Source organism: Podarcis raffonei, chromosome 15, assembly GCF_027172205.1.
Source record: "Podarcis raffonei isolate rPodRaf1 chromosome 15, rPodRaf1.pri, whole genome shotgun sequence".
Lineage (NCBI taxonomy): Eukaryota > Metazoa > Chordata > Lepidosauria > Squamata > Lacertidae > Podarcis > Podarcis raffonei.
The window spans coordinates 7,416,187-7,554,265 of record NC_070616.1 but is presented as its reverse complement, the minus strand read 5'-3'; the positions used below and the strand labels follow the sequence as shown (position 1 = coordinate 7,554,265).

Below are 138,079 nucleotides of genomic sequence, written 5' to 3'. Positions count from 1 at the left end.
CTCAGCTCTGATGACTTCTACTACAGTCAACTGGAGCCGGCAAAACAGGGGGCAGAGACTAGACCAGTTGCCCACACTTCCTATTTTTTAAAAATAAATGATTATTAAAGGTAAAGGTAAAGGTACCCCTGCCCATACGGGCCAGTCTTGCCAGACTCTAGGGTTGTGCGCTCATCTCACTCTATAGGCCGGGAGCCAGCGCTGTCCGCAGACACTTCCGGGTCACGTGGCCAGCATGACAAAGCTGCATCTGGCGAGCCAGCGCAGCACACGGAACGCCGTTTACCTTCCCGCCAGTAAGCGGTCCCTATTTATCTACTTGCACCCGGGGGTGCTTTCAAACTGCTAGGTTGGCAGGCGCTGGGACCGAACGACGGGAGCGCACCCCGCCGCGGGGATTCGAACCGCCGACCATGCGATCAGCAAGTCCTAGGCACTGAGGTTTTACCCACAGCGCCACCCGCGTCCCTAAAATGATTATTAGTTTTCCAATATTATTCCAATAATGGTCCCATTATAACAATGGCATTTCATATCCAATTAATACATTGATACAAATTATTCAAATACCAAATTATACATTTTAATTAAAGTGCACCCCATATGCTAGGTTTGATGGCTTCCTAAGTTTTTTCTTTGTCAGCATTCCAAAATCTTAATAATTTCAGTTACATTCAAGTTAAAATTATAACCCTTTATAGAGCAGCTGCAATCTTGATGATTTCTATTCATGTTGTTTCATTAGGTAATTAATAAAGCTTCAAGTTCCATGTATGATGTTATGTCTTTATTTCCTCCAATTGTTGCTGTTACACATCGTGACTTGGGTGGAACTGTCTGGATGCCCACACTTCTATGCAAATTTATTTGTGCAAGCCGTATTTGTCTGAAAAGTGCCACCATAATTTAGAAAGCTCCCTTCCAGGATCACCTTGACTCAATTTCCGCTCACTACAGATGAACAGCCCAACTACTCTTCTTTCTAATCGCATGTGCTCTTAAATTTCCTGGCTCGGCGGCTTCTCTCTGAATGTAATGTGTGTATGCTAAACATACTATATTAAGGCTCCTCTCAGGCAGATCAATTTTTAATGTGGAATTTACAAAGATTGACTCGGGGATGCATTTAAAATTGGAGCATTAGCCGCAGGTGGCCATTTCTGAGACACAACCAAAGCCGTCTGATTATTTAGCGAGCTAGCATTTTGTAAATTTTAAATCTTAGGCAGGGCTATGGGGCCTTCAGCAGCGGGCAGGCACCGGCGCCTAAATATGTTGACTTTTCTGTTGTTTGTGTGTTGTTTGGTTTGTTCTGGTATTAAGCCGGGATGGATGGTTAATTATTTATCTGCCATGTACGATTAGCCGGCTGGATCTCTTTTGCGGCGGTTCTGTTTTGTCTCAAACTGGCTGTCAGGCAGAGTAGCATCAGCATCGGGTAAGGAGGTGGGGGTGCAGCTGGCGTGGAAAGTGATGGGGAAAGAACCCAGATTCATTGGCAAAGTGGTTCTCAAAGAGCAAGGCAGGCCTCTCTCTGGAGGAGGTGCAAGCAGATGCTAGAAGAGGCAGGTCCAGGTCTGAGGAGGTCTCCGCAAGGTGGGCTGTCTCCTACACTGGTTGCCCTCCAGCCACCATTTTAGATTACCCACAGTGTCCCTGAACACCTGGCAGTGTGTCATTCCAAGGCATTCAGTGGTGGCTGGTCCCTAGTGGGGCTGGTGGGGCAGAAGACAGGGCAGCATACAGTAGATATAGGTACTTTCACCCGCCCCCCTTTTTTCTACTGGTACTCCTGTACCATTAAATGCAGCCTGGGATGCAGAAATTAAACAAGTGAAGCTATTCATGCCATGGTTAGATCAATGGTGGGGAAAGCTTCCATCTTGAAGTTCTGCATGTATGCTTAGAACTAAGTCTCAGTGTAATGAAGAAGATGTACTCCTCAAAATAAAGCAGCGTCCATCAACTTTTGTTTTGCATATCAGCCTGCTGCTTAAGCAACAGTAGAGCTTGTGAAAAGAAGTTGGCAATCGTGCTGCATCTAGAAAGATGCAAGTTGACAATCTTGCTACATCTACTGTAGAAAGGTGTAGGACTGCAGCCTAATAAGGCTTAGGGCCGGAAGATCTCAAGGACCACATGAACTTGGGACCCAAGTACTTAAAAGAGAGCCTTCCTCAATACCAACCATCTCAGATGCTACAATTGACAAGTAAGGCCTTGTTGGTGCCTGACTGGCACTGACCCATAACAGGGCCTTTTCAGTGTTGGTTCCTCAGTTCTGGAATGCCTTCCTTAGTGAGGTGTGTCAGTCTCCATCTTAACTTTCAGGGAGAACTGGAAAACATTCCCGTTTACCCAGGCATTTGGCAGCTGAATGATACTGTTCCTAGCAACCCCAAGATCACTGGATGGAATTATGTTTCTAACTGCTTTTAGATGGTATTAACTGTAAATGTTTTTAGAATGTTTTATAATGTTTTTGCTTTGATTTCACTTTTAAAGTGCGCTTCTGTCTGCCATCCTGGGCTCCTTCGAGAGGAAGGGCAGGATATAAATTCAATAAATAAGCGTAACTTGCCCAGGTAACGAGAGCTTCCTACAGGGCGATTCTGTAGCTCCCTGTGCTATCAACAGAAAGGCAAGGTGCTGCCAACCTGGACCCACCTAAGCCTGCAGAACCATCAACTACAGCAAATTTTAGCAAACAGTAGAGCTGCCATGATTGGGCCAAAATGGAAGGGAAAAAAATACACTTCCATGCCACTTTTATGTAAGTTGCTTGGAACTTTCTGCCGACTCTCAGTAATAGTCATGTGAGACCTTGGCATTTGGGACAGTGATAAGATTCAAAGATAACATCATACCAGCAGCAAAAATAGAGAGCCATTTGTCTTTTGAAAGCAATGCTATGGGATGGGATAAGAAGAACAACATCACAATGGCAGTAGAATTATAAATGCTTTTGGAATGTTTGTAAAGGGTGTGCTGGAAAAGCAGGGGCCCCAGATGAGTCATGCCAGTCAATATCTTACGGGGTTCCCCTACATAAATAATGAAATTGACGTAAAGATGGGAAATTCCGCCCTCCTGGCCTAGTTTGCTGGTCAATATAAGATGTGTTCAAATAATCCTTTGATCTCTTTCTACCTGCTGTCTATACAATTCTGCTTAGCCTGCTTTCACCCAGCTGAAGGCTACAAGATCCTGGCCCGCAGTCACAGATAGGTAGCTATGAACTTCATTCCCAAATACTGAGATGCTACAAAACTTAGAAATTCTGTGTCACAACTACACTGGAGGAGGCCAAATGGTCAACTAGAACAGGATAAACACACAGTGTGATTCCTTTGTCTATGCAGTTCTAATGCTATTCTTAACGCCATTCTGAAACTACGTTTTCCAAAGATACTGTGTTGCTATATATTACATTGATTTAAACTACTTTGTGCTCTCCCAAATTCAAAATACCATTAGCTTCCATGTGAAGATAATGATAATGAAGAATTATAACCAATTCCTTGTAAACGTAGAGATTTTATTGCAATCAAGTAGTATAGATGCTTTGCTACATTAATAAAAAAATAAACCAATCTATATGTTTCAGTTACAGACTTAAGCCTGTAGTCTTTTATCATGGTTCACATCCACACAAACATTTAAAGCACATATCTTCTGCCGAAGAATCCCGGGAACTGCAGTCTATTGCCCACAGAGCTACTATTTCCAGCCTCCCTAGGCTAAAGTTTCCCTTGGGAGAAGAAACGAGCTCTAAATGTGTTGGCATGGGTTTGACCATGCTTTTCTCTAGGTCTCAGTTCCTAATGAGCAATTTTTTAAAAAAAGATATTTATTAAGATTTTCAATTTTTTATACGAACAAAAAACAAACAAAAAGATTAAAAAAGACATATAGTTCATGATACAAACTTTTCAATAACATATTTCTCTGACCTCCCCTTCTTGTATTCCCTTTCAAATTATTTGTTCAGCAAATCCTTAACTTAAAGCATTACAGCTTATAATATCACCTTATTTTCTATCCAAACCCTTTTTTTCTTCCATATTCCTTTATATCATTACAGCTAGAAACCACTCAATTTCAATCCAACATCATTCAACATTCCTTAATTTTAGAATATTTCTGTAAGTAGTCCTTAAATTTTTTCCAATCTTCTTCTGCCGACTCTTCTCCCTGGTCACGGATTCTGCTAGTCATTTCTGCCAATCCCATACAGTCGATCAGTTTCATCTGCCATTCTTCCAGAGTGGGTAGATCTTGCGTCTTCCAATACTTTGCGATGAGTATTCTTGCTGCTGTTGTAGCATACATAAAAAAAGTTCTGTCCTTCTTTGGCACCACTTGGCCGGCCATGCCCAAGAGAAAGGCCTCTGGTTTCTTCAAGAAGGTATATTTAAATACCTTTTTCAATTCATTATATATCATTTCCCAGAAAGCCTTAATCCTAGGGCACGTCCACCAAAGGTGAAAGAATGTACCTTCATTTTCCTTACATTTCCAACATTTATTATCGGGCAAATGATAGATTTTTGCAAGCTTGACTGGGGTCATGTACCACCTATATATCATTTTCATAATATTCTCTCTTAAGGCATTACATGCCGTAAATTTAATCCTGGTGGTCCACAACTGTTCCCAGTCAGCAAACATAATATTGTGTCCAACGTCTTGTGCCCACTTAATCATTACAGATTTAACCGTCTCATCCTGAGTATTCCATTTCAGCAGCAAGTTATACATTTTTGACCAAGTCTGTTTTGGATTCTAACAATTCTGTTTCCAATTTAGATTTTTCCACCTGGAAACCAACTTTCTTATCCGAATTGTAAACCCTAATGAGCAATTTTGAACCCTGATTAGAGGACCCATTAACGCTGTTGTATTGGCTGGGAACTGGCAGGGTAAAGACTAACACTGATTGTATTTAACAGGTGTGAGATGGAATAGGGTCTTTCTTTCTGGGGCATTCTGCCCCTGCAAGTTTCTCCCCAAGGAAGCTTGCCTGGTGCCATCTCTGTTATCTCCTTGGCACCAGCTGAGTAATTTTATTCATCCAGGCTTCTCAGAATGTTTATAAAGGTAAAGGTACCCCTGCCCATACGGGCCAGTCTTGACAGACTCTGGGGTTGTGCGCCCATCTCACTCAGGAGGCCGGGGGCCAGCGCTGTCCGGAGACACTTCCGGGTCACGTGGCCAGCGTGACATCGCTGCTCTGGCGAGCCAGAGCTGCACACGGAAACGCCGTTTACCTTCCCGCCAGTAAGCGGTCCCTATTTATCTACTTGCACCTGGAGGTGCTTTTGAACTGCTAGGTTGGCAGGCGCTGGGACCGAGCAACGGGAGCGCACCCCGCCGCGGGGATTCGAACCGCCGACCTTTCGATCGGCAAGCCCTAGGCGCTGAGGCTTTTACCCACAGCGCCACCCGCGTCCCATATTTCATATTTCATATTTCAGAATGTTTAGTATGTTGCAATTTTACACTGTATTAATGTTTCTTAAATAGCATTTCATTCATCCTGCTCCCAAGAAGAGAGGATACCTTTCCCAATAGCAGCATATATATGCTTAAAATAAACAACCTACTGTATTTCTTGCATCAACTAGAACAGGGGTAGAACAGGCCCATGGGCCAGATGCGGCACAATCGCCTTCTCAATCCAGCCCACGGACGGTACGGGAATCAGCATGTTTTTACATGAGTAGAATGTGTGCTTTTATTTAAAATGCATTTCTGGGTTATTTGTGGGGCATAGGAATTCGTTCTTTTCCCCGCAAAATATAGTCCAGCCCACCACATGGTCTGAGGGGTGGTGGATCGGCCCACAGCTGGAAAAGGTTGCTGACCCCCTGAACTAGAATCTTTCTCTTTGCACCATTAAAACAATAAATAAACTAGGGAACAAATAATTAGTTTATTACCTCCAAAGTTCACATGAATACTCAGGTGTGCTAGAAAGCATGGAGCATTAGGATGCACAGTGTCTATGTGTTATTATGATTACTTATCCTCATTTTGTTTCATTCCCATCCCAGTCCTTCATAACTCCCTGTTGACGTTTGGTCCTCTGACCCAAGTTCGAGGGCAAGGCTTCTGTTTCCTCTCTCACGGATTGCAAATTGCAACTGTGCTGGGATTCTCCAATCTTTGGTCCATTTCTGGACCATTTCCTCCAGCCAGCTCCACTTCTTGAAAAACATGTTTTCCATTATAACACATCTTTTGCGTAGATCATTCTCCCTGGGCAGCAGGAAGGACAGGACTTTGCTCCGTGCTGTGCCTTTGTCCTCTTCTACCCTCAACCTCTGCTCCACACTGTGGATTCTGGTTTCGAGCCTGGCCACCAGTTCTGTCAAGTAACCAAGGATGCCCTCCAGCTTCACCAAGGTGCCCGTGACTTTGTCCTGGAAGTTCTTCATGTCCTCCTGAGTGTTCTTCAGGTCATGGCACAATCTCCCCAAATCCAGGGCATATTGGGTGCAAACGGCAGAAGTCATGGTGGAGAGGAGGCAGGCTGAGATGCTTTGAGTGGGGCCAGTCAAGACTGTCTTATTAGATGGAGACTCTGAAGGGTGTTCTCGGGACTGTCGCCCTGACTCCATCCCAACAAGCTCAAAGCTTCTCCAGTTTTCCATCTAGGTCTTAAAGGTAGTTCAAGGGCAGGGGAAATGAAGCTCCGCAGGCCCTGCAATCCCCATGGCTCCTCCTGAAGTCATCCTTGCTAGGCCAGTTGTAGGTCATAAGTGGGCTTGAGCTATGAGATTGTGACCTCAGAGTCAAACCAGCAAATGGCAGAGTTGGTTGCATGACATATGCCAGGCCTGCTGCTTAAATAAAATTGCACAGCACAACCTGACTTTGTCAAACCATACTTGCCCAATTGATCATGTGCAGCTATTTTCTAATCTTCTGATTTTGTGAGTTGTGGAGGTTTATTTCTTACAGGTTGTTGGCCTATTGTTTTTATTTCAGTTTCTACTCCTGATCAGCAAGAATGAGAGCACTGCAACAAGCTTGCTATTGTGCTGTAAAGAGGGAACTTTCTTCTCTAATTCAGGAGTAGATAACATGGTGCTCTTAAAATATTTTGGACTACGACTCCCATCAGCCCCAGACATCAATGGCTAATGGTCAGGGAGGATGAGATTTGTAGTCCAGAAATGATGCTATATTGGTCAACCCTAGTCAGACAATCGCTTTTGGCAGCTGATGGCTACTAGCTACCATGTATTTATTTACAAACATTTATATATTTCCCTTCCTCAAAACTGATTCCAGGACTATTAATGTTTTTGAAAGTACTTATATATTAAACTGGAGTGGGGGAACCAAGCCAACAGAAAAAAAGAGCAGCCAATATTCCATATACTGTATACCTCACTTACTTAGGTGGGGCCTTGCAGTAAGAGTTTTTTTGGGGGGAATCCTTTTGTGTATCAAGGAAAGCAGTAACCTTGCCAGAGAAACCTTGAAAAAAGGCACCTGTATTGAGGAGCCTAGCATGCAAAATTATTTAATTGCTTTAGTCAAGTTAAAAGCCTGACAGTTTAATCGGCTAAAATAATTTCAATAATTTGACAGCACGGTCATTCTTCCCTTCTTAAAAGACATCCCGGCGGCCAAGCCCAAAATGGGAAATGCCTAGAAGTTTTGCCCACCCACATATTAAGTCCTCCACACGTATCCAGCCCTGTATAACTTAGCTAAAGGTTCTCCTCAGAATATTTGTGACTACTGTGTCCTCCTTAATTTTAAAGGTCCCAGGAGAGATAAAGTCTTGTTCTCCCGAGGAGCCTATTTGGCAGCCTAATTCTTCTCCCCGCCACGAATTTCACAAGGCTATAAGCCGAAATGCTTCTTCTTTAGTTTCATCCCATTAGTCCTCCTAATACCCCTGTGGATTGGGCTAAGCAATTCTTCTGCCTTGTTGGTGGGAGAAATGATCATAATGCTGAGGTTTTGCTTCTGCCTGAAAAGGCTTTAATCCCCACAGCTCCATTCTCTGTGAGAGTCAGTCCTTGGCATTTTCAAAAAGTGAACAATGTGATAACTCCCCGCCCCCCATCTCACAGAGCAACATCCAAAACTTCTCCACAACTCGATGGATCTGGGTAGCTACTTTAAAGACATGTTGGCAATGGGGGATAAAGCCCCCACAAAGGATTCTGGGAAAGAGACTGTCATCCAGCTATGAGGAAGTTAAAGCCGGGAGCCTGAACCACTGCCACTCCTCCTAGCCTTGCAGGGACTGTCAGATTTGTTACAGATACAGTGGTACCTCAGGTTAAGTACTTAATTCGTTCCGGAGGTCCGTTCTTAACCTGAAACTGTTCTTAACCTGAAGCACCACTTTAGCTAATGGGGCCTCCTGCTGCCGCCGCGCCACCGGAGCACAATTTCTGTTCTCATCCTGAAGCAAAGTTCTTAACCTGAAGCACTATTTCTGGGTTAGCGGAGTCTGTAACCTGAAGCGTATGTAACCCGAGGTACCACTGTATTATGTAAGGTTCACTCTGGAGCCTTTCTGGATAAAGAGGAGAGTGGGTGGAGGTTTAAATAAATAAACAACTAAAATAAGTTTAGAAGCCTTCTGCACATAGTGTCACATTTACACGAATCTAATGCACCATCAAATCTAATGCACACCTCAATTTTCAAAACCTTAAAACCAAAAACAAGAGGTATTTGCTGCCGAATGCAAATGTGTCATCAAATCTAATGCACACCCTAGTTTTCGTGGCGTAATTTGGCCAAAAAAGGATCACATTACATTCGGGTAAATACAGTATTTTGAAACCAAAAGCGTGACTTTTGATCCAGAAGATCAAAAGAGATTACGAGGCTCTGGGCAGGAAACTGAAGCAATTAAATGCACAAATTGTCATCTCATCTGTCCTCCCAGTTGAACGACGTGGCCCAGGGAGAGAGGGAAAAATAGTGGAAGTGAACAACTGGCTTCGCAAATGGTGTAAACAGGAACGGTTTGGATTCTTAGATCACGGAATGCAGTTTCTTGAAGATGGACTTCTGGCAAGCGATGGGCTGCACCTCACAACGGTTGGGAGGAATGTTTTTGCAAAAAATCTCAGAAACCTCATCAGGAGGGCTTTAAACTGACTAATGTGGGGGAGGGAGACAGTGCTCCTGAAGGTAGGAGTCTATCAATTGATGAAGATGATCATCCAAATGTCATGGACCGAATGGAGCAAACAGCACGCAGACCTAGTGGTGGGAGGAAAAAATCCTTAAATAAGAGACACGGGGGAATGATTAATGGACTTCAATGTCTGTACACTAATGCGCAAAGTATGGGAAATAAACAAGATGAGCTTGAGCTCTTGGTACAGCAAACTAAATATGACATAATAGGCATCACTGAAACCTGGTGGGATAAGTCCCACGATTGGAATGTAATAATGGAGGGATACAATCTATTTCAGAGAAACAGACCAGACAAGAAAGGAGGAGGAGTGGCGTTATATGTCAGGGATGTGTATACCTGTGAAGAGATCCAAGATTTAGAACCTCAAAGCCAAAGTGAGAGAATTTGGGTCAAAATTAAGGGAGAGAAGAATAACAGTGACCTCATTGTGGGAGTTTACTATAGATCCCCAAGCCAAACGGAGGACATAGATGATGCCTTCCTGGAACAGATGGCCAAGCATGCAAAAGGAAGGGAGATAGTAGTAATGGGGGACTTCAATTACCCGGATATTTGTTGGATGTCAAACTCAGCCAAGAGCATAAGGTCAAACAGATTCCTCACTGGCCTTGCAGACAACTTCATTGTCCAGAAAGTGGGAGAAGCAACAAGAGGAACAGCCATTTTAGATCTGGTCCTAACCAATGATGATGACCTGGTTAGTGGGGTAGAAGTGGAAGGATCATTAGGCGCGAGCGATCATGCTCTTCTGAAGTTTACTATACAGCGGAAAGGAGCAGCCAAGCATACTAGGACTCAATTTCTCGACTTTAAGAAAGCCGACTTCATAAAACTTAGGGAAGTGCTGGGTGAGATCCCATGGACAGTAATACTAAAAGGAAAGGGAGTTCATGATGGCTGGGAGTTTGTTAAGAGGGAGATAGTAAAAGCACAACTTCAGGCAATACCAATGAGACGGAAACATGGAAGGTGCCTAAAGAAGCCAGGGTGGCTATCTAAAGAACTTTTAACTGAGTTAAGATTAAAAAAGGATGTGTACAAAAAATGGAAAAGGGGGGAAACCACCAAAGAGGAATTCAAACAAATAGCCAGCATGTGTAGACACAAAGTCAGAAAAGCTAAAGCACAGAATGAACTCAGGCTTGCTAGAGAGGTTAAAAGCAACAAAAAAGGCTTTTATGGGTATGTTCGTAGCAAAAGGAAGAACAAAGAAACAGTGGGGTCACTCAGAGGAGAAGATGGTGAAATGCAAACAGGGGACACAGAAAGGGCTGAACTCCTCAATGCCTTCTTTGCCTCAGTCTTCTCCGATAAAGAAAACAATGCCCGACCTGAAGAATTTGGAGCAAATGATTCAGCAGAGGAAACACAGCCCAGAATAACTAAGGAGATAGTACAAGAATACTTGGCTAGTCTAGATGTATTCAAGTCTCCAGGGCCAGATGAACTGCATCCAAGAGTATTAAAAGAACTGGCAGATGTGATTTCAGAACCACTGGCAGTCATATTTGAGAATTCCTGGAGAACAGGCGAAGTCCCGGCAGACTGGAGGAGGGCAAATGTTGTCCCTATTTTCAAAAAGGGGAAAAGAGAGGACCCAAATAATTACCGCCCAGTCAGTCTGACATCAATACCAGGGAAGATCCTGGAGCAGATCATTAAGCAAACAGTCTGTGAGCACCTAGAAAGGAATGCTGTGATCACCAATAGTCAGCATGGATTTCTGAAAAATAAGTCATGTCAGACTAACCTGATCTCGTTTTTTGACAGAATTACAAGCCTGGTAGATGAAGGGAACGCAGTGGATGCAGCCTACCTTGATTTCAGCAAGGCATTTGACAAGGTGCCCCATGATATTCTTGTAAAGAAGCTGGTAAAATGCGGTCTTGACTATGCTACCACTCAGTGGATTTGTAACTGGCTGACTGACCGAACCCAAAGGGTGCTCATCAATGGTTCCTCTTCATCCTGGAGAAGAGTGGCTAGTGGGGTGCCACAGGGTTCTGTCTTGGGCCCGGTCTTATTCAACATCTTTATCAACGACTTGGATGATGGACTCAAGGGCATCCTGATCAAATTTGCAGATGACACCAAACTGGGAGGGGTGGCTAACACCCCAGAGGACAGGATCACACTTCAAAACGACCTTGACAGATTAGAGAACTGGGCCAAAACAAACAAGATGAATTTTAACAGGGAGAAATGTAAAGTATTGCACTTGGGCAAAAAAAATGAGAGGCACAAATACAAGATGGGTGACACCTGGCTTGAGAGCACTACATGTGAAAAGGATCTAGGAGTCTTGGTTGACCACAAACTTGACATGAGCCAACAGTGTGACGCGGCAGCTAAAAAAGCCAATGCAATTCTGGGCTGCATCAATAGGAGTATAGCATCTAGATCAAGGGAAGTAATAGTGCCACTGTATTCTGCTCTGGTCAGACCTCACCTGGAGTACTGTGTCCAGTTCTGGGCACCACAGTTCAAGAAGGACATTGACAAACTGGAACGTGTCCAGAGGAGGGCAACCAAAATGGTCAAAGGCCTGGAAACGATGCCTTATGAGGAACGGCTAAGGGAGCTGGGCATGTTTAGCCTGGAGAAGAGGAGGTTAAGGGGTGATATGATAGCCATGTTCAAATATATAAAAGGATGTCACATAGAGGAGGGAGAAAGGTTGTTTTCTGCTGCTCCAGAGAAGCGGACACGGAGCAATGGATCCAAACTACAAGAAAGAAGATTCCACCTAAACATTAGGAAGAACTTCCTGACAGTAAGAGCTGTTCGACAGTGGAATTTGCTGCCAAGGAGTGTGGTGGAGTCTCCTTCTTTGGAGGTCTTTAAGCAGAGGCTTGACAACCATATGTCAGGAGTGCTCTGATGGTGTTTCCTGCTTGGCAGGGGGTTGGACTCGATGGCCCTTGTGGTCTCTTCCAACTCTATGATTCTATGATTCTATGATTCTATGATTTCTGAGGAAAGTTTCGCTCTTGGGCAGGGGTTGTTGTGTTTCTTTCTGTTAAAGTGTAAGGTCCTAAATATAGCATCCCGATGGCATCCGCCCTATAAAACAGAAAATGTCCCCTCCCCATGGATCAGCGTATCCATTAGGCTGAGCAAATATTTTCCTGTTCTGTCCTTGTAATTCTATTTTGATTGATCCTTCTACACGCTAAGGGGAAAGTGAGAATGGGGCTCACGCATGGCCAAAATGCCAAGAGGTAAAAAATGTATGTGTTTTCTCACTGCGCTAGGCATGGAATGCTTTTATCTCTGTAGGGGGTGGAATTTTAGACTGCAGAGACCTGGGTTCAAATCATCAGTATTGGTTTCCCCAGTTCTTCTGAAGCTCACTAGTAGAAATCCAGTGGCCCACTGGCCACACAAATAAGGGCTTGAAGCTCACCTATTTTTACTGGCTATTTTAGGCTACATCTGTACCATACTTGTAATGCACTATTGTTCCACTTTAAACTGTCATGGTTTCCCCCAAAGAATCCTGGGAACTGTAGTTAATTAAGGGAGCTGCAAGTTGTGAGGAGACCCCCGTTCTCCTCCCAGAGCTACAATCCTGAGATTTAACAACCAACCCCTCTTCCCAGGAAACTCTGGGAATTACAGCTCTGTGAGGGGAATAGGGGGGTCTCTCTTAGCATCTCTCAGCACCCTTAACTATAGCTCCCAGAACTCTTTGGGACTACCCACGACTATTTAAGTGGTACAAGAGGACTTTCAAGCTACAGAACAGAAATGGCCTTAACTTGCTGCTGCGAAATGACTGGGAATCAGAAAACTTTGGTGCAAATAGCCCAGAAAGCTATTTGCAGATCAGCAGATCCTACCTAATCTATCTTCTGACTGCCTCTGCCGTAGACTGTGGCTGAAAATCCTAATTGTTTCTTAGGAGGACGGTAAACAGGGTGGTACTTCTTCCAGATGAATTAAGCCAGGTAAGAACGGTGTGATCTTGTAAACAGAGACACACTGCGAGTTCAGCTGGAAACCTTTTATACTGACCCAGCTGGAATTCCATCAGGAACGAGGGCAGAAGGTGAAATCAGAAATATAACAAGTTGATAAACTATCTTCTCTCTGTGTTCCATCTCATCTCCAACATGCTGTGTGTATGTGTGTGTCTTAAGAAAACCCATGCCGAAGATTTCCATCCAACCAACCTCATTTTTTGGTAACATTTTTATTTCAGATTACTGCCCCATAGCTGGAGAGAGGACAACTTTATTAGGCATGAGCGACACAGCTGTCTCTTGATGGGGGGGGGGAGTTGTGCTTCTTGACAGTTATAGATATTCCTCTGTGAGATACGGCAGAATATTGGGGGGACGGAAATGAAAAAGATTATATAAAGAAGGTCATACTGAGCAATTTCTAGTAAAGAGTCAAAGAACCATATAATTCAACATTTATATAGACAAGGCTTTGAGGGAGCTGTTAGAAAACATTAAAAACAGACTGGAGAGTTGTTAAGGGTTGTTTTTTTCTTGGTCTAGATCAGTGTTTTTCAAACTTTCCAAATAGGGAATGTTTTCTACACTGAAGTGGTTAGAATGCAGGACTAGGACCTGGGAGACAAGGGTTCAAATCTGCACTCAGCCATGAAACCCACTCTGGCTACTTCTCAGCCTAAGCTACCTTACAGGGTTGCCATGAGGATAAAAGAGAAAGGAGAAGTGTGTATATATATATCACTTTGTGCTCCTTAGATAAAAGGATGGATATAAATGTACTAAGAAATAATAATAAACTGTGCAAACCTAGCCTGTGTACACACCATACATTTAAAGTACATAAAAAGGTAAAGGTAAAGGGACCCCTGACCATTAGGTCCAGTCGTGACCAACTCTGGGGTTGCGGCGCTCATCTCGCTTTATTGGCTGAGGGAGCCGGTGTACAGCTTCCGGGTCCTGTGGCCAGCATGACTAAGCCGCTTCTGATGAACCAGAGCAGCGCACGGAAACGCCGTTTACCTTCCCGCTGGAGCGGTACCTATTTATCTACTTGCACTATGACGTGCTTTCGAACTGGTAGGTTGGCAGGAGCAGGGACCGAGCAATGGGAGCTCACCCCGTCGCGGGGATTCGAACTGCCGACCTTCTGATCGGCAAGTCCTAGGCTCTGTGGTTTAACCCACAGTGCCACCCGTGTCCCATTTAAAGCACATAGCTTCCCCCAAAGAATCCTGAGAACTGTAGTTCACAAACCAGAGAGCTACAATTTTCAGCACCCTTAACAAACTACAGCTCCCAGGATGCTTTGGAGAAGCCATGTGCTTTAAATGTGCGTTAAATCCATGGTGTGTACACAGCTCAAAAAGTTCTGATCTGTGCTTGAACCCCTCCTATAAAACAGTGACAGTCTGGAGGCCCCCCGCTTAGCTTCCACGCTAAGGTTACCTCTCATAAACTGCTGCCAAAAGAGAAAGGAAAAAGAAAAGCCTCCTGACTTTTATTGTCTTCCCATAATTGCTGCTTATTTTACATTTCTGCATTTGCCAAGCCATCCTGCCAGACGAGACAGCAGGTCACAAATTTTGCAATTTGTCTTGTCAAGAGAGGCAAATAACGTCTTTCTGCACGCGCCGAGAAGCTGGGCGGTGTTATCTTCACCCAAACGCTCCATTTTCATGTTCTTTCCCTCCCAGCCCCCCATTTTCTTAGGCTTAAAATAAAGCAGAAAATATGAATAGAACAGAAGACAATCCTTTATTCCTTCTGATTAATTAATACTGAAATGGGGAAGGAGACGTAGTAAAAGAAGAAGAATGAGGGGAGGGAACTATCCCCCCCAAGGCACAGAGCGGTGGAAAAAAATACCTGTGTAATTTCTAAGGTGTTCCTGCTGCGACAGTGTTCAGCGGCCCCTGTGACTTTCCCCCCAATGTCATTTGTCATAATTTGACACTGATAAAGAGTTTCTCCAGAGCCGTGTCTCTTCAAGGCAGTGAACATATCCATATCAAAGCCACTTGTGTTGTCCTTTTTTGGAAACCATTTTCCTCTTGGCCTAGTTTTCCTTTAGATTCTCAAACGGGTATTTGCCTTTATGCCCCCACCCTAAAACTTAGTCTCTCTCCCCCTCACACACACCTTCTTGCATGCACACTCTCACACAAAACTCCACTTTGCTTCTATAGCTGATCGTAATTTCCCCACCGCCAGTCATCAAAAAGACTTTGAAGGGTGGGGGAAATCTAAAGAGGGGTCACCGAACTAGAATGTGTGCTTCCTCTTCAGATTAAATATTGGTGTTCATCAGTCCAGGAGGAATAAAGGTAAAGGTAAAGGGACACCATTAGGTCCAGTCGTGACCAACTCTGGGGTTGCAGCGCTCATCTCGCTTTATTGGCTGAGGGAGCCAGCGTACAGGTCATGTGGCCAGCATGACTAAGCCGCTTCTGGCGAACCAAAGCAGCGCACGGAAACACTGTTTACCTTCCCGCTGGAGCGGTACCTATTTATCTATTTGCACTTTGATGTGCTTTCGAACTGCTAGGTTGACAGGAGCAGGGACTGAGCAACGGGAACTCACCCCGTTGTGGGGATTCGAACCGCTGACCTTCTGATCAGCAAGTCCTAGGCTCCACCCGTGTCCCATTAATATAGCGAAGATGTCTTTGTGGGAGCCACGGTTGCATTTGGAACTGATGGGTGCTCCCTGTTATTATTATCATTATTTGCAAACTTCTTGTTGTTGTTGTTGTTTAGTCGTTTAGTCGTGTCCGACTCTTCGTGACCCCATGGACCAGAGCACGCCAGGCACCTCTGTCCTCCACTACCTCCTGCAGTTTGGTCAAACTCATGCTGGTAACCTCGAAAACACTATCCAACCATCTCGTCCTCTGTCGCCCCCTTCTCCTTGTGCCCTCCATCTTTCCCAGGATAAGTGTCTTCTCCAGGGAGTCTTCTCTTCTCATGAGGTGGCCAAAGTACTGGAGCCTCAGCTTCACGATCTGTCCTTCCAGTGAGCACTCAGGGCTGATTTCCTTAAGAATGGATGCGTTTGATCTTCTTGCAGTCCATGGGACTCTCAAGAGTCTTCTCCAGCACCATAATTCAAAAGCATCAATTCTTCGGCGATCAGCCTTCTTTATGGTCCAGCTCTCACTTCCATACATCACTACTGGGAAAACCATGGCTTTAACTATACGGACCTTTGTTGTCAAGGTGACGTCTCTACTTCTCAAGATGCTATCTAATGTTATTTGGAGACCAAAGAAATAAAGTATAAGGGAAACAAAGAAAGCAGCAAGCCTTTGAAGCAAGCAGGCATAGTGCTCTGTGTGCTAATTTTAATCTTGGAAATGCAGGCGAAAAGAAGCCAGTGCAACTTCTATACACCAGCACTGGTAAGGAGCTGGGTGGCTGGCAGAAAGACACAGCGCAGTGCTGTGATGGCAAAGGAGCATCACATGCAACAAACCTCTGTTGCTGCTGTGCAGGAGTGCACAAATGTCTGTGCCGAAATGTCCACTGCCAAGCACAATGTGTTTTCAGTACTAGAGACCGAGCTGGATTTCGCAGTGGGAACCCTGTTTGCTGGGGTGCCTTCCCATCATTTGGAGCCTAAACTTCAGACCAGACTAAATGGAGCTCTCCAGGATACCTTAGTAGGGGGCAGGTGGAGGGAAAGAGGAAGAAGAAAGAGGAGAAGACGTGACTGTACCAAAACATTCTGCTCTGATTAACCATCCTCTCCTCTGTCAGGCAATTCTGGAAGCCAGCTAGTCTTGACTAGAAAACAACAGCAGATAAGAGTCAAAGTAGAATCCTTTTTTGGGGGGGGGGATGTGTAAGCCTTTCCATAGCCCGGAGCGCCTATACCATTACACCAAGTAACATCATGTCAAACTACCTTGCAGCTCAGCAGAAGCCAATGGCCCTCCTATCAGGTTGTCAAGAGTGAATTATGTGGTCTCTGATACAAAAACACACACACACACACAAAACGTCCACGTTTCAGGGCTGTTTGGCAGAGCCCTGGTTTCACAGCTCAAGTTGCATCTGCTAAATTTGCTCGTGAATTGCAATCTCACAATGCAGCTCTCAATATCAGGAGTATTCTGCATGACGTTTGGAGGGCTGTGATTATAGGCATTGCATTTTAATCCCACCTTTCCTCCTAGGAGTTCAGGATGATGCATATGGTTCGTTCGTTCGTTCGTTCTCTCTCTCTCTCTCTCTCTCTCTCTCTCTCTCTCTCTCTCTGTGTTTTATCTATCCTAACAGCTATCCTGTGAAGTAGATTAGGCCAAGAGATAGTGACAGGCTCAAGGCCACCCAGTGAACTTCACGGCCATAAAGGATTCCAACCTAGGTCTCCAAATGACATGAGGCTATAACCATTACACTACACTGCCTCTCACAGCACTCACAAACACACACAGCAGTACCATTAAGACTAGTTTCAGGACATCAGTCTGGACCACCACAACCTGGAGGTCACAAATAACAGCCAGGAGCAGGTGATAGGGGTGGCACAACAAACAGGCATGCTATTTCTTGGAAGTTTGCTATTTTATACCAAGTCTCCGTCTGAATACATTTCAACCTAAAGGTGTGCTCCAAGTAAGGATTCATTTAACTAAGGTTAACGTCTGCAGCTGTTGTGTACTTTAAATGTATGGTGTAGATGTGCCCCCAAATGCTACTCTAAGACTAAAACACTACTTTGAAACTTCATATATCTGCATCTTATAGGCCTTCAAGATGTGATTGTTCCTTTTCCTGTGAAACAATCCAGATTACCACTGAAAAACCAATACTGCAAATCAGAAGAATAAGCCATGCCAAGCAATCTTGGCTGCTGGGCTTGCTTGCTTGCTCTACATACGACTTAGAAAAGAGCAGATGGGCGTGTATGTGATCTTTGGCTGTGTTGTCATTGGGGTTAGATTTGTTGCTGCTTTTCTGTTTGCACTGGCAATTTAATAAGGGCTTAGTTTTTAAAAAAAATAATAATAATAAAGGCCTTTCACGGTTAAAAATAATGCAGACAGGGCAGATAAAGATACCAGTTAATTAGCACCATGTCACGATTGTAGCTTCCAATATTCCCCAGCCATATGGTCAACTCGATGTACTTCCATATAGCACAGCAGATCCAACAAAGGCTTCATTACCAGACATCAAGTTGAAGAAGCCTCCGGTTATGTGCAAATCAGGAGTGAAACCTCTTATTTCAGAACATTCCTGAGGTCGTGCAATGCTGAACAGCTGTTTAGAAGCTGCCAGGCGACCTTCAGAGAAATAAGCATCTCTCCTTGTCAATATCACAGGGACTAGGATTGCCAGACTTTTCACTATGATAGCGAACTAGGTACTGCCAGCTCCTCAGACTGTATTCGCTGACCTCCCGCAAGCCCCCCTTGTCCCTGCAACTGGGAACACTAAGCATCTGCTTGTATCATGCTAGGGTTTTATTTTATTTTTAATCTGCAACTCTAATTAATAGATCTCTGAGCACTTTGTTGAAGCAAATTCAAAGCAAACCCTTTACAGCAAAAATCTCGACGTTTTGTTTTGTTTTCACACAGTAGCAGTGACCACAAGTAGCATCTGGGGATGGCATTAGAGGGCTAGAAATAGATTTTTCTGAGTGACCGTGTTCATCTGCTGACAGCAGTAATCTGTGAGAGGGATGTCGTGTTCTCAAGCAAGTGACTCGTGATACCACATAAATCCGTAAGGACAAAAATTAGGCGGGGGGGGGGGGGGAATCTGCAACTACGTGGACCTTAGGCTCTGTTCATCCTCAGATTCTCCGGGTGTCTAGTAAACATGCTCAGCGAATTCACTAAAATGCTCTCCTACCCACACAATGTGTGTGTGTTTAAAAAAATCATTACTACCAGGAGAGCTCAGTTGGTAGAACGTGACACTCTTAATTTCAGGGTTGTGGGTTCAAGGCATAAATTGGGCAAAGGACTCCTGCATTACAGGAGGACTAGATGACTAGATGACCCTTGTGGTCCCTTCCAGCTTTGATTCTATGATGTCTCAGGGCGTATACACAACATTGTAAAATGCATGTAAAATGTAAAACAGCATTTTGGCACCTGAGACAAACCACAAAATGCTGCTGCCGTCCCCTGGAACAAGGGAGTGAAGATGTTGGTCAGGAGCAAGGCTCAAGCAAGGCTTTCTCCTCTCACTGCCTCCACATTTAACTCATGGGATTTCAACAAGCTAGCCTTCAAACGCATAAGGTTGAAATTGCACAAGTTAAATGTGCATAAGATGCCCACATTTTTAAACACTCCTTGGGGACACAGCTATTGGTGCAGAGCTCTTCCTACACTTCAGAATTTACCATTACAGCACTGAGGAGCATCTCTCAAGGCTGCCATCTCATTGTCCATAGGTAGGAGTGCAAGTCACTTGTCACACACAGGAGCATAGGAGACTGCTCCATCTCTGCAGAGATGAAGGTTTTGCACAAAGCCAGCTACAGTAAAAAGCCAGGTAAACTCCTGGAGATCAGCAAGAGCAGTGAAACTGCTTGTAGCTCCTTCCACCTTGTCTTCTATGCATTGCCTAACAAGCCAGCAAATGACTCATCCCCAGACCTGAAGCTCTATTTGCAATTCAAAAAGATAAAAGGGAGAGGGGAAAGTCACAGCAGGGAGTTCACAAGCACCTTCTGCATTAGAGGACCTGTGTCAGCGTTTCCCCCCCCCACCTCAGTGGCCCTTTGTAGAATTGGGGGTGGGGTGGAGGGGCTGCAAAAACCAGTATCAGAGGACGGTATTTTTGGTATTAAATGGGCTAATAGTCCTGCAGCTGCAAGCACCATGGAAAAACTCACTTTACTGAGCAAGATTTTAAATTCCTGCTTTACACAGCTAAGCTGGATCAAACTATGGTTAAAAACTCTCTCTCTCTCTCTCTCTCTCTCTCTCTCTCTCTGTGTGTGTGTGTGTGTGTGTGTGTGTGTGTGTGTGTGTAAGAGAGACGTGGGGATTCAGCAATTCAGAAACCTACTCATTTCAACTTAGACCATCAGTATTTGCACTGCCTGTCAATTTTTATTTTATATTGACTGAGAACATTTGACTGCAGCCCTTCTCCTTCCTGGTTGGGCTAGCCACTAGGTTGTGTGGCATGTATCTACAAGAAAGAAAGAAAGAAAGAAAGAAAGAAAGAAAGAAAGAAAGAAAGAAAACATCCTGCAAACAAGTGTGCCACATCCTAAGGCTAAATGAAATCAGCTGACCAGCCTCATCCCACAGTAGGGATTGGGTGGAGGGCATTTGGTTCAGTTCACGTTTAAAGTTCAACATACCCACTTTGCACTTTCTGAAGCAACATAGGAACTTGTCCTTCTCTGAATTTTGCCTTGAAGTTCTCCAGCCAAGTAATATATACAAAAAGGCAAAATTAAGGTAAAGTCCCATAGGTGTACCCGGGGGGGGCATCTCCCCCCACACCGAAATCAAGTAAATCAATAAAAAAAAACTTAACTAAGGCTCTGCCCCTTTTGAATTATGGTGCTGGAGGAGACTCTTGAGAGTCCCATGGACTGCAAGAAGATCAAACCTCTCCATTCTGAAGGAAATCAGCCCTGAGTGCTCACTGGAAGGACAGATTGTGAAGCGGAGGCTCCAGTACTTTGGCCACCTCATGAGAAGAGAAGACTCCCTGGAGAAGACACTGATGCTGGGAAAGATGGAGGGCACAAGGAGAAGGGGACGACAGAGGACGAGATGATTGGACAGTGTTTTCGAGGTTACCAGCATGAGTTTGACCAAACTGCGGGAGGCAGTGGAGGACAGAGGTGCCTGGCGTTCTCTGGTCCATGGGGTCACGAAGAGTCGGACACAACTAAACGACTAAACAACAACAACAAGGCTCTGCCCCGCCCCCGCAACATGAATCCTACCTCCCCTCCTCCCAAATCCTGGTTACACCCATATAAAGCCCTATGTAGGTTGGAGGCAGAATACCAGAAGTATAATCTCACCCCTTATATAACCAATCAATCACTGTGCTTTGCAGAAGAGAGGGCCTTCTGCAGGTACAGTGGTACCTTGGGTTAAGAACTTAATTCATTCTGGAGGTCCATTCTGTTCTTAACCTGAGGTACCACTTTAGCTAAGGGGGCCTCCCGATGCTACCGCGCACGATTTCTGTTCTCATCCTGAAGCAAAGTTCTTAACCCAAGGTACTATTTCTGGGTTAGCAGAGTCTGTAACCTGAAGCGTCTGTAACCTGAAGTGTCTGTAACCCGAGGTACCACTGTACTAGCTTATCAGGAGGTTCATCCCATACAATATAGGAATTGGTCCTTCAGTGTTCTGGCACCTGCCCTTCAGAATACGCTCCCCTTGAATATTAGACAAGGGCCATCTTGGTTGTCCTTGCAACAGGAAGAACTTCCTGTTTCAACAAGTCTTCTAAGAAGAGATCTTTCTCAGTTTACATCTGTCCTGGAATTTCTTTAAAGACTTTAAGAAATATGTTATTGTCTTATCACTTGTTTGCTGCTCTGAGCTCCTTTGAGAGCAGGGGCAGGATAGACATGTAATAAGTTAAACAAATAAAGTGAATTACTGAAAAACACAAGCAAAAATGCATTATATTAGGAAATATTGCTTTACAATATTTGGGATATTGGGGAAAATTTACATTCATATGCTGAATTTTCATGAGGACTTAAAAAAACAGTGCAAACTGATGGGGAAACATGGAAAAGATAGGAAAAATGGTAGAGGGACTTACGGTAAGTATTAATTATATCTGTCTGATGTTCATCAGCTGGTGCAAGCTAGATCATCTAGGCTAGGATGTTTTCAAATATTAAAGAGGTATATAACTGTTTTAAATAAAAAAAATGAACCTTGTTACTGGAAAAACAGCATAGAAATATTAAATCAAATCGAAGAGCTCAACTATTTAGGGAATTCCGTGGCAGCTAGGCACCAAACCACCCTGCACTTTCCACAACTAGCTTTTACTACAAAACTGCGGTTTTTGGAGCTTGACTCCACACAGTAATAGGTTTTGTTTGGACTAAATGCAGTTTAGGGCATTTTCAGACTGGCTCTGACTTGTCCTTAACATCATGGTCACTTGCAGGGCAGTCCCATTCCAGATAATGGCAAGTGAATTTGGGAGCCTGGAGTAGATGCGTGTCAAAAGCAGGGCGGTGGCCGTGGAGTCCATCTCCTTATTGAAAAAAAGGCCACCTTTTTGGAACAGGCGCAGTCAAGTCCATGTCTCGGTAAAGGGACTGGCAAAGTAGCTATTGATTTTTGTGAGAAAGGGACTGCCGCCTGCCAGAGTGCCATTTCCGATACACAAAAGGGTGTCGGGCGCAAATCTCAAGTTGTCAGCCTGAGAGAATTCACCAGCGACTATCGCCCTTCTCTTCCCCATGTTTCCTGGGGAAGAGGGAAGGGTCTAAGGTCACATAAAATGTCATTAATCATTCTTCCCAGATGCCAAGGTCCTCATTGGACAGTTCTATTAATCAGGGGGCTATCAAAAGTACAGCTTGCTTTAGGTCTCCATTGTACGGCTCTGCCGCCTATCGTAGAGGAGATAATCTTATCAGCAACAAGGGTGGGGGGGTTGCCCATTGAGTCGTACGAGAGTGGAAGAATGGGATTTCTTTTCTTTCCATTATTTATTTATTTATCCTCCCGCCTCAGAGGATGAGCTGTTTCTTGTCTTGTCAAACCTGAGGCCTTTTCTTTCAAGAATCAGCTTTCAGAATCCAATTTGTCAAGCCGGACAATCATTTGAGAATCCAGGTTCCTTTTTTAAAAGTGGGGGGGGGGTGAGACTTGGTGACTTTTATTTATTTATTTATTCTTAAAGGCAGGTGGTTTTTAAAAGGTGGCTCAAAAGGGATTTGGAAACAGGCTGAGTGGACCACAACATCAATTAATCTTCAGAGAGCAGAGGCTTTGTGAAGATGGAGTGTCAAAAGGCAAGTTGCTGGGTTTTAGGAGATGGAGAATATCGATGTTTCCCATCATTTTTTTTTTATTTTTTTTATTTTATCCCCCTCCAATGGAGCAAAAAGGGATATTCATCTCAGTTGATGCATCAACTGAGGTAAAAGAAAGCCAATAATGGGTGCCCATGACTTTATTCTTTCAGAGGCAAAAAGTCTGGGGTAAATTTATCCACTGTGCTTTAAGGAAGGAAAAACAGGAGGGCTACCAGAGAGTTATTTGGCAACATGGCTACAATATTACATACCTTGGACTAGGTAGTTCCCACAATTTTTCCTCTACCATGAAGTTATCGTTGTTGGATTCTTTATTCAAAATATGTTATGCCCCGTCTTTCCTTTGTTTACAAAATGCTCAAGGTGTTTAATAGCCTTTCTAAAACAGCAGCAGCAGCAAAAAGCTACTAGGTAGCATTAAGACAAGAAGCTGCTGTGCTCCGTCTTAGCAGGCCTGTCTTATATAGGGGGACACACATGGCGGCAACAAAATGTTGCAGTGTGGAATGTTCCTATTCCCAATCTAACCACTATTTAAGCTTTGTGTAAGCAAATCAGGATGAGTGTTCAACAAACTAGATGTGTGAAGGTAAAAGGCAAGGTAAAGACCCCTGGACAGTTAAGTTCAGTCAAAGGCAACTATAGGGTGCGGCACTCATTTTGCTTCAGGCAGAGGGAGTTAGTGTTTGTCCACAGACAGTTTTCTGGGTCATGTGACCAGTATGACTTCTGGTGCAATGGGACACCGTGATGAGTGCCAGAGTGCACGGAAATGCTGTTTACCTTCCTGCCGCAGCAGTACTTATTTACTTGCACTGGCATGCTTTCAAACTGCTAGGTTGGCAGAAGCTGGGACAGAGCAATGGGAGCTCACCCCGTCTCGGGGATTCGAACCGCCAACCTTCCGATCGGCAAGCCCAATAGGCTCAGTGGTTTAGGCAAGAGCACCACCCACGTCCCCGAAGGAACCTTAAATGAAAGCTGACAATCCAGGAATGGGGTTGAAATATCTCTAAGGAGACCTAGCCAACCCCTCTCCCCTAATAGGCACTTAATGTGAAGAAAATATTGAACAAGTGTTCCAGATCTGAGTGATGCCAAGGACCCTTTGATTTCCACCTTGGTGATTCATCCGCCTATTCCACTGAGGCTGCAAAGCCTCACCTGATGCCACATGGCACAAAACTCTTTCCCTTCCTTTTCCCTTCTCCCTTCAGAAAAGCACAGCACAGTACCCCCCCCCCCCGCCCGACCCAACATCCTTCTTGCCGATTGCTCATGTTGCAACCACTTAACCGGAATATCCTTGAGATATCTTGTTAGCTCAGTTACGGGAGAAGAAGCGAGGCTGGCGAAGAAAGGCTGGCTTGTAGATTCCTAGGCTACTTTATGAAACCTGACAATCCAACTATCTCTATTACATGCTTTTTTTATTTAGCAGCTGTATGCACAGCGGGGCTTGGTGGGGGGGAGCGGGGGAGAAAGACAAACTAGATTGCTTTTGTAAGGCCTGCAAAGAGACCGGGAAACCTACAGTGGGAAGGGTCGAATTCCAAGCTTACCAAATAAAATGAGGGGTATGGTAAATGGGGTGTTTCACTGGGCACATATACAGTCACCTGAAAAAGCAACTAATTCTTCCCAAAGACCTACCAGAAGCTGACAGGCCCATACCATTCCTCATCTTCTAATCCACACAGGAAGGGGTCAAGGAATTGGAAGCCTCAGGTTAGGGGTTGCCTCCAGACTGCCACTATTTTGAGGGAGGGGCTCAAGCATATAGTTATCTAATGGAAAGTTCGATTTGTGTAATTACAGAGGATCAAAACGCCGTCACCTGGATGCAACAACAACAAATTAAACAAGTTAGGAAAGTGATGATGAAAAGAACTGAAAAGTGAAGGGTGATTGAATGTTGAATGGGAAGATGTGTAAACACCCAGTAAAAAAATTCAGGCTGAGTGCTCACAGAAACAGGTCCCTACCTGCCTGCAGACTGTCTTGCCAGAGTGGTGCATGCTCTAGTTATCTCCCACTTAGACTACTGCAATGCGCTCTACGTGGGGCTACCTTTGAAGGTGACTTGGAAACTGCAATTAATCCAGAATGTGGCAGCTAGACTGGTGACTGGGAGTGGCTGCCGAGACTATATAACACCAGTCCTGAAAGATCTTCATTGGCACCCTGTACGTTCCGAGCACAATTCAAAGTGTTGGTGCTGACCTTTAAAGCCCTAAAAGGCCTCAGTCCTGTATACCTGAAGGAGAATCTCCACCCCCATCATCCAGCCCAGACACTGAGATCCAGCACCGAGGGCCTTCTGGCGGTTCCCTGGCTGTGAGAAGTGAGGTTACAGGGAACCAGGCAGAGGGCCTTCTAGGTAGTGGCACCTGCCCTGTGGAACGCCCTCCCAGCAGATGTCAAGGCAATGAACAGCTATTTTACTTTTTAAAGACACCCGAAGGCAGCCCTGTTTAGGGAAGTTTTTAATGTCTGCTGCTGTATTGTTTTTGATATTTGGTTGGAAGCTGCCCAGAGTGGCTGGGGAGACCCAGTCAGATGGACAGGGTATAAATAATAAATTATTATTATTAATTATTATTATTATTATTATTATTATTATTATTATTATTATCTGGAAACAACCCATTCGTTTAGAAAAGGAGCGTGCAAATTTACTACTACGAATAGCAGCAATAATATCACTTTACATTGTAGAAAAGCGGTTTAATTTCAATCCAGATGTGCAAATAGAAACTGCGGTGGTATGGAATTGCAAACTTTGGTCACATCACCATCCTACATTTAAAGCACTTTTATACTACAAACAACCATGGCTTTCCCCAAAGAATCCTGAGAACTGTAGTTTGTTGTGGGAGTATCTATGAGAAGTCTCCTAACTATTCTCAGCACCTTTAAAAAACCACTGTTTGTAGGTTTCCGTTCTCCACCGGTGTTCCCTGGAACTGCTTCCCTCTGTGGAGCCACTCATAGCACCCTTTGGTTCCTACTTATCATTACATTGCCTCTACTCAGACAGCTGCTTACCTGTCTACATTCTTTGCGGCCTGATCTTGGGAAAGAATGCTGACCCACAAAAAAGGCTCTTAGTGATTGCGACTGATGAGGAAGCAGTCAAGAAGCCTAACAGTAGGTGAAGCTGGAGCCAATGATAGACAGAGCCAACAAAATCTACTTTTGTCCCCACCCTTGTTCTGCAAGGGCATCAGTGAGAAAAAGGAGGAAGAAGCTGGTGGCTACCCTTTGGACTGGTTGTAAATAAGAAGGTAGGAAGGTGGGTGGGGGTTAGCTGACAGCAGACGGAGGTGGTGGGATGGTGCCCCCGTTTCCCTGATGCTTGCTCCATTTAGCCTTGGCAAACTATAAGACGCATCAGACCACAAGACGCACCTAGTTTTTGGAGGAGAAAAACAAGAAAAAAAATATTCTGAATCTCAGAAGCCAGAACAGCAAGAGGGATCACTGCGCAGTGAAAGCAGCAATCCCTCTTGCTGTTCTGGCTTCTGGGATAGCTGCGCAGCCTGCATGCGCTCCATAAGACACACACACATTTCCCCTTACTTTTTAGGAGGGAAAAAGTGAGTCTTATAGAGCAAAAAATACGGTACATTCAGCAGCAAGCCCAAGAATATCAGCACACACCTCCTAGCTTATCATGGCGGCAATGTTCCTAGAAGCTGAAGCCGTCAGGAGATCTGCTGGCAACCCAAAGGAAAAAAGAAAGGGGCAAGATGTAGAAAAGGCCTGATGGGATGTGACTGGCCCAGAGTCCTGGGATTGGAAAGCAAAGAAATGGGAAGCGACCGGCAAGGCAACCGGACAATGAGAAAAGCGTTTGTGATTTTTGCCGTGGAAACGGGCAGTTAAAGATCATTAGAATGGACAAGGCAATCTTCCGACAGGCTGGAGGCATGATTGCCTCCAACGTGATGGAAGCAAGCAGGAAAAAACACACAAGGCGGTGCTTAATAGCATCCAATTTCCAATAACTTACTTGGACTCTAAACTTGCTGGGGGCAAAGATTCCCGCCCCAGATTTTGTGTAATATATATATATATATATATATATATATATATATATATATATATATATGATTTTTCCATGTATACTTCTTCCAACAATATATCTTTAACAAGTTTTCATATTTCCACCCTCCTCCCCTGGACTTCCCTCATACTCCCGTTTGTTTTATTTCCATATTGTTCACCCTGCATATTGTTTCCCCAAAATTTTCCCAATACATATACAGTGTTACCTCGGGTTAAGAACTTAATTCATTCTGGAGGTCCATTCTTAACCACTTTAGCGAATGGGGCCTCCCTGCTACCGCCACGCCACCACCGTGCGATTTCTGTTTTCATCCTGAAGCAAAGTTCTTAACCCAAGGTACTGTTTCTGGGTTAGTGGAGTCTGTAACCTGAAGCATCTGTAACCCGAGGTACCACTATAGTCTTATTTTTTGTTGTATACAGTTGTGATTGTTTACTCAAACCCTGCCAGTGAGTCCGTTTCTTTATGTTGCCTCTTCATATATGTTGTAAATAGTTCCCATTCTCTTTTGAAATCTTTGTTGTCCTTTTCATGTATTTTTTTCGTTAGTTTTGCCAGTTCTGCATATTCCAGTTCTGCATAAGTTTCCCTTGCCATTGTTCTTTCATTGGTATTTCTTCTGTCTTCCAAGTTTGTGCTAATATAATTCTTGCCACTGTTGTTGCATACATAAATAATTTCCACATTTCTTTTTTTACATCTTGGTCTAAAATTCCTAGAAGGAATGCTTCTGGTTTCTTAACAAAAATCTTTTAAAACATTTTTTTCAATTCATTATATATCATTTCCCAATAAGTTCTAATCTTTTTGCATTCCTACCACATATGATAGAATGTACCGTCTTTTTCTTTACATTTCCAACAAGTTTTTGATCCCTTTTAATACATTTTGACCACTTTCTCTGGTGTTATATACCATCTATACATCATTTTCATATAATTCTCTCTCAGTAAGATACAATCTGTAAATTTTAGATTCACCTTCCACATCTTTTCCCAATCTTCAAATTGTATATTATGACCTAAATCCTGAGCCCACTTTATTTGTGCTGACTTTACCACTTCATTTAACATTTCCAAATAAAGTAGGAGATTGTACGTTTTTTAAAGCACAGTGGTACCTTGGGTTACAGACGCTTCAGGAATGAAATGGAAACAAGAGGTTCTTACCAACTAATTTCTACTCAAATTAGTTTCATGGAAATAAATGGGCAGAAGATAGTCATGTCTATTATTTACAATGGATGTACTCCAGGCATGACTAGGGATGTCGGAGAATTCCAGTGATAACAGAAACCTTAGCAGAAATTGCCCATGTTCACTTATTTGTCCGATGTCCAGAACAGAAATCAACCCAGAGAATACGATTGGTATTCACTGTTGCTGTTACTTTCAGTCCGCAAATGCTATAAGTTTATGTTCATCCATCCCCCATCTGCATTACTAATGAGATGGCATAAATTAATGACAACATAATTAATTACAGAAGTGATGTAATATCGCAACAGCAGACAGTGAGACAAATAATGTAGTTTTTGGCACAAGACAAATTGCGGTGGAATGGAAACAGTGCTGCATGAAGCAAATATAGGGTAGACCAGAAAAGATGCCTACTTGCATCCCTAAATATGACTCACATTGGATACAATGCAGAATACTGAATGTCTAATTTTGCAAGGAAAATATGTTGTTGGCATCCATCTGTACTGAGAGACAATGGAGTGCACCTCCAGGGGTGAAGCCAAACCGCTGCATCAGCAGAACCGAAGTGATCTCCCCAGGGAAAGGGGAGGGAGGAGAAAGAGACTGGAAGCCCAAAGTAACCCAGCTAGTAGGATTTACACCCAAGTAAGTGTGTCTATAGATAACAGTTTTACGGAGTTTCCAGATAGGGGATTAATATTGCAAATGAGTCATTCAGATATTGCAGTTCGGTTGCTGACAACATACTTTTGTTTTGTTTTTTTACTTACTGGGGGTTTTTTTGAGGAAAGGGTAAATCTAGATTAAATTAGGAAATCTGGCATTCTGATACTCACAGCATGATGCTGGTATTTTGATTGCAGTAGCACTGGAGCACAGGAAGCTTCCTTATATCATGTCAAACGACTGGTCCCTCTAGCTCAGTGCTGTCAACACTGATCAGCAGTGGCCTCCAAGGTTTCAGAAAGGACCTTCTGCATGGAAAATGGATGCTTTACCACCAGGCAAGTGTCTCTGAGAAAAACAAAGGGAGAAACTGAAGTTTAAAGGAGAGATGGAGACAGAGCCAGCAGAGTTTGGAGTGACCCAACATGGGAGTGATGGACTTTGACTGCCTGTTGAGAGTATTCCCTTTGCCCTTGAACACAGCACATATAGTGTCCTCCAGATGTGGTTGGAAGGCCGCTCCCATCATCCCTGCCTCTGGCAATACTGGCTGGGGCTGATGGGAGCTGTAGTCTACCAACATCTGTAGGGTACTACATTGGCTGCTCCTGGCTTAGGACCAGCCAGTATATTTGTAAATAGACACAAGCATTACAGAATGCCAAAATGCTTCCAAAGGAAACGAAACTCAGGTAAGCGCTGCAGCCGTCTCACCAAATAAAGTGGGGTGATCTTAATAATATCTATGTATACACTTAGAGGAAGGCATAGCAGATGTGGGGGAGCAGCAAAGATGGAAATATGTTTGTAATTATAATGGAAATTTCAGGGATTCTCTCATTTTACTTCATAGAATGGCCTCACTTCCATTTCAATTTTTCTTCCATTCTATTAGCTTTACAATATTCTGTCTGGCTAGGGTGATAGATTGATTTAAGGATCAGCTTGTTGGGGAAATCAGGGCTTGGAACGGCTCGCGCCTGTGGCCTAACTTCTCTATCTTTTTAAATATTTCAGTTCCTGGAGATCTTTATTTCCCATTTCGATTTCCTGTAGCACACTAAATTTATCTTAGTCAGTTCGTCAAGTTGTCCTCCTGCTCTCCTCCCCCTCCCTCTTATCTCCACTTCCCCCTGTACGACCGGGAAAAAACACCTACACTATCTCTGCTGCCAATAAACTCAACCGGTGGTAATCCGCAGATTATTTTGATAGGACAGCATTCAAGGCGAAGGCAAAAACTTTGAAGTGGAGGACTCATCCTGGTCTCTGGGCACATTGCCCAAAGCCCAGCAGACCCTTGCTTTGAGGATAAATGGATTTTTGCTGCCCGCTGATGGATGCATGGAGCCAGGATGGGACATTGGTCTATCAATCCCAGTATGGCATTCTCCGACTGGAAGCAGCACTGCAATGTCCGAGGCACAGGGACAAAAGTTCAGTGGTAGAGCATGCGCTTTGCATGACAAATTAATGATCCCAGGAAGGTTGCTATGTTCATAACCTGTATCTTGAAGGTGTGTGCATCATAGCTTAACAGTAGAGATCTGTACGCAGAAAGTATCAAGTTCTATTCTCAGCGTGTGGAGGGGGAAAGGGAGTCTAGCAGATCAAAGAGCGGCACTTGATAGCCATCCTCTGCCGCCCGCTAAGTGCCACTGGACTCCATTCCTACCCTGAAGTATCCGGGTGCTATTAGTTGTCTCCCATGTTACAGAGGCTCAACTAGAACCAGACTTTTAGTGTCGCTGGTCCCATGCTGTGGAATGCTCTTCCAGCAGAGATTCAGCAGGCACTTTTGACTTTCACTTAAGTTATGTTTTTTTAATTAGTCAATCATCTTAATCATAGAATCAAAGAACTGTAGAGTTGGAAGGGACCCCAACGGTCATCTAGCCCAACCCCCTGCAATAAAGGAATCACAGCGAAAGAATTCCCGAAAGAGGTGGATCTGGCACCTTCACTATACAGTTTTCATCATATGGGGGAAGACATCTTTACCTGGGCCTTTGAGACATGAGAAGTATATATTTAGGACCTATTCCGTAATTTGTTTTTAGCTTTGTTATTTTAAATTGTTGTCACCCACCCTGGGAACCTAGGGTGAAGGGCAGGTAATAAATCATCGCCGTAAAATGTTGCACATGCCGTCTTCCCTAATTCACATTAATAGTGTTGCTAAGAAAATAGCCAAGGTCATGTGGGAGGGACAGACACGCATGCACACAAGAGAAAGATGGCGCATCTTTCGGGGTTTTTTACAAGCCACCAGAGAATGAAACATGCATAACATTATATATGTCAACCTCTCTTCCGAAGTACGCAGCCCTGACACAAACTCAGCACCATTCCTTTGCCAGGTACCTGCAAACAGTGTCTATTACAAAGGCATTTGCCTCCTGGAGATGCTCTCACAAGCAGAGTCAAGCTAGTGTGGAAATGTGAAGTTCTTTCTCTCTCTCCCCCTCTGTTTACGGTCAGGTAATCTGTCTCTCAGTACATTTCAGCCTAGCAAGAGGCACCCAGCACATCTCTCTGTAAAACTCTGCCTTCATCCCACATGCATCCTCTTTCACTGTGCTCAGGGATGATACTCACTGATGACACAGAAAGATTATTTCACATTTTGCATCAAATGACCATTCGAGAGATGACTATAATTTAATCTCTTTCCTAGGAGCTCGTGATCCAGGCTTTGCCCTTGAACACTGTCTTAGAATGTTGTCAAAAGTAGCTAAGTTCTGCCCGTCTGCATCAATTGCATCATATATATTCCTTCTCTGGGCAATCTGCACTTGGCAAGTGAGGGGTGAATTGCCGGGTGCAATGGAACAACACCCTTAATTTGCCTTCAGTGCTCCTTTAGGAAAACTGGGCAGATGTGAGCCCCCAAGGAGAGAACAAGGAAATAGGCAGAGGTGACAGGGTAAGGAAGAGGTGGTGGGGCCCAGCCAAAGTGGGGACACCCCCACCAAGCTACTTTGGCAAAACCTGGAACCAGAACTGTGGGTAGCACTAGAGTGACATACAGACTTTTCTAGCTAATAGAAATGGAATGGAATGGGCAGTTCCATAGTGGTACAGACCGGGGGGGGGGGACGGACCTGTGATCCTTCCCATGTCACTGAACTCAAACTCTCATCAGCCCCAGCTAGAAAACCCAGTGGTCAGCACTAGGGCACTGCCCCACCAACCTCAGTCTGCCTCCACCTTACCATCTTCTTGTCATTGGCTCTGGCTTTCCCCACGGGTTGGGCTCCCTACCTTCTGCCCTGCCAATCCCAATGGGCATCAGACACAACTGGGGGTCAAGAATAATGCAATTTCCAGTCCAGCAACATCCAGACAGTCATAGATTACTCACTCTTCGTAAGGACACAGTGCAGCTCACAATTTTCTTCTTTATGCTTTTACTCATGGGCGTAGCCGGGGGGGCGGGGAAGGGCAGCTCCCCCTCCCCCAAATCAATAAAAATACATAACAAACTCAGATTGTGCCCCCCTAACGAAAGGCCTGTTCCCCCCCCAAAAAAAATCCTGGTTATGCCCATGCATTTACTTTTCATTTTCTGTCTGGGCTTGGCCTCATTCTGCTCTCATTCTGCCCCAGCAACTGAATTTATGAACAAGGTGGATCCGATTGCTCTGGGGCTCAAAGCCTCCAGAGACACAACATTTTCTCTCGAGGCTTGCCATGACACCCAGCCTCCCAAGAGTTGGCCGGTGCTTATGCTTTTTCTCCTTGAGTCTTCAAGCAGAGGTCAACAACAGAAGGACACCTTCCCCTTCTCCGGATTACAGAAAATTGAAATAAGCCTCTCTCATAGCGGGTGGAAAAAGAAATCTTAGCTGTCATTCCTAATATCATCACGATCCACAGCAGCTGGCTGGGGAGCAAGAAAATATTAATAACAATAATATTTTTTTGGACAAAAAAACCTGCGGAAGAATAAAGTTGTCTTGTTATTTCCATTTTCATATCAACATTCCCCGAACAAGTAACCTTATTTGCTGTTCCTCTGAATTCTCCGAGTTGCTAAAATTGTGAGCGCAGCACCCTCTGCTGGTGCAAACTCTGAAATATAGTCAAAGGAGTTGAAATTGTACAGCAGACACACAAAACAAATGTGTGCTCTATTGAGGCTGAGGCAAGTGATCATGCCCAAGTGCTCAAATGTCAAAGGTGGCCAGTGTGGTGATCCCTAGAGGCTGCTGGACTACAACATGAGATTGACCAGTGAAATGGTTGTGCTCCCTCTGAAAGAAAAGTTCCATAGTTTGGGGTAAGCACCAGGATTTACCCCTGTCACCTGAGACTCAGGTAGCCTCAGTGGCTTGGAGTGCCTTTTACCTGTTACATCTGGTATGACAATTACAGCTATACTTGAGCAGAGATAGCCTGGTCACAGTGATTCATGCACCGGTAATCTCAAAACTAAATCACAGGGAATGACCATTTTGCACACAAACAAGGACACATGCACACAGCTTTCGATCCTGGAAGGGGCGGAACAGGGACGGAACAGGCTTACATATGCAGTGACCCAGAATGCAACCCCCACACAAACAGGGAGTTCGCTGCACAGGCAACGGCCGATTTACACACAAATGCACACACATGCACAGCGCCGAACCCAGAAGTGACCCCAAAACATCCCTAGAAGGGTGGAATGGGGGTGGGATCGAATGCTTTATGTGGGCTCCACCAACACACACGTACCCCCACACACAAAATGAGGATTGCTTGTATTGCAATGAGCTCTGAAGGAACTACCCTTGGGCCTGGTACAGAAGCTCTGGCTAGTACAACATGCTGCAGCTGAACTATTGGTGGGCACAGACTACCGCCAACACTCCACTGCTCAGAAGCTTGCACTCGCTGCCCATATGTTGTCAGGCCATATTCAAAGTTTTTGTGTTGATTTATAAGGCCCTTAACAACTTGAGTGCAGGATACCTTAAGGGCCCCCCAATTCCTTATAGCTCTGCCCAATCACTGAGATTTTCAGGGATTCCCCCATGGTTCAGATGCACAGCTTACATCCACCAGGAGCTGTGTGTTCAGTATTGTGGGCTCGATTCTGTGGAGCTCCATCCCGGAGGAGATCAGAAAGGCCCCCTACCTGTTGAACATCAGGCACTTGACATTTCTATTTCAGCAGGCATTTTAAGCAAGCTTTCCGATTTTCCAGCTTATTTTAATTGATTTTACCCACTGTACATTTTTGTGATTTTATCATATACCACGTAGAAACTTCAGTGTTTCGTAGCATATAATACCACTTCCATAAGTTAAACTTTTACCACCTCTGGCCATTCACCATACTGGCTGGGGCTGATGATAGTTGGGACTCCAACAATATCTGGAGCGCGCCATGTTGGCTGCCCCTGCCATAGAGGGTCTGTTGATAGCCAGTTGTATAGATTTTCCCTGTTCGCTGAAAATGAGGGTGTCTCCATGGGATCTTTGGCTATGCAAAGGCTTCACAGAAAAGCTGGGTCACGATGAGGAGGGATTTGAAGAAAGAGAAAAGTGATACCCTAAAGGTGCTGTAAGAGGCACTTCGGGATGGGGGAGAGATTCAATTCAGTTTACATTGAAAGGAGAAGCTACCACATTCACACTTTCCGAAACAATATGCAAACTCCAACACAGCCATCCTTTGAAATTCACACATCTTTCAATTTTGCAGCACAGTCATCCAGTAAAGTAATGTGTACAAAAATGCACATACTAGGGTAAAGTGTGGATCAGTTTGCATGTATTAGTGAAAATAACACAGAGATATGCAATGTAATGGGAAGTTGCTTTGCACACATGCATATATTAGGCAAAACTGCATACAGATGTGTTTATTAGGAGAAATTCACACTAAGATGCTGAGAAATTTTCATGAGGATTTTAAAAAGAATGCTGCAGGAATGCAAAGAACTGGATGCAAGATTGGGAAAGTTAGAAACAGAGAAAACCGACATTGGCAGAGCCACCCATTCCTAATGGCAATGAGGTGGTGCAGGGCAAAGTTGTTTGAGGTCAAGGAGATCTTTAGGTAGCTGAGGAAGGTGGAAGCAAAAGGAAAGGCCAGGGAATATCAGGATCTGAGAACAGATATGGCAGAAGGCAGCTGTGCTGCAGCTTTTAGGTAGCATATGGTGTTGAATGTGAGGACAAAGCAGAAAACCAGCTTGGGTTCTCTATGAACTCCCACAAAGAATGAGAATGGTAAATACCCAAGGAACACAAAAAGCTGCCCTAGCCCATTTTGCTCTGTATTATCCACACTGACTTACTGTTGTTCTCCAGGTGCCCAAGTTAAGTGTAGCTGCATCTAGGACCCTCTGCATGTGCTCTACCACTGAATCACAGCCCCTCCCTAGTTAGAGCATTGTTTCATCTAGCTCAATATCAAGGGTTCCCACTGAGCCAACCACAGGCCCCACAGTACCCTCAGATACATCCTTGGCACCTGCCAAGGTCTCCTACTCTTCCCAATTTCTGAAAAATTATTTATGTATAAAATGTAGGGAGGTTAGTTGCTTGTGTGGAGGGCCTGCCCGTTCTTTGAGGGGATGCCGTCTCCTTCTCTTTTAATGCGTGTTTTATTTGTGGTTTTGCCTGTTGTGAAAAGGGGGGTTCCAAGCGTTGGGTTTTTCCTTCTTGGACATTGGTATTTTGGTGGTGCCTCTGACCCAATAACAGCTTGGAATCCCCAGTCTACATGACCTGTCATAGGCTCTCTGGGGTTTCAGGTGGGAGTATTCCTCAGGTTCTATCTGGAGATGCCAAGGAACGAAGCCATAACTTTTTGCATGCAAAGCAATGCTCTCCACTACTGAGCCATGCACCCTTCCCTGATCCATCCCACTAAGGAAAAATTGTTGGTTTGACATCATGTTAAGAGGAAGCTTTGAAGGCTACTAGCATAGAGATCCCATCTCACTTCCACATCCTCCTTTGTATTGAGCATCCATGGGCAGGGGCACATCAAAGGGCCCTGCTTTCCTTTTCTTTTATACAAATGAACAATCATAAGGAATGCTCAACTCAACAGCTTTTATTAGGCATTACATTAGGTGTCACAGCACATTGTGAATAACCCAGTCCATGCCAATGATCTCACTCAGTGATGTCACTCTCCTGCAAACAATAAGTGCAGTCTTTACTTCAAGCAAGGCTGTCCTTTTCCTGGCAGCTCTGACTCAGCCTTTTTCTGGGACAGGCTTGAATATGGGGAAAGCCCACTTGCAATTCCCTTCCAGGACCTTCCCGCATTTCCATGTAAGCAAACATTGAGGTTAAGGGGTTCACTGTGCACCCATGTTCCCTTCTCCAGAGGTTCTCCATCTGTCTCTGGCTTGATAGAGACTCCAGCTTGCCCCTCTGGTACTACTGCTCTCCAGAGCTCCCTCTGAAAAGGTATCTGAGACATTTTCCAGGTCATTCCCCAGAGCTGCACCTAACTCCAGATGTTTTCTATCACAGCCCCTACTAGCAACTCCTCTGGAAGGAAGTCCTGATTCTGCTTCCAAGCAGGTAGGTTTATGAGCTGCACTGATACAACCCTAGAAAGAATCCAACGCATTTCTGTTTCTCGTAGCACCAACTTTTATGCAAAAGGATTTTTAGGATGAAAAATTGCTTTAAAACAGTGGGTGACCCTTCGTGTCTCCAAGAAAATCACAAGGATATTACATGCAAATTTTGGTTTTCATTAAAGCACCCATTATCTCCCCCAGCTGTATTAATAATTGCTCTGAAGCCAGAAGTACTTTTTTGTTTCAGATTTGTACTACGAGCTCTCAGCTTTCGGCTCCCCCTTTCCTCAAAGTTCTTTTTTCAAGAGACATGTTTACACACAACCTATTTGCTTTGGGATACCAAGTCAACTATATGGTTCCCCCATGATCTAGAAGCATGACTCACGTCAACAAAAAGTTCCATTGTCTGGAACTTCCTCCCAGTAGAAACCTGGCAGACACTGTCCCTGCAAAATGTAAGATGTCAGGTCAAACCAGATTTGTTCCAGGATGCACACTGTTCTAATGTTTTTATTTCCATTTAACATTTATTAAAAAACCCAAGGCGTTTTTGTTGGGGATTGTAGGGAAAGACCTGCCAAAAAAGTTGAAAAACATCTTCATGTATGCGACAACGGCCGCGAGAGTTCTGGTAGCACAAGGATGGAAGACTGAAGAAATCCCAACTAAGGAATCATGGCAAGAAAAATTGATGGATTATGCAGAACTGGCAAAATTGACACATAAGCTACGGGACAAGGATAACTGTGACTTTAAGGATGAATGGGAACCTTTCACAAAGTATTTGAAGATGCAACAAAGTGAACTGGACTCCTTGGCAGGTTTTGAATAAACATCCACAATTTTTTACTGATAATAATTAGCTAAACAGTTGGAGGATCTATACAACTCTATAACATGCAGAAAATAGCATTATTGGAGAAACCAAAGACTGGAACTGAGGGAAGTCGGGGGGTGGGGTGGGGGTGGGTTTTGTGGGGGTGGGGAGAGGAAAAAATGGTGGGGAATAAGGATATGTTTTTGGAAAATATGTTTTGTTATAACTTTGAATTAAAATTTTTTTAAAAAAAGAGAATACATGAAAGCCAACAGTTCCAAGAGGGGGGAAAGGGTATTTGAATGGGAAACACACATCTTTGTTCTTAGACAGTGTTAGACAAAACTAAGATGAAATGCTGCTATAATTGAAGATGGTTTTGGGGTGAAAGCACATTCTAAGGGAAATGTACTGGCACATGTTGGTTAATACAACAGTACTGTAGCTTTGGACTTTATTAAAACATGACTAATTTCAGCTCAACAAAAAAAAATGTTTTTATTTTCTGAGGCTTTCAACTATGTTTTCAATTTTGTACACAGTATGTTTTCTTTTTTGTAAGCCAGTTTGAGGCACATGTGAAAAGCAGGGTATAATCGTTTAACTAATTCTCCTAATATTTTTTGTTTTACTTGTTTACTTTCTTCAAAATATGCCAACTTTATTGTATATCCCCAGTGATTAAATTACAGGATTCAAAACCTCCAAATCAACTTGCTTCTATTCCAGCATCTCCCATCACAAAACGTGTGAGATGTTCAGCTTCCCGAAAACCCTAGATGACTAGAGATTGACTCATCCGAGTGATGATGCAAACAGAGAAACGGATAAAGAATCCATTGTCAAGCAAGAGCCTTGGTTTCCACAACATTAGCTCATGCCATCCTTGCTGAACTTTAGCCCAGGACACCAGCAGTCCTTATCCAAAAAGGCCAGAGAGGGGGAGAGAGAGAGAGAATGTTCTGTGCTAGCTAGTTTCCAGCTTTCCTTTGCTGCTAAGGAAGGTGGTTTCTTTCTTCTTCTTCTTTGTCTGTACTCCTTCCACATTAGACATTTCCTGCAGCTCAGAGATCACTTGTTCCCAGAGTTTTCATGGAGAGCCCAACTGAGATCACTGCCAAACTGTTGCATTTCCAACTTCCTACTTCAACACTTGTACTTCCACACTAGGCATTTGGGTATGGAATTGCAACGCTTCATTCACTCACATTTTAAGCAGGGGAGGTGCTGCCTTGTTTTCAATATTTGCAAGAGGGATTCAAGCCTGCACTGGTAATTTATGTTTGCTCATCTGAAGTGGGTTAAAGTGCTGGGTTATCCTAGCAAACCCAATCCACTTTATTTACAAAACAGACTATTTGCATTTGGGAAAGTGATGGGGGAAAGCGTTGAAAATCCATTGAAAATTATGAGCTGGGCGCATGAATAACAGGAGGAAGTGGAAAGCAAATCAGGCTGAATGCTCATAGTTGTATAATTGCCCCATAAACAAATCAGAATGAATGCTCAATAAAGACCAGAGATAGTTAACCAAATAGTAAGCTTTGTGCAATCAAATCAGAATTAATCTGCTATATGTTTTGGAAAGTTGTTTGTTCACTATACAGTGGTACCTCAGGTTAAGTACTTAATTCGTTCCGGAGGTCTGATCTTAACCTGAAACTGTTCTTAACCTGAAGCACCACTTTAGCTAATGGGGCCTCCTGCTGCCGCCGCGCCGCCAGAGCACGATTTCTGTTCTCATCCTGAAGCAAAGTTCTTAACCTGAAGCACTATTTCTGGGTTAGCGGAGTCTGTAACCTGAAGCATATGTAACCTGAAGCGTATGTAACCCGAGCTACCACTGTACATTTTCAATCTCTTAAGATATTGTACCCAGATTTTCTAAAATATTTGCAGAACTGTGCTTAAATGGGGGGGTCAGTGTTTTAGCACAAAGTAAAACATTTATGGTAGGCAGTGTCTATGCGAGTTGCTTTAAGACAAGCTACTTATTGAGCATTTATCCTGATTAATTTGCACAAAGTCTGCAGGGAAGGTATACGACGCTGCACCAAGCTAGCAGTATCTCACTTTCCAGTGCATTTTGCTATCACTCTACTTATTGCAAAATGTCAGATCTATTGGGTGGTGGGGAACAGATTGGTTGTGCAAGACCTCCCAATCAACTTTCAACTTGACAAGCTGAATTTGTCAATATGTGACTGAATCCCATCCAAAAATAGGGTCAGGAAGGAAGCACCCTTGGTATTGTGAGGGAGGGATTCAACTGCATACTGCAAATGTAGGTTTGGGCAATTAAAGTATATTAAAGGGCTCCATTGAAACAAATCCACTTTGGGGGAGAAAAAGACTTGTTGCAGTTAGGAAGATGACAGGGAAATGCACTAAAAACTGTGATAAATGTTGTGGAAATGAACCATGTGTTATGCTTTGATTAGAACATGACCTGGTGCTCTTATTACAAGTGGGCAGGGAGAAACAACTCAACAACTGAGTGTTACAAGCTTTCCTACCCTAAGCAGAGAATACCAACCTCATGTAGAAAAACAACAACCCCATACTAGCATACTTCTTTATCTCATTGTACAATGTGTTTTCAACACAAGCTCAAAACACGTTAATCAACTTAAATAATATCCTTGTGGTTACAGAACAGGCTGTATGTTCTCGGAGCCTCCCCATTTTCTTCATCACCCCTCCCATCCCCTGTCATGTAAGCAGTTTTCTTGACCAAAGTCTAGGCCTAGCCATTTTCCCTTGACATAAACAGCTGATCAACTGGAAGTTGCATACAACCACCATGCAAGCAAATCAGAATGGAATCAGGATGAATCTTCCTTGTCTTTTAACCTCTGCACAAGCATATCAGAATGAATGTGCAACTAACACATCATCTGGAAGATCCCAACAACTGGGGAGCTCAGTAAAGGGAGAAGTCAGCCAACCGGCTAAATCTCAGGGGGAGGTACTTGCCTGTAGGCAGAGTCCATATACAAGGTTCAGTCCAGTCCTAAGGTCAGGAATGATCACATAGATGATCTGAGGGTCAAGAAAGCTGAGGCTCCAAGGTCACAGGAAGCAGCAAGGTCTGGTCAGGAACAACAAATGTTGTTTCCAGCAACTGACTGAGGCTGGAAACCCTGCTTAAGAAAGCTGGAGCCAGCTGGTTCTCATCAGGAGCAAGAAGGCTGATCAGCTGCAGCTGGAGTCACTTCACCTTCTGCCCCTTCAGGCTGCTGCTCAGCAGGTGAAGCCAACTCCTGGCCCATGACAACCTGGAACTATACAGAGTTCCCTATCACAGTCATAAGAACGTAAGACGAGCCTGCTGGATCAGGCCAGTGATTCTTCCCGCCCAGGATCCTGTTCTCACAGTGGATGACCAGATGCCTATGGGAAGCCTACAAGCTGGACATGAGTGCAGCAGCAACCTCTCCTCCTGTGAATCCTGGCAACTGGAATTCAGAGACATAATGCCTCTGACCATACAGGTGGAACATAGCCCTAGTGGAAAGTAACTTAGAATCATGGCTTAGAATCCATCATCTTCCCACTCTGTAACTCCCTAGATTGTGACTATGGCCACTACTGAAGCAAAGTAATTATTACAGGTCACATCACACCCATAAGCTGAAAGCACATTTAACATATTTTGATTCCCCCAAAGACCCCTGGGAACCGCAGTTTACCCTGCAGAGATTGCTATAATTCCCAGTGCCCTTAAACTACACTCGGAGGATTCTTCGGCATAATCCATGGGCGCTAGATATATGATGTGGATGTGTCCAGATGTAACATGAGAAGGGATCTGATTACCTTGCTCTGCAGCCTGGCTGATCCAGGATATTGACAGCAATCACCCATTCCTACCACCCTTCTGAGTAATACCCCTCCCCACCCTCTCACTATATATAAGGGTCTGGTGACTTCTGTTTCAGTGTATCTGAAGACGTGTGTATGCTCACAAAAGCTCATACCAATAACAAACTTAGTTGGTCTCTAAGGTGCTACTGGAAGGATTTTTTTATAGCATTTTCCTGGTTAGGGCAGGATTCCCAAGGAGCTGGCTCTTAAGAATAGCTATGTTCTACACTTCATTTATTTATTTATTTGCCACATTAAACAGAAGCCTAATCAGGGGGTCGGGGGGGTGGGAATCACAACAGCAGCAAACGCGTCTCTCATAATCACATTTTCCCCCGCTCAGCAACAATAGAATTGACCTGTCAAGACAAATTACAGGAAATGGGAAAAGCTCTTCTCCATGATCAACCTGCCTGCCTGCCTCCCACTCCTGGATTTCACCCTCCACACCCTGTCTTATATTTGTGGCAGCTGCTATTGTTCAGTCTCCTTCCATCCAAAATGCTGATGGGGATGAATAACTATGTTAAAAATAGCAGAGCTGTTTCAAAGAGAAGACATTTCTTGCCAAGCAATAGAAACAGGAGGAAGCATATGTCCAAGAAAAGGGACCAACCTTTGCAAGCTCTGTGGGCCAGATCTGGGGGGGGGGGCTCAGGGTAGCTCTTTCAGCTTCTTATTTTTCCATTCTTGAATTCAGTTTGCTATATTTCTGCATCAGTTTGCATTTAAAAGAAAAAGAAAGGAAAAAAGTCCTCATTAAATATTATCAGCATTTCTCCCAACAGACATTTTTGCAAGCAATTCCCCCTAAATTTTTTTTGTATGCTATTTTCTCTAATGCATACCCTTTTTGCACACTTTCTCCTAATGTACACAATTTTTTAAAATGCAGCTGCAATCAAGTTTTGCTTAGTGAACTACATGACAAAATTCAGAGAACTACGGATTTTGAAAGACAGGTGGGTTTCGGTACATGTTTTGGCCCAGTAAGTGTGAATTAGGTAGGTTCACATTAAAATGTCAACAGGGGGCTTATCCTCACTTCCTCTTGCCCTGCTGCTTCCCTCCACGGAAAGCCCACTTTTTAGCACTCAATTGGAGCAAACAGCAATTCAGGGTTTCTCCAGATTTATGTTTGCTCCAATTTAGCACAAAAGAGTGGGATCTCCCTGGGGAAGGAGCGTGGCAAGGAGAAAACTGATAAGAGCCATGCCTAGAAAGTGTGGATCAAGAGGGAAACCAATCAGACCCACACATTGTAGGCCTGACAGAAGTGTGGACAAGCCCTAAATTTCTCCTTCATTCCTACTCTTTACTCAGGTAAGTTCGCCACACCTTCCATCTGTTATCCTAATCTTTAGCCCCCTCTACTGGTGGAAATGAGCGAGATGAGCTCCACAACCCCAGAGCCATCTGCGACTGGACATACCGTATTTTTCGCTCTATAACACGCACCCGACCATAACACGCACATAGTTTTTAGAGGAGGAAAATCCGTAGGCATGCCACCCGTAGGCATTTCCTCCATAACACGCACAGAAATTTTCCCTTACTTTCTAGGAGGAAAAAAGTGAGTGTTATGGTGCAAAAAATACGGTAATTGTCAGGGATCCCTTTACCTTTACTGGTGGGAAATGAAGCAAATAGCATCACCTTCCTACAGGGCAGAGGTCAGCCTCTGACATCCTTAAAAGGTAAAGGGAACCCTTGACCATTTGGTCCAGTCGTGCCCGACTCTGGGGTTGCGGCGCTCATTTCACTTTATTGGCCAAGGGAGCTGGAGTACAGCTTCCGGGTCATGTGGCCAGCATAACTAAGCCGCTTCTGGCGAACCAGAGGAGCACACGGATAACGCCGTTTACCTTCCCGCTGGAGTGGTACCTATTTATCTACTTGCACTTTGATGTGCTTTCAAACTGCTAGGTTGGCAGGAGCAGGGACCGAGCAACGGGAGCTCACCCCGTCGCGGGGATTTGAACCGCCGACCTTCTGATTGGCAAGTCCTAGGCTCTGTGGTTTAACCCACAGCGCCACCTGCGTCCCTGACATCCTTAGGCAGCTGCTAAGACCCTGGGGGCCCCTTTTATTTTTTCACTGCAGCCCAGTGCTCTGAACAGCAGCCGGTAACTGGTTCTAGATGCCACTTTAATTTTCCCACAATGCCCCTGAAGTATCATTACTCTGGGACATTGTGGAAAATTCAAATGCTGGACCTCTGTCACCCAATAGTTGCTGCTGTCCACTGCATTCACTGCCAGGTCAGCTCAGCAGGGTATCAGAGGAAACCCACCCCCTGGACCTGGACCTGGTCCTGATTCCTCACCAGGGATGCTGGGACATGTAGTCCCAGTGCACTCCTCAGCCAGAAATGACATTCTGGTCGCTTCTAGAAGACCCGTTTATGGAGTGTTCATCCTGATTTATTTGCAGAAAGTGTGTAGGGAGGTTAGATGACATCAGCTGTTTAATGAGCATTCACTGTGATTTGTTTACAAAGTGGTTACACATGGTTGCGTCAAACGATGTTTTCCCAATGTTACTGCATTATTGCCGGCTGGAAGGGCACTCGTGCGCTACAGCACAACAGCGTGAGACAAAAAAATAACCTGGAACATTTGTGGCACGAAAAGTTACAGGGTTTCAGGAGGAAGCTACAGGACGTGCACTGACTGGAAACAAGTCTGTTGTGTCTGTATCAGAACTTTTGTTGGTGCAAACAACACGCAGGGTCGCATATAACCACCCCGATACTATTGCGAGCACAGACCACCATCATCTGTGCAGCATAAGAATTGCATCCAGAGAGGCTGGTTTATCTGAATATTACTTGTGAGCTATTGACTGAGGCTAGCAGCAGCAAACTTCTTAACATTTTTAAGCTGCGATGCAAACCAGAGGAGAAGGTTTTGGGATAATAAAGACATTCACAGGAGCAGATGCTCCTCTGAAAGTGAGCGCTCCTGCATAAAAAGGGACAGGAATGCCACCGCCCCCCCTCAGGTGAAACAATTAAGCTTCTCTGCAGGGAGAGCGCTGTGCAGATTTTACAGCAGGAGGGCTGGTGTCTGAAAGAGAGGAATGAATTATACTGATCTGGTGCCCCTGCCTCGCTTGCAATTCAGAATTACATCACCCCAACGCGTGTCTGATGAATAAATCGTGGACTTAGGCTATTTCCTTGGTTTAGAAAATAATCAAATCTGAAGTAATGAGAGAAAAAAGAAGGCTAGGAAATTTTTACCCTCTTCCCCGCCCCTCTCTCTGGCACAAATACATATAGCCAACCACTACTTATCAGAATTTATTTTTTAAGGGGAGGGAGGTTAGAACGGTGTGTTGTTCTGAACATCTTTGCACTGAATTTATTAGAATTCTTTGTAATGCAAAGAGGAGCTAGGATATGGAAAGGTTTGGGAACAAGAACACAAGCTGTAATCCAAATGGGAAGAGGAATATACAGGCAAGACCCACCCATGTGTACTGAAAATATCTCTACAATGTTAGCAAAAAGCAAAACAAAGCTAGTCAATGCAAGGAAACAATTTATTCATTTGTTCTAATCCCCCAGAATTCCCATCACATTTTGAAGCAACGTTAGCATTTCCGGAAGCTGAAGAGGCAAGCCCCATGTTCAGCTATCAAAGCAGCTTACCTCTTTAGCTTTCAAAACAGAAATAGTATAGAATTCCTAGCATTTCTTTTTATAGAACTCCAGGGGGATGGAGAGAGACATGAAGTTTCAATGAAACTGGCAGCAGATGCAAGATATCTCTCCTGCACCAAAAAAGGAAATGATGGTGTATTTTGCAATGGAAAGTCATAGAGAAAACACATAGAAAAAAGGTTTTCTCCCTCTCTCACAACACTAGAACTTGAAGCCATCCAATGAAACTGAATGCTGAAAGATTCAGGCCAAGCAAAAGAAAGTATTACTTTGCCTGTTGTTGTTGTTTAGTCGTTTAGTCGTGTCCGACTCTTCGTGACCCCATGGACCAGAGCACGCCAGGCACTCCTGTCTTCCACTGCCTCCCGCAGTTTGGTCAAACTCATGCTGGTGGCTTCAAGAACACTGTCCAACCATCTCGTCCTCTGTCATCCCCTTCTCCTTGTGCCCTCCATCTTTCCCAACATCAGGGTCTTTTCCAGGGAGTCTTCTCTTCTCATGAGGTGGCCAAAGTATTGGAGCCTCAGCTTCAGGATCTGTCCTTCCAGTGAGCACTCAGGGTGATTTCCTTCAGAATGGATAGGTTTGATCTTCTTGCAGTCCATGGGACTCTCAAGAGTCTCCTCCAGGACCATAATTCAAAAGCATCAATTACCGTATTTTTTGCTCTATAAGACTCACTTTTCCCCTCCTAAAAAGTAAGGGGAAATGTGTGTGCGTCTTATGGAGTGAATGCAGGCTGCGCAGCTATCCCAGAAGCCAGAACAGCAAGAGGGATCGCTGCTTTCGCTGTGCAGCGATCCCTCTTGCTGTTTTGGCTTCTGGGATTCAGAATTTTTTTTCTCTTGTTTTCCTCCTCCAAAAACTGGGTGCGTCTTATGGTCTGGTGCGTCTTATAGAGCGAGAAATACGGTACTTTGCCTAGCACATTGCTAAACTCTGAAACTTGTTCCCACAAGAAGTAGTGATGGCCATCAACTTGGCTTAAAGAGAAGACCAAGCAAAATAAAGGAAGATAAAGCTAATGATGGGCTGGGCTAATCTTAATCCTACTTAGAGCAGCCCCATTGAAACAAATGTGCATGACTAACCAGTCTGCTCATTCCAATGGGTCTATGAATGTAACTTGGCTGAATACAACCCAAAGGCTACTTACTAGTCATGGTGGCTATACTCTACTGCAACTGTCGGAGGCAGAATGCTCAGAATTGCACATGAGAAGAGTGCTGTTGTGTTCATGTCCTGCTTTTAGGCTTCCCATTGGCATCGGGCTGGTCACTGTGAGGATGCTGGACTAGATGAGCACTGGCCTGAAACAGCAGGCTCTTCTTATGTTCTTAAAACATAATCACCTCCTATCTGCATCATAATGAGACTAAAGGTGGTGGGGAGAAAGGAATAATAATTATAAAATGGAATGCTATCATGAAATGCTTAGAGGACAAAGGTAGACGAAAACTTAATTGACTCTCACAATAACAGGACACAGTGAACTCATGACTGCACCTAGATATAAATAAGTCCAATGCCATCTGGACTTATTTATGTGCCTAAAACATATTTTATTTATGGGGAGGGGACCCCTAGGTGACCTGCAGATTATAACTAGTGGGGAGTGCCCAGGAATTTGTAAAAACCCAAAGAAATGTGATTTTTAAATGGATAGTGTAATTTTTGAGTTTGGTGAAGTCAAGCCAAAGTCACATTTTGGTCCGCCATGTTGGTTCAAAATGGCAGCTAGTGTCCAAATGTTGATGACGACCCCTGCCCCCCACGTCAGAAACCCTCATGGTAACGGTCTCTCAAGAGGAGGCCAAACATATAGAGAACAGATAGATGGATGGACAGACAGACAGACAGACAGACCAACCACTTTCCACAATATATAGTAGATAAATACAGAAAAAATCAACATAGAAATTCTTTTTTAAAAATCCCTTAAAACCCCAATAAGAAATAATAGCAGATGACTTTACACTTTGAAATAATTTTCAAAGAATACCACAAAAACTAAAACAACAGCCCACCACCTTCAACCACAAAGACTAAATAAATTAAATAGTTCAAAAGATCACCTACACTAGGGTTTCCATAAGTCCAAAATTTCCTGAACATAGCCAGCAATTGGCCATTGCAAACTGTGTCCGGGCAGAAATTGCTTAAATGTCCAGTAAAATCCAGATGTATGGCAACCCATGTTGGCAGTGTCGTTTTTGGTGATTTCTCTTAAAAATAGCTGGAAAGCTTCAATTTTCTGAGAGATTGTAAAAAAAATTCTCAATGACTTTTCTGTCCAGATTTTCACTTTTTGAAATGCAGTAACGCTAAGCTACACATTCTTTAAAAGTTCCACAGATGGCAAAATAGATATTTAAGATTATGTTAAAAGACCTGGGAGAATAAAAGTATTTGCCTGGCACAGAAAATACAGCAGCATGAACACAAAGCAAACCACTCTATGGAGAGCAAAGCCTTCCTCCCGTATGGCACCCTCCATATCTCAGGCTGACCTGATTCTTGGAGAAGGACCTCTGTTTATCATTTTAGGACAAGGGCAGGAAGTGGTCCGCCAGGTATCAAGGTCTCAATCTCTGCAGAGTTTATAGGTCAAAACCAAGTCTTTGAATTGAGCCTGGAAACAATCAGAAAGCCAGAAAGGACACATTAATGTGTTCAGGATGCCTGTGGTCCCACTTAAAATCATGGCAGCCATATTCTGCACCAGTTGAACTCTGGACTATCTTCACAGGCAGCCCCAAGTGCAACACATTGCAGTAATCCAACTGGGAGGCTACCAGAGCACGGATTAACAAAACCTAGTAATGTGCCTCCAGACACAATGGCACAATCCACACCAACAATTTCAAGCAAAAAGTTGGAGCCACACAAACACAGGCTAATTTGCCCAAATTTGGAGGGGTGGAGGACGCAATTAAGGCCTCAGTAATTTGCAATGTAGACTAGAAGGAGGCACCACCAAGCATTTATTTAACTATGCTAGGAGCAAAGTCCACAGAAAAAGCAGCCATTCTGGCTTCGGTGGAATTACTTCTCATTTGCACAGAATAATAATCAAGCCCTTTCAGTAATGCGGAATCAGAGCCCATCAGGAAGATGCGAGCTCTTCTGAAGAGCCAGGAGATCAGCTTTAATTTCCTACCAAGCCATTACAATCAGGGCTGAGATCCCCCTTTCTCTTCTCGCTCGCACGAAACATATTCTGCCGGCTCAACGCAACCATCTTTTTTTGCGCACGGAAAAAGGTTCAGGGCAAAAGGGAACTCTGTGTATGAGGTGACATCTTCCCCCCAACTGCAGCCACCAGTTCCTTCCCTCCCTCCCCAAAGCCTGTTAGGTTACTTTAATTTAAACATTCTACAAAAGCTGTTATATTTTCCTCAGACATTTTAATCTGAGCTTGACATGACGGTGGCAGCCATGTTTGTTTGTTCACTTGTCTACTCCATTCAAGTACTACTTCAGCAGTAATTTTAAACATTTGACTAAAGCCGTTAAATTTTCCTCAGACGTTTTAATTTGAGCTTGACATGATGGCAGCAGCCATGTTTGTTTGTTCACTTGTCTTCTACCCCATTCAAATATAAAGCATGGAGTGAGGGCAGAGTACTCTGGTGTTTGTGGTTTTTTTCCATTAAAGGGCACACATGGTTGAAGGGATCTAAACCATTTCTCCATCTTATTTCTTCATACTCTGTGGATGCAGAAATTTTTCCCTCAAGAGTGGTTCACTTCTGAGAGAAAAATCTAAGGACAAGGGAGGGTCCAGCTTTCTTAATAAGTGTTAGCATCAAAAAGAGGCTTTCTGAAGGAGGCATTCCACATACAGGGCAGCGAGAAAGCCCTCTTTGTGTCATGAGTAATGCAACCAAGTGTGTTATGTTCATAAAATGCGTAGATCAAATGTGGGGAACTTCCATGGCTCTTCAGATGTTTGCTGGACTACAATTCACATCATGCATGACCGCTCACCATGTTGGCTGGGGCTGATGGGAATTGGAGTTGAAAACATTCAAAGGATAATTGAAGTCGACAATAGGCTATAAAGACGTGTGTTTTAATCTCAGCTTCTGCATGTCTAGATAGACACCTGTCTCCTTGATCCTTGCCCATCCTGGCTTATAAAAGCTAGCTGGGAAGGGCTGGGCGATGGGCTTCGTGGGGTGGTGAATGCTTCCCTCCGTGAGGGAGCCTTCCCAGACCCGCTGAAAGAGGCGGTTATTAAACCGCTTCTTAAAAAACCATCTTTAGATGCGGCCACGATGGCCAACTATCGCCCAGTCTCAAATCTTCCATTCTTGGGCAAGGTGATTGAGCGAGTGGTTGCTGAACAACTCCAGGCACGCCTGGAAGAAGCGGACCATTTGGATCCCTTCCAGTTGGGATTCAGGCCTCATCATGGGACTGAAACTGCCTTGGTCGCACTGGTTGATGATCTCCGGCGGGCTAGGGACAAAGGTGAGAGCTGTTTCCTAGTTCTGCTGGATCTCTCAGCGGCGTTTGATACCATCGACCATAACATTCTTCTGGACCGTCTTGAGGGGCTGGGAGCTGGGGGCATTGTCATACAGTGGTTCCGCTCCTTCCTCCTGGGCCGTGTTCAGAAAGTGGTGGTGGGGGATGAGTGTTCAGACCCCTGGGCTCTCACTTGTGGGGTGCCTCAGGGTTCTGTCCTCTCCCCCATGCTTTTCAACATCTACATGCAGCCGCTGGGAGAGATCATCAGGGGGTTTGGGCTGGGTGTTCATCAGTATGCGGATGATACTCAGCTCTACCTCTCTTTTAAATCAGAACCAGTGAGGGCGGTGACAGTCCTGTGTGAGTGTCTGGAGGCGGTTGGAGGATGGATGGTGGCTAACAGATTGAGATTGAATCCTGACAAGACAGAAGTACTGTTTCTGGGGGACAGGAGGCGGGCAGGTGTGGAGGATTCCCTGGTCCTGAATGGGGTAACTGTGCCCCTGAAGGACCAGGTGTGCAGCCTGGGAGTCATTTTGGACTCACAGCTGTCCATGGAGGCACAGGTTAAATCCGTGTCCAGGGCAGCTGTGTACCAGCTCCATCTGGTACGCAGGCTGAGACCCTATCTGCCTGCGGACTGTCTCGCCAGAGTGGTGCATGCTTTAGTTATCTCCCGCTTGGACTACTGCAATGCGCTCTACGTGGGGCTACCTTTGAAGGTGACCCGGAAACTACAACTAATCCAGAACGCAGCAGCCAGACTGGTGACTGGGAGCGGCCGCCGAGACCATATAACACTGGTCTTGAAAGACCGACATTGGCTCCCAGTACATTTCCGAGCACAATTCAAAGTGTTGGTGCTGACCTTTAAAGCCCTAAACGGCCTCAGTCCAGTATACCTGAAGGAGCGTCTCCACCCCCATCATTCTACCCGGACACTGAGGTCCAGCACCAAGGGCCTTCTGGTGGTTCCCTCACTGCGAGAAGCCAAGTTACAGGGAACCAGGCAGAGGGCCTTCTCGGTAGTGGCACCCTCCCTGTGGAACGCCCTCCCACCAGATGTCAAAGAGAACAACAACTACCAGACTTTTAGAAGACATCTGAAGGCAGCCCTGTTTAGGGAAGCTTTTAATATTTGATGTATCACAGTATTTTAATATTCTTTTGGAAGCCGCCCAGAGTGGCTGGGGAAGCCCAGCCAGATGGGAGGGGTATAAATAATAAATTGTTGTTGTTGTTGTTGTTGTTGTTGTTATAGACTTTCCTACTGAAAAACCTTTTCAGTGGGTCCCAAAAAGTGTACAGTGAAGGCACCTGCCTGATGTCAATAGGCAGTTCCAAAGAGTAGGTGCTGCCACAAAAAATAATGGTTTCTTATTACAAGTGTGGAATGAGTGTTATGTGGTACTTGTAACAGCACATATGGAGTAAGGCAAGCAAACCCTGCCCTATCAGTACAGTGGTACCTCGGTTGTCAAACATCTCAGAAGTCAAACGTTTCAGTTTTCGAACACCAAAAACCCAGAAGTAAATGCTTCCATTTTTGAATGCGCCTTGGAAGTCGAATGGCTTCCGCTAAGTTGTTTTCAAATTTCTCCATTAAATTTGCAGGCCACCTTTTGCGCCTCAGTTTTCAAACATTTTGGAACTTGAATGGTCTTCCAGAACGGATTATATTCGAAAACTGAGGTACCACTGTATTTCTGTTTCCATCTTTTTTTTAAGTATCAATTTATTTAACAAAATTTATATACCGCTTAAAACCTTTAAGCCATTTACAAGATCTGGCACCCTATTGCAAAGCCAATTGCAGATCACAATGTATTCGTGAAAGAACAAATTTAAAACTATTAGTTTTCCTAGGGTTTTGCTGTTTTTTTGATAGATTGGTGTTACCACTGGGTGGGATCCAAACGAAAAGCACTTCCATAGATCTTGCCTGACCCACTCTGCACTGCTCTGGTCCCTCGGAAAAGCTCTGGCTGATAGGAAGACAAAGTCCAGGCACACAGAGAGTGTTGTGACCGCTGCATTTTTAGAGCTCTTATTTACACCGGCAGTTTAAATTGGTGTCACTTGCAGTATTATTTGTGGTCTTCCATGGGCACCAAGTAGAACAGCAAAATATATTCACTTATTCACTGTCAATAAATAAAATAGTAAAGTGAATAGCAAGAGGAGAGGAGCTGGTTGGTTAATCCAAATGCTGTTCAGGCTGATTCCCATACGCTGCTGCCCCACTGTTGGTCCATTCCCCTATTTCCTATTTTCCCTCAACGCCATGCACTTTTTAGGCAAAAGGATATCACATCTTCTAGACCAGGACACAAATTTTTAAACGCCAAACCGAAAAGGAACAAAGGAAAGGCCTCTCGCGCTGGGGAAAGTGGAAGGAATCCAGGACTGGGGGGAACTTAGGGGATCCTTTCCCGCCCGACCGCCCCACATCACAGACAGCAGGTGCTCTCCAAGATGTGGTTATGGCAACAAAATAAATGACGGATAATTGCTTTTGTGACAACTTGCCAATTAAATTAGACTCAGCAGAATAACATAATGACAATTTGTTATGCTCTGGTGGGCACTAACATACCAATCATAATTAAATGCTATGACTGAAATAGAAGGTAGCTTCTACCCAGGAATATATAACCCCAATTCCCACCCTGTGAAACATTATAGGTTTGGGCCTGATATTTAATTTCGGGAGGATAATAGCATTAGCGCACAGCAGAATGAGCTTGCAGTATGCTCAGCGGCGGAGGCACACGGGGGGGGGGGGGACAAGGCAAGCTGAGAAGCTCCTGTGGATTGCCTCCCAAATGATCGACACATGCTTGTTCCAGCACAGCGTGGGTGCAAAGCAGGGAGGAGGAGTATGCACAAGGGGGTGCACTCCTTGTTTGCTCTCCTGTCCCTCCCATCCTGACTGAGGAAGTTTTACCAAAAGGGACTGGTTTTCAAGAAACTATCCCAGTGTTTAACATACAGCTCAGCATGCACTGATACAGAGGCCTGCCATAATCAAGCCCTGGGTTAAATATTCTCAAGGCACCAAACTCCATCAGCGAAGCAATGTTTGTTAATCAATCAATCAATCAATCAATCAATCAATCTCACTCAATGTTCCACACTTCTATTGCCTTGGTTTTAATGAGCTACCATTCAACTCAGAGTAATGTTGCCTACAAGGGTGGCGCTGTGGGTTAAACCACAGAGCCTAGGACTTGCCGCACCGGTGGGAAGGTGAACGGCATTTCAGTGCGCTGCTCTGGTTTGCCAGAAGTGGCTTAGTCATGCTGGCCACATGACCCAGAAGCTGTACGCCGGCTCCCTTGGCCAATAAAGCGAGATGAGCGCTGCAACCCCAGAGTCGGCCACGACTGGACCTAATGGTCAGGGGTCCCTTTACCTTTTAATGTTGCTTACAAACCACACATTTAAAGCACATTCCTTCCCTCCCACCCACAATAATCATGGGAACTGTAGCTTACCCCTCACAGAGCTACAGCTTCCAGCACACTTAACAAACTACAGTTCCCAAGGTTATTGAGGGGCGTTGCTTGAAATGTGTGGTGTGTATGACGGAGAGAGAACATCCCCCTGTTTTTAAGATGATGGACGCAAGCGCCATAGCAGAAACAGTCGCAGGAGAGGTATTCCCTCCTGTGTGAGAGAAGCAGGAATGCTCCTTCGTGTCTGCCACCTATGGATTTATAGGTGCTTACAAAAGCAACTATTCGAAACAGAACAAAACACTGGTACTTGGTTAGTCGGAGGAAGCTTTTTTAAGTGAGCAATATTTTTAATTGACTAAACGTTGCAGCTCTAATACATATTACAAGTGTGTGCATGCATGCACACACAGAGATACACTTGTATTACTAAATGCCCTGGTCTCCTAGAAGAGGAAAGTGTAAATTATTCCAATTAATGTCTGTATCCCCTAATGACCTATTAGATATCTTACCTCAGACAAATATCTGGCGGCACTTAAAGCTGTTGAGGAACACAGCCAGAAATCTTTTCGCAATGAAACAGAAGCTGCCAGAACATATTCCCCTCTGTTAGCCTCAAATTCCTTCTCACATCAAATCTTTTCAACAGCAATCCTATTCCTAACAACAAATGGTAAGCCCTATGTTTCAATGCACAGAGGATGTTTGCCAGGGCATCTCTGTATGATTAACTGCTCTTCCCTTGGTTTCTTCCAATCAGCCTCTTCCAGGGTAGGATTAGTTCTGTATCAGGTATGACAACCTACAACATAATGTTGCAGTGTTGACTGTTCCATTCCATTCTCCTCTCCCTTGCCGCCAGTCAGCAGTCTGTGGCTAGTGAGCATGCTCAGTTGTAGCTGAAATGTTTTCCAGGTTCCTCACTCCCTTGGGATTCCCCCACCCCAATAAAGGTGTTTTTTTAATACTTCCATAAAATTGCGAGTTCTCCCAAGCCTGCTGATACTTTTCCTCCTGTATGTGGATGGTACTGTTTAGGATTAAATGACCCATTTGTTCGCAAAGTCAACACAGAATCACTCGCCCTCAGAAGGCTGCCTGTTGCATCTCTGTACGATATACTGCTCTGGCCTTGGCTCCTTCCAGTGAGATTGACAGCTGTTTTTAGAATAGACGTTCTTTTGTTGTAGATGCATTCACCACTGGATGCAATTTAATTCTGCTTCGTCCTAGCACTAGATGCAATTTAATAACTACTGTCCCTCCTATAGGGACACTGGCTTCTGATTAGGAGGCATAACCAGATCAGTGACGGGGCTATAAAGCACTATTGGAACATGGGTGAACCTCGTGTGCTTCCAAAGGACATCTTTTCAGTGGAGCAAAGGGTGCCTCAGCTATCAGAAATTTGGGAAAGCTTTGAGAAGCACAGGCCCATCTGAATGCCATTTGGGGAGGAGCCAGAAGGGGGTGACAGAGTTCATTCCTGCTCTGAAGCGTTTAAATGAGAGGATGTTATTTTAAAGCTCCATTGTGCCTCGAGGCATATGGTGGAAGCGAGAAGCTGACCTCTTGCCACTGACTGTTAACTGGCTGGCTCACAATGTGTTCTGATGAAGCTTGCCAGAAGCTTCGTGTGGGGCTCGTGATCCATATCCCTTTTGGTTAGCTTCCAGGAAGGAGGTCACCAGCAATTTAGCCCACAAAGGTCAACTAGGTGCTCTCTTAATGGGGTATAGGATTCTAGAGACAGATAAAGCCCAGCTCTGCTCATTAGCTATAGAGCCGCAGTCTTGGATGGAAAGCTTCCTTTATGCCCCCCCAAAAGACAGACATTTTGCCCGCCTCCACATCGCCATGGGTCTTAGACTGGGAATTTTAAGTGAATTGAGACACACACACACAGAGAGAGAGAGAGAGAGAGAGAGAGAGAGAGAGAGAGAGAGATCTCAGCTCCTTGTTTCGTGCAAGATTAAGACAGGCCCTCTTATTACATACTATATTAAGCTCCCTTCCCATTACATATCCCAGGGGAGGGCCTGCTGTTTTTACTTAAATGGTTTCCCGATGAAGGATCTCATTATCCAATGTAGTGGCAGGCTAGAACTGACAATGCAAACCATCATGAAAGCTGATTCTCGCACTGCCATCTCAGCACATGGGAGCTTCAACTTCTGTCAACAACAGAGAACACGGCTAATGGTCAGGGATGATGAGAACAGAGAGTCCAGCGATATCAGGAGGGCTATGGATGTTACCCATGCCTGATCTAGACCAAGAAGCCTTAGCAAAGCAGGTGCATTTCAGAGGTTTTGCACTATAACTCCCATCAGCTCATTCTCTGCCATGCTCAGTATTTAGCTTGAAAAAGGATGGTTCCAGTGACTTCCACAAAACTGGATTTTGAATGAGGTGACATATGCGTGTGACTGGCAGGGCAGGGCTGGGCCCTAAATAATGAATTACTGTATTCTCAGAAATTATCCCAACACCTAACCACGTGTGCTTAAACGGAAGTGGGGAACCTCAAACCCCAAATGCAGCCCTCCAAGACTCTCTATCTGACCCTTGGGGCTCCAGGACCCTCCCCTTTCCAAGCCACACCTTCTACTGCAGGGGTAGGCAACCTAAGGCCCGGGGGCAGGATGCGGCCCAAGCACCTTCTCAATCCAGCCTGCGGACGGTCCAGGAATCGGCGTGTTTTTACATGAGTAGAATGTGTGCTTTTATTTAAAATGCATCTCTGGGTTATTTGTGGAGCATAGGAATTCATTCTTTTTTTTCCCCCCAAAATATAGTCTGGCCCCCCACAAGGTCTGAGGGACGGTGGACCGGCCCCCTGCTGAAAAAGGTTGCTGACCCCTGTTCTGCTGGCTCTCTTTGCAACTTCCTTGGACTGTTTTTGTCAGCTGAAATGTCTTTGAACTGTGATGATGCCTCTTGCTTGTGTAGATGGAGGATAGAGAAAGGTGTGCAGAAAACTGGCCAATGGAACAAAAGCAAAAACTATACTCCATCCGCTTGTTGTCTCTGGCACCACCCGCCACTAGACTATGACCCCCTTTAAAAAGTTGCCCAGGAGGGAATACAGCTGCCTTATACAGAGGAAGACCACTGTTGCGTGTGGCGTACATTTTCAACACTGACTGGCAGCAGGTCTCTGGGATGTCAGACAGGAAACCTTTCCCAGCCCCCCTTAAAGGTACTGGGGAATGAACCTCAGACCTTCTACTTGCAAAGAAGACACTCTTAACACTCAGCTACAGACCTTGCATTCCAAGTCTTAAAGTCATGAATAGATTTTCCAAGTTGTTATGGTTTAATGCATGTATATCTTACCTCTCCTCCAAGGAGCACAACGCAGAGTACACGGAGTACACGGTTCTCCCCTCCCTCCATTAACTGCCTCAAGGTCATCCAAGGTCCCTAAGTGGGGTTTTTGAACCTTGACCTCCCAGGTTCTAGTACAACACTCTAACTGCACTGGCTCTCCCTATGCTCTTGCCCCTGTGACCTTCAGTTCAGGGCAAAACTATACAAGGCAGCATGGGTTCTGTGTGTGCATTTAAACATGGAAGCACCCCAATAATGTAGATAGATTGTTGAGATGTGCATCAAATTTTAATTCACAAAACAGGGACTCTGTGCAGCCAAAGCAAGAGAACTTGGTGCGGACCTCAACTAGCAGATTATTTCCAATGGTGTCTGCGCATAAAGAACTATGTGCAAATTGTGCGTTCCTGTTAATTGCCAGAAGGGTTAGAATTCACATTTTCACCTCTGGCTATAATGTTTTAAAATTAGATAAATATTGGAAATGTTTTATGCACATGCACGCACACACTGTACATATACAGCCGCCTATCTAGCATTTTGATTGTATATAAAGGTAAAGGTAAAGGTACCCCTGCCCGTACGGGCCAGTCTTGACAGACTCTGGGGTTGTGCGCCCATCTCACTCAAGAGGCCAGGGGCCTGCGCTGTCCGCAGACACTTCCGGGTCACGTGGCCAGCGTGACAAAGCTGCATCTGGCGAGCCAGCGCAGCACACGGAAACGCCGTTTACCTTCCCGCCAGTAAGCGGTCCCTATTTATCTACTTGCACCCGGGGGTGCTTTCGAACTGCTAGGTTGGCAGGCGCTGGGACCGAGCAGCGGGAGCGCACCCCGCCGCGGGGATTCGAACCGCCGACCTTTCGATCGGCAAGCCCTAGGCGCTGAGGCTTTTACCCACAGCGCCACCCGTGTCCTTTTACCCACAGCGCCACCCTTGATTGTATATAAGCCACCTCAAATACATTCATTAAAAAGGCAGGATATAAACAAATAATAAAACAGATGTGCTTCATGATATTTAAAAACTGTTAATTGAACAACTTTAAATAAAACTAATATAGACCTATGGATTTATTGGGGAGGGGAGACACTGCTCTGTGAAAATGATGGTACTGTATATAAAAACAGAAATTAACAGACTGTCATGGCAAACCCTACAGTGCCACCAAGTGGACTGAAGCATAACCGGCAATGTTGCTTGCCAGCACGGCTGCCCTTCCAGCAGTGACATTTGCAAAACAATCAATATCTCATTATTGGCCATAATCACTAGCCGGTTGTTTGGTTTTTGCGGAAACAAACACCAATGAGAAACACACTCTTTTTTTGTTCCTGTATGTTAGGCAGGCACAGCATCCTAAAAGTCAACATCATTATTGGCAAGGAATGTTGCATGCATTCAAAAAGAGAAAGAAAAAAACCCACCCCAAGGTTAGTGGAGTGACTGATCAAGCATCTTTCTCATCTAAGCTAAAGAAAAAGAAAAAAGGGGGGAATGAATTTTAAAAAGCACACACACTCATAACTCCTAAAGCATCAGCTGAAGCTAGTGACCTTTTGCTAACAGCTGGAAGGTAAATGCTTGATAAATAAGTAAATAGGTCACCCTTGGGGGTTTTGCTTACAACCTTTTAATTAAAAAATACTCCAGCTCCTGTAAGGTCACTAAGGACGACAGAGCCCAGAGTACAAAAGACTCACCCAACAGAAAGGATTAGACACATGGTTTCCTTCTGAGCTGTTTCCTTCATAATGCGAAAGATACTTGCAAATCACATTGTGTATTCAAAAGGTGAACCCCCAAAGATTGCCCCCCTTCCCAGCCAGCTGGAGGAAATGAGAGACTTGAGCTTGCCTGGCAGCCACTACCCCAACTGATGTGTTCTTTGGGATTGAGGTCAACCAACAAGCAACTTAGATTCCAAAAAGCTATTTCCAATTCTGGAAGCTGCCTTTAAAATTAAAGAGGGGGGGGGGAGAGAAACAAGCAACTCTTTGCCCATCTCTGTTGCCACAGAAGAGCCAGCAAACCGCCCTCATCAGCAGCAAGTCCTGACCCCTGCCAGCTCATTTAGCTTGGCTGTTCACTTAGGCATTTCAAATCTTTCCAGTTAATTGGACCACATTACTAGCTACACGGAACACCATCATGCCTCTCTCCCCTCCGGCGGCAGGCCCAATGGCTGCGGCTTCTCTCAAGAGGTGGCAACGTGTCAAGCCAAGCCATGATCATAAAACCGGCAGCCAAGACGACAGCTCCAGCCTTGGACGAGTCAAATTCCTTGGGACTTCTTCTCCAAGTCAATTTTAATTTTAGAACAAGTGTTTAGTTAGCAGCATTCCCAGTAGCGCAAACACTGAAGAAAGAGATGAGGGCAGGGAACATTCCCTAAATTCAACCATCTGGGTACACTGGGCAAACCGAGATGGGGCTCCATGGGGCTCCTTTGCACCAGAGGTTTGCTGGAGCCAACATATTCCCCATAGACATGGCAAGCATTTTCCATTTAGTGATCAGGTTTAAGAAAACAGCTGCAATTTGGTTGGCAATTTGGCCAGTTAGGTAAAATCCCCCCTCCTTGCAAAATACAAAGCCAAGCAATACCATTTATTAGAACCAACTGAAGAGCTAAAAGAAGTGGGGAAAAACCTTTTATGGGTTTCACAAAACCTTTCTTCAGACAGGATGAGCAGAAACACAAAAGCAGGGAGTGGAGGCAGAGGGAGAAAAAAAGATGGTGCTGGATTGAAGAACATAGGAGTCCACAGTTTTAAAATTAACAGAACTGAAAGCAAAATCCTCGGTGCTGAGCTGTCCCAATGTGTACAAACAGGGCTGACCCCAGGTAAGCATGCATAGCATTACAGCCTTAATTTGCTTAGGTGTACTTGGTGTATAACGATCTCTGTTTAAGCTGACTATTGTATTTTAATATTCTGTTGAAAGCTGCCCAGAGTGGCTGGGGAAACCCAGCCAGACGGGCAGGATATAAATAATAAATTATTATTATTATATTTTTATTATAAGCTGCAGGCTGTGGCAATAGAGAAGCAGGACTGGCCTACCTTGAAAAATTCCAGCCTTTATTTGACACTGAGGACAAATACAAGGAGAAAGCTCTCAGTAGCTACTAACACTCACAATGACCATGTCCTACCCCAACTGTGGAAATTTTAGGGAGTGTGCCATAACTAAAAGGGGAGGTCCATGACTCAGTGGCATAGTCGCTGGTGGCTTGCAGAAGATCCCAGATTAAATCCCAGGTGTCTATGGAAAGACTTCACTGAATCCATGCAAAGAATGCTGAGCTAGATGGACCAGGGGTCTGGCTTGGTGTAAGGCAGCTTCCCCTGTTTACATGTCTCCAGATATTTTATTGTGAGGACTGGAATCTTACTTTATCTTTATGGGGAAGGACCAAAGCACAGTGGCAGTGCACCTGCTTTGCCTGCAAAAGGTTCCAAGTTTAATCTCCAGGTAGCGCTGGGAAAGACTCTAATGCCGGTCAGTGAAGACAAGGCGGAGCTAAATGGACCCAGGGTCGGACTCCATATGAGTCCTGTTCCTGTGCTTCTGTACTATCAGAGGCAGTATGTCAGTAGCTGGAAATTGTAGTTGGGAGAGTGCTGTCACGCCCATGTCCTTCTTATGCGTTTCCCTTGGGTACCTGGTAGGTCACTGGAAGAACAGAGTGATAGATTACATGGACCTTTAGCCTGATCCAGCAGGGCTCTCCTTATGTTCCCAATTCCCTCCCACCTCCAGTATGCTTTAAACCATGTTGCTTACACAAAGATTTCAGGATACAAGCTGCAAAACAAAACAAAACATACTGACCTGTGGTGAAGAAGAACAGAAGGGCAGGATGAACTAAAATTATTATTGTTATTATTATTGCTGTGTTCTGGCAATTCATCTGCAATTACAAGTTATTGTAAGAGGCTTGCTGTACTTCATCCCCAAGAGACTGCAACTGTCTGAAGGTCACCTACTCAGTCGAGATTTGGACAGGGGAGGGAGAGGTCTCCATGGTATCACTCTGCCCATCTAGAACTATCAGTTTTGTCCATATTATATGCCATAATTACATTCTGCAAGGGAGAAAGAAACCCCCCCCACACACAAAAGGATGCAAACAAAACTTCAGTTTGTCCTTTCTTGCTATAATCCATCACACAGTGCAATCCTATCCACTAAGGAGTCAGTCCTACTGAGTTCAATAGGACTTCTTGCCAAGTGAGTGTAAAGGGTAGCAGCCTAGTGACCAGACGACTCCACAAGCCCTTCACCCACCGCATAACTGAAAGCTCAAATATCCAAGGCAAGACACACTTCTGAAGGAAGTTTTAATAAACAAATCCATCATATTAGGCACATGAGTGTGCAGGACTGGCCCCTCCTGTGCCATAGCAAGTCACAATGAGACAAAGTCCTCGTTATCCATTTGCTGCAAGTCAATGTGTGTAACAACATGAAATAGTGAGGTGGGTGGAAAAAGGCCAACCGCTTGTTTGTAAGTGTCTCTGTCCAGCCAGTCCTATGCCCACAGACAAGACATTCGGTGGCATCTAACCCTTCTTTTACAAGGCAACTGAAAAATGTGGAGCCCTTAGGATGGGGCAGGACCTTTCTCTGGTGCATCTGTGGTTTCAGGCTCCTGCTCCTGCTCCTGCTTGCCGTACTGCATCTCCTGCAGCATGCTCTGGAGTCGCATCTCTAGCATCGGGTCCCTGGTTCTGGCTTCCGGAGAAGCCTGCTGGGCTACCTGGACGTTACAAGCAGATGAACAACACAGAGGCAAGAATGAAACAGAGTCAGCAACTCGAGTCTAGCCCCTTACATGGTTGCTGTAGCTTCCTTGGGGGTGGGAACCTTCAGCCCTCCAGATGTTACTGTAACTCCCCTGATCACTAGCCACTGGCCATGCTTGCCAGGGCTGATGTGACCTGTAGATCAGCAATATATGGAGGGCTGAAGACCTCCCACCCCTGTTGTAGCATCAGGAAATTAAAGCACATGATGCTTCCTTACACAAAGTCAGGCCATTAATCCATGCAGCTCAATACTGTCTACACCAACTGGCTCAACTCTCCAGGGTTTCAGACAAGGAATCTTTCACAACCCTACCTGGAGATGCTGCTGATTGGACCTGGGACTTCCTGCATGCAAAGCAGTTGCTCTACTACTAACCTCAGCTATAGGTAGCGATATTAGGGACAAACTAGAAGAGATGCTATACAGAGTTATCCACTGCAATAATAGTTTTTGGAAGTAAGTGGGTAAGGACTCTGGGACAGGGTTTTTGTTTCAAACCCTTTGTCCGCTGCTGTGGTCTGATCTAACGAGGCATCCACGCCTACTATGGAAGATCTTAACCAAGAACACAGCATAGGAACATAAGATGCCTTATACAGAGCTGGAGCCATTGGTCCATCTGGCTCAATATTGTCTGCAATGACTGACAGCAGCTTTCCAGGGTTTCAGGCAGGGAAACTCTCACAGCCCCATGTGGAGATGGCAAGTATTGACCCTGGGACCTTCTTCATGCAAAGCGGATGCTCTATCACTGAGTGATGGCCCTTCCTCAGGGAGCAAAGGCTTAACCAATTTCCACCAGCATTCTGATCCAGATCATCCCACCCACCCCCCTCACACTTTCCATTTATTTAATAAAAGCCACCCACACAATTTATCTGTGTGTTTTGGGTCTTGTCTCGTCTGGCTCTACATTTATAGGCCAATGTCAAGGAAAACATTGGAACACCAGTCCCTACTCTACCCCAAAGAGTCTCTTCTATGTGACAGTGCCCCCTGGGTAACCAATGTGCCACAAGGACCACCACCATTACCTTAAAACTGCCTTTGTTGTATCAGGACTTATTCATGAAAGTGAATGTGTATCAATAGTGGACAGAAATAAAACATGGTTACCCTCTGAGTAGTAAACTGCTTTTTAAATTTATCTTGTAAGGGTTCACACACATTACAATGGTAACTTAGTTGTCACATTAGCTCTGGTGAATCACCAGCTAAGGCCATTTCCAAAGCTAAACTCCAACCACCAGTCTTCAAGTCCATGGCCCTCATACACTGAGGCCCCAAAGACCATTCAAAAACTTAATTCAGCCCCTGCCTCTCCTTTAGAGCAACTCTTTGGAATACTTACATTCTCTGTCACTTTTCTGCGTAAAAGAAGTCCCTCGGCCAAGAGCGCTTTCCCTGTTTCTTCAAACAGTTTGTCGTCATCGATTTCTCCCTGTTTCTGCAGTTCAATGTATTTCTCAACAAACCTGAAATTCAAGGCACCGGTCACCAGTCATACAGCAACAAGCAGGGGAAATGAATCCCTATTCCTCCATCATTTCAGGGGCAAATCTTCATGTCAGAGTTTGTTCACTTACCTTTGGCAGGTGGATTTGAAGTTTAATCTGGACAGTTCAAAGGCTCTTGGACCATTTCCATAAGCTTTATAAAATTTCCTAATAAATAAGACAAGAAGTTTCAGTTTGGGACTGATCTATATAAAGACAGTAACGTCAATAAATATGTAGATCCAGTAGTGCTAAAGCAAAAGTAATTTCTAGAGGGTTTTCCCCCCTTCATGATCTGAGCTAGAATCCTACACCCTTCAAGACTAAGTCAAGTCACATTCTGTTGGGGACTATATACAAGCAGTGAGTAGTGGGTGCAAATGGTGGGTACAGCCAGAATCAAAAGGGTTGCAAGTAAACTAATCCATAATATAGTCCCCCTCCCCATGCCTACCTCAGATTAGAATTTCCAATCCTCTGTAGGGTCATAAGCATCAACTTATGAAACTGTCTTTCCTGCTGACCAACCAATGCCAAAGTTGATTATTGATTTAGCCAACATAGGACAGCCTTCTGGTTGGCTGCCTTCTGGCAACACAGATTTCGATAAAGCATGCAGGTGTGTATACAAACATTTTGCACAAGACTATTGCTGGTTACTCCAAGCACTTGGGATGGAGTTCTAAACAAATCTTTTATTTCCTGAATGTAGGTTCAGGCATGGGTGATGAGCAGTCAGATAACGTATTTACATTCCAAGGAATACTTGAAATTCGAGTGGACATTTCTGGTTACATCCACTAAAGACTTCAAACTTATTCACAGGAGACTGAGAGTGGCAAACATTTTTGAGATGCATCCCCTACTAGAAGTTCTGCTCAGGCAAGAATTTCCTCATATAACCAGGCAGCCAAGCGACCAGTAATTTCCTTGGAATTAAAAGACAGGGGAATAATTAACAGAAGAGCCATCTAATCCTCCATTCTCCTTTTCACAGTAGTAAATCAGATGTGTCAATGAAGCTCAAAGTAGAACCTAAAGGCAACAGCCCCCCCAAAAAAACCCCAATTGATATTCAGCATTTGGGGGAAGAGCTAAAGCTCAGTGGTAGACCCTGAGCTTTGCATGCAGAAGGCCCCAGGTTCAATCTCCAGGTAGAGATGGGTATTTCCCTTGTTTGAAATCCTGTAGAGACACCTGCCAGTCAGTGCAGACAGAGCTGAATGTACTAAGCATATGACTCTGCATAAGGCAGCTTCCTATGTCCCTAGAAGCATACTACCTCTGAATGTGAACATGGCATTTGCCCTTCATGGTTAACAGTCACCAATAGGCCTTACCTCCTCCAAAAATTTGTTGAGCTCTGCTGGAAACCTTTTTATGCTACCAACCTTACACAGGCAGTTAACAACAACAGCAACTCCGGAAATAGTTAACTGATCTCCATTTTTAACCATATTTACATGGTTTTTATTGCATATGTTTGGTTGCACTTTAAAACACCAGTAGTTTTCAAAATAAACAAACACTTCCCATGGTGAAGCCCTCTTCAGTTAGCTGCCATCACCATATCTTGTAGCCGGAAGAAGGGCACCTGTTTCTTCATGCTGAATCTACTGTCCGTCAATTTCACTGCTAGACCACCCCTGGGTTCAAATCCTCACTTGGCCACAAAGCTCTCACTGGGTGACCTTGGACCAGCCACACTCCCACTCAGCCTAACCTACCTCACAGGTTTGTTGTGAGGATTATATGGGGGCATACACCACTTTGAGCTCCTTGGAGAGAGAAAAAATGTGGGATATAGTGATGCAATCAGCAAATGAATGAACGAGAGCAGAAATGTGTGTAGCAGAGGTGAGGGCGTGAACTTACGCTCTAATCTCATCCTCCTTGTACAGGATGGGGGGAACCACATCTTGGATCTTGCCATATTGCGGACGAAGTTCCCGATAGAGAGGTTCCCTCAGCGGAGGAAAAGCGACATAAACATCAAACCAGATGGGTTTCTTGGCTTCAGGAATGACCCCTGAACGTAGCAGGTCCCGTGTGCTGCAGTATTTTTAAAAGGGAATATACAGAGGGAGAAAGAAAAGAGTATGATAATCAGCAAAAAAAAAAACCAAAACAAAACAAGGTTAGGGTGTCCTCAGTCTAAGATAGGGCAAGGAAGAAATGGGGGGGGAATCTGTAGCACTCCAGATTTCTATTTGACTCCAACTCCCATCAGCCCTAGCTAGCATGACCATGGTGAGGGATGATGGGAGTTGTAGTCCAGCAACATCTGAACAGCGCACAGGTCCCCCCCCCACCTGAGCTACAAGAACATTTGTTTCCAAGCAAAAGGGCCCTTCTTGCGTTCTCTTATGACACCTCGCTTCGAGCCCAGGGCCCAAAGGTTCATCGAGACTTCCACACTCTTCCTTACCCGCTACACCAGCCGCCCCGAGTCTACAACCTCGACAGTCTCTCCTCACCATCCCCTACCCCCGAATTGATAAATGGAGGACCCGCAAAGCTTGCCTCACCGGCTGAAGACGCTGCCCAGCTTCTCCAACCTACTCCCCGCCATAACGCCTTCGAGCCTTCGCTAGGCCTCTCTTAGCAACCCGAAGCAGGCCCTAGCAACCCGCAGCACCCGGAACCGGAAATGCAAAGCCTCGCGAGACGCCTGCCGGACGCGAGCGCCTCACAGCCTTGTGATGAACAGTTGCAAACAGAAGCTGGAGAAGTATGGATGAGCGAAGGCAGGCAGAAACAATCGATGGAAGAGCGGGGCTGACTGAAGAGGGCGCTGCCTGCCTTCTGTATGATAGAGGGGAGGGAAACTGTTTTCCTTTGATCTCTGCCCTAGAACCCATTTGCAATATTATGGCTCAGCTATAGAATATGCAACTGGTAATGCAGTGACTATCATTAATAATAATTCCATGCATGTTTACTGGGAAGTTGGCTTACTCTCATGTTACTGTTTGTAGGCTTGCTTCCTTAATAGTAAAGGAGCGTGAGCATGAAATTGCTTTCCCCCTTCGGAGTAGAATTTAGTTCGACCTAAGAAACTGCAAATGTGCTGTAAAAGGCACTCCCCAAACACACCATTTCTCCAAATGGAATCGGAGACAGGACAATCATATATCAAAGAACATTGTATTTTTAATATTTTGTTGGAAGCCGCCCAGAGTGGTTGAGGAAACCCAGCCAGATGGGCGGGGGTATAAATAATAAATTATTGTTATAAATTATTATTATATAAAAAAGAACCAAAGTAAATTCACGTCAAAACCCATATGGTATACCTATCAACATTCAAAGTGCATCAAAGAGCAGCTCAATAGCTAGACGACCCTTGTGGTCCCTTCCAATTCTACCATCCACCTGAACCACTGTGCCAGACAGCCTGGCTTTGGGGGGGTGCAGGGGACGGGGGTCCTGGTTATCTTCTCTTTGAAGTGGAAGTGAAGGAAGGTGAGGACAGGTGACCTCACCTAGGCCCGAAGTCACCCCCCACCAAAGCAGGCTCAAAGCTTCTCAGAGCTTTTCAAAATCATTTTTCTCAGCAGCTAAAAGGCATTAGCTAAGCATCAGAAACATTCCGCTTGCTGTAACTAAAAAGATTGCAACAAAGGTAGGGAACACAGTCCATTGTTTCTCATGCCTTTCTGATGCCTTCTGGCCTTGCTAAAGAACCACATTGCAACTTACTTTCTGTCCGGGAACCATGCCAGAACAAGAGATTCAAACATATCTGAACACTCTGAAACCCCTTTCCTGGGAAGGGTGCCAAGAGTCCAATAGTCCCAAGACAGCTTTCTGTTCATGCTCAGAGGAACTCATGGGGCAGGACTCTGGAAGGAGGAGAAAGGGGGAGGGATCTGGAATGGGTATATATGCTTGTGCACATGATTGTGAACTCGTGCATGCTTTTTGTGACTTACCACACTTGCTCCTTCTACCAGTTCATGGATGGTAGAAATAAAAGCCTTTTCTCCGAAACTATTCCTTGAGTGTCTGTTGACTCCCACTTCCCTTTCCTAGGCGCAATATTTTTCCACCCTAGGGCAAAGCCTCATAAGGCTACAGAAGCTGCACCACAGAGCACTGCCCCGCCAACCTCACCCTTTCTTACATGCAACCAAACCAGGGGCTTCCTCCTTCTTAGCCCCGGGGTTTCCTCTTTTGGAGTTTGGGAGGGAGGAGGTGGGTGGGCCAAACTGGCTTTAGTTGGCTCTGCCTGTCTTTGGCTCTGTCTCCGCCCACTGTGGGGCTCCCTGCCTTCCGCCCCACCATCCCCACCGGGCACCAGCCAAGGCGGTCTCTCCCTCTCCTTTCACACTCCTCATGATCGCGAAGGGGCACGTGAACTGGTTCTACGGGGACAGAAGTCTTTTCAGCTGCTTATTAGTCCCAGAGCGCAACAGTGAGAGGGAACAGCGATGCTGGCAAAGCCACTTCCGGCCTGCCCAGGAGGTGGGGTTGCGGGCTTCACGCCCACCCCCCACGTGAGCGGGGGCTGGTTTCAGCCCCCGCGAGAGCAGGGGAATCCCGGCCGTGTCTGCCCCCCCAGCCAGCCAATCGGCTGGCTGGCGGGGGGGTGCGTGACCTGCCCTATTTAGGGCCGACGCAGAGGGGGCTCGCCCTCTTTTCGCCGGCTAGCCCTCACATTTTCCCACCCTCCCTCCCTTTAGGTAGGCTTTAGGTAGGTCTCTGACTTTGCTATGGACTTCGGTCTGTCGCCGCAAGGGGCATGGTAGGAATTTTTCCCAATTGGCAATTTCAGCCATTTGGTTTTTCGCCTACCTTGTAGCAACTCGTCACAACTTTCGGCATTGGCGGTAGGCATTGGTAAGAAGGGGTTAAGAGGATGTGGGGGGGGGAGGAACGCCATCACCTCCCCCCAGTGAGCGAAGGGTGGTCCGTTAAAGGACTCCGGGGGCGTGGCCCTGTCCGAAGCCTATGGAGGTGTGGGCCAAAGGCACACCCCAGAGCGGTGACCCGGGGGAGCTCCTAGTCGACGTGCCTCGGCGGGAGACTCCCCGATATAGTGTTAACCCTTCCCCGTGTCTCCAGCAAGTGGGCTGGAGCCGGATAGTCGTTAGGACCAATGCCTAAGCCAAAGCCTCTCATTCCTGAATTCAATAAAGTTGTGGCCTAATTCGCCCATTTAACCTTAAAGTATGCTGTCTCGTGTCTTTATTTATCCTGGTGGGGGGCGGGAACTCGCCAGGCAAATGCCACTCTTCTTCCCATTAGGAAAGAAACGCATCTGAATAGAGGAGGAGGAGGAGGAGGAGGAGGACAGACGCTCGGTGTGCCTTGCAACTTAACACAAATTAAAGTCCTTAAGCTCAGACCATATGGCCGAGCATAGAGTCCAGATGGCTCCCAAACCTGAAAGGCTTGATGAGGCTTCTGTCAGCTTTGTTTCCCCGCATAAACATAAATAGATGTGCACTTTGTGGCAATTATCTCGTAATAGGAAGACATTGTTACGGATGTCAAGGAAGGATGGGACTTTCCCCCCCTTCTCTGCTTGACTTGTTGAGCACTTTTGCTAAAGACGGGTGTTGATTGCTTTAAAAACAGTTGCTTAGTGAGCATTGCTGGCTTTTGATGGCTGCTGGTTGCTGACTCCCAGATACCACTCCACATGCTTGAATTGAAGATTGGTGGGTGTTAGGTGGGTGGAGGGGAGAGTTTCACAGCTGGAATGCAGCCAGTGAGAGAGAAAGAAGATTGAAGTTGTGGCTACAGGCAGAGAACGACCTCTTGTACAGTATGGGACATTCCAGCCATAGGAAAGTCAGAGGTTGCTGTATTTTTTAAAATCACTATTAAGTTGCCTTATGATCTGAAGATCACAGGGTAGTTTACAATATGAACATACAAACAAACAAACACCCCCCTCTCTATCCAGTCAAGCAGAAGGCAATATCCCATGCCGAGGACAACATTTCAGCTAGGCAAAAACATTTCAGAAGGGCACAGTGCAAGCCTGGTTTATTAAATTGTGATTAAATTGCTATATGATATTTTAGGACACACTGTGTTTTGGTTGTTGCAATCCATAATTAAATTGTATACCCCTTTGGAAACTTGTACTGAAAAACACACTTTAATAGATCACCAGATATTAGCCTCACATCTGGGTGACGTACACCATGCTTTAGAGCAGGGAAGGGAAATCCTGCAAATCTCTTCTTGTAGGTACTGGTAGGTAGGCCCAGAGGCAAAAGTGGGTGGGGCAACAAAGGTAAATGTTACCTTTGTACTGTAGGCTAGTTTCTACACACTTGCACACAACCCTCTTTGTCCTCCATCCAGACAAGCAAAAGGCATGCTCAGAGTTCAAGGACACATTCCAGCCAGGCAAAAACACTCTAGGAAGGTGTGAGGAGGCAAGGGTGGCGAGCAGGGAAGTTCTGAGGGCCAGGTAGAGAAATCCAGGGGGGCACATATAGCCACCAGGCCTGGGGTTACATCAACAGGCTGAAAGCATGGCTGGAAAAGGAGGTGTCCACCAAAATGAGTATTATTTTATTCTGGTTTTTATTATTCATTATCATACCTTTTCCCAATGAGCTCCTCCCACCCCATTTTATTCTCATGACAGGTAGGCTAGCAGATGTCCCAGGGTCCTGCAGCTTCATGACTGAGCAGAGAACTGAACATTAGATCTCCCGAGCTTTGAATCAGGCACTTCATTTGTTTCTTCGCTTTACTCATTTGTTGCTCTAGGTTTTGGTTTGTTTGCCTTTGTAATTAAAAGCAGGGAATTGCTTTCGAAAGCATCGCAAAATTACTCTGGGGGTGGGCAGCAAGTTTGTGACCTTACAGGTCCTAGCCAATCAGTGCTGTGCAGAGTAGGGTTATGCAACTAACTTGGCTTTCCCAAGCCTAGTTCTGGTGAGGAAAGATTTCATCTGAGCACAGTGCAGGAAGTTTAGCTTGGCATCATTTTACACAGCCTAGGAAGGCTTGAGGCCTAGTCTTCGGGGTCTCTGTGCATGTTTTCCTGAAGGCTTACCAGCACTTCCGAGATTTGTCCACCAGATGTCACCAGATGTAACACTTCACATCATATTCATTGTATTCTCACCCACTCCCAACCATCCCCTTTGATTAATGCACTGAAACACCTACACCAAGGTTACTGGAACAAGCAGTCTTCTCATACCTCCAGTATTTCCAGGAAATGTCTATGAGATACATCCTAAGAATACCAGTAAGCCAGATTTAGGTTCCTACTGTTCTAATTACAGACCAGCCGCTGCAAAGCCCACATTCTGTATCTAAAAAGGATGTCTGTCTCCCTTCTTCCAAACCCAACATTTGGGATGCAGGAGGTGGGCTTGACCTTTGAATCTGTTCTTGTACCATATTCTAAATGGGCAGTCTAAGTTAAGGAGTCATAGAACGGTAGAGTTTGAAGGGACCACGAGGGTCATCCAGTCCAACCCCCTGCAATACAGGGATCTTTTGCCCAACACGGGGCTCAAACCCCCAACCCTGAGATTAAGAGTCTTGTGCTCTACCAACTGAGCTATGGTCCTTGCTTTTTGCACTTCTTTTTAATGTTTGTGTTTTAACAAGTTGCCTCGAGTTCCCCTTTCTGAAAACAAATAAGCAAACCACAGTGGAGATTCACAAAGCCAAAAGCATTACGAGAGTACAACATGACTTTATTATATGAATTACTATTAAACATCTTTAAGAGAGAAAAAAATCATGTATGGAAATAAATTCTAAAATAGCAACACTCACAAACGTCACAGGAGTCTCTTCTTTTTGTTGGTTTGTCTCCTTTTTAAAAAAACAAAACCCTCCCCCTCCCTTTTTTAAAGAAAGGAATACAAACATTACCAAGGACAGGACATTGTTTGGTGGTCAGAGAAATACAGCTTGGTTTAGGAGCCCAACTTGGCGGCCTCTAAAATGCATTTACATTAGATTCTTTAAAAATAACATCCTCACCCTCATTCCTCTGGGCTATATGCCCCATGGGCTCAATTGGTCCAAATGTCCAGAGGCTGCTAAAGGAAATGTCTGAAAAGTTTCAACCCACCTGCACGAATACAAAACCATTCTGTTTTGGCCATTCCCCAATTGCTTTCCAAACCTGGTAACGACACAGCGAACTTTCTTGCACGGAATCCATCCTCAGTCCACCTGGCTTAGTATTGTCTACACTAACTGGAAGCAGCTTCTCTGGGGTTTTCGTTGGGAGTCCTCAGCCCTACCTGGAGATGTCAGGGATTGAACCTGGGACCTTCTGCATGCAAGGCAAGTGTTCCACCACTGAGCTACAGCCCTTCCCCGACTTCTGTCTCTCATGTAGCCTACATTCTTCAGTGTGCGAGGCTTAAAAGGATGTCAGTGTAGCTACCTGAAGAAGTGGAGGGCCCGGGTTCTAATCCTGATCCATTGGGCATTGGGGTGTGTGCGTGCTGTTATTTATATGGGAGCCTCTGTTGGAAACAGTTGCTCGCTTCCATCCATGAAACTCCCAGAAAATATGGATTGAGCAAATCCCTTATTGCTCTTGCCCGGCCAATCCAGGAAACCACTCTCTCTTTAAGAGACCTATCCCAGCTACCAAGGAGGACTCAGCTACGCTTCTCCCATCTGCATTCGTGGCCCCATTGCCCACCTGGTCTTCTCACCTGCCGAAGGGCACAGGGCCACAGTTGCATCCAGACCGCCAATATTCTGCAGGAATGTATTCAAGGTTGAACCAGGAGCGCAGAGTTGTGCAACTGAAGTGGATCAGAGCTCTCTGTTTGCTTGAGCACAAAAAACCCACCTTTCGAAAGATCAGACTTTTTTTGCAGTTAGGGTTGTGATGGGGAAACACATTGGAAAAGGTGGGACAAACAGATGCTTAGCGGGGAAGATGTTAAACACGCTGCGCGAGCAAATCGAGACAAATGCTTGTCATAAACAAACAAACGAGAATGGGTATTCAGTAAAGGCCAGGTGTAGTCTAACCTCTGCATAAGCTTTACTGCAAGCAAATCAGTATGAATGCTCAATAAACGGGTCATCTGGAGTGGGTGTGCCCTTTCAGGCTGCAATACTGTTGAACAGCCAGGAGGGTTCTCCAAAAAAGAAATTTCCCCAGCCTCTAAGCTGGGCATGGGGAAGCTTTGGCCCTCCAGTTGTTGCTGAACCGCAACTCCCATCAGCCCCAGAAACATGGGCAATGGCCAGGGGTGATAGGAGTTGCAGTTCAGCAGCATATGGAAGGCACAGGTTCCGTGCACCTGCTTGAAACAGCCCAGGCTTCATCTGTGTAGACTCACAAGGATTGCAGGGTTTCATGGGAGCTGAACAAATGTACCCCAGATTCTCATTTGTATGCTGAAACTATCAATCAATCACAAGAAGGGGCAGCCAGCACTTGCTTTAAAACAGAAGCGAGGAACCCTTTTCAACCTAAGAGCCGCATGTCCTCATTGGCAACCTTCCAGGGGCCACGTGCCAGTGGTGGGCAGGGACCAGGGGCAAAAGTAGGTGGATGAGTATAGATTTTACCTTCATACAGGAGATTTCTACTCACCCCTCCTCTCCCCCTTCCATCCAGTCAAGCAAGTAAGAACAAAGACATGTTCCAGCCAAGCAAACACACCCAAGCAGGGTGTGAAGGAAGGCTGGTGAGAGGGTGTTGCCTGGGGAAAAGTCTCAAGGGCCAGGCAGAGAGGAGCGGCAACATTGACCTGAGGTTTTAAATGTAAAAAAATAAAATAAAGCAGGACAACAGGGAAGCAAATAATTTGCAATGGCAGAAGGAACCAATTGAGCCATGGCTCTGAGAAAGGAGTCCTGGTCAAGCCAACGAGGGCAGGAGAAGCAAAGCTTGCTAAGGAGCAAGAGCTGGAAGAACAACCTCCTGGCAGAAGTCCGTAAGGAACAGCAGCCAGAAGCCCCGAGGCAAAAGCCACTCTCCTGCCTGAGAAGCATCCCTTCCCACCCACCCACCCTGTAAAAATTAAAAACTGCCAACCCAGAGTCAAGGACATTTGTTGGGAACTTTGGCGGTGAAACGTTGCAACAGCCCATTTTGGAGTAGTAATACAACAGGACCCTGGCCCATTCCTCCTTTCCACCTGCAACCTTAGGGCCATAGAAAGCTGCTCCATACCAGGTCAGACTGTTGGTCCATTTAGCTCAGGACTGTCTCTCTCCAGGATTTCCAGGTTTCAAACAAGGGATATTCCCAGCTCTGCCTGGAAATGGCAGGAACTGAACCTGGGTCCTTCTGCCTGGAGGTGCTCTGCTACTGAGCTATGCCCTTCCTCAACTAGCTGCCAGCTAGAGCGTTAAAGGCACAGGAAGCCTGGCAGGGAGAAAATGCAGCAACTCCATGAATCCCGTTTCCCCACCTCTTGGGGAAAGCTGTCTGCATGGCTTTTTACACTGCTGGAGGATAGAGGGATAAAGACACAACAGGCAGCGTGTCCTGAGGAAGGATAAGTACCCTTGACAAGTCCTCTTCCCCGTCACACTTCCCGCAAAGCTGCCTTCGTGGTGGGGTGGAAGGCAGGGAGCCCAGCAGCAGGGGGCGCCAGAGCCAACAACAGGCAGAGCCAGCTAATTCTGGTCTTGCTCTTCTTCTCTCCTCCCTGCTGCCTTCTGTAAGGGGGCAACGCTACTGGCAGACCAACCCCTCCCTGCCCCATACAGGTTGTTCTTAAGAAAGCAGGCAGGTTGGGGGGGCTGGCTGAAGACAGACGGAGGTTGGTGGGGCAATGCCCCATTCGCCCCTAAAGGAGCAGCCTCCCTTGCCATGCAGCAAGATTTTTTTCCTGGCTTCTGTCTGCGTCATAAAAATAAAATGGAAAGTTTAAAAAGTTAAGCCACGAAGCAATGGAGCCTTCAAACTAGCAGATCCGATTCCAGAACTTGAGTCCTTTCCAAGCATTCAGATAGAGAGAGAGGGAGAGAGAAAGTCCAGCTATAGATGTCAAAAGAGGAACAGCCGGTGGCTTATTCAGCTAGGAACTCACGGGGAAGGGGGGAGAGGGAGAGAGGCTGGAAGGCTTTTCTACTTCTCTGGCTGTTTATTTCCAGTGGCCACCCTCCAGGTTTCTCCTTGGCAACTAGTGGATGCTTAGCCTCAAAGACGGCTTTGGGTGAGGGGGGTTGTCTTATCCTGAGGATCTCGCTCGCTCTCTCTTTCTCTCTGCTTACCCCAGTTCCCCTCCCCAAAAGGGAACCGTTTCTGCCTGGCAGCCCCTCAAGTTTGGGGATCTTTTTAAGCAATACTGCTTTCTCCCAACTCTCCCTGGAAACTTGGATCCCGTACAAAACAGCCCTGCGGAGAGAGTCCAAGAGGCTGAACTTTTGTCTAAGTTGCACTGACGTCACTTCTGTGCTGGAGAACATACAAACCTTCATTCAGGGTTTTGAGGGTTCGGGCTGTTGTTATCCCCCCTCCCCCCCTCTTGTTAGAGCCCGGCTGGGCATTCTGCGCCTGTGATTTAAAGCAACAGGCACAGGTTCTGCTGCTGGCACCACTTAGGGTGGGCATTTAAAAACCACCAAAACAACCCAGATCACTATGGTCAGTGTCACTTCTGAATGGCAGGACGAGTGTCTGTTTCAGATCAAACCTTGGCAGTCACAGGCATGGTGGGTCTGACAAAGGGTCATTTGCCATTAGGGCAAATGAGGCACTGCCTCCACTAAATTCAGTCTGTCTTCTGCCCCCAGTCCCAGGGGATGCCAGCCAGACGCTGTATCAGAGGAACCAAAGACTTCTGCCCCAGCAGGACCCTCTTGTGAAGAGTCCCCTCACACACGGCCTTGTCATAAAGCACCAAGGTAGCATTCAAAAGCCTGTCCCTAAGTGGGCGAGGACAACTGTGTGTTTCCTTCCTACTTATCGACTGGCTCCAGGCTTTCAAAGCATCACCTGAGCAACATGGGACAAAAACCACATGGCTTTCACAACCATCACATGAAGAATGCCTTATTCACAGAAACACATACAGAATACAACCCTTTACATCAATCCTATTTTCCAATCATAATTTTCAGCAATACAAGGAACACATAGTTAGGAGCGGGGCCACGCTGAAGCAACGGGATGAAAGTGGTTTCTAGCCGGAGGGACGGCAATTCCGAGGCCCACTTTAAAAATAATAATAAACAAGGACCAAGGGCAGGGGATAAATCCACTGTGAGGCATTTCTGGTTGTTAGTTGGAATCAGCAGAAACTCTCTTTTTTTTTTTTACGTGGAGAGAAGTTTATAACATCCTGACCATCCAATCTCTTGATTTGGGCTTATTTTCTGTTAGCAGCAATAATTATGTAATGATAATCATCAATGATACAATGAAATTCTGAGGCCATCCTGTGGCTGGAGGAAGGTCATCTGTTAGTTAAAGAGATATGGTTTAAAAACACCAGGCCAGAATCCACATTTGAACGGCATCTCCCCCGCCCTTCGTTCAGACGTCTGAACGCTACAGTATAACAAAGAAAGAAAGGTCCTTGACCCATCCTTAAGATCTCGAAAATTCATTCTGCAGTTTGCAAAGATTTGACGTAGAAAAAAAAAATCAGGTCAGCTGTAAAATCAGATCGCTGTTTCTTTCCTCCTTTTGGGCTGGTGATTCTTCATATTGGAGGAGGAGGAAAAACCAACCGGTAACTGTTTTCGAACCCAGCTGCTAAGAAAGGACCAACCATGTGCCTGGCATTATAAAAAGCTTGGGCTTCAGGAAGCATCTGACAGCTCCAGAGGAGGACAAAAGCACCTGACCCCATCGTGCTTCTCTGACATCTTCTAATTCTCCCATTATTCACCTTTTCTTTAAAAATATATATATTGGCCAGCTCAGGATCTAGAAGGCAAAGGAGGGCAGATTTCAATGCTTAGTAAAATTGAGCTTAATAATAAAGAATAATAATAATAATTTATTATTTCTACCCCGCCCATCTGGCTGGGTTGCTCCAGCCACTCTGGGCAGCTTTCAACAGAACATTAAAAACAGAATAAAACTTCAAACATTCAAAACTTCAGGTGTTTTTTGTGCCACCCCAAAACCAGACTTGAAACTAGACTTGCTGTCCTTTAGCACCATGCTATGACCAAGACAGTGGATTTTAGTGGCTCAAACTGGAAGGGTCAATAGAAAAAAAAATTAGGAAAAAAAACACCCATTTTCTGGAAACATCTTTTTTTTTTAATGGAATATTCAATACCAAACCCAAGGCAAAAGTTCTGCATAGGAATCCAACCCAAAGTACATATAACCTCAGTATTGTCTACCCTAGATTTGAGGAACCTTTGGCCAGGCATAGGCAAACGTGGCCCTCCAGATGTTTTGGGACTGCAACTCCCATCATCCCTAGCTAACAGGACCAGTGGTCAGAGATGATGGGAGTTGTAGTCCCAAAACACCTGGAAGGCCAAGTTTGAGGAAGCCTGCCTTTGGTCTTCCAGATGCTTTTGAACTACCTCCCATAATCCCCGGGTAGCATGGCTGACAGTCAAGGGTGATGGGCATTGTAGTTCAGCAACATCTGGAGGGCTAAAGCTTCTCCACACCTGGTCTATACTGACCACCTGTGGCTTTCCAGGGTTTTCGGACAATGAATCTTCCCCAGCTCTATGTGAAGATGCCAGGATTGAACCCAAGACCTTCCACATACAAACCAGATGCTCTGCCAGTGAGCTACATCCCTCTCCCTAATCTCCAAATACTCTTCACCTTACTGTGCTTCTTTTGATGTTTCATCTTCTGTGTGTAGCTGTCGTCTTCTTGCTTGGCCTTCTTCATCTGAAAGGCAGAGGAAGGCAAGAGAATATGGAAACCTGCCGGTGAGAAGCAGCTCACTCTGAACTTATGTGGAGCTGCTGTCAAATGGGCCCAACAGAACGAACGAAAGAGAGAGCACAGAATAAGCAGGGGGACTGGGACATCTTGTGTTAGACCAGCCTCCACAGGTGAAGATATAGGGCGAGATGTTTGAGCTATGCAGAAGTCTACACCAATGAAGGATCAGGCATCGTTATATACAGTTTGAAAGGGTCTTAAAAAGGTGAATCAGTCCAAGCAGTAGCCTTATGAGCTGGGATCACAAGTACCTAAATCAGCACACTGAGCTTAGCTGGGACCAACCCAAAGGTAGCACTCACGTTAGAAACAGGACTCTCGTCTTACCGCATGAATGTCCTTCAACGTCATCAAGAAGATTAGCTGTCGAAGCTGCTGTTCCCATCCTGCACTTGCGATTAAGGAGGAAAAAAGAGGAAACCAATGGCATGTGGAGGGCATAATCTAAGCCAGGCCTCAGATAATCTGAGCTCCAGAACCATTATTTCCATGGCTATGGCTCAGCCCCGGGAGAGTAGAAGCCAAAGCTAGGGTTCCTCTGTGTGTGCGCACACACATGCAAGATTGTCTTTCACTCAGTGATCTGCAAACTCAACTGGGAATCCAAAGATTCCCAAGTCACACTGCATCGTCATCACCTATTATATATTTTGGAAAGCTGTTTGTTCTCTATGCACCTGGCCACCTCTTTAAATACTGTAATCCTGAGATCAAGAAGCAGGTTCGCAACTGGGATGAGGATGGGGACAAAACTAGAATAAGCAGGGCCCGCCTTTCCTTGGCTCTGCCTACTGATTGGTTTCCCTGCCATCAGCCCCACCATTGCCAGTGAACACCAACCACGACTGGTGCTGATGGTGACATCAGCAAGAACAAGCAAAGAGTGTTGTAAATCTACATCTATTACATTTTCAGCTGAGCTGCTGAAGTCTAAAACAGCACAGTGACTTTCAAGTTGGAGGAGGAGAAAGGAGTTTAACTCCCTGCTCAAGCACAAAGCTCACTGGTTGCTCTTGGGGTAGGCATGGACAGTGGAGAAAACCCAAAGGGAGGCCCCTCTTGACCCCTGGGCCATGCCACAAGGAACTTGAGTGCAGAAAGCCAGCTCTGTGCCAGCAACATAGCTTGGCTGGCATGGCCAACCTCACACTAGAATGCAAGGGGGGGTCTGAGGGTCACATGCACATCAAACATTTAAAGCATATTTTATGTACATGGTTTTCCCCAAAGAACCATGGGAACTGTAACTGTGGGGGTAAAAGTACAGTTTCCAGGGTTCTTTGGGGAAAACCATGTACTTTAAATGTGCTCAGAACTGCTGGGAATTTAACACCCTCAAGACACAATAGCAAGACTTCACGTGGAAGGATACACTTGATGCTTCAACAACTGTTTTCTTTTCGATTTCCTCATTTTGGTCTTCTCTGAGAAAGCCCTGGCAAGTTCAAAGAGCTTCTTGCGTGTAGCTAGAAAGGGGTGTGTGGAAATACAGGTTTGTTGTTGTTTTTTTAAAGGAGAAAGAGGATGTAACCATGCAGTATCTCTAAGGATTGTTGAATCAAAGACCACTGGAAACCCTACTCACTCTGGCTTTTGAAATTAGGGAAAGGGTTCTCGCCTTAAGGACTGGGAACCTGTTTAAAATAAAAGACGTGATCTTCTTGGGATACTGAATTCCGCACCTAGCTTTCTGCACATTGCAGAATGTATCCATATCCCTGACTACAGAATGAGAAGAATGAGGAGGAGTCCCTGGTAAAGGCATACATCCCCATGCACCACTCAGGGGCCAAATGTTGTGGCCAGGAAAATGGATCCAAAAGCCTGAGCTGACTGTGCAGTCACCCCCATTCACTCCTCTGGCAAAAGCTCCTGCCCACACTGTATACTGCAAGGGTCACATGCACCCTTCCCAAAACTCCAGTCAGTTGCAGGCAGGTATTAAGATTCCCATATACTGTCAAAGTAATTCAGTGGTCTAGCACAGCGTTTACAATACATTCACTCATGCAGGGCGGTGGGGGAAATCTCACCGCAGCTCCAAATCCAACCATGCTGCCCACCATGACACAACTCACATTTCCCCATGTGTTTTAATTTGTCCCTGAATAAGGCATCATCGGAGACGGCACCACTGGAGCGAGCTACATCGTCTGGAAGGCAAAACAAACTCAGTTTTAAAACACAACGCTGAGGAAACAGAGGTGAATTTTCAATGTGTGTTTTTTTTTAGTGTGCAGTTAAGACAAAATGCTAAAAGTCGGGGGTGTTGTGGCTGGAAAGCCGATTGTGTGCATTTTGAAAATGGCATGTTACCATTTATTATAATTCTCGTTAAATTTCTACACCGCCTTTCATCCAAGGATCATAGGGCGGTTTGCAATATAAAAACACAAAAATACATAACGTAGTAACAAAAAACAATAACCCCCCCCCGGCACACACACAGTTTGAAAGGTCATATATTGTTTAATTAGCCAAAGGCCTGGGTGAAGAGGAATGCTTTTGCCTGGTGCCTAAATATAGGTAATGAAGGCGCCAGGTGAACGTCCCTGGGGAGAGCATTCCACAAGGAGGGAGCCACCACAGAAAAGGCCCATTCTCATGTTGCCACCCTCACGTGGAGGAGGCACATGAAGAAGGGCCTCAGATGATTGCAGGGTCCAGGTTGGTTCATGTGGGGAGAGACAGCCCCTGAGGTACTGCGGTCCTGAGCTGTTTAAGGCTTTATAGGTCAAAACCAGCACATAGAATTGGGCCTGGAAACTAACTGCCAGCCAGTGAAGTTGGGCCAGGATTGGTGCTATATCTGCAATCGACTTGCCCCAGTGAGCAGCCTGGCTGCTGAATTCTGAATGAGAGGGGAGAAAACTGTATTTGTCAATTTTTCTCCAGATCATGCAGTGCAATATTTACAGCCTCAAGGAGTAGGAACTTAATAATAAATAAAGAACCAGAGAGCAACTCTTCGGCAACTCTTCGGCATTTAGCACCAAATTTGGCTCTTGTGAGGTCTGATAGTGGGGCATGCCCAGAATGCCCCAATCCTCTTTAACAGCCTTTTTCAGCATTTTGCCCCTGAATCCAGCGGTGGCTGGTGCCCTCTGGGAATTGGTAGGGCAGAAGGTAGGGAGCCCAACAGCAGGTGGCGCCAGAGACAAAGACAGGTAGAGCCGGCTCATTCTAGTTTTGCCTCCACCTTCCTGCTGAGTTCTTAAAGGGGCAACTCGGAGCCTAAGGAGGAGGAAGGTGGCAGGCAGGGCCACCCCACAGACTAGTTGTAAGCGATAAGGCATGGGAAGGGGAGAGACTGAGCTTGGTGGGGCACTGCCCCATTTGCTCAGATGCCACTGCCTGCAGCGTAGCATCAGTTGCCGTTAGCATCCTCAGCCAAAGCAGTCTCTTTATAATACTCGGTTAGGCCCCGACGGTTCCACGGTTTTCATGTGATAGCGACAGACAGTGGCTCTAATTCCCTCCTCCGAGGCTGCCGCTCGGCTCGGGTAGTGAAGGTTAAGCAGGATTATTTCCTCGTTCTGCCAGCGAGGCAATATCCCCTTTGTTCAAAGATGAAAAGGAAGGAGGAATCCATGCTTACTATGACTGGGGACCAGAGCAGGTTGCTCACCATTTTGTGCCCATTCCTCATGGGATGGGGGAGGATCTGGAGTGGGGGGGGCAGGGAAGACTAAGTCCTGATCCAGCAGTCCAAAGCAAAAGGATACTTATGAGCAAATGTACAGGGCAGGAGTTGAAAACATATTTGTTGTGTCACACCAGCTATTTGCCCCAGATGCCCAAGACATACTAAACCAGGCATGTCCAACCTGGCACCTATGGGTGCAACTGATGCCTGTGGAGGCTCTCACTGTTGCCCTGGGGCAAGATCCCCAACGCTGAGCTTTCATTTTTAAAAAAAGTCTCTAGTCTTCCTAAAAAGGAAGTTTTGGTGCAAAAGGTGCAGGTTCTTCTAAGCTATTTCTGTGAAACGAGAGTCCATATGGTGTGGTTTATTTCTGCTGCTGAAGAATGCTCCCTGTTATATCAGACAGCAAGAGAATGTGTGTGCATGTGTAAAATCAATACTGCGTGATCTCCACGATCTGGACCAGCAGGACAAAGCTGACTTCCCATGGCAAGCCTAAATTTGTCATGAGTGACTGTCTAATTCTGTGTTACCATCGGCAGCCATTTTGTGTTATGCCACGCCCCCCCCCATAGCAGCCATTTTGTGACTGGCACCTCCAGCACTCTCTCAAAATTCAAAATGTGCCAAATGGTCAAAAGAAAGCTTCCCCATACACAGCTTAACTGTTGGTGTCAAACAAGGCCTGGGGGGAACTCAGGTTCAAATTCTTACATGAAGACAAAGCTCTCTGAGTGACCTTGAGCCAGTCATTGGACACCCCTGCATAGTCAAAGTAACCTAAGTACTGATTGAACTGGAATAATTTTTTACTGGATTTGCACCCTTACATTCTGGCAGCTGACCACAAAGCTAACATCCGTCCTTTAGGGGGGGGAACTATTGGGGGGGGGGTAATACCTGATATTACAGAGGTGAAAGCAACATCATTAGTGAGGGCAACGCTGCTCATCTTGGATTTCTTCGACTCATACTTCAATCGATCTAGATGGCGACCAAAAAAGTAAGAGAAGGAAATGCATGAGTGTCACAAACTGGCAGTCAAGTGGTGAGGATTTGGCACTTTCCCTACTGTGGTCTGGGCTTGATTTCCATTCAGGTACCGTAGCTCAGTGGAAGACCTGCTGCCTTGCATTCAGGTGAATCCTCAATGGAATTCCTTGCTGCTTGAGGTTCAAATGGCCCACTCTCTGCCATTTGCCATTGGTCAGTCAAGACCAGGCATAGGCAAACATGGCCCTCCAGATGTTTTGGGACTACAACTCCCATCATCCCTAGCTAACAGGACCAGTGGTCAGGGATGATGGGAATTGTAGTCCCAAAACATCTGGAGGGCCGAGTTTGCCTATGCCAGGTCAAGACCTTTCTATACTGATAGGCTTTTGCTGCTCTGCCTCAGATAAGACTTTGTGTTGAGGAATGTTATTTTATGTGTGTCGTCATATATATATATAACACCATAGTTTCCTAAAAAAATACAGCACAGCACACCATACAAAAATGACAACAGAAATAAAAACATAAATAAAATTGGGTGGGGGAACCGTTCATAAAATTGGTTGGCTAAAAGAAAATCCACATTCCTACCAAAAAAGAAACAAACAAACAGAGCACCATAAGATTCTGAAATATGCCATTACCTCTCTCAAGGGCCAGGAGGAAATCCCGGTTCCTCTGCAGCTCCTTCATAAACTCCTCATTCTGCAGGACGAGTGCGATCCGCTCATCTTCTAGATACTGCTTCCACTTCCTCTCCTGGTCCAATGAGCCGTGGGCCCTCTGGCTTCCTGGGCTTGCTGTTTCATGGTGGCAGCTTTGCGGACTCTGGAGGTGGCATTTGCGTATAGCGAGAGAGAAGGAATGGCTAGGGACTGCAGGCTTCACAGGGCAGCAAACCCATGACCACCACAGTGACCCAGAGCCCAGAGCCCCAACCCATCAGAGTGCACCCCCCCCCCGATGGCTGCACCTGTATGATGCATAACCTAGGTTTGCAACATTCATACTTTCTTTTAAATAGACACTTTAAAAAAAAATCTTAGGTGTTTACCTGCTTTACCTGCCCTCCCCCAAAACATAACACGTGAAGCTGTCACTCTGAGGACTCTAATCCACAAGGCTTCATTTTTCAGTCCACATAATAAATGAAACTAGGTGTTCAGTGGAGAACCAGATCTCTGCCTACTCTAAAAAGTAGGACTGGGAGTGTGTGATTTGGCCAGGGAGGGAGGGGAACTGGGGGGGAGGAATGCAGGAAACAGGGTAAAGTGTTGTTCCTTTGCCCAGAGCATTTCCTCTCCAAATCATACACTACAAACTTAACGCTTTTCAGATGCTTGGTGGGAGACTACATTTTGAGATGGGCATCTGATACTGGATGTCCAGCTTGGCCCTAAACCCACAAGTCTCCTCTCTTCCAAACACAGCACCACCTAAACCGTCTCTCTTGGGGCAAATGAAAAGGCTCATCTTTTGATCTCAGTGTGGCGTAATGGTTAGAGTGCTGGACTAGGTCCTGGGAGATCAGGGTTCTAATCCCCACTCAGCCACGAAGCTCACAGGGCAACCTTGGGCCAGTTGTTGCCTCTCAGCCTAACCTAGCTCACAGGGTTGTTGTGATGATAAAGTGGGGGCAGAGAGAACAATGCACGGCTCCTTGGAGAAAAGGGTGGGATATAAGTGCAATAAATAAAACAACAATAACCAGAGCAACAACTTGCCTGCCTCTAAAGCAGGTTTCTTCAACCTCGGCCCTCCAGATGTTTTTGAGACTACAATTCCCATCATCCCTGACCACTGGTCCTGCTAGCTAGGGATCATGGGAGTTGTAGGCCAAAAAACATCTAGAGGGCTGAGGTTGAGGAAGCCGCCTCTAAAGGCTTGCACACTACATTCAACATTATTGGTTTTCCTTGGGAGTTCTCCTCTCTCCTGAATCCTCCTTCGCTGAAACAGATCTTTTAAAGATCAGGTTCACAGGGTTGCCATCCAATCTGATATGGAACGGTTACAAGTAATAAAATACCCCCCTGGGGTGCTATGATTACGTATAAAATTGAATGTGTTACTTGAAGCTTAGATCCCTGCTCCTAAAACTAACCCAAAAGGGCAGGAAAAGGGACTTCAAGGACTGGAGGCATGAGAGTGTCAGACACAGCTACTTCTGGGTCAAGCAGGGCAGGATGGAGAAGGCAGAAGAGGGGGAAGGCAATGGAGGCCGGCAGGAAGCAGCAAGGACCTGAGGGATAGCTCAGGTGGTAGAGCATGAGACTCATGAGATCTCAGCGTCATGGGTTCGAGCCCCACCTTGGGTGAAAGATTCCTGCATTGCAGGGGGTTGGACTAGATGACCCTTTTGGTACCTCCCAACTCTACAATTCTATGACTCTTAAGTTGCATGTCCAAGAATGTCCCAGAAGCATTTATATTGTTCAGCGGGTGGTACCTGACCTATTAAGGCCTATATGCAAATTGAGGAGAGCTGAAGTGTGGTTCAAGAGCTTGTGGCAACACACACACACACACACACACACAATCCCAAGTTGCTGAGCTATCTAATGCCCTGAAAGGCTGAAACACTGAACGGACCTTGTCGATATTTTGAACTCATAGCCCAAATATAGAAAGTTATATCCACCCTACCTGCACCTTTTCCATTTGCTGGGGTAAGATGCGAAGGAAGTCATCAGGAAGGTTGCCTAGCAATGGTGGATTCCAGTTCCGGTACCGCCTTTGCGCTTGGGGGCCACTGGAATTCTGGATATCATTCCTGCAGGGTCAACAGCAGGGGGGGAGGCATATTAAGGCAAAGCTTTGAAACCTAGTAGCAGACTATTAGAGCATCTGCTCTGCCCAGGCCCAACCCTTGTTGGGCATCTCCAGGTAGGAGTGGGAGAGATTCTTCCCTGAAACACCAGATCTGCTGCCAGTCAGTGTAGACAATACAGAACTAGATGGACCAGTGGTCTTGACTTGGAAGAAGGCAGCTTCCTGTGCTCCTACCGGATTTTCCCTGACCCAACCAAATTTCAAGTTGCAGGGAGAGGAGTGAGGATGACCATCTTGGCTGTGAGTCCTGGATGACATGCTCCCTGCCTTGCAGACCTTCTCCCACTTGTCCTGGGAGGGCGAGGCCCGGACTGACTCCAGCTACAAAAGCTGAAGCTGTTAGAGGCCATTGACATCTTGGCTGTCTCTTAGTACAGACCCAGGTCATCGAAGCCTGATCTTCCACAGCTGCCACCACCCATGTACCACCATTGGCAGGATAGCAACAGCTGTAAGAAAATATTGTTAGTCTCTTGCTAATTATGCTCTTTTAAACATGTGTTTTATATTTGATTTCTATTAGTAAGGTTTTCATTTGAAATATTGAGATTAATGGGGGGGTTAACTTTGCTGCATTACATGTGCATTCTTGCACTTGACCTCCTTTGTAATGTTTCCTTCTGAACTCTTTTAAGATAATATTTTAGTCTCCCGTTGATTATGCTGCTTTGAATGTATACTTTATATTTGACTTTCTTCCATAATGTTTAATTCTGGACTGTTTTATTTGATGTTTTAATGCAGATTGTAAGGCACTTTGAGATTTTTTTTAAAAAAAATTATTTGATATGAAGTGGTATAGAAATGAAATGAATGAAAAATAAATAAATAAACAAACAAACATGGCAGCCCTTCTCTCTCCAGAAACTCTAACCTCCTGCAGCTACCAGACTCTTGCTGTCACTTCCTGGGCTGCCACTGCTGCTATGATGGCAACCAAGCTGCCTCACCACAGCTGGCACTTCTGCACGCTAAAGGTAAAGGTAAAGGGACCCCTGACCATTAGGTCCCGTCGTGGCTGACTCTGGGGTTGCGGCACTCATCTCGCTTTGTTGGCTGAAGGAGCCGGCGTACAGCTTCCAGGTCATGTGGCCAGCATGACTAAGCTGCTTCTGGTGAACCAGAGCAGCACACGGAAACACCGTTTACCTTCCCGCCGGAGCGGTACCTATTTATCTACTTGCACTTTGACGTGCTTTTGAACTGCTAGGTTGGCAGGAGCAGGGACCGAGCAACGGGAGCTCACCCCGTTACGGGGATTCGAACCGCCGACCTTCTGTTCGGCAAGTCCTAGGCTCTGCGGTTTAACCCACAGCGTTCCAAGCAAAATTCCATTTTACGAGGAGTCTTGAAAAGCCACAAGAGCAGACTAGAAAGTGAACCGAGTGCCCTTGCTCCATAGAGAACTCCCTCACTGCAGGCGTAGCCACAGGAAAGTAGGGGATATGACTGATCAGAAATACGTATCTTATTGGAAAAGGCTCATGCCTTTCCTTTGCCACAACACGGCACTCATAGAAATTGATAAAATGAGTGTCGCATCAGACATTTACATCTAGCCCAGACAAGTCGTAGAGTGCTCTGGCGAGCTTTATCTAGACACCAACATGGTGGCAAAAGCTTTGTCCTGACCCACTGGTTGAAGACCTAAGTGGCAGACCATTATTTTTGTGTCAGTAGCGTGTTGCGGAATGCACCTGCAAAAAACAAAACCAGGGTCCTTGGTTCTTTGTGGAAGGAAAATCTCCACACAATGAATTGCAGGAGGTCGGACTAGATGGTGCTTTGGGTCCCTTCCAACTATGATTCTATGAAAAGAAACTCAACAAACTCTGAAGGCCGAGGCAGGAGTCTGAGAACACCCATCGAGATCTGGTCTCTCTGCTGTGCCAGGATTTCGAGAGAAGGGAGAGGAAAGTAGCCCAGGCTCCCTTAACTGGCACACGCGAGGGAGGCCAACTCGTGGAGAAGGGCTCAAAGCCAAAGAAGGAGAGGAAAAAATGAGGAAAGAGCGCCACAGGGACCCAGGCTCTGCTATATTTCAGATCTTGGCTCGGCTCGCAGCTGCTAATAACCGAGCGTCTCAACGCTGGGAATTCCCCTTCACGGCCCCTTCATTGGAGCATGAAAGTCAGAGAGGGCGGCAAGAGGCAATTATGACTGTATACACAGGTTAGTGTCTTCATTAGGACAGGGTTTTTAAAAAGAGAGGGTAGTGAGCAGGCAATTGAAGCCGGGGGCGAAGATGCTGTCAAGGATGCAAACATGCCTCCTCAAATCGGGGAGCGATCCCAAGTCAAAGTGGGCCAGGGCTCAGCCCTTCCTCAAATTGGGGCTCAAACCTCTTCCCCCCCATGCTTTGCAGACAAGAGCTGTACTGCCCCTCACCTTGGATATCAGGATGCAAAATGCGATGTCAGAAGGCAGTGGTTCCCATTTTGTCCTGTATCCATAAAGACCAGCAATGTTCCTCTGCAGTTCAGTTTCTGCTAAGTACTACATTATTCCATCTCACTGTCTGCTTTTTAACTTAGCACTTATTTCAAGGTAAAGGAAATGTCACAATGTGCTGAAATAAAGTTATTAATTACATATTGTTTGGGGACTTAAAAACAGCAACCGTGTGGAGGAACGCAGATCGTGTTGGCTTGGCTCATAAGAAGAGCAGGCTTGACCTGGCCAGTGGCTCATCTAGTCCACCATCCTGTTCTCACAGTGGCCAGCCAGATGCCTGTGGGAAATGATCAAGCAGGACTTGAGTAAAAAAAACATTGCAGACAGAGTATTACCAGCATGGCTTGTAGACACTGACAGCCTCCCTCCTCCTCTACCAAATTGTCTAATCCTCTTTTAAAGCCATCCAAGTTGGTGGCCACCAGTCCCTCCTGTGGCAGGGAGTACCATAGTTTAACACTATGCTGCATGAACAAGAACTTTCCTTTATTTGTCCTGAATGTTCCAGCGTTCAGCTTCAGTGGATTCTAGTTTAATGAGAGAGGGAGAAAAACCTTTCTCTATCTAGTTGCTCCATGCCATATATCATTTTATGAACTTGCATCATGTCACCTCTTATTCACCTTTCCTCCAAACTAAAAAGACCCAAAGAGGATCATCCCGTTGATCGTTTGGGTCGCCCTTTTCTGAACCCTTTGCAAGTCCACAATACCGTTTTTGAAGTGAGGCAACCACAACTGAGAACAATATTCCAAGTACGGCCACACCATAGATTTGTATAACTGCATTATTTCCGTTCCTGGCTACAGATGAAAACATGAACTGCAGCAGTTTCTGTTTGCGTGCGAATCCTCCATCATCCTGAGATGCAAACAGCAGACGGTTCCACACAGCCCAGGAGAGTCCCTGCATTCAAGCATCCTCTTAGCAGCTTGCTTTTAGCTGAAGATGGAGCGGGAGGGGGGTAGCTTCCAAAGGCCCGTGATCTCCAGCTGGTGATGAAACCCCTGCTTCTAACATCCTGCCCTGCTCTCCTAATCTCCACGGACTGTGTGCAGAGGAGGGGGGCTTCGCTCTGCTTGGTTTCTGTGGCACACACAGAGGAAGGATGGAATATTCCATTCCTCCTCTGCCAGCCTGGTTACTTGTTTACATGAAACTCCTGGTTGCCTATGGCTACCAGGCTAGTGCTTAATTGCAAGACTGGATTAGTGGCCCAGATATTGTGGATTCAGCTATTTTTCACTCCGCTCTTAGGCCTGCAAGGCAATGCACTTTATGCCTCAGACGGACAGCTCGTGCAAATCGCCTGATTGCTGAACAAAATGCATTAGAATTGTGTGAACTCCCAATAAGAGTTTAGCCTGCTTACCTGGGAGGTGGTGTCGGGGGAGCCTGTGGGTACTGTCTGTCAAACACGTGCATGTCGTAGGAGGGGGGAGAGTAAACCGGAGGCGGCTCTTCATCTGAACTGTCAGGTTCTAGAGTCCGTTCCAAAATCTGAATCAAATGAGAGAGGCAGAAGGAGGCAGAATTTAGAATGGCTTTGCACATTACAGAGATCCGAGAAGTGCAGAAACGGTGAGGACTAGGGATGTAAAGGAGGCAGTGATTGTGCTCACTGCAATCAGCAGCGTTTCTGTTCTGCTACAGTTTGACTTCTGCTAAGACCTGCCTCTCTATCTGCTAGGGCCAAAACGTGTGCAATTGATATCATAATTCATATTAATGCATTTCAGAAGAAGGGCAATGTCAAAAACAATACAGACAGTAACACAATCCTTTCCATAAGGTTTTCAGACTAAAAATACAACCATAAATACTGTTCCCGACATGAGGCGAAAAAATAAATAAATTGTGGCAATTTATGTTCCCATTTCTGACCAAATTCTATGGCATCCCCACTGAGGTCTCATGGCTGTGGCTTCCTCGCTTTCACTAAAAGGAGGCAGCTCTCAATTTGTTGTTGTTTTAAAAAGCTACTGGCGACTCTATAAGATGAAGGGCAGGGGAAGTGGGAACTGAGACAGCAGAAGGCCAAAGGAAAATGAACTCAAAAGATCTGCAGAAGGAGCTGGAGGTTAAAAGTGGCAAATGGGGGTTAAGGGAGGGGGCAGCAAGGGACAAGTCATGGAAGAACTTCCTGTCCACTCAGCCTCTCATTTTTCCAATCCTAAATTCACTCTCCACATTTCTGCAGCAATTTGCAAGTTTTTTTCTTTTTCATGACAATTCATCAGCATTCCAATGCAGTTGCCCTCCATACATTCTACCTGGCCCCCAGGACTCTCCTCGGCCCTCACCACTCACAGGCCCTGCTTCACAACTCTGCTTCATGCACCTGAGGCTCCCTGCCTATAGAGCAGTGCTTTCCAAACCTGGGTCGCCAGCTGTTTTTGGACTACAACCCCCATCACCCCTGATCACTGGTCCTGCTAGCTAGGGATGATGGGAGTTGTAGTCCAAAAACAGCTGGAGACCCAAGTTTGGAAAGCCCTGCAGTAGAGCAAGGCTAAGCATCTTATGACGCCGCACAGCTAAATACACTTCAATAGCCACCTTTCAGGGACTAACAGGTGCTTCACAGCCACCTCTGCTTCTGCAGCCGCAAACACATGACACAACCAGGCTCCCGTTGCCCTCTGGAGGCCCCGCCGTGCCCAGCTGGTGGGCTGAATGCATCTTGCAAGGGCTGTGAGTAGGGTAGACCCCTGGGGGAACTGCAAGACTGGGCAGACAATTGGCCGCTTGGCCTTAAGTCACCCCAAGGCAGGACGTGCCCCTCCACACCTGACTTCTCCCGCTACTAGAGCAAAAATAAAAAATAAGAGTTTCAACTCCACCGAGATCCTGGCAGCCTTGGAGCACGGAGCGTGTGCTATCATCCTGCCAGGATGTTTTCAAATCCGCAAATAGTCGAGGAGCTATTCACGCAACATGAAACCCGCTTGCAGTTGTCCCTCTAACCAAGCGCGACACACAGCCTGCCCTTGTCAGATCTGCTTTGAAAGAATGTGAGGCCGTTGGCTTCATCTCACCGTGGCTGCTCTGATGTTGTCATCCACCCCTTTCTCTCCCCCCCCCCCGTCTTTTTCTGCACTGAAAAGCTCTTGCACATAGTTTTTCCTACTGCCATTCTTAAGGTCCTCATGGGGGTGGGAGATGTTATCCTTTAATGCCCTATAACTCTTGTGCTTCTTATTTATTCACAGAAGAGCCCCAAACCCGTAAACCTGCGTGTGGCCTGAACTGGCAGTGGCTGACCAGGAACAGGAGACTATGCAGTCCAGACATAGGCAAACTCGGCCCGCCAGCTGTTTTGGGACTACAACTCCCATCATCCCTGACCACAGGTCCTGTTAGGTAGGGGTGATGGGAGTTGTAGTCCCAAAACATCTGGAGGGCCGAGTTTGCCTATGCCTGTTGCAGTCAGTCACAGTAGAGAGCTCAATGAAGGACACTGACCCAGTATGAAAAGGAACCCAATATCCTAATGCTGTTATACAAATCCATGGTGTGACCACATCTGGAATGGGCGCCTCACCTCAAAAAAGATATTGTAGTGTTGGAAAAGGCTCAGGGAAGGGCAACCAAAATGACCAAGGAGATGGAGCCCTTATGAAGAAAGGTTGCTGTAGTGTTTGGGGCTCGTGGGCAGCCAATGAAGCTGAATGTTGGAACATTCAGGATAATAGACTTTTTCATGCAGTGCAGAGTTAAACTATGGAACTTGCTCCCGAAGGAGGTAGTGATGGACGCCAAATTGGATGGGCCTCAAAAGAGGACTAGACAAATTCATCCTGGCTGGTTATGCTTCTGAATACCAGTTGCTGGAAACCACAAGACGGGAGAGTGCTCCTATGCACAGATGCTTGAGAGCTTCCCACTTGCATCTGGTTGCCACTGCAATTATAGAATGTTGCACTGGATGGGCCACTGGCCTGATCCAGCACTGCTCATCTTATATTTTTATAGAATTTTTCTGTCCCGGTTCAGGCTGATGGGAGTTGTAATCCAAAACATGGGACGGGGCAGGACAGGAGGGACTAGTGTATTTATTTATTTTAAATATATACAGTGGTACCTCGGGTTAAGTACTTAATTCGTTCCGGAGGTCCATACTTAACCTGAAACTGTTCTTAACCTGAAGCACCACTTTAGCTAATGGGGCCTCCTGCTGCCGCCACGCCCCCGGAGCCCAATTTCTGTTATTATCCTGAAGCAAAGTTCTTAACCTGAAGCACTATTTCTAGGTTAGCGGAGTGTGTAACCTGAAGCGTATGTAACCCGAGTTACACTGTACTACTATATATACTTCAAACTGCTAAGCTATCTATATAAAAACAGAGGGAGCAAAAAAAACCCCCCACAACATTCAAATTTTTTTTAAAAAATCCTAAAAACTAGAAGAAAACAACAAATGACTTAAAATGGAGTAGAGTGCAAAACACAGACTGATAAAGTAATACGATCCTCACGCAGCAACAGTGCATTTAGTGGCGGGTTTATTCCGCTCTATCAGTCATTCCACAATGCTTCTCCAATGCTACCACATGGCATTAATTTTGGGAGGGGAGAGAACCAGAACATTTGGGGTGTAAAAAGTTTCAGGCTTTCCGCAGCAAGTTACAGGATATTCACTGATTAGAAACAAAGCAGCAAGACAAAGCGTAGTATAAAATACAACCACCACCTCAGCAATCACAGTCCAGTTTGTGGAATCCATAGTTCCCTGCTCCCCCAAATCCTCTGGTTTTATTTTCTCCACACAAGAAAAACAGCAAACCCCTGGAACATCAGCTAGGAAACACCCGGGCCTGGTTTCACCACATAGCTGGCACCAGCCTTGACACCTTTGGATTCTCCCATTCCCCCCCAGTATTCACTGCTGGGCTGGGCAGCCGCCATTTTCACTTCCCACAATGCCCCACAGCCATTATGGGCAGTAAAAACAGAGGACACCCAGCAGCAATCAAAGAAGCACTGCCATGTTGGGTATGCATGGCACGCAAGCATAAGGAGGAGTCCACCAGAGGGCGTTTTGCGGACGGCCTCCACAACGCAGTGAGGTTTACCTCAGGAGGAATACTGTCATCTGAATCTGAGCTGTCATCATACCCGCTGCCGTCTAAGTTCATCTGCAATAGCTGGTCAATGGTGGCATCCACTGCGCCATTGTTCGCCCTCAATACACATTCAATGATGTCATAATCCATGTTGGGGAACATAGTCTTGAAATCTTCCATGGCCTGGTTGAATTCCAGCCGCCGGACTTGCCTCGCTGGGCGGCTGTTGTTGAGTTCCTGGGCAGAGGAGCCGTTCCTTGAGCTGCCATTGCTGCTGCTCCGCCGGAACAGACTTGTCATTTTTGATATCTGCTTTTGGAAAATGTTTAGACTTTTTTTTCTTCAAACCAGCTTTTGAGGTAGAAAGGAAGGAAAGAGAGTAAACGTATAAATCCCCAGGCCAGGAGGAAGAAAAGGTGAGGAGGCACGCAATCGGCCTTCCAGATTTGTCGTCAAGAAGCTACGTCAACATCTTCCAGCGCCACTAGCCAGTAATCCACAACAAAATGGCGGGACATTGGCGATGCCAAAATGCAACGCTGCGGAAGAAGCCTGGAGAATTTCGGACCAAGGTGAATCTACCACAGGAGGAAGTCCGAGAGAAGGCCCTTCAGTACGGCGTCCGGAGCCTCAGAAACATGTTTGACTGAAAAATAAAAAGATTTTTTTATTTTGTGTGAGAAATGTAACCAGAGATAGCTGGTTTTAAACAGTTCACCTGCCCACACAACTCCTGAGACAACTGGGAATTGGCAGAATTTGAGCTGAGTTTGGGGGTGGAAATCCTCAAATAAAATTTATTCAAACATCTAAACAAACTTTCCACTTCATTGGATGTCCCTGAGTTCTGGTATAATGAGAGAGAGAGGTTTTGTGTTGGCTATGCCTCTCGCCTCCTCCAAGTGTGTCATTACTTTTGGGATCATACTGAGTCAGACCTGTTGACATCTAGCTCACTATTGTCAACACTGACTGGTAGCAGTTCTCCAGGGTTTCAAACAGGGAGTCCCCCCCAGCCCTCCCTGAAGATGCTGGGGATTGAATCTGGGATCTTCTGCATGCAAGGCAGATGTGCTATTAATGAGCTGCGGCTCTTGCTTTTGAAATTAGAGGCTGGCAAGCCTGGATATAAATGTGTTTAAAAAACAAGATGAAGTGGATTTTTGCAGCATCAAAAAGGAAGAAGATACTAGAGCAAACGTCTAATTTAAAATAAATGAATAAATGTGTCCACAATTGCATAGCAGGAAAATTAAACAACTCTCTTTTTGCTACGCTGGTTGTGTCGATTTCAGTGTTAAAAAGAAAATATATAAAGCACACGGAAACAAAATGGATAGGAAAAGAATACGTCAAGATATGTTGCAGAAATGTGCCTCATAGGGTTGTATTCAAGCAAGTTCTATTCCGAGCTGACCCACTGAAGTTGGTGGGTTTTACTCAATGTAGCACTAAGGGCACGGGGCATGCATGGGGAAGAAAAAGCAGTGAAAGCAGAAATCCTTGAGCTGAAAGGACGCGTTTGCTGGATACTGCCCAATGGACATGTGTTAAATATGCCCATTATTTTCAACTGGTCTAACTCTGAGCATGACTTAACACTAGACGCAAGCCATAGTATTTTGCTTTGCTGTTAAATACCTCAAATCCACAAGAGCAGAAAGCACCACCAATTCAATTATTAGTATTGCCTTTTCCCCCTTTGAAAACACAGAAAGAAAATACCATTTATTTCTGGTACAGACTCCACTGATGGATGAAATTACATCAGGAATGAATTGGGCAGGGGTTTTTTGGGGGGGGGAGCGTTCCATCACATTATCTCATTTCCATTACGTGGCAGGCGGAAGATTTCAAAAGCCAACGAGATAATAGAACCATATTAATAGTGTGTGTGTGTGTGTGTGTGTGTACGCAAAGGAAAAAGAAATGTCATTAGAACCTCTTAGCGGGACAGCGTGCAGGCAGACTTAACACCATTAGGCAAAGCAATAAGCTGCAAAATTTACCCATGCGTTAACAATTCTCTTATCACGCACACATATTATGCACAGATGTTCTGTTCTTGTACTAACCGATTCATGTCAGCGATAAAACTGCAGCCTTTTAACGCTCTGAATTATTCTTGGAAACACGGGAGGCTGGTCTGGTAGGACGAGTGGGGCGCTGCCCCACTAACCTCAGTCTGAACTCAGCCTCCACCTGCCTGCCCGACTTCTTACATCCAGTCCAGGAGGTGGCCCTGCCTTCCAACTGCCTCCTCCTTATACAGTAGTCTGTGATGCCCTTGTAGAACTAGGCAATGGGGAAAAGGACGGGGACAAAAGGAGAGTGAGGCAGCTTTGCCTGTTATCTGCTCCAATTCTGCCCACTATGGGACTCCCTGCAAAACTTGGGTCCCCAGCTGTTGTTGGACTACAATTCCCATCATCCCTAGCTTGCAGGAGCTGTGGTCAGGGATGATGGGAGTTGTAGTCCAACAACAGCTGGAGACCCAAGTTTGGAAAGCATTGCTCTACAGGCAGGGAACTGCAGGGGTGTGAAGCAGGGCCAGTGAGTGGTGAGGGCCGGTGAGAGTTCTGAGGGCCGGGTAGAATGTACAGAGGGCAACAGCATTGAAATGCTGATGAATCGTTATGAAAAAGAAAAACCTTGCAGATTGATAAACACCGGCCTAGAGGGATCTCTGGTCTCATCTAGCAGGGCTCTTCTTTGATTCCAGAAAAGGGAGGCTTCCCTAACTGGTCCTTTTTGCCCTGCCCTGGAGGCTGCTGTTGGGGGCGGAGCACAGCCAGCCCCTAACTGTGCTGCTCAAAAGCTTGCACCAGCTACCTATACTCTTTCCCCCCATGTCTCAGATGCACAGCTCATAGCCACCAGGGGCCATTGTGGGTCCGATGTCATGCAACTGAGGCCAGAACTTCTGGTGCTTACTGAAGACTGTATAATCCAGCAGATTTTCAATTAAATTATGATTTTGATTATGGCCTGTCACCGCAGAACTCTTCTTATAATGTATTAATTAGAGGGGGGAAACCTTGTGTTTTCAGCTGAACTGTTTTGGAATACATAGAAGACTTACCGGGATAATTCACAGGGGCAGCACCGCCATCTCATTCTCCAGTGATTCCAGGAAAGCTACTTGTTACCAAGAGAGGGAGATTCTTTCATTGCCTTTTCAGACCGAGAGTGGGGGAACCATAGCAACCTGTAAGAAAATGCTTGTGTTAGTGCTATATCATTCCTTAGTTTGCTGAACGGTTGTGAAGGAATGTTTCGCAGCGAAAGGAAAGCGGCAAAAAAAAGACCCCAACCAACAAAACAAGGTTGGCATGTAGACAAACCTTCCCCAACAACTTTCAGTGGGAATTCAGGGTGCATTTTGCTATTTCGAATTGTGGGAAACCTATGTGGGGGTGTTGCAGGGCAGTGACAGTTTGCAGACTGGCGATTAATATTAAGAGCAAAGCGCTCCAAGCACAATTATTACATCTTGTAAATATGCCATCGCAATTTCTTCATACCTGCCGTACTCAGGAAATATTAGAGAGCTTCCTTTCATCACATGTTGGCAGTAACTAGAAAACGATTTGTCAAAGGTTGTCAAAGGATCCACAGAGAGGTCTGACCCATGGGGCATAATCCACAGGGCCCTTCTGATCAGTGGGTCGTGTGTAGGGAGCCTCGTAGATTAAGCACCAGCTCCCTGCTCCACTAGCCAGAAAATAAAGAAACCACAGGCAGTTCCAGCTGGGACCCTCTAAAACAACCCAGAATCCTCCAGGGGGGAGGGACAAGTGCCATTGGAGGGCAAATTCAATGCCACTGGCATTGCATGAGTATACCTGAGATCCTCCTCAAACAAACCCTCCTGGTGTGGCCCTTATTCTGGGAGGTAGTGGTGGTGGTTGCAATGTTAAGGGTATCCAGACCAGGTTTTATGTGTTCCAGATTAGCAGAGCATGGAACAGTTCCAGTCCAGTTTTTACACAGAGCATAGGAGCTGCAGAGACTAGGCCTTGGGTGGGTGTGGCTTTTCACCTGCTTCATATGCGAGTTTGTTCTCAACCAAGCAGCTTGGTCACCAACCTTCATACGAAGACACTCTGGTGAGAAAGTTGGGTTGAGCATGGGAGGCTGTCCCACAGTGATGTGGCTTTTAAAAACACACTGGGCCAAATACCTCCAGGCTAAAGGGTTCTTGTTTTCTTGTCAGGAGTATTCTGCATCACGTCATTGATGCAATAACAGTGCATTGGTGGTGGACCACCAATATACTGGACCACCAATATACTGGACCATCCACACATCATTCAACTTTATTAGTTGTTCTGTGATGATTCCCTGATGTTACCACATTTTTGCCATAGGGAGGGCCACTCCTTCACTATAGCACCATGAAAGCAGAACATCTGTGGTGAGAGCCAGTGTGGTGTAGTGGTTAAGAGCGGTAGTCTCGTAATCTGGTGAACCTGGTTCACTTCCCCGCTCCTCCACATGCAGCTGCTGGGTGACCTTGGGCTAGTCACACTTTTCTGAAGTCTCTCAGCCCCACTCACCTCACAGAGTGTTTGTTGTGGGGGAGGAAGGGAAAGGAGAATGTTAGCCGCTTTGAGACTCCTTCGGGTAGTGATAAAGCGGGATATCAAATCCAAACTCCTCCTCTTCTTCTTCTTCATCATATAAAGTTACAGCGCTTCAGCAGGAAGTTATGCAAAAGGCACCAATTGGAAATAAAGGCAGCATGACTGCTTCAAAGCTTTTGCAGGAACAAAGTGGGATTGCATATACCTGCCCCCAAACCATTGTGATCACAAATAATCATGAATGCACAATAAAAGACATCTGGAGAGGTCCTTAAAAAACCCCCCCAAACCACTTCTGTTATGTTTCAAGGTGGCTACTTCTCTGCAGGCCCAATATTCATCTGCCTTGCAGATGCTTTGCCTTTTGAATGGATTTCAAGGAATAGCCCAAGCAAATTGAACATTTCCATGCAAGCCTTTGGAGCTTTCCTGCTGCAAGCTGGGGAAGGAGCCAAGGAGCCTTAGTACCAGCCTCATTAACAACCAAGCAAAGGGACGTTAAGCTGACGGCAGACGGAATTCAATTAAGTGAACATCTCCAAGGTGCCGCGGAGCGGGTTATTACAAGCTCGCAGAGGAACAAAACTGGTTCACCCGTGTCTCTTTTGCATCCTGTTCCGAGTGCTCACTTGCACGAACAACTTTTGCTTTGTATTGTTCACCGCTGGACGTGAATTTAGCACGCCTCCAGAAAGAGGCATTCCAGCAAAGGCAATAGGACTTCCTAGTTTACTTATCAGAAAAGTGTCTTAGCTCAAAAGAGTGGGCTCAGCTACAAGATGGAAGGAAGGAAGGAAGGATAGAATTGTAGAGTTCGAAGGGATCCTGAGGATCATCTAGTCCAACCCCCCGCAATGCAGGAATATGCAGCTGTCCCAAATGGGAATTGAACCTGCAACCTTGGCATTATCAGCACCATGCTCTAACCAACTGGGGTATCTGCTTCACGTTCAGAAGGTCCAAGGTTCAATCCACTAAATCTCCAGGCAGAGCTGGAACAAACCTCTGCCTGGCCCAGGGAGAGTTCTGAGGGCCAGACAGAAATGCCTGGAGGGCCACATTCAGCCCCCCAGGGCTTGAGGATCCCCACTCCTGTTCTAGGCACTCTCTCCGGGGGCTTATAAGAAGACAACCCTGCTGGACTAGGCCAAAAGGTCCCATCCAGTCCAACGTTTTTCTCTGCACCCAGCAGCTTCCAGGGAGATGGGGCATTCTCTGCTGCTTGCCCTTAGCATCTGGCACTCTGAGGTAGGCAGTCTCTAAGCACGGAGGTCAATCAGAGCAGGATTACAGCTGTAGCACAGCTGTCGGCTCCCAGCAAGATGGGGAATTATTCTCTTTCATACCCTGAAATGCAGCAACCTGGTTGATCGCCTGGCATTATTTCAATATAAGCCCCCTGCCCCCCACCCCTGTTGCTGGAAACAGCTAGGTGTTCACGGTTTCTATGTCATTCCATCCCCCCCACTTGGATAATACAGAACAGCGCCTGGATAATAATCACCCTCACCATTACGCAGACGGCCCTAGAAAAAACCTGGCACGCACCCGCTGCCATTTTTCAAAACGGATCAAAACCATATTGCGCCCTTCTGCAATTTGTCCACGAATGCCTCATAGAGGGCCCTTGAACACATGCTTCTCCCCCCGCACAGGCATGTTAACTGTTCATTCACAGCTTTTGGCATGTGTGCAGGTTTTCATCGGGCCAATAAAGCCTCCCACGCGCTCCATTCAAAGCTATTCCACCCATTCCAGTGCAAAGAAATGTTGGAAATTCTCAAGAACCCTTGCACAAGAGACCAGAAATGTGCTCGCCAGCAGCGACTTCGTTTTTTATGCTGCTGAGCGCCTGCCCCAGGACAAAGCGAGGAGGCGGGTTTGCTGCAGCAGCAAACACAGTTAATGAGCACTATTCTAGGCTGCATCAACAGAAGTTAAGTGTCCTTACTGTGTTCAGTTCTGGGCACCACAATTTAAGAAGGATGTTGGCAATCTGGAACATTTGCAGACGAGGGCAACCTAGATGATAAAGGGTTTTTGAAACCAAGCCTTATGAGAAATGGTTGAGGGAGTTGGGTATGTTTGGCCTGGTAAAGAGGAGACGGAGAGGAGATCTCATAGCCATTTTCAAATATCTAAAGGGCTGTCACATGGAAGATGGAGCAAGCTTGTTTTCAACTGCTCTGGAGGGCAGGACCTGAACCAATGGAGTCAAGTTACAAGAAAGGAGATTCTAACAATATAGGAACTTTCTGACAATAAGAGCTGATTGACAGTGGAACAGACTCCTATGGGAAGTGGCGGACTCTCCTTCATTGGAGGTTTTTAAGCAGAGGCTGGGTGGCCACATGGCAGTCAATGAGGAAGAGGTGAGACAGGGAGGGACCCTCCATTGGCTCAGCTAGGACTGACTGCCATTTGGCTCCTCCCCTCCACCAATTGCTATCCATGGCCACGTCACCTGATCATTACGGCACTTCATTATGCAGTGGCATGGAAGCCTTGCTGCTCTCAGCTTGGAAGCCATTATTCTACGCAAGCAAACAAAAATCACTGAGCGTGCTTTAGTGGGGGCGGGGGGGGGGACAGACATTTCAACCATTTAGTTTAAAAATCTGGCTAAGAGACCATGTTCAACAACTTAAATTTTCTGCTGTGGGGTTCTCCTAGCTTCTGGTATTTGGCACAAAATCCTCTGCTAATTATTTGTAAACCAATCCCGCTCCACATGAACTGATTAGCTTTCCAGCCCTCCAATTCAAGAAGGGAATTAATGAAACAACATTAAGGAAGCACTTTTTAAAAATTGCTTATAAAGGAAGGCATAAATGACTGCTAAATATTAAAAAAGCGAGATGAAGCCAGCGGTTGCATCCGGAGAACAGTTGACCAGTAGAAGTAGAAAAACAGAAGCTGTTGATATTTTAAATGAATTGAACATGACACAAGAACAGTAAAATACTGTGGGGGGTTATTGTTTCTGTTTGTTACTATGGTGTGCATTTTTGTGTTTTCGTATTGTAAACCACCCTGTCAAGATCCTCGGATGAAGGGCGGTATAGAAATATAATAAATAATGAATAATGGCTCATCTAGTCCAGCATCCTCACAGCCGCCAACCAAATGCCTATGGGAAATCCTCAAGAAGGGCTTGAACACAAGAGCCCTCTCCCCTGCTTTTCCAGAAACTTGTATTCACAAGCATTACTGCCCCCAACCATGAAGGCAGAACATGACCATTGTGGCTGGTAGCCACTGACAGATTCATCTTCCGTGAATTTGTCCAGGTCCTCTTTTAAAGCCATCCAAGTTGGTGGCCATAACTACCACTTGCGGGAGTGAACTCTACAGCACCAATTCGCTGGCATCGAGAGGGCCACCAGCCGGCTGAGACAGGAAAAGGATTGTGCAGCATCTGGGTTGTCCCTGATTGAATGAGGTAAACTTGTCTTGAAAGTCTAGAGATTAGCTGCTAGTCACTACAGCAAATATTGGGCTAGATGGGTCACTGATCTGGCCTGCTGATAAGGCAGCTTCCTAGACACTTAGATCCCAGAGCTATAATCCCCCACAGTAGTTTAACAATTCTGTGAGGGGAGAGACTCCACCAAGCAAGGCCTCCTTCCACCTGCCTTGTTCTACCCTCTGCTTCTCAATGTGTATTGTATTGTTTTATGTACTGTGGCTTGCCGTTGTTTTATTGATTATAGCTTAGACATTATTGTAACTGTTGAGTGGATTTCCGTTTAACTTTTATATGTTGATATTATTTTATACTATTCTAATGATTGTTGAATGATACTTTTTTGAAGGAGGTTGCCTATTTTAAAGTTATGTTTTCTTATCACATTTTTGTATTGCATTAGATTGTTATAAGATGTACATTTTTTGTTTCTTCAGCTTGTAAACCGCCTTGAGTATTGTAAGATAGAAATTAAAAATGACGATGATGATGAAGAATTCATCCCTGTTTGCAGGGAACTCTGGGAATTGTAGCTCTGTGAGGGAAACATGGATCTCCTTACAACTCTCAGCACCTGTCCCCCAGGATGCTTTGGGGAAAGCCATGACAGTTTAAAGAGGTATGAGAGTGCGGATGTGGCCTTAAGTGTCAGCATGGATGTATTTGCCCATGGGTTTACTAAAAAGAAGATACATGCATGCCACACATGCCCTCCCAGACATAACCCCTCAAGACTCTGGAGCAGCAGCTGAATTCTGAGGAAGGGCGTCGCTACAAGCAGTTCACACCAGCAAAAAGTTGACAAGACGTTCCCTCCGAAAGGCAAAACTGGGTCACACACCCATGGCATACATTTGCCTCCCTGTCCTTTGCGTCACCGTGCCATAGACCTGGGCAGGCCTGCGTGAGTTGTGCGGATTCCTGACAGCTGATCTTCGTATGTGGGAGTCCAAAGCATTTAATACCACGTCGGCTCAGACCTCGAACACCTGTCTTTGGTTTGCAAAGGTGGCAGAAGCCGGTCGTGGAAACTCCCCTCTGTCCTCCTTACCAGGGCTGGGAGCATAATCCCCCCCACACAGTGAGCAGAAGGCTGCAAAAACGAACCTCCTAAGCCTACCAAGCTCAGTGTTGTGCAAAAGAGCCTCTCCTTAGAACTGTCAATTTCAGCGTCTCTCCATTTCTTATTTTTCCAGTCTTCAGTTCTCCACACCTGCATATAAGTTTCCAATTTATTTTTGTTTGTTTTGTTGAAAAAAGTAAAGGTCTCATCCATCAGCATCTTAGTGCAAATTTCTCCTAATAGGCACATGTTTGCAAAGCAGTTTTGCCTAATATCATGTATTTTCACTAATATACGCATTCTGTACACATTCCTTAGCTGGAGAACTGAATTGCAAAATTTAAACACGAGCCCATTTTGAAGAATGACTGTGTTTCAGTTCAGGTACTGTTTTGGGGACTGTGAATTAGGTAGGTTCGCCTTTAAATGCAAACCGGATCTAATTTATCCCCCATCCCTAGAAGTGCTGCTAAATGACAGGAGACCGGAAAGGGTAAGACATTTAATGACTTGATGAAGTAGCTTTGTGTTCACCTTCAAAATCACAGAAGGTTGCAGGAGGTTGGACTAGATGGCCCTTGGAGTTCCTTCCAACTCTACAATTCTATGATTTCTAAGGTAGAAGACCTGCCCATGAAGCTCTCTTGGGTCAGCCACTCACTTTCAGTGAGGTTAAAACGGAGAAGGGCAAAACCATATACGTATGTCACAAGCAGAGGCCCAAATTCTTGCTCACTACACTGAGGGTGTAATTGCTATGAAGGCCAGACCCTGCTTACAAGGTCCTGGTGGCAGCATATCAAACCAACACCTGCTTAGCCTCTCTGCCTCCATTTCAAAACAGTCTCAAGTCTGAGAGCCACCATTTAAATTACCCACAATGCAACTGAAGGACTATCGCGCTGGGGCATTGTGGGAAATTAAAATGGCAGCTCCTGGCTATCCGGTGCCAGTTCAGAGCATTGCTGCCATGCCATCAAAACATGCGGAAGGAGGAGGAGAGCGCTGGCCTCTAACTCTGATAAAATAAAAGCACCTGAGTGATCCCTTGTTAATGCCGTTCAGCCATATATTGAGCTGCAGAGGCTAAGCTAGTTGTTGGGGGGCAGGGACGCAAAGCAATCAGGAGGAAATGAAATGGGCAAGCCCTCTGGGGACAACCAGGCACGCACACACACACACACTTTTCCAACAATAATTGATCCTCCAAGACTCCACAGCAGAGTAAAAGCTCCATCAGGGGATGCAGAACCAATGGCAAATTGTAGAGTTTGTCTGTATTCCTCAAAATGGGGGAAAGAAGCTGAGAGAACAAATGAACAAACTGATACCAACCACAGCAATGGAAAGAATGGGCATACAAAGAGGATCAGGGGATCTAGAAAATGACCTGGTTTTACTAGCCTCCTACAGTTAGTCACCAGGCAGCACTTTTGCTGGAGCAACTGTGGGAAGGAAAGGGGTTCTCTGTTCCTACGGCTGCTCTGGGTTACCTGCCACACAGGGAAAACAGTGTCTCCTCCTTGGGGTCCAGGGTCCAAGACTAGTCAGGGATTTGAACCTGTGTCTCTCCGTTCCTGGAGAATGTGGGCGTCTTCCCCCCTCCCCACTAGCTGAGCATCTGTCTTGCCACCTTATTTGCTCAACTCTCAAGCCACAATGTAAATTTATGTCTTTAAAAAAGCAATACTTCAATGCTACGAAGGCGAGGACCCAAACAACCACATCTGGCTTTCAGAAAAATGTGTTGGGGGGCATTGACCCTCTCTAGAACAGCCTCTAAAAATATCTGAAGTGGGGGGGGGGTTCCCCTCCCCCTTTGTATCTTGTGACTGATGTGTTGCTATTCCATACTAGAATTCCAGCCTCCTATACTTCTAAATTAAGAAATTAATTGAGAAAAGTAGAGGGACTTAATTGAAAAGTGCCATGCCTCGCAGGCTTGCTCTCTCTATACATTGCATGGGAAAGTAATCTGACCTCAGTAGGATGACATTCTTGAAATAGCTGAGGGAATTCAAACATGAAATAAGATTTACAAGAAGGGAGGACGGCGAGAATGTGAAGGCAATACTCAGTGCTTTTGTAACATAGAAACTGGGATGCGGGTAACTCAAAGCCTGCTTCACTAACACAAAGCCGGCATAAGACAGGATTATCACACACCAACACCGAACCAGTTAGCTGATTGGGGGGGGGGCTGAATCCTCCTCAGTTTGGGTGCATGAGGGGGTACCATGCACAGAACTCCCTCACACACCCAAATCTGGACAAAGAAGGACTGAACTCCCTGTCCAACAGGTGAAGAGTCGAACGCCTACTCATGTGCGCCATTTGCCCCCCCCCCACGAGTATCAATCATCTACTATCATTATGACATCAGATGATTGACAGGTTGGTGGGCCTATCCCTTCCCAAAGTTGGCCCATTCTGTGGCAAGGGAAGTAACAATTTGGAGCATCGGGTTCATCAACCCTGCTTCTGTTGTCTACACCCTTCTAACCTCTAGGTTAGAGAACTGCAATGCCTTATATGTAGGTCTGCCTTTGAAGACAGTTTGGCAACTGAAGTCAAACTGCTGGCCAACAGAAGATGGTCTGAGCACATAACACCAGTTCAGGCTTGACCACATTAGTTTCCACTTAGTTTTCTGGGCTCAGTTCAAGTTTTGACCTACAAAGCCTTAAGCAGCTCAAGACCCAATACCACAAGGACTGCCTCTTTCCGCATGAACCAACCCAGACCCCCATTAGTCACCAGATGCCCTTCTCTCCCATTTCCCCTCCAAGGGAGTATAGAGGGTCTCAACACAAGAACGGGCCTGCTCAGTAGTGGCCCCCTGCTTATGGAACGTTCTCCCCAGTGAGACACACTTGGTGCCATCATTACCTGTATCTGGATGCCAGGCAAGAACATTTCTTTTCCAAAAAGGAGTATGTAAAAATGATTTATTAAATAGATGAAATTATAAGGTTACAATATGTCAAAGAACTAAGATAAAAACAAAGAGGGAAAGGATTTGCTGAATTAACCATTTGAAAAGGAATACAAAAAAGGGAGGTGTGAGGTGGTCAGGGAAGCAAGTGAATGAAAAATAAGACATTGAAAGATGGACTTATTTTTTTACTGTTTTTTCTATTTTCTATTTCTTTTTTTCTTTCTATTCTGTATTTTTTTATTGTTTGTATTTTTTCTGTATTATTTTATTATTTTTGTAAACTTCTTCTCGAAATTTGAATAAAATATCATTAAAAAAAAAAAGAACATTTCTTTTCCACCAGGCCTTTGACCTCCTCCTTCAGTGAACAGAATGTCTTAGTCCTGCCTCTTTATAAATGTGAATGCTTTTTAGGATTTACTCCGTTTTACCTTTACGTTGGTTTTAGTGTATGTTTGTAAGTGGCTTTGAATTAAGTTTAGTAAACAAAGTGGCAGGTAAGTTCAATAAATAATAATAAGGATTTTTTTTAAAGGTGCCAGAACTCCATACTGAAGTGTAGCAACAGAAAAACCCCACTGGCACTAATACACATGCAATTTAAAGGAGGCAAACATTTAGCCAATCCATCCAATTGATTAATTAAAAGCATCCTGATTGACTAAATGTCTGCACCTTATACACAGGGCAATGACTGTGGGATTTTAAAAAACAAACAAAACACCATCCTGTGTGATTATTTTAATGCAAGAACCTCCAAAATAGGTTCAGAACTGCCCAGGGATGGGTGAGGTGGGGAACAAAGCTGTGAGATGGGAAGGGTTGGAATGTGAGGAACTGGCTTTCATGTTGTTCTAAGTATGGGTTACCCATCAAAATGAGCCTTTGCTGTAGTTTTGCCTGCTAAACTTAACAGGTAGGCAGCTACCTAACGGAAGTATCTCCCCATACGTTGATGGCCTTGGAATCTCTCCCCCTGGCCTCTGGAATGAGATACCCATCAGGGCGTTTTCACCTGCGGTGCATCTACAAACACTTATATCTGGACACGGAGCTGGGAGTTTAGCTGAGCCAGAAGCAGCCTAAAGCCATGAAGCGCAGGGGAAGAGGGAAGGGCACTGTTGCTCTCTGAGAATCCAACAATGCAGAAACAACCATTTTGCTGCCTGTTTTGCGGAGCCTTCCAATAAGTGGCACAGCACAAGCTTTGCATGCAAAAGGTCCTTGGTTCAATTCCCCAGCTGCGAAAGACTCCTGTCTGAAACCCTGGAGGGCTGCTCTGATGACAATACGGAGCCAGATGGAGCAATGGTCTGACTAGGAATAAGGCAGCTTCCTATGTTCCCCGAGGATACAATAAATCATCAGAGCTCTCTTGTACAAAAGGAAACAGGACCCTGTAGCTCTGACTGTGGAATTTCTCACAAATCATAAAGGCAATGCGTTTAGCTACTTATATAGTGCCGCCCCTGTACATTGGAGGGGGCCTGACTATCAATGGGCCTGTTCCTCATGGCGGTGGTCCTTCGAGGATCCAAGAGCTTTGGGTTGTCCTCAGCCAGCAGCAGTTCACGGGGAGGGGAGGTGGGTTGCAGTATAATGTGCAATTAAAACCGCCACTTTTTAATCACACCGGTGGGTCAATTGCTGCTCAGAACCCCCCAGGCTCTACACCACAAAGTTATCCCACAGAGTGCAAAAGGGAACCGTGCCTTTGACATCTCTCTCTCCTTCCCAAGGCCTCCACAGAAAGCCTTAAAAGGCAGGAGGGGTGTGTGTGTGTGTGTGTGTGTGTGTGTGTGTGTGTGTGAAAAGAGAAATAAACCACTATTGATTTGCCGAAGGCGAGGCAAAAGCAGAAAGACTGCATGTGTTTCTATGGAAACAGAATGTGTGCAGTTTGAAAAGAGTTGGGGGGGGGAGAGAAAACCCTCTCATTTATGGGCACTGTAAATTATTTAAGCAGGACAGGGCTCTGTCCATTAAGGTCTAAGGGGAAAGATTTAAAGCTATTCATTATGCAGAGAGACACAACCTGCTTAATTCAGACCCACCAGCCTAATGCTTGGGAAGCAGAAGGCAAGTCATTTAGGTCTTACATTATTGGCTTATCAAAATAATAATAATAATAATAATAATAATAATAATAATAATGCCCTGCTTGCAAAAATAACTGCGGAATTAAACAGTAAGCACACAAATATGGAAAACCACATTAAAAAAACCACACCAGCGTAAAAATAATACAAGAGTGCACAGCAATACTCATTTTCTATTGCCACGAGTAAAGCTGGGTCCTTCTGCACTTAATAAGGCAATAAGGTGAAAGAAAGTGCTGGGGGAGGAGCCAGAAATGGGGTGGAGTCTGAGGCAAAGAATCCAAAATGGCACCTTCCACATGGTGGCAAAGATTTAATAACCAATTAGACCTACTCACCCACTAAAACAGGTAGACATGGCTAAGGCCCCATCTGCACTGTACATTAAAAAATGTATTATACTAGGGTGTGGTTAGGGACGGGGTGTGGCCTGGAAGGAGGCCTAGGGGCCAGATAGAGAATACTAGATGGTCACATCTGGCCCTGAAACTCAGGGTTGCCCATCCCTGACAACATGAAGCTAGCTTCACTCCTCTTTTGACAGACAGAAAATGTGCAGCTAATTTGTAAAGATAAGTGCTGGGGCTCACATCCATGTTGAAGCCTCTCTCTCTCTCTCTCTCTCTCTCTCTCTCTCTCTCTCTCTCTCCTGAAAGCCCCTCTCCCAAATAAAAACCTCAGATTCATGGAGGGCAGTTTTAGTTTCGCAGGAACAATAGAAAGGAACTCCACACATTATTACATCACACATTCCAAGTCACAGCATCTTTTTTAATGCTGTGATTGAACCCTGGCTCATATTTCACGACAATAGATAGGTTTGGGGGCTTAGTCGGCATTGCCAAGAGTGAATCAGGTCTTCAAAAGAAGTCTATGCAACAAACAATCCTCCTACTGTCTTGCAAATAGAAATGGCTCATAGTGGGGGTGTTTTTAAAAGAAAAAGGGTTTATCCCATGCATCTGGGTTTGGTTTATTTCCTGGAGAGACAACCAACATATAAAGCTATTACAGCAGTTATAGTCCCATTTTTGGGTAGCATGCAGCTCTTAAGAGAAAAGGCAAGGATCTATAGAAGAAGGCAGTTCTAAGAGGTTCCTTTTCCCCCCTTTCAGCATTCCTCATTCAGCAGACCATCCATGTTCCCCAGCAGAGCCAACTGGTCAAACTAAGCTGATTTTATAGAGTCAAGCCCCGTCTTCTAATAAGCTCCAAATTTCCCATCGTCCCTCCCCCACAGTGATCATCAGGGCCGAGAGCACACAGCTTTAAAAATTGTCAAAGAGAAAGAAAACAAACAAAAGAAGAAGAGTGAATTTAAAGATCCCGTTTCTCTAGGCGTAGGAAATCTGACAACCTCCTATTGATCTTCTTGTTGACAAACGCACCCATGTTGAGATATTATAGGAAGCCAGCCTGTATCGTAATTGCTGCTCCGTGGCAAACCTCCACGATCTCCAACTGTTGCTGCTTGACAGGTACAAGCGTCTGCTTCCTCACCCTGTGCAACAGCTGCTAAAGGTAAAGGTAAAGGTACCCCTGCCTGTACGGGCCAGTCTTGCCAGACTCTGGGGTTGTGCGCTCATCTCACTCTATAGGCCGGGAGCCAGCGCTGTCTGGAGACACTTCCAGGTCACGTGGCCAGTGTGACAAAGCTGCATCTGGCGAGCCAGCGCAGCACACGGAAAGCCGTTTACCTTCCCGCTGGTAAGCGGTCCCTATTTATCTACTTGCACCCGGAGGTGCTTTCGAACTGCTAGGTTGGCAGGCGCTGGGACCGAACGACGGGAGCGCACCCCGCTGCGGGGATTCGAACCGCCGACCATGCAATCGGCAAGTCCTAGGCACTGAGGTTTTACCCACAGCGCCACCCGCGTCCCTGCAACAGCTGCTAGAGCCCAGCAAATGCTGGAGCTTCCTGTCCAACTGCACCTATGTGGCAGGTTGCCCCACCAGCAATCTTGTTCCATTGGTGGACCAATTCATCATTGCTGGAAGGAGAAATCACAGAGAGACGAGTATCCAAAACACCAGGCAAAGATGCAGCCAGTTAACTTAACTAGGACTAGGTTAAGCCAGGATGCTTTCTCAGTGCTTTTTTTTTTCCTCCGGGGGGAGGAGGGACACAGGGGTACGTATATCCCTAAACATTTTGTGAATCTTTGTACTTTTGTCCATTTACTGTATTTATTTCCCCCAATCTGAACTATAAAATGGTGGTTTTCTTGAGTCAAAATGAGAGTACACCTAAACATTTTTTTTAAGGAAAAAAGCCATTGTGTTTTCTTATAGGGGTTCCCCTAACCCAGGCACAGGCAAACTTGGCCCTTCAGATGTTTTGGGACTACAATTCCCAGCATCCCTGACCACTGGTCCTGTTAGCTAGGGATGATGGGAGTTGTAGTACCAAAACATCTGGAGGGCTGAGTTTGCCTATGCCTGTCCTAACCACTCTGGTTGCTGTTGTTTTTATTTTGATTATGTATTTTGTGGTTTTATATTCTAATTTTATCCATGGAACTGCCCTGAGACCTGTAGGTATAGAGAAGTATATAAACTCAATAAATACTACTACTACTACTACTAATAATAATAATAATAATAATGTAGCCCAGAGTTGCTGGGGAAACCCAGTCAGATGGGCAGAGTATAAATAAATATTTTTTTAAAATTATTATTATTATTAACTATTAGTTTCCAGGATTCTTTGGTGGAAGCCCTGACTGTCTAAAGCGGTATGATCCTGCTTTAGATGTGTGGTGCAGATGTGGTCCTAGAATCCTGGTGGCAGATCACACCACAACTGAGAGGTAGCCAGAAATCCCCATTTCCTCTCCCAAAAAGTAAATCATAAGCCTGCAGATTGGGGCACTGTGGGTTTTTCATTAATTTCCTACGTAAAGCACCAAGTCGTGGGCATTTTAAAGAAAACATTAGCGAGTGACGACGATACTAGGGGCCCCTCAGGCCCACGCTGAGCATAACCAGATCATCGTTTGGGGGAGGGGAAAGAATAGGGATTATAAATATTGATGAGGCAATTACCTTCAATTAGCACTGGCTGGTTGGCACCCCTTAGGAATCTACTTGGAATGATGCCCGCTTCCTGCTTGTTGACTGCTTTCCGCTCAAGCTGGAATGTGAAGGCCCATTCTTCAGACACAGCGGCACTGAAACATAGAATATCCTTTTTAAAAAGTGGAGGTTCCAAGGATTGGGGACCTGGGACATTAGGCGTGTGTTCTGCCGCTGAAGCTACGGCATGTCCTGATGTGTGCTGGAAGCACTGTACAAATAAGTTAACAGCAGTAACAATACGATTGCACACGCATCTAAACATGGAACATTTCCAGAATATGGATTGTGCAGCTTCCTTTCGGGCAATGAAACAAGGCAATGCTTCACATGAGGCGCTTTAGATTTCTGGGTCTTTTCTCAAGATACCGCACAACCCTCTGATATACAATGGGACAAAAATGGGCTTAACATCAAGCAATAAATGCACCCATAAAATGAGCAAACCCATTGCCAGGTGTTGGGGCGAGGGATCGTTAAACGCCGACCAGAAAAACACAAAAGTGCTTCCAATTTCTGCACATTAAAGCTATTTCTGCACAAGAAGACGTCACAAACAGTGTTGGTTTCTCATCGCCCCTCAGTTATTCACCACCTCCTCAAATATTAATGTTTGCAGACTGTCAGCGTTCGATATGTGCCAGGAAAACCGGTTCTCCAGAGCTGGAAACCAGCACTGTGTCCCTATCATTGGTCTGCTTGTGGTAACTGGGACTAGGCCTCAGTCCTTGTGATGCAAAGGGGCCGCCTCATGGAGCAAAAAATATCTGTGGGGCCTGCCTGGTGTTTTTACATTAGTAGAATGTGTCCTTTTATTTAAAATGCATCTCTGGATTATTTGCGGGGCATAGGAATTCGCTCATTCCCCCGCCTCCAAAAAAAATATCGTCCGACCCCCCACAAGGTCTGAGGAACAGTGGACCAGCCCTCTGCTGAAAACGTTGCTGACCCCTGGTGAAGAGCGTCCTCTGAGGCCAGGGCTTTATAGGGGCTGGTGGCCTGGGATTGGTCCTCAAGAGTCAGCTGACAGAGTGTCCAGGCAGGCTGGTACTGAAGCCTAGATGGCGCCCTCGATGCCCAAATACAGTGGTACCTTGGTTTACAACCATAATCCGTTCCGGAGGTCCATTTGTAAACCAAAACAGATTGTAACCCAAGGTGCGCTTTCGCCAATGGGGCCTCCAAAAAAAATTTGTTCGTAATAAAAAAAAATGGGTTGCAATAATAAAAAAAAAAGATTGCAAAACCAGGACACGCATTTCCGGGTTTGATGTGTTTGTAATCCAAAACGTATGCAAACCAAGACATATGCAAACCAAGGTACCACTGTAATGGAAATGATGCTGCTAAGGTAGCTGAGCACTGACCACCAGGTAACCCTTGGTTCAGAGGACCACCCTCAGCACCATAGAATGACACGTTTTGCATGACTGTAGCTGAGGTCCATAGAGCACAAATTTAAACAACCTGGTGGAGGTGGAGGACTGGGAAGCAATATACCGTATTTTTTGCTCTATAAGACTCACTTTTTCCCTCTTAAAAAGTAAGGGGAAATGTGTGTGCGTCTTATGGAGCGAATGCAGGCTGCACAGCTATCACAGAAGCCAGAACAGCAAGAGGGATTGCTGCTTTCACTGCACAGCGATCCCTCTTGCTGTTCTGGCTTCTGAGATTCAGAATATTTTTTTTCTTGTTTTCCTCCTCCAAAAACTAGGTGCGTCTTGTGGTCTGGTGCATCTTATAGAGCGAAAAACACGGTAAATACCAGTTGCTGGGAATTACAGGCAAGGAAAGTGCTATTGCGCTCAAATTATGCTTGCAGGCTTCCCATTGGGAAAAATATTTGGTGACTGTGAAAATAGGATGATGGACTAGATGAGGCATTGGCTTGATCTTATGTTCTTATAGCTCCCATTGGAAGAATGGGTGAATAAATTTGAAGTATTGGGGAGGATTTTTGTCCTCTGGTTGTCAGCAACTACTGAACCGCCCCTGCCCCCCCACAACACACATTTTTTTTCCTTCTTAATTTTGTGCACGAAAGATGCAGCCAAGCCAGACTCGGAGCCTCCAGCCCTATATCCAGCCCATCAAGAGTAATCTCTGTTCTCCATTTTTACTGGATAAATATCTTAATCTAAAACTAGCTTGGCTAAAGAAAACAGCTTGTCATAAGGGGAACAATTAAGAAAATTCTTCAAGGGGCGAGGAAGAGACATTTGTGCCTTTTCTTGGTGCATTGATGTCTCTCACACACACACGGATACTAAATGACTTCATCTCTGACCTTACATTGTATATATGTTTTAGAAATACACAGGAAAGCAAGCCCAGATTATCCCGATGCACCAAAAAGGGATTAACACACATCCACAAAACCAATAGCGGGTTAAGAATAAATGGAATCTATTCTGAATTCCTGCCAACTTTCTTGCTTTAAAGTCAAGTGCCTAGTCCTCCTGGTTATGAGGACTGAATGACGTTTTGGCTTCTTGTAGCAACAGCACCGTGCTGTGATAGATGCTGTTTTTAATTGTATCTTTATAACTTCCTTTATTTCTTACATTGTATTACAATTTGCATTTCAAATTGCAATAGAATAAAATACAGTACAAGAAATAAAAGCAGCAATGCAAATACAAAAACCAATATATTGAAGGTGGGCTTGCCAGAGACTACCTCAATGAAGCTTGCAAACCACTGGTGGTCCACGGAGCTGTTCAAAAATCCCTGATCTATAGGAGCTGTGAGACTCCTGGCTGTTCTGCTGCAACACTGATTGAAAACAACCACCTCCTTTTCTGCAGGAAGTCCTGGTGTATTGTGAGAACCTCCACACCCTATCTGGGAGGTTATCCTTCCTCCATATTTGGGCTACTGCCCCAACTCTGGCTGCTTTTAGTAACCTGCAGGTGTAGGAAAGCTTTGGTTTCCCCAGTGTTGCTAACCAACAACTCCCTTCATGCTTGCCCACTGCCCATGCTTGCAGGGGCTGATGGGAGTTGTAGTTTAGCAACGTCTGGCAGGCCAAAGGTTCGTCACAACTGCCCTGCAGTAGGGCTGCCATACATCTGGGTTTCCCCAGACATATCCAGGATTTGTCCATTGAAAAAAGCATCCGGATGGAATTCCCGATATTGCTAAAGCTGTCCAGGAAAACCTGGATGTATAGCAACCCATGCCAAAAGTTTTGCTTTTTGGCCAGTTTCCTTTAAAAAATAGGTCAAAAACTTCATTTTGGAGGGAGATTTTGCAAAATATTTTATTATAATTATCTGAGCTCAACAACTTTGCCAAAAAAACCAACAACTTTTGTGTCCAGATTTTCACTTTTTAAAATATGGCAACCGTACTCTACAGCTAAGTGAAAAGAAAGATGTTTTGCCTCTGAGAACCTTGTACTGACCATGAGTCAGACCATTGGGTCCATAAAGCTCAGTACTGCCTACACGGACTGGCAGCAGCTTCTGGGGATTTCAGATGGGGGTTCTTTCTTAGTCTTACTTGGAGATAAAGGACATTGAACTGCATGCAAGGGGAAAGCTCTTTCTCTGAGCTTCGGCCCTTCGTGCTCCCGTTCTTCCATCATGCATTGACACACACACTCCCAAAAAATAAAACAACAAGATTCCGCAATATTGCAAATATGTGGCTTAGAAGAAAATGCAAATGGTGTGCCCTACCGACTAGGACCTGGGAAAGCAGGGTTCGAATCCACACTCTGCCATGAAGCTGGTGGTATATAAGTGTAATTAATAAATAAAAAAAATGCAGAATACGAGTTTTCCAGAATTACAGATTTTAAGAATATGGTTGGGAATAGGATTCTACCGAACTTCCTATGGCAAAAATCACAGCGTATCATCTAGCAGGAGCTATCTTTTTCATGATCTGTGATTAGATAGCCATCGCCCCATTTGCCTCACAGAAGAGGACATGCAAATATTTAAAGGTGATCTTCTAAATAAGCCATTGAGGGTTGCGAAAGGGAGTGTTCAGGCTTTTCTACAGAAGCACACCTGATAATGAGTTCTGTGTAACATCCTGCTCCCTCCGCTGCACAAATAAAGTCAATAAAAGGAGATCATCTTACCTAGAGTGCATTGCATGTGCCCATAAGGGTGAGTGGGAATCCCTGCATTTCTGGATGGAGGCGGCTAGGTCATTGACTAAGCCATATGCAAATGAGGCAGTGGGGATTAAAAAGGGAATCATACCAGCTGTCTGCAAAAGAACCATTAATTAAAGGGGCAGCGCTGATACATGCTTGAATTAAAGCTCTGAAGACAGCAGGAGGGATATATTCCAGGTCGTGGAGGCAGGTCCATTGCAGAAAAGGGGGCACTGCTCCACCAACCTCATTCTGCCCTCAACCCCCAACACCTGCCTACCTCTGTACTTGCAAGCAGTCCAGGTGCTGCCACTGCCTGTCATTGTCCTCCTCCTAAGTTTCCATCTTACCCACATAAAACTTAGCAGGGAGTTGATGAGGAGAGAAAATTCAGTGGCTCTGCCTGCCATTAGCGCTGTCTCCACCTACTGCTTGGGCTCCTAGTCCCAAGGGGCACTAGGAATGCAGGGGTGGGGGGGAGAGATTAAATTCAGTTTGCATTTAAAGGCAAACATACCTAATTCATGCTTTACAAAGCACTATGCAAACCGAAACACAGGCATCTTCCAAATTCACACTTCTCTGAACATGGCAATGCAGTTCTCCAGCCAAGTAATGTGTGCAAAAATGCATGTACTAAGTGTATATAAAAATACGTAATTTGTGAAAACAATGAGCCAAAAAAATATTGTATCGTGGGGAACTGCTTTGCAAAAAAATAAAATTAGGCAAAACTGCAGATAAATGTGTGCATTAGGTGAAATTCACACTAAAATGCTGATATGTTTTGTGTTTTTTTTAAGGCCTTCTGAAAACTAATCACAAATTATGTGGAAATGTGGAGAACTGAATGTAAGAGTGGAAAAAAACTGAGTAACTGAGAGAAAGCAAAATTGACAGATTAGCCCATTCCCAGTGTTCAGAATAACATTCGTCATAAAATACTACCTAATGTGTAGCATAGTGGTGGCCAAACTTGGTCCTCCAGCTTTTTTTGGACTACAACTCCCATCATCCCTAGCTTCTCACTCCAAGGGGTGGCGGTGATTGGACTGGACGCTTTTGCAATACACCCAACTGTAAGGAACACGTAACGGATTGTACAGCTGACCCAAAGACCTACCTTCTCTGACCACACAGGACAAACAGTGGGCTAGGCTCCTTATCGAGCCCACACCAGATACCAAATGGCAGAACCAAGAGCGATGGCTGCCTCTCCAGCCTCAGCCGCTGAATCTGGTCTTCTTAAGAGGACTTTCAAGATAAGAGAACACCTGGTCTCCAAACTAGGTAAACAGGCAGCTGCTAGGAGACCAGTGTGATGAAAGAGAATTCCACCAGATTCCTCTGAGCCACTTCTCCAGGATTATAGCTCACCTTTCTTCCATGGATCTCCATGACCCCATCTTATACTCACAACAACCCTGTGAGGGAATTTTAGACTAAATCCCAAGGTCAGCTTCATGGCTGAGTGGGGATTTGAACACTGGTCTCTTAGGTTCTTATCCAACCATTACACCCCACTTTACTGGTATTTATTGGTCAAAACCTCTGACTTTTGCTGGAATATATTCTGCTCAGCTGGGGGAAAGAGCCGCTGTTAGAGATGAGTTACAGCTGTCTTAGAGGAGGTAAAGAACACTGCAAGAATTTGAATGGAAAACAGCGAGTCTCCTAAACCACCTTCCATATTTCTTTGGAGGTGCTCCCAAACCCTCCACAACAGATCCTTGCAGGATCCTAAAACCTGCGCTGTCTTGCAGGATACCTTCAGGAGATGGAAAGGCTAAGGAGTAAGCTAGAGTCGCCATATTTCAAACAGTGAAAATCCGGACAGAAAAGATTCACGGAGAACAAAACTATCAATGGCTTCCAGCCATGACAGATAGTTTCTGCCTCGGAGGCAGTGTGCCCAGTATGCGTCTGAATGCCAGTTGTGGGAGTCGAAGGAGCGGAGAGTGCTGTTAGGCTCAAATGCTGCTTGTGGGCTTCCCTTTCTACTGTGAGAACAGGATGCTGGACTAGAGGTAGCCACGGACCTCATCCAGCAAGACTCGTTGTGTTTGAATTTGTCTGAAAAAACAGCTAGCTTTGGGAAATGGTGAGGAATTGTTAAACACGCGCACACCACAATCCTGCATGCTGAGATGATCATAGTACAGTGGTACCTCCATTTACGAACTTAATTCGTTCCAGAGGTCTGTTCTTTAGCCGATAGCGTTCTTAAACCAAGGCACACTTTCGCTAATGAGGGCTCCCGCCGCCAGTGCCCTTTGCCCGTTCAGATTCCGTTGGTCTTCCGGGGCAAGGTTTGCTAGCCAGAACACCTACTTCTGGTTTTGCAGAGTTGGTTCCCTGAATAGTTCGTTAACAGGACTGTACTTAGACCGAGGTACCACTGTATACAGAACATTCAGAAATGCAGGGTTTAATAGCTGCAAGGCAATGGGGGCAGGGGCAGTAGTGGTCAGCTTCACACATTCTTAACCACCCAAGGGCCCAGGAGCGGAATGAGAATGAAAATCTTAAAATAATGCCCTTTTGCTTGTCTCATACATCCCTGTTTGCTTTCTCCAGTTGCCACCAACAACCCCGTTAAGACTCATTCTTCCCTGCATTCCACAAAGCTTTCTGTGTTCTTTTACACCATGTAGCAAAGTACCATGAGGTTTCACTGAAGGCCAAGACAGTCACCAGTTTTGTTTTGTTTCGTTTATTTTCTGTTTACACGTTACCAAGCAGGAAGTGGCCCAAATCATTTTAATGGCTGAGATGGGGGGGGGGGAGCTGACTTACACCGTGTCAGAACATTGGTCCATCTAGCTCAGTACTGTCTACACAGACCGGCAGCAGCTTTCTAAGGTTTTCAGAACGGGGACATTCCCCAGTCCTAATTGGAGATGCCAGGGATTGAACCTGGGACCTTCTGCAGGCAAAGCAGATGCTCCACCCCTGAGCTACAGGGGAATGATGGACCAGATGGTGTCCCCGTTCCAAGTATGGAAGCTGACTGTACTGGCAGTTGAATCTTGCTTCAACACTGGCAATGGGACAGCATCCACCATCACAATGGTGACTGCAAGTGTAGGGAACCTTCAGGTGCTATTGAACTCCCTTCAGCCCCAGCTATCATGGCCAATAGCTAGGGATGCTGGGAATTGTAGTTCAGCAATATCTGAAGGGCTAAAGGTCGCCCACATCTCACCTAAGGGTAGGGCTGGCCCCATTTAGCAACTATTCTTCCAAATCAAACCCCAACAGCTGCTCAAGGATGCTGCTCACTGAAGCTGGGCCTGTACTGGGACAGACAATTCTGCCCATTTTGGTTTCTCATTCCCCCTCCCAACCTTCAGTTCAGTTCTCCCCATTTTCACATCGCTTCACAATTAAAGAGTCTGCATAAAAAGCCACATTCTTCAACCTAATGAAACACAAGCAATTTGCAAGTAATTTCTACCATGTAAAAGACATCTTACAGCATTTTGCATTAATGCAACAAGCATTTGTGAGCACATCCTTCTCTAATACATGCTTTTTATATATGCATTTGGGGGGGATTTGGGTTGGAGGAGTGCATCACGAAATTCAGAAAAAAGCGGCTGCGTTTCAGTTTGCACATTGGTGTGGCAAGTGAGAAATTGGGTAGCTACACATTAAAATGCAAACGGAACAAATTTCTACCCCATCCCTGGCCTGAACTCAGATCTTTGAGGCTCTATTACACCTCTAATAAAGAAGTGGTTGGCATGTAGGCAGGACAGAGCCTTCGATTAAGGAAACAGTGATTCCCCCCCCCCATCCTGTGCTCATTGCAATCTGTGCTGCTTCTATTCCACTACAGTTCGGTTTCCACTAAAACCCACGTTATTCATCTCACTGCTGTGGCTGAAAACTTGTGTAATTAATTACAGTATGTGATTAATTAGCTTAAATGCACCTAACTGGAAGGGAAATGTCAAAAACAATGCAGAAAATAATGTGATTTTTAAGGCAAAGTCACATGGGGGGGGATGGTAGAGAATATTTCTGAAACAGATATAAGGCAGAACAGAGAATTGTGCCTTATTACATCCCCAGTGGTGAGGAACCTGCAGTCCTCCTAATTTTGCTGGCCTCCAACTCTCACCAACGATAGACTGCTCTGCTTCTTTTCTTTTAGCAAATGTTTTGTGCCACTGGGGACGTGGTAATTCTGTATTGATTTGTTTTGGATGTTTGTATGTGATGCCAATAAAAGGTTTGTTGATGATGATGAACTCTCACCATCTCTGACACTGGTAGGGAGTGATGGGAACTGTAGTTCATGAACATCTGGGAGGGGCACAGATTCCTCACTAGTGTAGAAGATACTGAGCTAGCATGGACCAGTCATCTGACTTGGTCCTTAAGAGAGCATCTTATGCAAGAGCACTACAGTGGGTGGGTGCCTTTTATTACAAAGGCAATACCAGCCTTATAAAAATCATTGCGGTAGCCTGGATTGTGCTTTAAGAGAGGAGGGGGACAGACAGAGTTTGCTGCCAGACGGGAGGCAGAAGGGAAGCAACCTGTGGTGCGATTTCGGAAACCTGCCTGGCCAATTGCATCCGTGCCCAGAGTTCCCTTTGAGGCAAGAGAGCGGTGCAGCAGGTACCCAGAGAAAGCAACAAGCTGTCTACCGACAACAGCGCTCACTGCTACGCGAACACAGAAGCTGTCCCTGCAGGGCTGCCGGCTGACAAGCTTGCCATCGAGTGGGATTGCTCAGGCAGTCGTCTCTGGTTCCCCAGGATTTCTTTTTTTAAAAAAGGATACCAGCTGCTGACATGAATTATCTACTCATCCTCCACAGCAGCTGGCCCAGCGCTAGGAGGGTCGGGAGCTTAGGAATGGAAGGGGGAGGGGAGAGATAGGGTGAGCCAATGTATTATACATACAGGGCTGAGTCTGCTTCTGGTGTCCATTCAAAATGCCAACTTTGGCACCAGTGGTTTGGGGGGGGGAACACACCCCTGGATTTTTATCCCTTTCCTGCATCGTGCAAAACCCACACACAGTATGTATACGTTTTGCACTTGGTTGTCTAGTACGGCGTATGAAACATAAAAAGCAGCCCGCTCCCGTACCCCCAGACGTTTTGGCAAATTCAAAAAATCCACCTGGACAGAAATTTTACCCCTGGAAAAGAGGACCTGTCCTGGAAAAGGAGGACCTATGGCAACCCTAACTTTGAAAACTTAAAGAAGAAAAGTCACTTGATCCAGGGACAGTCCACACATATATCGGCCTGCCTCTTAACGATGACACACACCATTCATAACGTAAGAATATTATTCACAACTGTGAGCAGGGCGCCAGGGTGGGGTAAGTGAAGACAAGCTGCAACCATTAACTGTAAAGCTTTTCACTGCTCCTGCTCAGGCTGCACAGAAAAAACATTTTGGTTCCTGAAAATCATTCAGATTGGGCAGATAGAATAGAACAGATAGAATTCTACAGAATGTGGCATTAGTGTGTGAAAACAGTCAAGATTCAATGATTCCCAGGCATGCACCTCCAGGTGGTGGAGGTGCCAGGCGCCATCCTGTGACCCAGGCATCTTCACTTGGTCGCAAGTGGCCAACAGTCAGGTACAAAGCGCACCTGGCTAATTTCGAACACTGACATCAGGGTTTCCTAGGTTTGCCATACAGGAGAATTCCTGACATGTCCCGATTTCTGGGTGTAAAAATGGCGTCGGGGGAATTTTGCCATATTGGCAAAATGTCAGGGAAAACCCAAAAGCTTAAAAGCTCCAAAAGCTTTGGTTTCCCCAAAAATGCTCAACAACAAAAAATAAGAAAGCTAGTCTGGGTCTCCTCCGCCTGTCTTCGCATGCAGATGAAATCCCTCACAACTCCCTAACTCACTGAGGGCTTGAGGCTCACCTGCTGCCCTCACCTGGTTTAGGCAGCCAATCAAAGCAGTTTCCTGGGAGTGTGGCCACTGTCACATGCTGACAGCTTCTAGGAGCCACAGGTGAGAGCTGAGTGCAGGATGGGGACCAAGGTTTTCAAGTTTGATCAGCAGTGAAAAGTTTTGCCTGCTGACTTCTGCACTGTTAAATTTTCTCTGTTAAAAACACAGGAGCAGGTCAGGTTACATTTTTGCTGATCAGTTGGCTACCCTGCCAGTGAGTTCTTAGATCAGGGTTTCCCAAACTTGGACCTCCAGCTGTTTTCGGACTACAATTCCCATCATCCCTGAACATTGGTCCTGCAACTAGGGATGATGGGAGTTGTAGTCCAAAACAGCTGGAGAACCAAGTTTGGTCTACATGTCTGGCCGCAGCTCTTCAAAGAACATTCCTATCTGTACCAGGAGATGCCAGGACTGGAGCTGGGACCTTCTGCATGCAGGGCAGGTGCTCTACCACTGAGCAGTGGCCCCTCAAGTAAGACCCAAATGCCCAAAACCAGCCTGCTGAAGCAGCCTGGCTTTCCCAAACTGGTAACGAAGGAAGGGTGGACTCTACAGGATTTCTAGCCAATCAGATGATCAGGACAAAGGCCAATCAGAGCCTGAGAAAGGATTGAGCCGTCAGCAACCTAAGAGGCAGTCCGGTTTTTGCCTTTGGCTGAGGCAGGTCAAACATGCTGTTCGCAACAGCTGCATGCTGGAACTTGCTTGCTTGCAGCTGGAATAATGAGGCAGGCCTGTTTTCCATGAAACGAAGGCGAATTCTACAGCCTGGCAGGGATCAGGCCAAAGAAGCAAGCCATTTTCATGGTTCAGGGTGTGCAGAGTGCTGTACCATCCCCACCATCACTCAGTGTTTGTGTTCTGCGTCCCGTCACTTAGAATAAAAATCCAATAAAATACAAAGACAGGAAGCAAACAGAAATATTGCAGCGGAGCAAGAGAGTGAAAACAGCACAGCAACACAATGACGCTTGCTTCAGCTCTGTTTAAAAAATAAATAAATGCTACCTTAGAAGGCCTGAGAAACCTGTAGCTCTCCTAAGACGCTGCAGGACTACAACTCTCCTCATCCCTGACCATTGACAATTGCTGGCTGGAGCTTATGGGAGTTGGAGTTTAAGCGGGTAAAGGTAAAGGGACCCCTGACCATTAGGTCCAGTTGCGGACGACTCTGGGGTTGCGGCGCTCATCTCGTTTTATTGGCCGAGGGAGCCGGCGTACAGCTTCCGGGTCATGTGGCCAGCATGACTAAGCCACTTCTGGCGAACCAGAGCTGCGCACAGAAACGCTGTTTACCTTCCCGCCAGAGCGGTACCTATTTATCTACTTGCACTTTGACATGCTTTCGAACTGCTAGGTTGGCAGGAGCAGGGACTGAGCAATGGGAGCTCACCCCGTCGTGGGGATTCGAACCGCCGACCTTCTGACCGGCAAGTCCTAGGCTCTGTGGTTTAACCCGCAGCGTCACCCTAAAAGTATCATTCTCTCACCCTCCTGTTATCCAGGGCCTACGGAGAAAAGTCCTGGATGAGGATCCTGGCAAGCAGAAGGTATGGGAAAAGACAGAAGCTAAACTACCTCACAGGGTTGTCGTGCGGATAAGATGGGGACAGGAAGAGTCATGAACACCAGCACAAGCTCCTTGGAAGAAAGGAGGAATATAGGTGCAGTTTTCAAGCAAGTAAATGAATAAAAATTCAACCCAGGTGCCCCCAAGGGCATACGAACAGCCCTGCTAAGCTTTTATGTTCACTGAGTGAATTAATGTAGGGACAAGATTCGAATTCGGCTTCTCCTGATTTGTACTTCAGTTTCCTGGCTATATAACAGCGACAGCAACGAAAACAACAACAAGAACCACTTGATCGTTCAGTAAGTACCCAGACGGGCTTACAAAAATGAGACATATGTTAAATAATACATCATACAATAGGACAAAAAAACAAACAAAATTAAAATACCATGAGAAGCCACAGCTAAATCATTACACTATTCTAACTCTACGACACACACACGCACAGCTGTCCTAATTACAGGATGAATTAAGAGTGACTCACACACAACCTGATCAATTGCCAGGCCCACTGCAAAGCTACCCAGAGAAATTATTATTTCTGCAGAACATAACTCGATTTCCTGCTTCCCTCCCACCTACTGCGGAGACTTCGTAGTAAGATTTTGGCCTGGATTATTTTTTTTAATAGGAAAAACATGTAGTCCAATTCTTCCTCCTCACTAAAAGTAATGCAAGCCTGTGCCCCACCGCTTCTTTGTAATGGTGATTCTAGCACATTAAAATAATAAGCTATTACTGCAGCAAAGCCAGTTGTGTTGGCCATTTTTAAAAAATGCATAGCCAAACAGCTCCAGCTGTTTTGGGACTACAATTCCCATCATCCCTGACCACTGGTCCTGTTAGCTAGGGATGATGGGAGTTGTAGTCCCAAAACAGCCAGAGGGCGAAGTTTGGCCATCACTGTGCTAGGTGGTTATGAGAGCGCTCTGCAATATCCCTACAGACACCATTGTGACATCAGGTGATTGACAGGAGGGCAGCCCCGCCCACCTGACAAACTTGGTCCACAAGGACTGCAACATTTAACAATCTGGAGAGATTTCCTCATCAACTTGCCACCTTATCTCTTCAACTGGATGTGCCAGGAATAAAAGCTAGGACTTTCTGCAAGCACTGCACATGCACAGAATTATGACTCCTCCCCAGGGACATATGTTGATACAATTGGATGGCCTTGATTTCACTCCTGGCCAGCCTCTCAAACCAGCTTGTGCCATTGCACCCATTTCACAGACTAATAACACCCATGTCTTGCATTTCCAGTTTGACTCCAACCAAAGACAAACTCATCAATGAGCCCTATGTGTTTTCTTATCTGCCTTGGTAGTTCAGTTGGTATGGCATGAGACAATTAATCTTAGGGTTGTGGGTTCGAAACACATGTCGGGCAAAAGATTCCTGCATTGCAAGGGGCTGAACCAGATGACCATTCTGGCCCCTTCCAGCTCCACAAGTCTATGATTTTATGATGCATGCTGAAATCTGAACTACTATGGCTTTATTAAATTGCACCAATTGTTTTGATGAATTGGTTGTTCTTTGCTTTATATGCTACTGTGTTTGATATGACCGTGATTGCAATTATTGTTCTTTTTTACCGCTATTGTGATTATTGTGAGCAACTCTGAGCACAACATTCATGTTAAATCAAAGTCCAACCTGCAATATGAGAATGTTAATTCTGGACTCAACTATTGCCTCTTACTTCAGATCCAGCACACAACGTATAGCCTCCTTGCCTATTAGAACAAGCTCGGAAAAATCAGAACCCATCTATTATTATCTACTTATTTAATGGGCTGCAATTCTGCCATTTGCGAATGACAACAGGAAACATTCTCACCTGGAATTACAGAATTTTAGAGTCAGAAGGTGTGACAAACTCCCAAGGCAACAGGACTGAGAATAAGAAATCTATCCTTGGTCACTCCCTGTATAAATTAAGTGTGAATTCAAACACTAAGAATCTGCAGCGAGGAGTTCCCAAGGCAAATTATTTCCAGTTCTGGAAATAAATTAAAGCTGAGGCACACTGGAAACGATACCGTACTTTATTTTAACAGACACTTTCAATGGTTTCACTAATAAGAGCACAACACTTAGGATCAGCCATAAACACCGTTACAGGCTTAAAAGAGAAATTTACTTACAAGTCTCTTCAACGAAACCTTTCCTATGAAATCTAGTGCTCTCTAGAATGGCTATCTGCTCTACCCCTCCTGTAAAAAACAAAAAGTCTAGCCACTTTCTAGAACCTTTCCCTCCGCCTGAAGAATTTGCCATGTCTAACCTACCACCTTCCCAATCCAGGCCTTATCTTGCAGCTAAACTGTAAAATCATCCCAGCCATGATTGGCTAAGGGTCTCCAGGTAGCTGACCCAATGTTCTGTACAGTGTTATAAATTAGCCAGGCACCAGATGTGTTTTACGACTGGTGTGGGTCCAATTACGACCACATAGAGATCTCTGGAGGTCCAGCTGCCATCTCCCTCTGGCTGGTATCTCCAGCTTTCTTAAATAAATAAGCCCTTCTGCTTACCTGCTCATTATAGCACCTTTTTCCCCCAAGGAGTGGGTGGCCCATCCCCACCCCCTCAGATAATTACTACAAATGACTCTGTGAGGTAGGTTCAGAGGCAGCGACTGACTCCAAGGTCACCCGAGTGGGGATTTGAACACTGACCTCCCAGGTCATAGTCCAACACTCTAACCGCTGCACCACACTGCCTTCCTACAGCACTTCCAATTCAGTAGGTGGGTGGCAGACAGTGATTCTCTGGGCTATTCCCTGCCTTCCACCTCCTTTTCGGGCACCACAGACGAACTTCCGGAAGAGGAGGTCAAGCTTAAGTTTTTCTTGTTTTTGGGACCTGTTTCTGGACTCGCGCCATAGCAGAACTAAAAAACGCCCGTCTTTTGCTCCCTCGACCAGCGTGGGGGTGCAAAACTGGGACATTTGGGATTGGGAAGAGAAGAAGGCGTATCTTCTGCCAATTTGGTCTGTCCTGAATAATTTGGGACACTTGTGGGGTCTGTAGTAAATGTGGGCACAACTAGACATCCGTTTAATTTGGCTTACCTAGCAAAGGTTCAGGTTAAGGGAAGGAATGTAGATTCCCCAGAGAACACCAGGGCTTTCAAAATTCCCTAGGCTAGGGATGGGCACTCCAAATGTTGATTCTGTTCCAACCAGCATGGCCAGTAGTCAGAGCAGTCAGAATTGGCGGGGGTTATAATCCAGCAACCTCTGGAGGGCAACAGGTTCCCCAGGTTCCCTGCTCTAGACCATTCATTCTGCCCCAGCCCTCTTTTAGAATCTGAGCAGCGCAACCAATAGAGGCTTTCCAATTGCTCAGTCCCTCTGTGACAGCCCAGCAGCCCAACCAATCATTGTTAAGAGGTCTCAACAACACCATTGCCACCCCGAAAGTCCTTTGCTGAATGCACAAAGGCTATCTTGAAAGGCCATCCGCAGGCCTCAACAACAAAGCGTCCGCTTCCGTTACCTATGACAACCCGACTGCGTGCTTAGCTAATTAGATTTTAAATTAAAAATCTTGCAAGGGAGATTTGAGATGCTGGAAGAACAGAGGATAATAACTCCCCCAACATGGAGCCAGGAAACTAATAGCCAGCCCAGGATTTAGAGGCAGGAGGAGGAGGAAGTCATTTTGTTGTGGTAAATGAAGGAACACCTTTTAATTTATTTTGGATTTAGGACATTAGCTCTTGAGCCATTACAATAAGCATCAGGCGGCAAAGCCGTGCAGCGGAAAAGACTGCAAATACCCAAGAGCAGACGTCCCAGAAATGCACTGATGTGGCCTCAGAGAAACGGCTGTGTCTGTATTTGCTCAACTTCATGAGCTTCAGAGGACATAAATGCACCAATTTCAAGAGCTATTTGGACTGCTCCCTAAATTGGTTTTCTTTTACTGAATCCTGCCTGCTGTATCTATCTCTTTGTAAATAATTTAATAATAATAATAATAATAAAATAATAATAATAATAATAATAATAATAATAATAATAATAATAATAATAATAATTTTATTTGTACCCCACCCATCTGACTGGGTTGCCCCAGCCACTCTGGACGGCTTCCAGCATATATAAAAACGTAACAAAACATTAAACCTTAAAAAGCTTCCCTATAGAGGGCTGCCTTCAGATGTTTCCTAAACGTTATGTAATTCCTTAACATCTGATGGGAGGGCATTCCACAGGCTGGTTGCCACTGCTGAGAAGGCCCTCTGCCTAGTTCCCTGTAGCTTCACTTCTCACAGCGTGGGACCCGCCAAAAGGCCCTTGGTGCTGGATCTCAGTGTCCGTGCTGAATGATGGGGGTGGAGACGCTCCTTCAGGTATACAGGGCCGAGGCCACTTTAAAGGTCAGCACCAACACTTTGAATTGTGCTCGGAAATGTACTGGGAGCCAATGTAGGTCTTTCAGGACTGGTGTTATGTGGTCCTGGCGGCCGCTCCCAGTCTAGCTGCCGCATTCTGGATTAATTGCAGTTTCCGAGTCACCTTCTAAGGTAGCCCCACATAGAGCGCATTGCAGTACTCCAAGTGGGAGATAACCAGTGCATGCACCACTCTGGCGAGACAGTCCGCGGGCAGATAGGGTCTCAGCCGGCGTACCAGATGGACCTGATAAACAGCTGCCCTGGACACAGAATTGACCTGCGCCTCCATGGACAGCTGTGAGTCCAGAATGACTCCCAGACCTGGTCCTTCAGGGGCACAGTTATGCCATTCAGGACCAGGGTGTCCCCCCACACCTGCTGGCCCCCTGTCCCTAAAAACAGTACTTCTGTCTTGTCGGGATTCAACTTCAATCCATTAGCCGCCATCCATCCCATTTCTCCACCACTGGATTCTGATAGTTTTCCCATTTAAAAAAACACCACAGGGTTGATTTGGAAAATACCAACCAATAACGCAATGCTTGGCTTCCTCAGCCCTCTGCCCCAACAATCCTCTGAGCACATTATCACATGCAAGTTTTACTTATGTAATCAGATGTGCTGAGCCCCTCTGAGCCCTGGCTAGTGGTGCTATTGAACTACAGCTCCCGTCAGTGCCAGCCAGCATGCACAATGGTGTTTATCTCATTCCTTCCCTGGGTAGCATACAGCCGGGGCATTTTGCATATGGGTTACCACACTGGTGCACCCAGTGGCAATTTTGATTCTCCTACTTACAAAGAGGATTCAGCCATGGCTTTCATCCCTTACCCTTTAAAGCCCTTCACGCCCTAGGACCCTCGTACCTACGGGACCGCCTCTCCTGGTATGCCCCACAGAGAGCCTCAAGGTCCATAAATAGCAACACCCTAGTGGTCCTGGGCCCTAAGGAAGTTAGATTAGCCTCAACCAGAGCCAGGGCCTTTTCAACACTGGCTCCGGCCTGGTGGAACGCTCTGCCTCATGAGACCAGGGCCCTGTGGGATCTGATTTCTTTCCGCAGGGCCTGTAAGACAGAGTTGTTCCACCTGGCCTTTGGCTTGGAGCCAATTTGATTCCCTCCCCCTCTTTCTTTTTTCTTTTTCCTTTCTCCTCCTGTGATGAGGCTGCATTTTAATATTTTAATGTTTCAATATTTTAATTGTTGTATTTTAATCTTGTTTTTAAATTGTATTCATTCAGCTTGTTTTTATTATTGCTTGTTAGCCGCCCTGAGCCCGGCCTTGGCTGGGGAGGGTGGGGTATAAATAAAAATTATTATTATTATTATTATTACCACAGTTCTCCTTGGTGTCCAGTGTGATTTAAATATGGGGATGTTGCCACCTAAGAAACACATGGCACATGTTATACATGTTTACTTAGAAGTACCCCCACTGTCTTACATAGGGCTTACTCTCAGGAAGGTGTACAGAGGATTGCAGCCTCCACTTCAGATCTCCATCGGACAGATGGAACTGGTTGGCCTACTCTTTCACCACTCATTTTAAGTCTTCTTCTGCTCCGTTCAAGGTTTGAACTTGAACTTAAGCCAATCTCTATGATTTGCTGAGCTTTCGCAAGGTGCTCTGAGGTTAGACCTAGCAGCTCAGTTCTTGCAAAGCCTGATTCCTACTTGTCTTCAAAGTCGAGGGCATAGTGACCAAACACTTGGTAGCACCCGAGATTAAAGAGACCAAGAGGAAAACAAAATACAAGGAGGTGAGGAAGATTCAGGAAGTGAAGTGGAAGCAGTTTCTGCCCACACACAGACACCTCTCCCAGGCCAGTTTTCACCAGCACATCTGGAGGGCTGCAAATCTATATATTACTGCAGTATTAGATGGCATCTGGAAAATGTACTCTTTACATTAGAGGCAAAGAGAAGGTATGTTCTGAGTTGGAAACATTTGCAGACTTTCATCCAAAGCCGAGTTATTGTCAGCCCACAGGAATGTAAAATTCTTTATTAACAAAGGGAAATAAACCACATCGTTTTAGAAAACAGACATCTGCGATCCAGGCTGTCAGCAAGCAGTTCCCAAATTAATTCCGATACACTAAGAGACATTGAGGATACAGGGATCAAATTCAGAGGCTAAGTCCATGCATCTGTCCCACTAACTGGCTTCCACAACACACCTCTGGCGCAACCTAGATCTCGAGCCTGCTCAAAGATGCTTCAGAGCTGGAACCCAGTTCCAGGCATAAAGTAAGTCTCCCAGCATTCAGTGGGGCCTGTTCCAAGGAAAGCACGCACAGGATCATAGCAAACCAACAATAAACTATTAAATGGGATTGCATGCTGGAAGGCACAGTCCCATTACTTGGGAGGGGGTGGTATTCTAACCTGTGCCAATCATATCACAATAATTATGGGTCTCTTAAAAAGTAACCACAGCAAATGCTCTTAAAGCACGCTGTTTCTGGGAAATTTAATTTGGTAATTTAACTCCTAGGGTATCAAAAAAACCCATGGCCTTTACATCACCTTTGTGCCTTCCAGATGTTTTCGACTACAACTTCTATCACGTGGCCAGTAGTCAGGGATGATGGGAGTTGTAGTCTAGCCACATCTGAAGGTCGCCAGATTGGAAAAATATGCTTTAAACCTTGATGTTTATCTTTTCTCTTTGCCCCCACCACCTTCCAAAATCTGAAATGCTGCCCTGTGATCAAACCCCACTTTTAAAAGATGCTCATTGGCACCGGTAGGGCAGAATGCAGGCGGTCACAACTGGGCATGCACCAGTTGCAAAACACGCCAGAGGAATTTTGAACACTGCACAGAAGGACCAAGAGGGTACCGCTTTGTTGGTGGCAAGACTCAAGTGGGTCTGTAGGCGAAGAAAGTCACCTTTCAGAGACCTATGCAAAATGAGTAATAAAAAATAGGTCAAGATGTTTGACAGGTTTAAAGAACTATTCAGATATTGTTTTATCAATGGGTGAATTTATGCAATTTAGTTAATCAACCAACTAAAATTCATACAATCAGCCAACTAAGGTTTCTTTAATTGGGTCACTAATAAACGGGAGCATGTACAGAACACAGGACGAAATATATAGTCTACTAGTAGCCTCATCCCTTGTATTGCGTGTAGTAGTTACAATCTGTGCAATTTTGAAAGGTTCAGTCCACCATCTTGATTCAAAGCGATGTTCAGTTGTATCCAAACACAGGCAAAAACCTGCTCATGGATCTCAGGAATCATCACACAAATTTTGATTATATCTTAAGAGATGTCTGAATGCATAGCTAACAGGCAGCTGTCCAAATACATAGCAGATTTACAGTGCAATCCTATACATGCCTACTTTGAAGTTAAGCCCTGTTGAATTCAAGTGTGTACAGGATTGCAGAGCCTGAATAATTCTATTCCAGGAGGAAAATCGTATTTCGTTTTGTATTCATTTCCCACCTTCATATTTAAACTGTATTCCACGTTTTGGAATTGCATCTGCATCTAATTAAATATATTCTGTTAAGGTGTTGCACAGAAGAATGGAACATAAAATCACTTCTGTGTGGTAGAATCAAGGTACAGTACCAGTAATATCCTTCCTGCAACTGAGCCTATCAAATTACTCCTTCTAAAATCTTTTATCTGCCCAAGTGAAGGAGGTGCTATGAGAAAGATGAGAGGGTCAAAGTTAATAAACTGATCTTGGAAAACCTGTGGTCTGACCAATTCTACAAAGAACAGCAATAAGGAAAAGGACATCGTGACATCACCAGCCAATAAGCCAATCCATGGTCTCTGCCACATTCCTTATTTGCAAGTTTCAAAATCCCAAGCAGATTTCAAGCATTTCCATCCTTTGATGGGCATGTCATCAACAACCATAAATGAAATAAAATCCTGTCACAACAGTTAACAATGAAAACTCCCAGGCAACATCCAAGCCATCAAAATGACTTTGATAGAAGGAGGAAGATTCTTCTCAGAAACAAGGTGTCATCCTTCCCCTAGAAAAGCACTTTCTGCATTTATTTCCGTGTGCTGGGAACTGTCTGTGCCATTTTACCTGGCAGACAGTGTGAGCAGCGATGCTTCTGCATCAATTCTCAGGTGGGGAGCAATACTCCAACTGGCCAAGAGTGAGTCAGAAAATGAGAACCAAATCTTTTCAATCATAACAGTGCGGCTCGGAAACTCGGAAACAACCTGACAGTTCAGTCACTTCCAACTTCGGCCCAAGAACCCAATGGAACCTAGTAGGCCACCAGTGGATCCCACTCAGCAAGCTTTCTGCTACCTTTTTTGTCGAATTGGAGCATTTGAGAGACACTAGTGGATGCTTTTACCTGCACAAAGGTGGCCAATTTCCCATGCCACTCAAGCAATAGCATTTATGTGACAAAGTAGAGACAAATTTCAGAAATGGAACTGCATTGGTGTGTCTCAAAATTGAAGAAACTAATAAACTAGCCATAACTAGGTCCTGTTTATTACAACTGATAGCCCACCATTCAGGATACAGAACCTCTCATTTTTATTTTTTAACCAAGCACTGGCATTACATAGTAGAGTAAAATCAGTTCATCTCACCTCCCACAAGAACTATGTAGCCTTAAACAAGCCAGTCTCTCTCAGCCTCAGTTATCCCCTCTGCAATGTGGAGATAATACCATAGGCATACCTGACAGGGGTGTCACATGGATTACAAGAATACATTATCGGCAGCATCAGAACACTCCAGTTCAATGCAAAACCTTATTACTGTTACTATATTTAATTTTTAATTCTTCTAATTGCTATTTTTAACTGCGGCGCTCTTCAAAGGTGTTTGCTTTTTTATACATGGATGCTTATTTCAACATTTCAATCAAATTACTTTATTGTGCATTCTTATTTCCACGCCATTATATTATTTTGTAATTGGTTTTATACTTGTAAGTTGCTTAAAAGGTGTGTTTGGCAATTAAGCAGTATATATATTCATTCCTGAGAATACTGCGGATTATTACTACTATGATTCTGAACTTGGAAGAAATTTGAGAGAGAAAGTGCAGCAAATGTGCAACGATTGTGGAATAGAGATGGGAAAGCAGATTATTTGGGAGAGGGGCTGTGAGAAGAGGAGAGAGGAATAGTAGAAATACAATTCCAGGACCAGTTCCTCCTAAATAATGAGCGTTGGGGAGAGAAATGAGGTCCCAAACCTCTCCAAAGCAGCCTTCCAGCGCCTCATTATGCAAACAAGGAATGCCAAAGAAGTAAACTTTGAAAGGTAGGTGTCAAAACAACAACAAATCAACTCCCAACTCTTGATTCCCTTCCCACATCAGCCATGCTTCTCTCTCTGCCCCCCGCCCAAGCAAAGCTCATTTTGCTTAAAAACACACCCATACACACCCCTTTTTGCCCCTTTACACTGGGAAAGACGCTCTTATCTGCGCCCTCCAAACCACACGCCCCTCGCAGTTGAAATAAGGGGGTGGCGGCAAAAGGAGGTGGGGGACAGGACCGCCTGGAGGAGAAGGAAGAAGCGCAGGGACACCAGCCAACCCACCCGCCTCCAATCCGCCAGGTCCTTCTAGGAGCGAGGAACCGAAAGCAGAGCCGAGAACGCGCCTCGTTAGAGGAGAGGGCCCTCCGAGGCGCAAAGGGAGAGGGAGGCGAGAGGCACCGCGGGCTCCAAAACAGGCCGCTATGGAGGGGAGACGCGGGGTAGGTGGGTGGGCTGGAAAGTCAGCTGCTACGGCTTTCGGAAACCCGGGTGGGGAGGGTAGGCACGGCCGCCGCGTTTCGGGGGTGGGGTTCCCAACCCCCTTTATTGCCCTTTTCCCGCGAGGAGGGTCTCTAAGAGAACGCTCGACGCGCGCAAAAAGGGAAGCGGCGGAAAGTAGCCACAATTCCGTCCCCGGCGTTCCAAAAGGGCCCCTCCCCCGCCCCGCTCCCCACCCCCAGCGTTCCAAAGCTTACCCGCGCCACTCGAGGAGGGGAGACGCGCGACACCGCTGAGCTGCCGGGGGAAGAAGCAGGATAGGGCTAGCCGAAGATATGGGTAGGGAGAGCGCGCTGGGTGTTGCAAGGATCCTCCTGCCGCCGCCGACCCCTCCCCTGTAGGAGAAGAGCTACGCCCGCTTCTCCCTCCCCGCTCGCTCCCCCGGTCTACCTACGTTAGTTCCCTCGCAGTTGTTCCTCCTCCGTATCCAAGACCTTGGAGAGGGGGGCAGGTTGGGCGCTCCTTTTAATGTATGCTGGCGTGGCCGCTCGCTGGATCGCCTCTTCCTCCCCGATGGTCACACCACAGATCCATTGCAAACACAGGAGGGCAACGTAACGGCGGGCGAAGCTGCCTTTCTCTCTGCTTTCTCTCTTAGGCCCCCCCCACCTTTTCCCCTCCCCAATCCTAGCGGCCGGTTGTTTGAAACGCAGCTGTGTAACACACCCCTCCTCCCCGTAGGAAGGCCGCCTCGCCACAAGTGGCACAGATTTGAGGAGGAAAGCGGGGGGGGGGGAGCCGAGGGTGTCGAGAACACGGCGGGGGGGGAGAAAGAGGAGGGGCTCACAAAGGACTACAGCAGCTCCCAAATTTGGCCGGGAGTTTGCCCTCCCCCTAATTTCTCTTGCTGTTGGGGTTCTTCAGACCCAAGGCGTGCTGGCCCCGGTCCGTCACGCGCAAACGCATGACATGAGCAGCACATTATATCAAATTGCGACTCCTCAGTATTGCGCTCCCGGGCTAAGAGACAAACTCAACAAGTATACGATCAATATAATAATAATAATAATAATAATAATAATAATAATAATAATAATAATAATAATGTTTCAGACAGTGCTGCAAGTAATTGGTAGGTGGGCAAAACTCAGTGTTACTCTGCGTAGACCCATTAAAATTAATAGACCCAAGTGACTCGTGTTCATTATTTTCAGTAGATCTACTCTGAGTGATCTAGCAAACTGGCATTGGCTACAACCCATAATCCAACATTTTGAAAAAATCAAAATTTCATTTCCCATGTGTTTTTACTAACAAGCAACATTAAAATACTGAGACCTTCCCCCAGGTAGCAACTGGTTTAAGCTGCTGCCATATACAGAGTCAGGCCCTTAGTGCACACAGCTCAGTATTGTCTACTACACTGACTGGCGGTGGTTCCCAGGGTTTCAGGGAAGGGACATTAACAGCCCGACCTGGAGAGGCTGGGGATTGAACCTGGGACCTTTTGCAAGCAAAGCAGATGCTCCACCTCTGAGAGATGGCCCTCCCAATAAGGTCCACCCAACCCTCCTAGTGGGTCAGTGCACACTTGTTGGCTTAGAAGACCAAGGCAGTAACATTAGATGCAGTAATGAGGTCCCTGTTGATTCAGGGGGAGGAAAAATCTGTACCCAGTGCATTGCAGGACATCTTCAGGAGAAGAAAAGGCTAAGGAGTAAACCCAACACAAATCTGGAATGGAGTCCCTAAGACGGTTGGATGGTGCCTTGTCCTCCTGCTTCTGGCAACTCCTGGTCCTAAATGACTTTCTCTGCTTTCCTTTGGACCACATCAGCAAGGCCAAGAGAGGTATCTTGTCATCTGGGCAGCCCAGGACCTCCATACACGCCGCCAAGGCTTGTGCCCCAGGGAGGTCACCAGTTGGAGCTTCTAGACCAGGCACGCAAGGGTAGCCCCATTGCATTGCAATAATGGGGTCTTGAGGCTATCAGTGCCCAGCCTGTTCAGTTGGTTAGAGCATGGTGCTGATAACGCCAAGGTTGCAGGTTCGGTCCCCATAGGGGGCAGGTGCATATTTCTGCATTGCAGGTGATTGAACTTAGATGATCTGCTGGGTCCCTTCCTGATTCTATGAATCACCGTGGCCTCAACTACCCTTGTCCAAGAATGGCCATAATTGATACACCAGCTGTAGAATGTAAAAGGCAATCCTAGCCACTGGGCCTCTAGTGACAAAAATTCAGGAGAACACCCAGACTCGGGAACCTCCAATCTATAGCGCTTCAGTCTTCCCAGGGTTCAGGATCAGTTTACTGGGCCCCATCCAGTCTGCCACTGTGCCCAGACCATGGTCCAGATCAGTGTTTCCCAAACTTGGGTCTCCAGCTGCTTTTGAACTACGGTTCCCATCATCCCTGACCACTGCTAGCTGGGAAGATAGGAATTGTAGTCCAAAAAATCTGGACACCCAAGTTTGTGAAGCACTGGTCCAGATGGTGCACAGCCTCTCCTAACTGAGATGTTCTGGAGAAGCAGAGCTCCTGTAGAGACAGGTGCTTTCCCCCTTCTCCAAAACAACCAGTCCACAGAACATAATGAGCATGACAAAACCAGAGTAGACGAGCATTGCCAGCTCAGGCTGATGGAAATTGTAGTCCAAAACATCTGGAGGGCATCAGGTCCAACACACCCACCTCTCAGATCACATGTGATAGGTGTGATTTTAAGGACATAGGAAGCTGTCTTATACCAAGCTAAAAAAATCAACGGTCTGGTCCTGTATTAGGCAATCTCATGCAAACTGGGATTGATGAGTCAGGCCTAGTCAGTCTCGCCTTCCTCCCATTCATCACAAGGTACCCAACCATTCTAGACGGGCAGAGCCCTACTTGTGTCACCTGGGCTGGTATTTTTAGCATCCATTAGCACACTTTGCAAGGTAGCACCATAAATAGAGCACCATCTCATCTGCCCCAAAAAACAAACAAAAAAAAAACTCAGTTACTATCCTTTATTAACACATATTCAACCTCAGGTTCCTCAAGTGCTTTGCAATCTGAACTGTTTGTGGGGAGGGGGTTGCCCCACCAAGCTCAGTCTCCCCTCAGCCGGCACCCCACCTACCTAAATGCGCCATTGGGGGTGAGGCCAAGCTTTTGGAAGGTTGCAGCACCTGCTGTGGTTGCAGAGACCGATACGGGAGTGACATGTTCTGTTTCGTTTTTCAAATTTTTTTATTTTTATAACACAAATAGAAAAACAAACAATACAAACAAATTCTTGTCATATCCTTATTTTCCTAAACATTGTTAAGTGGGCTTCCCCAAGTCCCACCTATCTGATTTTATTTTACTTCATCTTTAGCAGTTTACATATATCATAGTTTCTAACCATCTTTTTTTAATCACACTGAAAATAACTTCACATTTTATTGCTTACAAATAATATTATTTTAAAATAAACTATCTTCTACTTCTAACCCTACAGCCTATATCCACTTCTAAAGCTATTCTAAGATTTAAATATTATTTTTTCAAATATTCCTTAAACTTCTTCCAGTCTTCTTCCATCGTCTCTTCTCTCTGGTCTCGGAGTCTCCTGGTCAGTTCGGCAAGTTCCATATAGTCCATCATCTTCATCTGCCATTCTTCCGATAGTTGGTAAATTTTGTTTCTTCCATTTCTTTGCTAGCGGGAGAGACATGTTTTGTTGCAGCTGGGGCAGATGAAGACATCCAGTTGTGCTGCTACAGATGCACCAGGGCGTTTGCTCTCTCTGTGTTCCTCTCAGCAGTCATTTCTCCTCTGCTCACTGCTATGGATACATGACCTGACTGCCTATCTCCAGGCACTGTGGTTGTCTGCAAGGGATTCCCAGATGGCAGAGTTGGTGTTGCTAGCTGCCACATCATGTGCCAGCTGCAGACATCTTTGTAACACGGATGGTCTGCCAACTGGCCTGGTGCAGAAAGCCAGCTCCCCATAGACCGCGTCCTTGGGGATCCTGCCATCTTCCATACTGTGGACACGACGAAGCCAGCGGAGACAAAGCGGAGGCACCGTAAAACCAATCAAGGGGGTGGCACTGGTTGTCAGCTTTCTCCTCCTCCTCTGGGTTTTTGTGTGTCCTTCAATTACATTCATGCTTCTTGCTTGTCTGGGGAGAGATGTACATGTATGTAGCTGGGCTGTAGCCTACTGTACAAGGGCAACAATCACATCCAGTGCCCCACCTGGTCCATCAGGGCACTGTTCCGCCAAGCTCAGCGTGCCCTCAGCCAGACTTCACCTGCTTACCTGCTGCAAACCAGTCGAGGGGGTGGCAGTGCCAACTTCTCAGTAGCAGTGTTGCCTTTGGAGAACTCGGCAGGGAGAGTGGAGGCAAAATTCATTGGCTCCAACTCTACACGCCGTTGGCTCTGACTCCACCTACTGTTGGCCTCCCTGCATTCCAGCCCCCCTGTCCCAATGGGCCATGCTCACCATTGGTTTGTGCCCATTAGGGAAAGTGGGCTGAAATCCCCACCCCCACCCTGTACTAGGGATTAAGCACTGTGAAACAGTGGCTCATATGCCCAGGGTTGCACTGCTAGACAAATAAATTGGACCAAATAAAAAAATAAAAAAGGGCCTGTTACTGTATTTATATCGTCTGCAGGATCAACACAACTTTAATGATGGGGAAAAATGGAGCTGAAGTCTGGAACTGAAATAAAGAGCTATTACTCATCTTTAGGATATGACTGTCAAATGCCCAAAAGGTACTTCCTTTGTTTTTCTTTTTAAAGAACAGTTATTCCTATGAATCATGGTTAGCCTGTGGCCAGCTATAATTACTCAAATGTTCACTCACCCAGTGATCCATCCTTTGGAGTGCTGTGCATGTCATTTTCTGTCTGACATGCAGAATATTCCACGTTTTGCATTTGTGGATTTTTGTCTGGCTTTCAAGCCATTTTATTATAAATGGGAGGAGGGCAAAGTGCACTTTTACAATCAGGCAGGTTTTTTTAAAAAAAAACAACACCAACACTGCTATTTGCCTAGCGCCAATGACTTTTTATCATTTCAAGCTGGCTTTGAAGTACAGCCAGCAAATGATTGCTAAAATATTAATCATCCAGTCTTGTTTCAAAGCGTAGGTCAGAGAGAAGGCATGGAGCTTGATAGAACTGTAGTAAAGTGAATTGACAACACAGCTTACAATACGAAATCCAGAATTTTAAAAAAGCTAGACATCAACAGGACTATTGACAAGAGTTTTAGATCAGATGAGCAGGGCCTGAAACAAAACATTGCACTGTATCCTCATCCCATAACAGAAGTGCTCATCTGTCAGCCAGCCAGCCTCTCCGTACTTGAGACTCTTATGTATTTGGGAAAGTCTATTGCTTGTCTGTCTTGTTTGCCTCCTATGTGTTTGGACACCACTCAATCTATCACCAACTCAGAACAAGGGTTCCTGAGGAGGCAGGGGCAAGATTTGCTGATGTTTGGGTGCCAAGACCATTTTGAATCAAGATGGACCAAAACATGACTTTGGCAAAACTTCATAACATTGGCTTGACGGGTCCAAACTCACGTATTACACCATCCATTTATAAATCACAATTTATTTTTGCTTTTTAAGAATTCCCTGGCAGCATCAGGCACTCCCCACTTGTGTACCATATATTTTGGAAAGCCGTTTGTTCTCTGGTCTGTCCACTCTGTGGGTCCCGATGCCAGTTATCATCGCCAAACTCAGCAGGAGGGTTCCCGAGGTCGTGGCGGCAGTCGATACTGGTATGGCAGACACCATTTTGAATCAAGATGGAAGACTGAAACGTCACTATGGGGTGACTTCACTCATTTTTGGCAAAAGGCTTGTGCACCTCTCACTGTATCACCACCACTCAACACGAGTGTCCCCAAAGTGGAGGCAGTGCTCTTCATCAAAGTTTGCATGCAGGGTGCCATTTTGAATAAACATGGCGGACCAAAACATGACTTTGGTGTGACTTCACCCAATTTGGTGTGACAGGCCCAAACTGCAGTAGGAAAGAGCTTGCCAAGGCTTTGGGTTGACTGGCTTCAAGTATTACAGCCGAAAGCTTGTTAAAATTGTTCATGTAGTTTGTTTGCTAAAAGCAGAGAATTTTTAAAAATTATTTTTTTGTACACTGTTTGGTATTTCTAATATATAGCAATTAATAAAGTCTGTAAATAATAAATCTTGAGTAAGCAGATTCCTGTTTCAGAGGAACACCCAATTTGACTCCAATCCTGCTGGCACTCAACTGCTGTTATACATCTCTATGACAGCTGACTGCATCCAGTCTTGACACAAAATGTTTATTATTTTATTGAGCTTTCACACATTTCAGTAAATAATGCTTAAAAAAATTAACTTAAGTTTATCAACCAACCAGTATTTTAATTAAGCCTACAGGCATCAAGTCTTTGCATAGACTTAAAAAAAAAAATGAGCCTCCCAGATTAAATTTAAGGTGGCTGTAATTGCCTATAAGCCCCCAAAATGGCCTGGGTCCAGCTTATCAGAGATTTCCTCCACCCCTACATTTCCCCCAAACAACAGTAACCCAAGGAAGTCACGACTACAAGACCACAAACATTTCAAAATGCTCCTCTGGTGAATGAGGTTGGCAGTCAGAGTCACATCCATATCATGCATACAGTGGTACCTCGGTTTAAGCAGTCTGGTTTTAAGAACAATTTGGTTTACAAACTCCGCAAAAGCGGAAATAGTGTCTTGGTTTGAGAACTTTACCTTGGTCTAAGAACAGAATCCAAACGGTGGAAGGGCACCGGCGGCGGGAGGACTCATTAGGGAAAGCGCTCCTCAGTTTAATAACGGTTTTGGTTTAAGAATGGACTTCCGGAATGGATTAAGTCCGTAAACTGAAGTACCACTGTATTTAAAGGACATTTGTACCATTAAGTCACAGCTTCTCCAAAAGAACTGGTTTGTTAAGGGTGCAGATAGTACGGTAGCTGTGAAGCCCTGATTTCCTTCACAGATACAATTCCCAGAATGGTTTATCCATTTGTCTTCTCAGGGAACTCTGGAAATTGTAACTCTTAAGGGTAATAGGGGTTTCCCAGCAACTCTCAGCACCTTTACCTAACCACATGCCAGGGGACTTTGGGGGGGAAGCTACAACTGTTTAAAGTGACATGAGAGTGCTTTAAATGGGTGGTGTGGATGTGTGCCAGCTCGATTTAATGTAGGTGGGGGGAGCCAAACAGAGGAAGCAATGGAATGGGAAGCCCTCTGCAAGAGATCAGTTCAGACTTCTGGAAAGAGCTCTGACCCTCTCCCGACAGCTGGACAGAAGAAATAATATTATTTTTAAAAACCTTGCCTCACCCAACCTGCAATTTCCATCCATCTGTTGTAGTACTGCTGTTTGGAGCAACAGGAAACAGGAACTGTCCCTGGGTGGCCCACTTTATTATTATTATTAATTAAATGTCTACACCACCCTTCGTATGTGGATCACAAGGTGGTTTACAATAAAAAAACACCTGAAACAGAGGCAATAGAACTTACCTGCTGAGGATGCTGCCTGCTTTCTAGGTGGATGAATCACTACTTTGAGCTTGCAAAGCACAGGCAGTGAACTCTTAAGAGTTACATACACACAAACTATTTGGGATGCATGAAGTTTGTAGGAGCAGGGTGCTGCAGAATTC

At 45.5% G+C, this 138,079-nt stretch overlaps 3 protein-coding genes and 2 long non-coding RNA genes across 16 annotated transcripts; 1 reads left to right on the top strand and 4 right to left on the bottom strand.

Moving 5' to 3' along the window:
* Window positions 1–5,916: 5,916 nt before the first annotated feature.
* Window positions 5,917–6,771, bottom strand: CCDC182 (coiled-coil domain containing 182). The gene has a single exon (XM_053367581.1). It carries the CDS (start codon window positions 6,654–6,656, stop codon window positions 6,042–6,044), a length of 615 nt encoding a protein of 204 aa, XP_053223556.1. The 5' UTR covers window positions 6,657–6,771; the 3' UTR covers window positions 5,917–6,041.
* A 35,218-nt stretch (window positions 6,772–41,989) lies between these two features.
* LOC128402875 (uncharacterized) lies at window positions 41,990–48,316 on the bottom strand. Its single transcript, XR_008327795.1, has 3 exons — window positions 47,495–48,316; window positions 46,141–46,359; window positions 41,990–42,029 (listed from the first exon to the last, which is right to left on the bottom strand). It is a non-coding gene; the product is annotated as an uncharacterized LOC128402875 (long non-coding RNA).
* Window positions 48,317–60,586: 12,270 nt separating this feature from the next.
* On the bottom strand, window positions 60,587–65,236 carry MRPS23 (mitochondrial ribosomal protein S23). The gene is made up of 5 exons (XM_053367202.1): window positions 65,097–65,236; window positions 64,444–64,620; window positions 62,659–62,736; window positions 62,424–62,547; window positions 60,587–61,022 (listed from the first exon to the last, which is right to left on the bottom strand). The coding sequence occupies exons 1-5, from the start codon at window positions 65,138–65,140 to the stop codon at window positions 60,867–60,869; spliced, it is 579 nt and encodes a 192-aa protein (XP_053223177.1). The 5' UTR covers window positions 65,141–65,236; the 3' UTR covers window positions 60,587–60,866.
* A 9,284-nt stretch (window positions 65,237–74,520) lies between these two features.
* CUEDC1 (CUE domain containing 1) lies at window positions 74,521–131,038 on the bottom strand. 12 transcript variants are annotated; one of them, XR_008327838.1, is made up of 14 exons: window positions 130,837–131,037; window positions 108,603–108,727; window positions 94,488–94,613; window positions 93,481–93,700; window positions 91,415–92,051; window positions 87,712–87,839; window positions 83,700–83,826; window positions 81,698–81,881; window positions 80,958–81,041; window positions 78,490–78,564; window positions 77,784–77,877; window positions 76,714–76,797; window positions 76,286–76,354; window positions 74,521–75,415 (listed from the first exon to the last, which is right to left on the bottom strand). XR_008327838.1 is itself a non-coding variant. In XM_053367568.1 (14 exons), the coding sequence occupies exons 5-14, from the start codon at window positions 91,703–91,705 to the stop codon at window positions 75,409–75,411; spliced, it is 1,113 nt and encodes a 370-aa protein (XP_053223543.1). In that variant the 5' UTR covers window positions 91,706–92,051; window positions 93,481–93,700; window positions 94,488–94,613; window positions 108,603–108,727; window positions 130,837–131,037; the 3' UTR covers window positions 74,521–75,408. The 12 variants fall into 12 exon arrangements, 10 of the variants coding, with proteins under 10 accessions (XP_053223543.1, XP_053223547.1, XP_053223551.1 ...); XR_008327839.1 differs by having other exon boundaries at window positions 76,291–76,354; XM_053367568.1 differs by having other exon boundaries at window positions 76,291–76,354; window positions 76,739–76,797.
* LOC128403016 (uncharacterized) lies at window positions 130,086–136,596 on the top strand. The gene is made up of 3 exons (XR_008327840.1): window positions 130,086–130,384; window positions 135,042–135,144; window positions 135,835–136,596. It is a non-coding gene; the product is annotated as an uncharacterized LOC128403016 (long non-coding RNA).
* The last annotated feature ends 1,483 nt before the right edge of the window (window positions 136,597–138,079 follow it).

Bases quoted from the DNA above. Each gene is read 5' to 3' on its own strand.
- CCDC182 (XM_053367581.1), bottom strand. From the start codon at position 6,656: ATGGAAAACTGGAGAAGCTTTGAGCTTGTTGGGATGGAGTCAGGGCGA.
- MRPS23 (XM_053367202.1), bottom strand. From the start codon at position 65,140: ATGGCGGGGAGTAGGTTGGAGAAGCTGGGCAGCGTCTTCAGCCG. The intron at 62,737-64,443 runs GTAAGTTCACGC...CTTATTTATTAG, and splicing joins AAGGAGGATGAGATTAGAGC to GAAATTTTATAAAGCTTATG. The intron at 61,023-62,423 runs GTAAGTATTCCA...TGTAACGTCCAG, and splicing joins GCAGAAAAGTGACAGAGAAT to GTAGCCCAGCAGGCTTCTCC.
- CUEDC1 (XM_053367568.1), bottom strand. From the start codon at position 91,705: ATGACAAGTCTGTTCCGGCGGAGCAGCAGCAATGGCAGCTCAAGGAAC. The intron at 81,882-83,699 runs GTAGGGTGGATA...TGCCACCTCCAG, and splicing joins AGCAAATGGAAAAGGTGCAG to AGTCCGCAAAGCTGCCACCA. The intron at 77,878-78,489 runs GTGAGTTGTGTC...ACCCCTTTCTAG, and splicing joins ATTAAAACACATGGGGAAAT to CTACACGCAAGAAGCTCTTT.